This window comes from Clinocottus analis, unplaced genomic scaffold, assembly GCF_023055335.1.
Source record: "Clinocottus analis isolate CAN_PGR_092001 unplaced genomic scaffold, fCliAna1.0.p SCAF_11, whole genome shotgun sequence".
NCBI lineage: Eukaryota > Metazoa > Chordata > Actinopteri > Perciformes > Cottidae > Clinocottus > Clinocottus analis.
Window position 1 is genome coordinate 16,483,513 of NW_027175832.1, and position 140,426 is coordinate 16,623,938.

The 140,426-nt window shown below is 41.5% G+C and overlaps 13 protein-coding genes across 25 annotated transcripts; 9 read left to right on the forward strand and 4 right to left on the reverse strand.

The window, feature by feature from the left end:
- The first annotated feature begins 35,950 nt into the window (after positions 1–35,950).
- On the forward strand, positions 35,951–38,693 carry LOC137782167 (ATP synthase subunit g, mitochondrial-like). Its single transcript, XM_068571312.1, has 3 exons — positions 35,951–36,069; positions 36,986–37,146; positions 38,277–38,693. Exons 1-3 carry the CDS (start codon positions 36,018–36,020, stop codon positions 38,373–38,375), a joined length of 312 nt encoding a protein of 103 aa, XP_068427413.1. The 5' UTR covers positions 35,951–36,017; the 3' UTR covers positions 38,376–38,693.
- A 101-nt stretch (positions 38,694–38,794) lies between these two features.
- Positions 38,795–41,128, reverse strand: ift22 (intraflagellar transport 22 homolog (Chlamydomonas)). 3 transcript variants are annotated; one of them, XM_068571310.1, is made up of 5 exons: positions 40,834–41,128; positions 39,747–39,789; positions 39,513–39,599; positions 39,172–39,374; positions 38,795–39,085 (listed from the first exon to the last, which is right to left on the reverse strand). In XM_068571310.1, the coding sequence occupies exons 4-5, from the start codon at positions 39,350–39,352 to the stop codon at positions 38,937–38,939; spliced, it is 330 nt and encodes a 109-aa protein (XP_068427411.1). In that variant the 5' UTR covers positions 39,353–39,374; positions 39,513–39,599; positions 39,747–39,789; positions 40,834–41,128; the 3' UTR covers positions 38,795–38,936. The 3 variants fall into 3 exon arrangements, with proteins under 3 accessions (XP_068427411.1, XP_068427410.1, XP_068427412.1); XM_068571309.1 differs by having other exon boundaries at positions 39,747–39,829; XM_068571311.1 differs by having other exon boundaries at positions 41,066–41,097.
- A 170-nt stretch (positions 41,129–41,298) lies between these two features.
- Positions 41,299–47,941, forward strand: LOC137801835 (outer dense fiber protein 2-like). Of its 5 annotated transcripts, none has more exons than XM_068599240.1 (17): positions 41,299–41,351; positions 41,701–41,891; positions 41,993–42,116; positions 42,212–42,343; positions 42,521–42,595; positions 42,901–42,972; positions 43,078–43,194; positions 43,285–43,470; positions 43,553–43,662; positions 43,744–43,879; positions 44,125–44,235; positions 44,789–44,893; positions 45,545–45,703; positions 46,078–46,178; positions 46,263–46,425; positions 46,742–46,867; positions 46,980–47,940. In XM_068599240.1, exons 2-17 carry the CDS (start codon positions 41,710–41,712, stop codon positions 47,151–47,153), a joined length of 2,073 nt encoding a protein of 690 aa, XP_068455341.1. In that variant the 5' UTR covers positions 41,299–41,351; positions 41,701–41,709; the 3' UTR covers positions 47,154–47,940. The 5 variants fall into 5 exon arrangements, with proteins under 5 accessions (XP_068455341.1, XP_068455376.1, XP_068455349.1 ...); XM_068599248.1 differs by having other exon boundaries at positions 41,322–41,351; positions 41,698–41,891; XM_068599257.1 differs by lacking the exon at positions 41,299–41,351 and adding an exon at positions 41,387–41,576.
- Positions 47,942–49,769: 1,828 nt separating this feature from the next.
- On the reverse strand, positions 49,770–51,384 carry LOC137802828 (CCN family member 1-like). Its single transcript, XM_068600982.1, has 5 exons — positions 51,343–51,384; positions 50,992–51,205; positions 50,535–50,861; positions 50,209–50,411; positions 49,770–50,072 (listed from the first exon to the last, which is right to left on the reverse strand). The coding sequence occupies exons 1-5, from the start codon at positions 51,382–51,384 to the stop codon at positions 49,770–49,772; spliced, it is 1,089 nt and encodes a 362-aa protein (XP_068457083.1).
- A 5,982-nt stretch (positions 51,385–57,366) lies between these two features.
- On the forward strand, positions 57,367–60,920 carry bcl10 (BCL10 immune signaling adaptor). 3 transcript variants are annotated; one of them, XM_068571445.1, is made up of 3 exons: positions 57,367–57,830; positions 58,622–58,910; positions 59,034–60,920. In XM_068571445.1, the coding sequence occupies exons 1-3, from the start codon at positions 57,780–57,782 to the stop codon at positions 59,420–59,422; spliced, it is 729 nt and encodes a 242-aa protein (XP_068427546.1). In that variant the 5' UTR covers positions 57,367–57,779; the 3' UTR covers positions 59,423–60,920. The 3 variants fall into 3 exon arrangements, with proteins under 3 accessions (XP_068427546.1, XP_068427547.1, XP_068427545.1); XM_068571446.1 differs by having other exon boundaries at positions 59,136–60,919; XM_068571444.1 differs by having other exon boundaries at positions 59,031–60,916.
- On the forward strand, positions 60,697–64,685 carry mcoln3a (mucolipin TRP cation channel 3a). The gene is made up of 12 exons (XM_068571443.1): positions 60,697–61,032; positions 61,153–61,320; positions 61,416–61,569; positions 61,855–61,936; positions 62,048–62,144; positions 62,247–62,346; positions 62,833–62,945; positions 63,410–63,559; positions 63,681–63,782; positions 63,890–64,012; positions 64,114–64,320; positions 64,461–64,685. The coding sequence occupies exons 1-12, from the start codon at positions 60,697–60,699 to the stop codon at positions 64,599–64,601; spliced, it is 1,773 nt and encodes a 590-aa protein (XP_068427544.1). The 3' UTR covers positions 64,602–64,685.
- A 1,144-nt stretch (positions 64,686–65,829) lies between these two features.
- Positions 65,830–70,957, forward strand: ssx2ipa (synovial sarcoma, X breakpoint 2 interacting protein a). Of its 2 annotated transcripts, none has more exons than XM_068570984.1 (14): positions 65,830–66,045; positions 66,826–66,973; positions 67,199–67,365; positions 67,451–67,660; positions 68,246–68,356; positions 68,474–68,609; positions 68,697–68,772; positions 68,864–69,044; positions 69,163–69,310; positions 69,483–69,619; positions 69,839–70,012; positions 70,113–70,230; positions 70,507–70,660; positions 70,797–70,957. In XM_068570984.1, the coding sequence occupies exons 2-14, from the start codon at positions 66,931–66,933 to the stop codon at positions 70,939–70,941; spliced, it is 1,800 nt and encodes a 599-aa protein (XP_068427085.1). In that variant the 5' UTR covers positions 65,830–66,045; positions 66,826–66,930; the 3' UTR covers positions 70,942–70,957. The 2 variants fall into 2 exon arrangements, with proteins under 2 accessions (XP_068427085.1, XP_068427084.1); XM_068570983.1 differs by having other exon boundaries at positions 65,830–66,041.
- A 516-nt stretch (positions 70,958–71,473) lies between these two features.
- On the forward strand, positions 71,474–73,640 carry LOC137781953 (guanine nucleotide-binding protein G(I)/G(S)/G(O) subunit gamma-5-like). The gene is made up of 3 exons (XM_068570985.1): positions 71,474–71,656; positions 72,537–72,679; positions 73,357–73,640. The coding sequence occupies exons 1-2, from the start codon at positions 71,576–71,578 to the stop codon at positions 72,660–72,662; spliced, it is 207 nt and encodes a 68-aa protein (XP_068427086.1). The 5' UTR covers positions 71,474–71,575; the 3' UTR covers positions 72,663–72,679; positions 73,357–73,640.
- A 1,024-nt stretch (positions 73,641–74,664) lies between these two features.
- fuz (fuzzy planar cell polarity protein) lies at positions 74,665–76,774 on the forward strand. The gene has a single exon (XM_068568544.1). It carries the CDS (start codon positions 74,982–74,984, stop codon positions 76,293–76,295), a length of 1,314 nt encoding a protein of 437 aa, XP_068424645.1. The 5' UTR covers positions 74,665–74,981; the 3' UTR covers positions 76,296–76,774.
- A 940-nt stretch (positions 76,775–77,714) lies between these two features.
- gpt (glutamic--pyruvic transaminase) lies at positions 77,715–88,068 on the forward strand. Its single transcript, XM_068568532.1, has 11 exons — positions 77,715–78,368; positions 81,652–81,741; positions 81,928–82,036; positions 82,199–82,332; positions 82,949–83,192; positions 83,851–83,930; positions 84,020–84,156; positions 84,315–84,489; positions 85,126–85,281; positions 86,147–86,259; positions 86,961–88,068. The coding sequence occupies exons 1-11, from the start codon at positions 78,045–78,047 to the stop codon at positions 87,049–87,051; spliced, it is 1,653 nt and encodes a 550-aa protein (XP_068424633.1). The 5' UTR covers positions 77,715–78,044; the 3' UTR covers positions 87,052–88,068.
- An 8,229-nt stretch (positions 88,069–96,297) lies between these two features.
- On the forward strand, positions 96,298–99,289 carry c1ql3b (complement component 1, q subcomponent-like 3b). Its single transcript, XM_068571183.1, has 2 exons — positions 96,298–97,056; positions 97,350–99,289. Exons 1-2 carry the CDS (start codon positions 96,445–96,447, stop codon positions 97,527–97,529), a joined length of 792 nt encoding a protein of 263 aa, XP_068427284.1. The 5' UTR covers positions 96,298–96,444; the 3' UTR covers positions 97,530–99,289.
- pter (phosphotriesterase related) lies at positions 97,118–103,237 on the reverse strand. The gene is made up of 5 exons (XM_068571182.1): positions 103,175–103,237; positions 102,391–102,824; positions 101,769–102,034; positions 100,249–100,389; positions 97,118–99,395 (listed from the first exon to the last, which is right to left on the reverse strand). The coding sequence occupies exons 2-5, from the start codon at positions 102,820–102,822 to the stop codon at positions 99,185–99,187; spliced, it is 1,050 nt and encodes a 349-aa protein (XP_068427283.1). The 5' UTR covers positions 102,823–102,824; positions 103,175–103,237; the 3' UTR covers positions 97,118–99,184.
- An 18,377-nt stretch (positions 103,238–121,614) lies between these two features.
- mmp16b (matrix metallopeptidase 16b (membrane-inserted)) lies at positions 121,615–139,940 on the reverse strand. Of its 4 annotated transcripts, none has more exons than XM_068568471.1 (11): positions 139,483–139,940; positions 137,422–137,570; positions 137,137–137,151; positions 136,240–136,356; positions 134,819–135,123; positions 130,709–130,870; positions 130,079–130,296; positions 129,818–129,956; positions 128,516–128,666; positions 126,766–126,881; positions 121,615–125,513 (listed from the first exon to the last, which is right to left on the reverse strand). In XM_068568471.1, the coding sequence occupies exons 1-11, from the start codon at positions 139,609–139,611 to the stop codon at positions 125,152–125,154; spliced, it is 1,863 nt and encodes a 620-aa protein (XP_068424572.1). In that variant the 5' UTR covers positions 139,612–139,940; the 3' UTR covers positions 121,615–125,151. The 4 variants fall into 4 exon arrangements, with proteins under 4 accessions (XP_068424572.1, XP_068424554.1, XP_068424580.1 ...); XM_068568453.1 differs by having other exon boundaries at positions 130,079–130,317; XM_068568479.1 differs by lacking the exon at positions 137,137–137,151.
- Between the last annotated feature and the right edge of the window lie 486 nt (positions 139,941–140,426).

Genomic DNA, 140,426 nt, shown 5'->3' on the forward strand with positions numbered 1-140,426 from the left:
GCTCTAATGTTAAACGTGATTGTTAATTCCTGACTGACTGCGTGTGTTACTGCTTATTTTTCTTGCTGCATGCAAAGGTGCTGATTGTCGTTGGATATTAACATAGCATTGCTTGTACGTTGTACATAATTATACTCACATCATGTATGAACTCGCAGGTAGATGTTTATGTAGCACTTTCGAGTTCCAAAATAACAAGTAGATACAAAGGACATTTGAAAAGACCATAATTACAACAACAGCGTTTAACCTATCAATACGCAACAGCATTCACGAGGTATGTATTTGTGCTGAGAGTAATTGCTGAGATCTGGAAACGTATTAACGTCACTGCACGAGCAGCGCGAGCGCTCAGAGGCGTTTGGAGGCAAGCCAACAGTTTATACATTTCATTGGTGTTTAAAAAACGAATCTGAATGCATTCAACAAGTCCGGAATCATTGCGAGAGAAACATGCACACAACTGCAGGTACGTCAGTTTAAAGTTGAACCTGGAGGTCAGGAGGCCTTTGCTTTTTCTTTCTCTGATCCGGCTGTATGCTTAAAACACATCGTCCGGCTGCATGCGTTCCCGAGCCTTATTTTCACAGCGCTCACATATCCTCGTAATTAACTTTTTAACTTACTGACGCCGCCGTGTAGTTAAATATTACCAACACGCATGATGGCCAAAAGCACAAAAAGAGCCGACGTCGTTCCAAACCGGAGTTATTCTTTAGTGTAATCCATCAATTAAGGTGTGTGAGCTTTTCCCCACCTCTGTGGTCAGCCTTGACATCTTCTTTGAAAAGAAACTCTTCGCTGAGCTGAACTGCAATATAAAATGTGCCTTTTTGGATGCTGAGCCCCACATTGTAACCGCTACTTTGAGAGTGGATGCACATGGCTGATGGATTTAGCCCCACATGATCCGTCCCTCTCACATTAAAATAAATTGTGCATCCTGGGTTTTCACTTTCTCCCTTACTACCAACTCAAATAATGGCTGAACGGCGACTTCGACACATAATTAAGTCAAGAAACTCTGTCTCCAGGCTTCCCTTAACCCTCGGGTTTAACTCCATTCCTGTTTCGAGACGTATTCATCCATCCGCACCCTCTTGATCCGAAGTCCAAACCACAGCGATGACTCACGGGTAAATGAGCCGAAAGAGGAGGAGGAAAAGGGGGGGGGGGGGGACAGAAAGAGGGCAGATTAAGTCTCAGGGAAAAGTCTGTGGCGGGTAATCAGAGCGACGTAGTTTGAATGAGACTGCTGGCGGGCGCTGGAAGTCTATCGGGCGGTGCAGTTGCCTTGAATAACAAACAGAGACTGTCAGTACATGACGAGCATTGGATGGTCGTCCCTACTGTAAAGCCTTTTATAGTCGATCCTTCTCCAAAGAAAAAGGAGAAAAACTACATTTTGTTTTCATTCTGGAAGGGGCTTGGGTGCGCCGAGGATAGTAACACTGTTGGACGAACGCTTGAGAACAATATGAAATATTCATTCACATTTATCAAAGGGACAGTTCTGTTTGTTTATTGCCCTGCTTCTCTACAATATTGAGCTGAATACAAAACACTATGATATTGGGAAACCATAAGTAATCCATCCATCATGTCACAAACTATTTTCTTCTCACTTATTGTCAACAAATCCTCGAACTGGCGCTTAAAAGTTATGTCTGTGAAGCCAAAGCCTGATATAACTTAGTCTTCTCTATGTAGAGCTCCAAAAACTATTAAAAACACATCAGTGACTCACGCTGTTGCACTGTATGACATCTTTCTGCATTATGATGAACATGGGAACTGAAGTTTATTTTGACACCACATACACTTCCCTGCTGACGTAAGTAATCACCACAAGTGTATTAATCACACAAATGCACTATTAACTCCTGTTTGAGCAGCTTTTGCTAAATACTACAGAGCCCAGCTGTTCCAGGAAATGACTGAGACTTTGTTTTTAATATGAGATGTCATATTCATCACTGATTTTCAAAGATTTACATTTTAGGTTGAGTGCTCAGTGCCACAGATCCCATTGTTGTTGTTGTTTTTTTTTCATGTGATTTGTTGGCCAAAAGTTTTCACCACTGAATGTTTATTTTTCCCCCGCTAAAAATAATCCTCCGCAAATGCGTATTTACCCTTGTTTGAGTGGCATTTGGTTAAATATTCTTTATTTTCTTATTCTTTCATGAAACTTGAAATAAACAAGTAATTGAAGTGCCGAAGAGAATCCAACAAGTGTGAGGAGACGACGACAGCACTGCAGGTTTGGGTATTTATATTTATTCTATTTATTTGTTGACAAAATAATGTGAATACAGTCCTATCTGTTCATTAAAAAGATAAAAGAACATGTTGAAAAATGATCCTAACTTCAGTTTATGATTTTAAATCAACATACTGAACCCAGTGTTGTCATTCCTTTAATTTTAAAAGTGTTTTGAAAGATAAATATGAGAACAAAACATGACTACGAACAACAATCCCCTCAAAAAAGAAGAGTCTGTGAGTATTTGTACGCTTTCATTCTTTTTTTTCTTTCTTATTTCGAGGAAAACCAGTTAACAAGTTAAGAGAGACATTTTACAACTATTACAAATCACTTAAAGGGAATAAGAAGCACACAACAGTTGAGATGTTTTTTGACGACTGATGTTCAAGCATCCCCAGATGGTTGGAGATGAATACCCGGCTGCCTGCCAGTCCACTTCACCAGAAGCACCGCCGTCCACAGCAGAATGCATGCTGGGAGTCCAAGTGCAGAAAAGAAAAAGAGAAGAAAAACACTTCTGTTCAAACACCAGTTGAACATGAGGGGGGGGGGAAACAAAGGCAAGATGACTTAAACTAAAGCAGAGAAAAGTGTTATTTTTTTTTCTTTTTTATTGCGTTCACTTTTTTTGAGCAATCTATTCCCCCTTCAGGATTCATGGCTGCGTGTGGCTTGCGTGCGCACAGCGGGGCGGACCTGTCGGCTGTTCAGTTCAGGTGGTCAAACACGGCGTTGAGAAGGGCCAAACCAATCCGTCATTAATGTGAGGACAGTGGCAGGTGATACGAGGTGAGCAGAGTGTAGACAAACACAACACACGGGTTACAGATGGAGCAACAAGGCAGATGCTCCTCGCTCTGTTCTGTGATTGTGGTGGTGCTGATTGACTACTGATTCAAACATTTGGAGAATTATCATTTTGATTTGAAACATCTGGAAAAAGAGAAGTATCCAGGCAGAAACAGCTCACTGAAATTACAAAAAAAAGTTGTATCGGCAGCTGTAAAAATTGATAATGCATACATACTTTAAATGGATACAAAGAAATCATTAATTAATTCAGAAAAATCTGAAACAATAGTCTCTCTCTCTCTCTCTCTCTCTCTCTCTCTCTCTCTCTCTCTCTCTCTCTCTCTCTCTCTCTCTCTCTCTATATATATATATATATATATATATATATATATATATATATATATATATATATATATACACAAATTAAATGGAAGAACATCTTTAAAAGTTTGGCCGAGTAAAAAAAAAACATTATGTTTTTCTGACATGTTGTGTTATTGTTACAATAACGGCAAGTATAACGACACAATGAATCATGAGTTCATAAACATATTGCCGTTGTTATGACTTGTCTCTAATCTGTAACGATGTTCAACTGATGTTACACATTTCGGTGACCTCACTCCTGAGCCTCAGTTCACGTTTCTCCCCTTGAGCTCTTTCTGAAATAAAAGCAGCATGTAGTCGGGTCGTCTGAGGTAGCTACGAGTCCTCCTCTCACCAGCGGGGATGTACTACTCACGCATCTCACTGTGTGTGTGTGTGTGTGTGTGTGTGTGTGTGTGTGTGAGCCTCAACATCTGGCCGCCATCAGCGGCCCGAGCCGAGGCCCCGCTGACAGTCAGGACCAGCTGGCTGACTGGACAACGACACAGTTGTACCGAAGCAGAGCAGCAGCAGACGGAGGCTTCGTAGTCTGACCCTCAGTGTGGGAAAATACTGAGTGTATGATTGTATTGATTGGGAAATAGATTTCAGCATTGTTTCGCATCCATTTGTACAAAGCCTCAATGCTCTTTCTTCCATGAAACCCTTCCTGCCATATTCAGGTAGATATACGAATTCACATGTCTTGAATAACACTTTTATTATTGCGTAAATGTATGTGTGAAGATGGGGATGAAGAGGCTATGATGGTTGTTTTTTTTGTTGTCACAATCATGTGCATACTTTTGTGTGTGAGTGTGTTCATGTTACCGTACATTGACTCATGCTTTCTGTGAGGGTACTGTGCAAGTATTTTGTTTATTCATTACCAGATTATAAGCAAAAGTCAAGGGCACAAGCCATGCCATTTAATTTAGAAAAACATATTCATGTACAAGGTATATTGCCTTATTGATGAGAACAAGTCGAATGGTCTGGAGGGGTTTGGGAAAACTACACGTGCAGTAACGGTGACACAATATCAATACACACAATGCAGTGATTAATGAAAACACAGCAATGTTTCCTTTAGGAGCAGAAAATCACTTCTTTGCTGTTTTGTAGTCATTATGTTGTATATGTTGCTGACAATGTGTTTCTTAATTAACTTACAATTACATGTATCCTTTTTATTCTTCAATATGATCATTAAAATGATTAAATAATACTCAAAAAGGTATTTGCATAATTGAAGAATAAGGTCAGTGTCATTCTACACATTTTCTTTTGTAAAGAAACCCTCAGTGCTTTAGTCTCTCAATACTTTACAACTTCCCGTCTTTACAGCCGCCTGTGGCCCTCTGCCCATTCATAGCTAAACATAGATCTTAAAAAACAGTTCACAAATGTGTTTTGTTTCGTTTTTTTTTCTTTTTTAAACCCTTTCTGCCCATATAAGTAGTTCAACTGTTGCTATCAGGTCTGGAAGCGGAGGGCTACTGTATTTCCTCCATACCCAGGATGAGATAAGAGTCGGGCCCGAACCAGACGCAGCGGCGGTGAAGCGCAGAGCGCTGGAACATCCTGCCTCGGTGATATCTGCCGTGTACTGCCGCTGGCGCAGTGCCTCAGTTGGCTCACTGTGGATTCCACAAGTAACGCAGTGACGCAGATTAGAATGCATTGTGGAAATTGCCAATCTGCCGGTGCAACTTACTGGTGAGTGTTATGGCCAACTTCCTCAAAATGGCCCCTACAGACCATTTGGACCCGACCGCAGCAGAATAAGAACAAAGCAGTGTTGTTCGCACACTTCCACCGCTGATCACGGAGAGTCCATAGCACAGGACAAAACAGGCCGAGCTGTACGCGTTGGCGTTTACACCCGAACAACAATGGTGTCATACTACATTGCAGGATGAGTAGGAACGCGGAGATTATTCTAAATTCGGAGAGGAAATCAAAATGGCATGTTGCTCACATATCATGTGTCCTTCTTAAGTCCGAACAATTCGTGTCTGCTTTCATTCACGGTTTCAGTGGCATTGTGTCAATGATGTTTCTTTTCTTTTGAATACAGATTCAACGTTTGCTTTTCTCCCCATGTGTGCGCCGACAGATTCTGCAATCAGAGCAGACGGTCTGGGATGTGGGGCAGAAATTCAGAGGAACTTGTCACGCGCAAATTTATCTCTTCGTAATCATCCGAAAGTAAAGCTCCGGAACAGAAGCCCACATGACAAGTCAGGATACCAAAAAGTTCACTGCATTACATCCATTTAATTATTAACATCAGGTGTGGGTAAATGGTGTGAAAACCATTACTCTTTTGAAGCCTGTGTGGGACTCAATGTTACTGTAATTCTGCAAAATGGTCGTGACATTTTCAGTGATCATGTATCGTGTCTTTAGAAGCTTGCCGGGATGGCCGGGAGGTCTGAGGGCTGTGACTCATGCTTAAAGCCTTTGTGCCTGTGACATGGAGAGAGGAAATAAGAGCCAGATGCCAACAGATATCCACAAGCACATGGCTAATACAACGAGCCCTGCTCTGTGTGTAATCCCAGCAGTCATACACAAAGGATTCAGACACAACTCCAGGGATTTTCCACTGGCGATTTGGCCGACACAGGTTTATAATTCTCGGAAATTCACCTTTAGAACCAAACACACACACACACACACAGAGAGACACACACATGTACACACACTCAATGCAGCAGTGGTATACAGTAAGATGTATCATGGGTTTAACGTGTTTACTCTACAACCTATAATTTTGTCCGGGTTTGTCATTTCTTTCCAGAGTTTTGGCGGGGATGAAAACGTTTCAGCTAAAGCAGATTTTACCAACCATGTTTTAGATTAGTAGAATTTGAGCTGGCGAAGACGTCGGTTTTCATCAGAAATATATTAATATAGTGTGGTGTGTCGCCAGCAAATCATTTAAAAGCTGAGATCCGCCAAACACTTACCATCTGCTTTTGTAGTTGATTGAAGGAAAGTTTTGTAATGTGAAGCTTTACCCGGGTTTAACACATTTCCCCGATTTTAAATGCAGAAAGTGGAGCGTCATGTGCTTCTTTTCTTTCTTACACTCCTCTGAATTGAAGGTGACTTGAAAATAGTCACTATCGTGTGGAGGAAACGAACAGTATATTGTTACGAAAGTCCTCCATTGTTGTTTAACCCAAAGAACTAACCTGAAACCTTGAGGTGTTTTCACAGGTGCATTCTGGGTTCACGTGATTGATAATTGAGTGTGGTATTTTATGGCAGTGTATATTTCTGACTGATGTAGTTACTTCCAAAAATAAGGTAAAGACAAAAGAAGAACCGTTATGTCTTATCTTCTGTTTTATTTGTACGTTAACACAAAAACAACAACCTACTTTGAGAAACTCATCATAAAGTACAGTTTACTAAGCTAACTCTTCTGTTTTGCCTTACATTCACGTCTTGGCAGTTGTATTACTTGACTATCTGTCCTGATCCAGTATAGTTTGTATATCCAGTTCTTTTCCATGTAAAAAATTGTACCACAGTGTTCTACTTCATTTACATAACTTGAACGAGCCTCATACTTTATTATTCATCCTCAACTCAACTCAAAAAGAGAGTGATGTGTCACAGCATCTTCATTACTGATAACTCAATGCAGGAGCTAAGTTGTCTGAGTGTGACTCAGACAAAATCCTGACATTTTCAAATTAAAAAAAATAAATAAAAAAACGTTCCCCTCGAGGATGGGAGCATTAAGAGAGGTGGAAAACAGAAGAAATCCAGTCTCGACATTGAGTTCTCTCCAGTGAGCACTATGTTACACACACAAAAAAGATCTGGCAGCGCTGTCTCCTCAATGCATTAGCCGTGAATGAAGGTCCAAGTCTCAGCTGGCTGATTAAAAATCAAAGACTATTCTGTACATCTGGAAAACATAGAGTGGGTGGGGGGGGGGGGGGGGTTATCCTAAATATGCATGTGTCTTCAGAGCAATCCATCATTTGTCATCAATCAGAACAGGGAAGTAATCCATCATGGTACTTGAAGAAGCAATTATAAATCCGTCTTTGGATGGCTGACACATATTCAGACTGTTAAATTCGATCCAAGGGTGGTATATTTTGATTTGATGGCTGTATGTTGTGAGGATGAATATAGAAAGCATATCCTCATGAGCGTATGAAGGGCAGTTCTACATGTGCGTGTGCAGACCACACTGCTGTGGCAAATACACAGTGACAAGTGAATTAAAGGGCCATAATTCAGACCTGATGTTCTTTAGTTGGGTTTAACAATTTGTATAAGATAATTAGTCACCTGGGCATCTGTAACCTTAGCAGGAGTTACTATGCGGGTATTATAAACAAAAGTTGTGGGTGAATGGTTCCAATTTGTGAGTCTCTGACCCGTAGTGCTGCTGCTTGTTCATGTAATGCTTTTCAGTTTGACATGACTCATTTCCACCACATTCTTTTTTTTTTACTGAAGACCTCAGTGAAAGGGATCAGGACACTAGAAGTTGGGTGTGACCAAGGTCAATTACAGCAGGTATCTAGCGGAGAGTCATCAGCGTATTGTTTAAACACGTCCGATTGAGTCACTTGGCTTTGTTTTGGATTCCTGTCTCTGTAAAACAACAAAACATTCACGTCAAGCATGAGAACATCTCCAGTTCAACACTTTGAGGCGGATCCTACCTTTCACATCTACACAAACTCTCCTACCATTCACAAAATTTGTACTACTTTTACCTGCAGTTTCTGTCGGATTTTTTAATCGAACATAAAGTAAAACTCACAGACATAAGTGAATTGGCGCATTACGTGGAGGTGGATTGTAATGTGTGAAATTATTTGCCACCTGCACAGAAGCAATTTCACATTTGGTTTACGACACACAACGACTTAGTTTGATTGGGGGGAGAACAAATCATGATTTGGGTTTGAAAAGTTTGAACCAGCGCGGCCAAAGTCAACAAAGGGAGCCACACTATTTCTGTTGAACAGAAGGATTTGTATGTCCACCGAGACCAAAGATCCAATGGCTTTATTTCTGTGGTGCTGACTTAACAAAAAATTTCCGATAGAACAAAAAGGTATTGTATGGATGTTACTTTTCTCTAACAATCCCACAATGCAATATATTACACGTATGTTGCTTACCACTTCATCTGTTAGGAATGACACAAAATGATGATAAAGTTTTTTGTAATTCTATTAAGCAATGATAAAATGTGAATTTGTATATTGTATAGATTAACCAGCTGACTTGCGTTTTTGTGTGGTCAGTTCATCTTTTTACATTCAAAGGTAAGTAATTTACTGAAGAAACACCCACGGCCTCATTTGTAAACCACTAACTCGAGTTGCTTATCTGATAACCAGCTATGCTAAACCATGAAGCACATTTTCTGCTTTACACAAAATGTTAAAAGACACTTTGTTTGCATTATTTGCTAAACACAGCCAGTGAAATATCACGCTCAATTATCAATCTCCTGCACCCAGAATGGACATGTAAAAAAAAATAATCAGAGCTTGAACACTATAAATAGGAATTGGGGTTTTGTGTGAGAAACAATGGAGGCCAATTTTGGAGAGAGAGTGAAAGGATTGTAAATGCAATATATTACATGTTGTTTACAATACAATACAGTTACTTTGGTAATTGTGTCTGATACGGTTGTGAGAATATGCGTATTGAGAATATACAATTATTTATCTTTCCCCATAGCAGTTGTGTTCAAAATGTACAAAATACACATAATAGTGTTTCAGACTTAGCTTGTCAGTGGCAGTTGGCATAAGGAGAACGCTATTATGATGTCTGTGTGTATTAATGTGATGCAAAAGAGTTGGTTTTAACAAAGAGGTGCCCAGTTTCTGATATTGTCTTTTAATAATCGCAAGAAAAAACTGCTGTGTTTTTTACTTGAGATGGAAAAAAACCGCCTACTTTGTGGCCTTTCCCAAAGCTTAACCACATCTTTCTGTCACACCTTGGCTGCCTCTTCCTCCCCTCCTTCATCTCTGCCAGGTCTTTTTTTCCAACCCAGCTCTGACCCTCTCCCCCTGGCTCACACCATTACCACCACACAGCACACAGCAGGTCTACTGTACACTCAAGAAACAAATGACTAGAGAGGCGACAGGAGCCAAATGAATTTCACCAGCTACACCTCGCCGGATAGCTCTCACCTGTCTTGACAGATCTCTACAGTCCGTTCTTGCATCAGTGCATCATTGTACCAGGCTGCTTTAAAAACATCTGTCATCAGACAGTAGATTTCAAGCCTGAATGACTTCGGTGCCATAAAGTGCTTTGAGCGACTCATCTCGCATCATCTCAAAACCATTACTCTGATATTATCTGCCGTTTGCGTACAGGGCACATAAATCTACGGATGATGCCAGAAACCTGCAACATTCTTACAGCAGCCCAACAACACACACACACACACACACACACACACACACACGCACACACACACACACAGACACATGTGCCAGCATACTGTTTGTAGACTTTAGCTATGCTACCCGACCTACTGATTTAATGAAAATGTTTAAAAAAAACTCCTTGATGACGCCAGTCCTGAGTCCAGTGGATTCATAACTTCCTTTCCAACAGGAAATGGTTATTCAAAGTCGGTGACCACATCCTACTTGTAGAATCACCATAACCCAGCACTGGTAACCTGCAGGGCTGTGTTCTCTCTCCTCTCTGCTCAGTACATTTGTTCTACAATGATAAGTCTTTGACAACATGTCCAAATGTTCAGAGTGTTTACAGCTCCTAAAAACAGTTGTCTAGTCAATTACGCATGGAGAAAAATACATGAAACTGAACCCTTGTTTCTGGTCTCTTGGTCAACATCAATGGTTTTCTCCAGACTGTTTACCTTCATTCACTTCATTGCAGTGATGGTGAATATTTTGACATGTTATATGCCTTTTTCTTGTTTTCTTTTATGTAATCCAATTCAGTTGACAAAGATAATTTGCCTCCTAAAGGAACTAGTCAGTGGGACGTTGCTCCACTCAGGGGAGGTGCAGCAGTGGAGGACTAATGGAGCACACCCGCCTCTGTTTAAGTGTTTCCATATTGTCAGATTGCCTTTCAGTCATACATTTTACATTTGACCTTTCTGCTTTGCCAATTCACGTACCATTAAATACTGGGACAGCTTAATGTTCCCTGGCACTAGAACACATATCAAATAAAATGGCTCCATTCTTTTTGAGTGCCAGAATCTCTGTGTGCTTATGAATTTCAATGTGCAGGCCTGATCAAGATGATTTATAGACTTTTCTATGCTTCCAGCGGAGTTGTTTATGAAGTCCTTTGAGGATTTATCATACACAGTTCATATTGTTTTGGTGTAACGGGTGTGGAGGTATCGACATAATGTTGGGCTGTGGAACAAGACAAAAAAGTTTTCCGATTATCCAGAGTAACGCACAGATGGACATATAGGACGGACAATTTTTTTACTTTGAGAGCTGGTAGCTGCGAGAGTAAACATTTCTTTTAAATGATGTTTGCCGCAGGATAGCGGCTGGCGGGCCACTCGGGATTAAATCCTAATGGGAGGCATTAAAGGGAAATTAAGGGGCCCTCATGGCCGCACACTCACTTGATCTCCCTGCTAGCCAGCGACTTTGGTCTTTGCCCTCTTTGCTGAGAAGAAACTTCAAAGGAGAGGACCTCAGAGCATGAGCAGCACAGATTCATAACTGGGAACAGAATTAACTGCAGCCACACTGCTTCCAGAGCAGCTTGTTGTTTTTCTCTTCATGTTTTTTTACTGCTCTGGAGTTTATTTGATGAATTGACACATTGAAAAAAAACGTTTCGTTGCCAGAAGCAGATGGTGTGACGACTTCAACACACCAGGCCCGTACATAGCATATATACTGTAAGTGCAGCTGCTACGGTAGCTAAATGGAGCAAAAAGAAGCCCGAAAATGTGATCTGTAATACATTTATACTGCAAACCATATGCAGAGTGGGAACTGGGGCTCAGAAATATTGTGATGGAAATAACAAGGCTAAACACATTAAGTTCTCATCCAGTTCCAGCTCATACGTGGACCTTTTTGTACTCACACTGCCAGATAATCTGCTATGAAGTCAAGGTTTTTCGTAGGATGAAGGGTTAACACCTGCTTGGTTCACTCGTCAGTGTAACAGTACACCGGTTTATGACCTGCTGTTGACATGCTTTGCTGTATTTACTGTTAAATCTTAATTAAAAGGCATGATGTGACATGAGCACTTGGGCATTTGGGACACATACAATATGTAACTGAATCCATCCAAAAAAAATACAAAATACAAAAGAAATTGCATTGTTTCCTCGGGTTACTTTAGTTTCTTTGAAAAACTAAAGATGAACAGATGCAGTATTTCGTCACGTGACGAAATACTGCAATATAATTCTTGGCCCCTGCTTTGAAATGAAGATTCAGTTTTATGTTTCACAAAATGAAATACAGCATGATGACGAGGCTACCTCATCTTACTCGTTCACTTTTATTGAATGTTTGCAGTCAACTGCTTCTCTCGGTTTCTTGTGTATCATTAGTTTGCCGGTTTAATTATAATAATCTTTAGAGCACTTTGTGCTTAATCCTTACAATTATTTAATCAATCCTTGTTCATGAAATCATTGTTCGAGCAATGTTAACCAAACCTGTTCTGCTGCCTCTTTAAATCCTTTTGTGTTTCATGAACGTCTGTGGGGCAACTCCTTGGTTGACTGTTACAAAAATGTATTCAGCACAAGCAGCCCCATCTCGAAATACAAGAGTATTAAACACAAAACACAATAATTATCTTCCAACTCCAAATCGCGTATGAATAAAAACACTCTCTCGCTTTTTACATGTTATTTATGCACCATGTAGTCTGTGCTGACTGAAATGTAAATGCATCTGCATAACTATGGCTGATCCAGATTATGTTGGGCGGATGGGTCACAAACACAGAACTTGCACTTATTGTACTTTCGTTATGTTACGTTGTTTATGTACGTATGATCTTTTTCCTAAACCAAGCTAAGTGGTTTTGTTGCATGAATCTAACTGCAACTGTTAAGTGGTAACAACGTGGCGTTAAGTGACACGCAAAAACACATTTGGAAAACTTAACAGCAATGTCTTTTTTAAGAAATCATGACGCGGTTACTTCAAGATAATCCCCATACCCTTTGTGAAAAGTTTCATGTTTTCAAACCATCATATAGACCCATTATAGTAGAGAGACAGAACACAGACTGATGTCTCCATTAGCAAGAATCTCACACTGAAACCATCTCAATTCAAAAATGTGTTCATCAATTTATTCCTCTTTATTTTTCTATTCTTTCGTAGATGTATACTTCTAGATGTCACTCTTTTGACTCGATACACACTCAACTATAACTCAAAACCTACGTCATGGGTATCTATGGCAGGATCCCTGTGAACTTCTGCCAAGAGAAATAAATTCAGCTCCAGGATGTCAAACTGAATCAGCAGCTAAAACACGTTAAAAGGATAAAGAAGCTAAAGCTACAGACCGCGGAGTAAAAGTGAACCACAACGTTAGCTGGCGATCGAGACAGAAGATTAAATTGTAAAGCCGGGTCGGTCTTTATTTACTCTTAAACGTAACAGAGTGCTAATGAGGAGCGAATGTACCTCCGCTAATGTTAGCGCAACAGGTTTTTGACATAGAAACACATTATGTTTTAGAAACTTACATCTCCTTCCGACCCTCCCGGTAAGGAGTATAACTATTACACAACGTTTGACCATGACTAGCTCTAAGTCCACAAAACCAGACTGGAAATGAAGAAAATGTGAATCACATGAGAGACTATGGAAGCGAAAGGTCAATTAGCTAGCTTACATGACTAAAAACACATAAAGAGGTCAGGAAGTAGGAGAAATGGAAGTTGTAAACATTCAAACTTTTGACCTACTAGATCCTTTATTTCAGTAATGTAAACACATTACATTTCATTTAGCCGACGCTTTTATCCAAAGCAACTTACAATAAGTGCAGTAACACCCCCTTAACCCGCTCCCACCACCCAGTCGGCCAGAACATTGTCCAAATATAAATGGACAGGTTTCATGAAAGGTCCCGGTTTTAAATGACCAATACAGCACTGGTGTAACTTTGTAGTAACGTTGGTTATGACATCCTATAATTTAGAATAAAACAACATGTGGTTTTAAACCAATACATATTCCAGTAAACAATCATCTCAACTGGACGATGACACTTTGTTTTGGCATTTCTGTAACAGGCCAGAAATAGTTGCAAAACAACTTCAAACGCTTCCACACAAAAGCACATCTTCAGTTGGTAATGTGCACCAGGAAGTAATGCAGAAAAGGAAACGAGAAGGATGTTTTTACAGAAAGAAACGTCCACGAGATGAAGACGCTTTACCACAGACACAGATGAGGCATTTACCGTCAAAATTTGTATTTTTGTGAAGACTAATAACCTCCCAAGACAAGTCCTCCGGCTGCTTTATTTAAATGAAACAGAAAACAATGACACTATTACAATTTGTGTATTACCCCTCCAGTGACAGACGGCCATATGTAGTATTTTGTGGGTTCGGCCAGACACAGAGCGATAGAGAAAGACAGAAGGAAAGAGGCGGCGATTGGGATCCCTTTGCTTCCTTTCAGAGGAGTGACATTTGGAACAAAGAGGCCAGTTATGTGAGCAGTCCTGACTGGGACCGGCAGACTTACAGAGGCCAAATACTCCCGGCCCGCCAAATCAACCGCCCACGTAGGGTGGGGTCACTCCAGGATGACTCATTCATACATACACACACACACACACACATTGGGAAACAGGAGCACACGCACAACTTTTATTCTGTTCATACCCAAAACTTCCTTCGAAAACATCAGTTCTGCGTGGCAAAAATGTGCAAGTCTGCAAGGAATCGTTTAATGGAAAACGTCAAAGGAAATAAATGTCTTCCTCTTCCACGTCCACGTTTCTTCCAGCGCTTTTTGTCTGCGGCACAGGTGAAAGTGCTCCTGCTGGGATTGCCCGTCTGGCTGTCTTGCTCTTGTCAATGATAGTGTGTGCGTAGGCAGCCTTTGTTTCCACTTGCCATGTGGGCAGCCTGCCAGGCCAAATAATACGTTTTTATGCTTTGTTTCTCGAGCCCTCCTTTGTGAGATAGCACTTAATATGGTTCCTTGGAAGGGCTTTGTCAATATTTCAGTGCCCATTTAGTCACAGTAAATTAAGCCAGCCACACAAATAAACACCATTTACTGGAGTTTGTGTGGCTTTGGTATCAATGAAGTCAGCTTGAGTACCAGCGGCGGCTTTTGCATCTTTTCCCTGGAATATTTCTTTGTGTTTCTGTTGTGCCACCGGCTCCTTAAAAGGTGAAATTCTGACATTTGGCATATATGTCGCTGCCGCTCACTGAGCTGTTAATGTTCATTTAATAAGTTCGATAGATCTCGCTGTTCCCTAGCAACATAATATTTGTCCATAAATAGAAACGAATGAACAAAAATCGCCCGTCACGGTGACCTTCCCAACACAACTTCTGGTTTTGAAGACCATTTTTATGAATGATTCCTCCTCGAATGCTGCATGTATGGACTTTGCAATAATTGTGCTGTCAACATAAGCCAGATGAACTTTCTGGAAAGGAAATATGAAACAGTTGATGAGAGGAGTTGTTTGTTTACACACCTTGGATACAAAGTCGTCAATGTTGAGTCTTTCTCGTTTGGTCTGAAATGTAATGTAAAGTTTTATGGGATATTTCATTTGATCATAGAGTCCAGGAGGTTACTGGGCGACATGCTTATACCAAACCAGCACAATTCAGACAAAGATCAACAAAAACTATAAAAACATAAATGAGCAATGGGTCACATGTTCCTTCATTCATCCCACAAACACCGTGCTGCTGCTGTAAGTTAACAAGAGCAAAATGTGTATTTATCCGCTGAAAATAGTCCCCAGCAAATATATGGGAAATTAAGTAAACAGGAAGTTGAAGTGAAATCACATATTAAAGACCCATTTTTAGGAAGAACTATCGTGACTGAGAGTCACGGACAGAGAAGGGAAATTGGAAAGTTTCGAGAGATTGACTAGCACACTGCTGGTTTTGGTGTTTTCATTGGATTCGATAACGACAGCAAAAAGTTAGAACATTGTCCACTTCATCCTTCACGGCCAGTTCTTTTAGACAAAGAACAAACACACGGACTAGTTTCCCACATATCGTATTGTTCCATGCAAAGTTTTGAGGACTTAAATCCAAAGCCATGTGAAACTAAAATCTCATGTAAAGATGGAACGTGGCACTAACTCCGCCACAAAGGATTAATTCCCGCCACGCTGTACTTCACCAAAAAGGCTCGCGTGTTGTAATAAAGTGAGATCAAATAAACGGCAGTTGCAGAAGAATTGCTCTGGGATCGCACGTGTTTGGTTAACGCCAAACAGATGTCTTCATACTGTGTGATTACTGCATTATAGCATAGATTGTATACCCACTCAGACAGGAAAGAGATGGCAGCTGTTAGCCATCAGCGCGGAGGCGCAGGCAGCCCCAAACTATAGGCCGCGGCCGTGCCTACTCAAACACTCATGAACGTATGCACATGTTCGCAAATGTACACGGCGTGCAGACGGATGTGCAGACACAGCGGAGCGTGTGGAGGCACGCAACACACACAATCTAATCCCTTTTATCTCGGTAATCCGATGTTTAACGTCGTTGCCCACCGTACGCCTACCGCCATCTTAAAAAAGTACAGAGAAATAGCATAAACATCGGGGGGAAATGACCGCTGCTCTGTGTCACTATGTTATTTTCACAACAGAGCCAAGCCGGCCAGGTTATTTCAAGGCTCTGGGTGACCCCGAAACCAGAAGTCTCGTCACTCCTCCCTCTCTTGTTATTTAAGGAAAACTTCAGTGTTCCCTTTTCTGCTCTGTCTCTCTCTTTCTCTCTCGCTCTCTCTCTCTCTCTCTCTCTCCCACTGGGTGTGGTTTTCAAGAGGCAAACTTGTGTGAATGATGTGTACTCTCGATAGTCCTAGCTTTGCCTCAGTCCACACCCTTCGACTTAAAGAGGAGTTTGAAGGAGGTGGAGCAAAAGCCGGGAGCACAGTTTGAGCTTGGACTTGAGCTCGGAGGCTTTTTGCAGGCGGCGCAGCCTTTGTACCCTGTGACCTGTGCTGTCTCCGTGCTGCACTCTGTGACTCTTGGATCTCGTCAGTGTCAGCGTGTGTAGAGGCGACAGGTTTTTCTTCTTTTTTTTTAAATTATTTTTTTCTCTCTCAAACTATCCCTACTCAAAGGCGTGCGTGAGTTTGAGAGACTATTCTGCTGCAGTGCAGTTTCAGAGGTGAGTGAAGTCTGCATGTGGCGGCTGTTGTGAAGGTGAGAATGAAAGAGTGGATTCATGATGTGTTTTGGAGAGTTGTGCTGCTTCAAAACTCTGTTTGTACTTGTCATTTCTTTTACACGGAGTGATTGCAGCACTGCAATACTGTCCATTCCTATTTTTCTTGTGAATTTCAAGACACAATTATGAATATTTGATCTCTACACTTGTCAAAATGAATTCGTTCAGAGGTGATTTACTGTTTGTTTTATGTAAGGAAACATGTGCCGGTGGCAATCAGGGCTTGATTCCCACAACGACTATAAATGTAAGCTTTGGCAAACAAAGCAACCTTTTATGGAAAATTGTAAATATGATTGTGTTTCCCGCTTCAGACTGCTTGGCTATTGTACTATAGTTTTTGTGATAACATGAACCAGCGCTAAATGCAAGAAAGCGCATAAGAAAAGTTCCATTTTGATGTTGTTAGTGACAGCTGAGTAAATATTAATCCGCTCCATAGTCTACGTGGCGGGCTTTTGGATTGTTTCCCCTTCGCTTTAAGGCTACTAAACATCTTTTGGTCAAACAGCTCTTGCAATCAAAACACTTTGTGCCCAGTTACTGTCCTCTTTTCACTAAAACTTGAAAGAGTTTGAATTGACTCATTGGAATATAACTCACTCTTCCATTTCTCGTTTCTTTGGTCACCTTCAGTTTTCCTCATCAATAAACAACTGTTTTCATACAAATCTGCTGCGTTTCATGTCCGTTCAGGTTCATTGTGTTTAACTGTAACTTTAACTGGAGCAGGATCTCTTTTTTTAAGGTGATTTGGTTACTGACACACAGAGAAAGGAAACCCAGCGCATGTGGCTTCTCCTCTCTAACTTTCTCTCTTATTCTTTCTCATTGTCTTCCTTCCTTTCTCCATACGTTAGAAAATTGGCACAGACGGAGGAAGTAGGCAGTTTTTTTCCACTTGACATCACTTAGCCATTACACACATGTATATACACACACACACATACACTCACACACAATGGACTCCCCCAATTCACTGCTGCCCACTTGGATTTATTAGCTGGATCTCTTCAGCAGTATCAAACTGATTCTGTCCAGCAGTCCAAGGCCAAACGAGTCAAACTCTGAGTGAAAAAACCCAGCTTGAGTCTGTGTGTCACAGGGCGAGTTGAGACGATCAACAGTTGGTTTAACTTCTCTAACATGAAGCACTGAGCAGAGGAGCGGAAGCATGCCACCGTGACAAATTACTGCTGACAGGAAAATACGCTGTAACACAAAGCCTGCACGTGTGTCATATTTCACACAAGTATGGATTTTTAAAAGCGCAAAATACATTTTTACATTTCCATGCAGTGGGAGAGTTCTGCTCCTCCGTGTCGCGGACTAAGTGAATCCCAATTGAATGCTGGGTACATTTTTAAATCATCTTCACTGCTGTTTTGTCATGATTATTATTTATGGTTGAAGTGGCATTTTTATCAATGACAAATGGGGGGAAAAAAAACTGGCAAAACAGCAGGAAAAAATACCTTTCATGCAATTTGGCAGCAGCATGCGGTTTTGTACGACTGCTTTACATCAGCGTTGAATCTAATAAAATCCGACACATCAGTGGAGGTGTACTGAGACAGTGTCCAGGCCCTGCTGATTGAATTTTATTGAGGCTGATATGTTGTGCAGAGTGGAAACCGGGAAACACACTCGCAAATTAAATATATTAAGAGGCTGTTTTACGGATTATGACTGCTTATAAACACGAAACATTTTGGAAATAGTTGTTTCGGAAAAGAAAAAATTAAAATTTAGTATTGAAATAAATGTCACTCACTTTCTTACACATTGCAAAATTTAATCAGGCAAATCCTGTTGAATAAATAGAATAAAAGCTGTTAAAAAAAATGTAATTTCTAATTAATTACCACAAAAACTATGAATAATAGTTTGTTTTTTTTTACATGTTATTTAAAATGATAAAAATGGATTCAAGAAAAATAGAAGTGCATCTTTGTCCGCGAGGTGCTCTTTGGACAAGTCAGAGAAGAAATGGAGAGTGAGGAAATAGACAGAGGGACACCGAGAAGAGACAAAGGGGCGAACTGAGAGAAAGAAAGCTGAAGGTCAGAGATCCAAAGCTGAAAGTGAAGCGAGGTATAGGAAGAAGTGCAGGCAAACATGGAGGAAAGTCCAATTCTCGGCAGCGGTGGAGTGTTGGTCGAGTGCGAGAGGATTTGTTTTCCTCGGTCTTGTTTACAGGAAGTTCTTTTAAAGTTCCACAGATGGCTGCATTCACAGAAAGGTCTTTTATTGCATTTTTCCCGAGCCCCATAAACTCCCTATACCTTCATTTATGTGTGGGAAAGTATGATTGCTGCTGCCGCTTGGCTCTCGTTTGGTCTTGAGGTTTTGTCGAAGTTGATTGCACGCTTGCTGCACGTTGAATGCAGAGTGTCATCATCACCTTCTGAATTCTTGATTTTCTACGGCAGTGTGTGTGTGTGTGTGTGCGCACACGTGTGTGTGTGCAAAAAAAGCACAACATAATTGTCATCTTCTGATCGACTAACACCTTGTAACTTTTTACACCAAAATACTATACTAACAAGACGATGGTTAAGCTTTATGAAAATAATTCTGCATACATTCTGGATGATGTAATTATATTTAACATTACATTTCAAGTACACTTAATCAAGCATGTAATGTTCCTTCTTAAAATATTCAACTAAAGTAAACTAAAATTGAGAAGAAAAAAAAAAGTGTCACTTTGCTATTAAAAGGAATTAATCGTCAAGAATGTTTGAAATGGTTTCAGCCCTTCATTGAGGAAACTTAAAAGACCAAATATAAAGATTTGCTTCTCTTCTTACCTTTATATCACTTGAAATAAATAATTTAGCTTTTGTGCATTTTTGATTTTTATTCACAATTGTTAGCATTACTTGTGGAATACATGATTATGAATTGATAATAAAAAACAGTTGTTAGTTGGACCCCCTGACTAGCGTGTTGTAGTTTTTACTCCATAGTACATAAAACCAGCCTTGGTGCTTAGTATTTTTGGACGCCCTCTTCTGCTGATGTATTTGTCTTCATAGTTAAAAGCTTTGCTTGCCAGACTTTCAGTCCACTGAGGGCGTTTTAGAAAGCTGCAAAGGCTTCGTTCCCCCGGTACCATGTTGAGAGGTAAATACAGTTAAGGGCTCCTGTCGGCCTCCTCGGCGGTCTGCAAGAGATTTAGTGAACCAGGAGTTTCTGCAGAAGTGATTTGGCTCCAAATGGCCAAACCGCAACCAAATTTTAGTTGATTTATTTCACAGGCAAATGTTAATCACCTTATGGTTTGTAATTAGGCTTATATTTTAAGCTTTTTCGCATACTTTTACACATATGTTGACAATTGAGGCTTAATCTTTAAATTATTTTGGACGTTTCGTACCGGAAAATCTTCAAAGAAGTGCCGGCAGAGAATGTGTGTTTAATTATGAAATCATTCTGTCCAAACATCAGGAAATACAAGTCTTTCAACTTTTAAAATAACGAATAATCAGCACAGCAGGAAAGATCAAAGTTTTTTTTTATTATTATAAAATACTCAGTAAACTGCACAAAGTTATTGTTTGGTCAAGGTCTGTTTTATAGTTAGTATACAAGTACTACTGTGAAATGGCATTATAAAACTCCACATTTCAAACTGGAGGAAGAAAGAGGACATCCAGTGTTATTCACGGTCTTCATTATAATCACTAAAAACCAACTATTGGCTGTCTGATGTTTTGAACTAAGTCTTGAACCAAAAGTCCAGATTGTAATTAAAAATAAAAGTATACTTGAAAAGTATTTTTTTCAAACACATATTGAGTCATCTATAACCTTTGATCACCATGGGTTGCAATTAAGAATGCATTGGAACTCGTTAGCTGGCGAGCAGGTAAGTTGAAAAGTAATTTATGAATAGATGAATGAATGAAGACCCTGTTTAAAATGTGAATGGATAAATGATAGAAACCTAGCAGCTAAATTATTATTTTTTTTAAACCGCTGAAACAGCTTAAAACAATGGATAAACAGTTCAAAATGAGAACAAAAGTGTGAAATGACAGTTGGAAGCGTGAGCTAAAAGTAATACTTATTAAAATAGCTGTAATGATTGGAAGCTAATGGGTGGGGTCAGGGAAAGGGTGCTTGAGATTTGCGGGTGCATGACGCAACTGCCGGCCCGTTGAAGTCAAGGTTGGTGTCTTTAGCCGATATGTACGGATTGACACATGTTCCTTATTGCTTCAAAAACGACAACGACAACAAAAAAGTCCGTCAGAGCAATGCATTCTGACTTAACACTGTTTTTTAGAAATCCGCTCTGGAGAAGCAACAGGCCATCTGACGTTAAATCTCTCTGAGGCTTCTCTGTCTGCTCCCACGTCATGCCTTTTGACTTCCCTCTTTTCTCTCTTCCTGTGTCTGCCTCACCCCCCACCCTCTTTCCCCTCCCGTTCCCCTTTTCCTGCTTATCAGTCTGTCCTCTCATCACACATCGGGCACAAGGCCAACTCGGGAAGCCCTCCCTAATGTCCAGGAAAACGTTGTGCTTTGTCCACGATGACGTGGACACTATGGGTGCCACCACTTGAGCCACGCGCTCTAAAAACCTCCCAGAGTCCTGATCCAAACCTCTGAACATTATGAGCAAACCTGATCCGAGCATTTTTTTTTTTTTTTTAGTGCAGGTTAAACTCGGATAAACTAAACATGAGAAAGCTCCAGACAGACTCTGACCAATCATGTGCGCCCTTGGCCCAGTCCCAAAAAACAGAAGCGTCTAGCCAAAATACAGCACAGCTTAGGCTGTTAAAAATAAAAAAAAATCACGGGGTGATCACAAGAGAAGAGCCCTCTCCGGAAAAGGGGAAAAGGTACACTGAGGGAGAGGAAGATTGTTTGGGCTCCCACACATGAGGCCAAACTATGCGTTGAGTGTCGGGTTTATGCATTTCCAGATTAAAGCACAGAAACTCAAACTTTGTTTAGCTGATGAAAGGCTGTAAAGGGAAAAGGTATTCATTTAAATTAAACTTTATAACCGTCCTTCTAAAGAACATGCAAACACTTGCTGATATAAGGATTCAGTTATGAGCTTCAAGCGCTGTTGCAGTTAGTCTGCAGTGGCCGCTGTGGATTTCCAAAGCTTGACTCAGAAGAATGCTTCTAGTTGTTGTGAGATGCCTCCCTTCCAGCTCTGAAGGCTGATGGCCGATGAGCGGTTTTCTCTCTTCAGGGTCGCTGATTACAATTCCCTCAAATCTGTCATGAGGTGAAGGTTGATTTCGTCTCTTTGGTCATCTCCTCTCTTGTCATGTATCGGGATGGACAGCATTGGCCTTTCAGTTTTGGTTTTTTTTCGCGTGAAGAATGACGGCCGATATAAGAGAAAAGAGAAAAGTGAGTGGAGGGTATTAGTCATGTACGAACTTCCTGCTGTTATTGAGTAGCCCGGGCGGTCTGGAGCGAGGCCAAGGCAATTGTTGCTCATTTAGCTGTCAAACAGCCACAGCCCAGAGGCAGACACAGGCGAGCTTTATGCTTTCTAGTGGTTGAAATATAAGACTTTATTTTAATCGTGTCATGTGAGTGTTTTTCTGGAGACATGTGATCAGCCCTTTGAGGTTAAAATAAGGGGTCATTTGTTCTAGCTTTAAATTGTCTCACTTTGGGAGCTTCTGTTTTCATTTTGTTGGTGTTGCAGATGGAAGTGCTCACCTAGTCCCAGTGAGCAGCTTTGTCACACTTGCCAGCACTAATGCAGTATGGTGGTAATGCATTAGTGCACATCACTATTTAAAAGTACTGCTCTGGGATGTCATTAATCAATTGGAGAGAATGCGAGGGAGATGGAAACCCAGACGCAGACAGGCAGACAGCTCTGAGCTATTGAATTACCGTGACTGGCTGTCAAAGTCGAGCACTGCAACAGACTGGCTTCGGGCTATCGATGTCAGCACGCTGGGAATCCAGATAAATGTGACAGAGGACAAGAAAGTTTGAGCTAGTGTTGAAAACTACCGCAGCCCCGAAACCAAAAGAGACAGATATCCATAACGAAACGGTTATCTCTTGTTTGCACCAAAGTAAATTATAATAAAACAAGTTGTAAACTAAATGTTGAGAAAGTATCCCCATGGGATTTGGTGAACAATTTTATTATATTTAGAGTCGTGTTTCTGGTCAACTGACTAAGTCAGGTCCAATAGTCACTCTTTTAGCTCTATTTTGGTCTCCACCATCTCTTGAGGTCTCTTTAGCTGCTAAATGCTCCACTATGTGGCTGTTAAGATGTTTTTTTTTTACTGAGAAACAGCTGCCTGTTGTGTCTTGAAACAACACAATGAGAGCCGTGAGAGAGAACCAAAACAACAAAGTTGTGGGCCTTAAAAACCAAAACAATCAACTTAAAGATGTTAAAATCCTATGTGAAATTGTGGGGAACTGCAGCATTGGGTGAAAATGAGTGAAGGACGTCATTTGATTCCTTGTTAATATATAAATTGATCGTATTAGCTTCACAGCTGGGCAGATGTAGTTTCTGCGATTCAGTTTCCTTTAAGAAATCACTAGTTTGCAGAAATAAAGTTTTTTTTTATTTTATTTTTTTACATATTTACACTTCAAGAGAAATATTGGAAGAGAAAAAGAAAGAGGGGACTAACATGTGATTGGGTCCCCAGCTGGATGAACCCAGATGCATTGTGGATACATGGAGTATAAATAATGATGGCTTGGAACTTTCCAGAGCATCATCTATAGCCAATATTTACCTGTATAGCTTACACATGAAATAGGTTTAATTTGATTCACTCCAAAGGTTGTTTCAAGATGATGAATGTGTATGTAAGCCGAGATCTAAGCTAAGAATCTAAGATCTAAGAATGTTAAGACCAAGAGCAGCAGAAATATGTATCTGAGAATATCAGCGTAAGAGGGAGAGAAAGGCTGCTTATGATGGGTTGGTTATGATTATCATTATTTTATGTTCTAACAAATACTCTTTTGAGAAAAATATTAGCAAAAAGTCCCAGTATTCAAATCATATTTGCTCCGCTTTGCTGAGTCCTCTCATACATACAAAAGGAGGCTGTGGTTTTCGATTTACTTTTCAAAAAAAAGTATAATGAAGCAATGACGACAGTCTGTTTTCAAACCTGTATCAAAGGACAGATAACTGCTTTTTAATCCTGTGAATGGCACACTAGATAATGGATGCCTTTTGTTCTATGTGATGTCACTGCTGCATAACTGCATAAGCTCCTCTCTGGCACTTCCCTGTTTTTGTATTTTCCTCCCCGTCTTCACCAGCACACTCACCACACATGGCTTTAGCTGCACTGTGAGAAAAAAAAGATGGAAAATCTCTACTTTCAAACGTAGCTACAGGCGGCAAATAAAGCCTTTAAAGCATCTCAGATACATCAAGCCATAAAGGATGTGAATATATAGAAAAACGGCTTAACTAAGAGGTGAGGCAATTCTGAGAAGAAGGAAAAAATATAATAATGTATTCAGCTATTCATTTATTTTTGTCTGTAACAATACATATCGTCCAAAAAGAAAAATCCAAATAAAACAAGGAAAAAGTATCCCTCTTTGTTTGAGACAATGCTTTGTTGAAAAGGGATCACAAGCCAAAACATGCTGGTGAACTTTGAAATGGTTCATCACAGAGAGTTGGCAATTATCTGCATTCAAGTTGGAAACAAAAATTGCAATTTGTGGTGAAGAATTACCCCAAAACTTGTGTTATTTAAAAAAGTTTTGCATCCACTGGACACCAGATGAATACTACATCCATGTTGCTGCTTCACTTTTGAGTTTACATGGTTTCAAAACTAAATAAATGTATGGGGGTAACACCCTGTCTTCAAAAACACACACACACACACACACACTTAAATGTTAACACGTGCACACCTACACACCACTCATGCTTGTTGGCAGAGTCGGTCATGTTTTCTGTCATTAACACACCTGGACAAACAGTATTTTAAATCTATGAGCTGTCATTGATTGTGGGTACGTCGGCTGGTGTGTTTGTGGGACTGTGTGTGTCTGTGTGTGTGTTTGTGAGTATTTCCCACAATTACATAGTGATGAAGGAGTAAATGTGCTTTGCAATGCTGATGTGTGCTCCGGTAGACACCTGCAGAGTGCAGTCTTTCGCTCTCTGTCCTCACCTGCAACCTTCTTTCACCACAACATGCATCTGTTTTCTTGTCATTATGTGGATGTCGACTTGTCATTCGCTCCTCAAACCCCACCACCTCCTCCTCGTCTCCGTCTTCCCAGACATATAGGCTACTGAACGGTTGGTTTAGCTGGAAGGATTCCTGGCAGAGTGATTTTGTTGTGATGTAATGTAAATCACATTGCCAGGGATTTCCAACCAGCTACAGCTGAGACCTACACCTGATGGCAACACCGTCGTTTGCAGAAGTCTTTTTTATATGCATTCTGGCCGAGCGTTAGATGGGAAGATTGATCACTCTACATGAAATATAGCTAATGCAAGCAGCTTAACTTAGCATAAAGACTGGAAATACAAGAAAACAGCTCTTTTAAATATTGCACATTTATGACTTGTTTATTAAATCATAACTAATAAAGAAACATAAAAAAAAACATGTTTCCATTTTAACAGGGTTTATACGCTATGCTTTTAATCTCACTTTTTGAATACATTGAAAAAAACTAGATCTTGAGACGTACTGGTCGGGGGACTTTGTTACCTTTGGACAGACACAGGCTAGCTGTTTTCCCTTTTCCTGTCTTGCTAAGCTAAGGCTAAGCTAACTGCTCACATTAGTTGATATGCATACAATCGAGGTATCTTTTCATTTGAGTCTCGGCGAAAAAAGTGAATGTGTCCAGAGTTTGATGGAGGGGCAGGACTTAGCTCGCTCCGTGAACAGTTCAGTTAAAACCTGTGTTCACAGTGGCTAAGTTCCGCTCCCCACAAGCCTTTGCAACGTTTAGCTCCCACCGCTACAACAGCTGTAAGAAGTCAACATGGAAGCAAAGCTTTTTATGTGCTGCTACAATGGTAAATTGTATAAATGGACTTACTAGCACCTAAATGGCACTTACTCATAGCACTTTGTAGTTTAACTTTGTTGAAGAAATTGTACTTTCTTGATTCTTGTTGTTCCGAATTCGTACTCATGGTTGAATGCACTTATTGTAAGTCGCTTTGGATAAAAGCGTCAGCTGAATGAAATGTAATATAATGTCATATGGTTCAATATTCTCAGTATTTAATCTTTTGCTATCCAATCTCTTTCTGAGCCACAGACGTCCCACCCCAATAAACACAATTGTAAGACGCTTAATTTGAGAAACGAGGAGACAAACATATATAAATATAATCGACATATTTGTTGTGACACTGCATTCATTCATGTATTTATATCATGAAAACACTATCTGCTATACACAGGAGCCTATATATCTTATATTGTATAGCACAATAAAGGCTCAAGGAATGTACTTTCTTTCTTCTGTGACCATCCATTTTGTATTTTCTTGACAGCAGACCGAGGAAAAACAGCATAATGCACTTTGAGGGAGGAAGAAGAAGACGAGGATCCTGAGAAAGAGAGATGGGTAAGAGAAGAAGGCAGGAGGCAGGGAGGGGGTGAGGGGGTGACGGGGTGAGGGGGCTTACTCCTACAGGAAGGAAGTACAGGAAATGTCCCATCAGGAAAACAAGTAGCAATGTAATTGTGATTTGCTGTCTGGGTGGTCGTGAATGAAAAGCACTGATTGTGTGTGTATCCATGTGTGTATATGTGTGTGCATGTATGGTATGTAGGGGAAACAGTGAAAGAGACTTTCGTAAATGGTGCTTCACCATACAATGCCGCTAACTGTGTTCAATAAAGACTCTCAAAAAGTACATGTTTAGTTTGATTTCAATTATATATATATATATATATATATATATATATATATATATATATATATATATATATATATATATATATATAGAGAGAGAGAGAGAGAGAGAGAGAGAGAGAGAGAGAGAGAGAGAGAGAAACAATATGTCAAATGTGAACATTGTCGCATAAAATGAGTCAAATTACCAAGTTTAAAACCAATGGCAAAAATAAAGTAAAAAAATTAAATGCAGTTCACCTAAAGTACTATAACATATAGGGGGCTACAGTAGCTGTAGAGACTATAGCTTTGCATATATTTAGACAGTTTTGCAAGTATTAAGACAGCGTTGCTTGTATTGAGACAGCCTCCACCCCCAGTATAATGTAAATGAGTTAAATAACGCATGTGGTGCTCACAATGGTTGTGTTAAGTGGATTAGTTATGGTGTATCTACTGTACTATAAATCTTCATAATGAAAACCAGTGGCATCAATTTTAAAGACTTTTGAAGAGAGATTGTGGATTGTGCATTAGTGGCTTTTTGCATGTTCAGACTTTCTGTGACAGTTCAGCCTCATCTCAGTGCAGGTACCTGGGCTCAACCTCCTGTGCCTACTGAGCTGATAACAGTTTGATGTTAAACAAACACTGGCTCAGTTCAGCAGGAACCGGAGTTAGGCCCTCTAGAAACAGCAACGGAGCCGATCAACAGTCAGGAGGACGGAGGCCGAATGTGTCGACAGCCGCGTTTCCATTCACACATTTAAATGTATGCGTGTTTTGAAATGGCCGTCACATGAGAAAACTGTAATTAAACTTCCTTAATCGTAAAAAAAAAAAACGTTTTTGCACTCACTTGTGGTTGTTTTTCACTTGCGCTAAATGGATTTAATGGTGACGCCTTTGCCGAATAACTTCTGACATCGCGGACATTTAACTCGTATATCTAATAAGCCGTTGCTGCTGTTGACGTCTTCCCCAATATTAACCTGTGGGTACATATAAAACTTGGTCTATCTTAGCTCACACGAAAGACCAATTAAAACTTGCCGAATTTAAAATGAATTCCTGAAGACCTCTCTCCTTTTTTCTCTCAAATCGGCTGTTTACTGGCAGATTACAGCCATACGTAGCCTATATGTCACAAACTACTGATGCTGTGGCCGTGTTTTTGCTTACAATTTGCTTCAGTTCACTTAAGGTTGCTTAAAATTCACTGGAAACATGGCTAGTGTTGCCATAATACCGTAAAATGAACGTTTGTGTCTGTAGCAATATATCTGGCTTTTAAGTGTTTTTTGTTTTTTTATCCCCTCTGAGGATGTCATTATTTCTTTACTGCTTTAAACGGCCTTTGCACTCTTTCCACAAAGCCCCATCAAGGCCATTCTCCAGTACTGAGGAAGCCCAGGACTCACATAAACGTAGCCACACATCCTCTCTAAATGGTAACCTCTCACTGTTAAGCTTGTAATGGAGGAAATCTGCTTCTGTTGGTTTGGTATTACTAAAAGATCACAGGAGCAGAGTTTTTCCAGTTGTACTTTCGACATCGGACTGCACGAAGGTTACAGGAAGACTCCTTTGGGTGTCGTCGAAGTCACGTGTTGCAATTCAGTGTATTTCTGCACTTCTAGCCACATTCGACAAACATCCACTCGATGCGTCTCATACATGAGAACATCAATGGTTAGAAGGGCTCAATACAGAATTCAGAGCAGATCTATTGTCTCAACGCGGCTCTTGTGGAAAAGGTTGAGCTGAAAGCTAGACGCTAACAGCGCTAATAACACAAGCAGTTGTAGTGCTGCCAGAGCTAGCGGTGCTGACCTGGAACTAGAGGCCTGACTTGAGCCAGGACAGTGGGGCAGAACAGAGAGACTCAAAGACGACTTATATATGAATACTTGAATTTAGCAACTTTAATGCTGCTAACATTGTTTAATAAAGAATCTTAAAACATACGCGTTAGGGGTTTTTGTTCTTTCTGTTTTTCTGTTTCAAATAATTTTATTACCTTTCCTTCCTTATTTATTCAATATATATTATTATCATGCAGTGGTTACTTTTCAGGTTAAGATGGGATTCTATATTAAAAGACATTTGCTAATCATATTAAATGCAATACATTGTTAAAGATTTAAGCACTTGAATTTGAAATGTAGCACCGTTCATGTATGTGGGGTACGAGTTCTTCTACTTTTGATACTGTACGTTTGGCTGTCTCTGTACATTTTGTAGGATAGACTTTCAATGGGATTTTTTTTTATACACAATGGGTACTTTTACTGAAGTAAAGGATATGAATATTTATTAATCACTTGATCACGCATTGTGCAGGTGTGATGATGAGAGATTAAAATACATTCCTGATATAATTTAACTGTTTGATTCCTCGTTTCACCTACATTTTTTACTATTTGAACATCATTTAAGATGGTGACAGGAATTACATTTTTTCAGATTCAATTCAGTTTGTTTTTTATAACTCTTTTCCTCTGGGCATGTACAATTACAAGCTGTGAGACATATCTGCTTTAGTCTACATTCATCTTGAAAAAAACTTGTGGACATTCAACGATTGGTGCTATATTTCACTTCATACTACATCGACGATAATCTAGCATGAAAGCTGCTTTTATATTTAATAAATTAGATATGCTAAGATAGACTTGTCTCTGCCATCTTCCCAGCATTTTTTTGTCCGTGGGAAGGATGTGATGATAATTTGCACGTCTAATCAACAAATTAATCACCACATCAGGTTTCTATATTTAAACCCAGGGCATTGTTCCAGCCTGGATTCTATAATTCAGCCCTGTTTATCATTTATAAATTCATATTCATTGTATAAGAACCTCTTTGGACAGCACCTCAGTGCCTGAGAGTTGATTGTGGCTCTGACCAAAATGCCATTTGCTAAATATAAAAAGATTTCGGAAATGCGTATGTGTGGTCAATGTGAATTTTGAAATTTTAAATGTAGAAAAGAAGTTGGAACTGGTGGGAAAACACAATAAATGACAACGTTTTAAAAGCATGTTATTTTGTTGTTGCTATTTTTCTTCTCTGGTTGGATCTCATTGTGCAAATGAAAATGATTTGAGATTTTCAACACTATGTCCTTTGTTTTCTCCGTCGGCAAACTCCACTCTTATAGAACCTTCTTTTTTTTCACAGGTACATATGAACTCAACCTGTAGATTTATACCCGATGCATAGATTTGAACTCTGACCTTGTGAAATCATTAACCCGCCATCAGACGTAGTAGTCTTTCAACTCGGAAAAACACAGATGTCAAGTTAAACTGAAGGAGAAGCCGCTTCGCGTGATAGTAGATCATCTTCGGTATGTGAGAGAAACCACAGCAACAGCTGTGTGGGTCTGTGAACATGTGTGCGTGTTTGTGTGTGTGTGTGTGTGTGTGTGTGTGTGTGTGTGTGTGTGCATGTGTTGACTGCAATCTGTGTGAATACAAAAAATAAATCATTTAAAAGTGGGTGTCAAGCTTTTTTGTGACTCAAAGCCAAACAGTATGAGGTTTCAAATGTCGATAATTAGGCTAGACTTTACACACAAGTCCATGCATGACTGGTTCATTTCAGAAACCATTTATCATATATGATGGGCCAAAGCTGCCTCTATAAAAGGTGCTGTACTGTTTTTAGATGTAACAAAAATGGATTTGGACAAACCTGAACAGACTCGGGCTATTTTTTTTTACCTGCTGAATGTCTAATGAAGCAATCTTGAGAGAAATATACGGGATAAACTAGATACAGTCTGAGGCAGTTTTTGAGGTGCTTTAATTGGTTTCAGAGTACGCTTCACAAAACTCTGAGAAAGCTAATGGCTGTGCTCTCTGACCTGACTGGATCTGTATGCGAGACGCTTTGTCCGCTGGTTTAGTGACCTTCGTGTGTTCTACTGGTTTATTTTACCTTAGAATTAAAGCTCAAATGGATGGCCAACGTCATAGTTCTTAATGAAAAAGAAAAGCATTTTGTGATAACAGAATGTGCACACAATTCCTATAAGCTTTATGCATTCCTAAGAGATATATATATTTATATATATACTTATTACCCCTCAAATTGGCTCAGTTCTTTACACACTACTACAACCATTTAGAGGAAAACGTCCTGTAAAACTACCTCTGGCAGGTCATATTTCACCAGTATTTAAATCATCAGTGTCAAAACATCACACCAAGTCACATAGGCCTACGTTGCTGACAGCAGCTCAAGAGAATAAATCAGCAGGGAGCCAAACTCTCGACATCGCCCAGAACAGCAAATCAGCGGGAGAAACAGAAAACTGAAATAGAAACAGACAGCTTACTGGTTTTACCAAGCGCACAAACACTGAGATATATCCGTTCACAATGTGCACGTGAGCGCAAACAGGAAACACTTCATTTAAAGGTTCACTGTGAAGGAGTTGGCGCCATCTAGCGGTGAGATAGCAGATCGCAACCAACTCGTTTGTACATGTAGAAACATGGAAGACGGCTGTGTGATCAGGGCTGACTCATTGTGCAGATGTTAACGTCTCATTTCTAAAGTAACAAAAACACAACGAGGCAAATTTTCAGCTAATTATCATAGATTGAATATGGATGACATGGATTGACAGCTGGGATCGGCTCCAGCGCATCGCGACCCTAATGAGGATAAGCGGTTTGGATAATGGATGGATGGATAGATGAATATGGATATAGTCTCTGTGACGTCACCGACGGGGTTATGAAGAATCGTTAACAAGTTAAAAGTGGGTGGAGAGCGCAGCGAGCAGACAGCTAGCAGCAGGGCAGACAGCTAGCAGCTGGCGACCTCGTACAGCACCCACCTGTCACTCAAAGAGGCCATTCCTCAAGTATCCCTAACATTTAAGCCTTAATATAATTTAAACAGGTGAGTTATACAAAAATGTATACCGCTGCAGTTTTCATGAACGGACATATAGACACCAAATCCATATTTGGCACCAGGGAGTTATTATTTCTGCTATGAAGTTTAACATTTCACCATGGAGGTCCATGGGAGGTCCACGTTTGTTATTATACACATGCTTTAATGTTGTTCGGCTAGTGCATGTCTTCTACTCCTTTTCTAATGTGTGCTTTTGAATAAGTCGGTCGTAAAAGTGTTGAGTTTAACATACTGGGTTGTGTAGCATGTTTTGCTGTTGCAGAGAGAAGTTTCTCCTCGGCACCTTCAACTGCCAGGTGAAGAATCATCGGTAAAGCAATCAAAAACAAACAGAATAGTTTAATGAGCAGCTTAAAAAGAAATAAAACTGCCAAGTATACCCAACCCCTTTCATGGGCTTAAAAGGAGTGTGGTTGTTTAAACAGAAGGAAGGAGCTGCACTTTAAAACACAGAAGCTACTCAAGTGTGTCGTCTGTAACTTCGAGACATCTATTAATGACGGTATAGGTAGCACAATCTAGCATATGTGCTAAAAAAAAGTGTCACAGACTGACACTCTCATACAGTCCGCTCCACCACAAGCATACATGGCTCTCTCACTATGAAGACCAAATGACTCTAATTGCCTTCTGCACTGCTGAGCTCCTGTGGAGGGACTGCGTTTAGGCCTGTCTAACCTGGAGCCTCTGGCTATAAGTAATATACCAAAGATCAATCCGTGAATCAAGACCTACAGTTATTACCTTATCTCTGGTCTGACATAATGGTCACATTACTCCTTCTAGCACACTCAACCGTCCACAGAGGAGTTCAAATTTCTGACATAATTGGCTCGTGTACGCTGGACTCTAACAAGAATCTGCTCTGTTTCCGGTTCTATTCACTGACGTGTTTCGTTTAGGTTTGAGGAGGGTCTGGCTGACGGTGCAGAGGGTTATCTGCTGTTTGCAGACCGTGCAGTGCATCTGCATCTGCATCGTCACCCGGCGTCAACAATGTGTGCAGAAGCAGTTCGTGTCGCTCGGTGTGAGCCATTCATGATGAAATCAAGATGTCGGATGATGTTCTCTCTCAAAGGGGAACGAGGGAGAGTAGCTGCGTAAAGTGTCTCAGATATATTGATGAGTGACAGTGAGAGGGATCCAACACTATTTTAAAATATGAATACATGAGAAACCAGAGATCAATACTATTGATTTCAGATATTGTCTTTTGATCCTCTAACATAAAACTATTGATTTAAGCAGCTTCGCAGCTTCAGGTGAAATCGAGTCACAGACACAAGGTGTCCCTTGATATAAAAATAAAGGGTGGGTGATGGGATCACAAATGAACAGGCAGGTTGGAATGAGCACCGCCTGTGGTGTTTGGTGCAGTTTGAGTTGGAAGGCTTTATCCAATATTCAAATACAGACAATAATCCTCTTCTCTAGCTGCATGACCACTGATAAAAAGGTGCAAGCGGGGAAGCGAAATCTAATCAGAGCGTGCCCGAGATCAATTTTTATACAAATTTTAAACCGCAGTGTGTTTCTTAATCATCTACAGTTAGGACGTGAGAACACAAGATACTATCTGGACATGTTTCAGATAGAAGACAACGAAAAAAGAAACACTGATCAGGATAAAGATGATAATTATAAAGAAGAAAAGCAATAAATGAATCTGTTTGGTTTTAAATTCAGAAGTATAGATTTATGTGAGATAAAGTAAATGACGTCATCATCTCACTCTTGTCAATAATCTTGACACTTCCCCATTGACCCAAACACAGAAGTGGAGGATATGCTAATCTGTCTTCACACCGCCAGCGGAAGAATAAAGACTGATTTACTTGACTGTACAGCTGCCGTATCACCAAATATATGTTTGTGCTGATTGTCAGGGCTGAGGTGGTGATGTCATTTGTTTGAATTTCATCTGCCTGTACACTGTAGCCTGAACCAGCAGTTTTAGACCATTTAAGGCGATATTTACTGAGTCACTGCAGCCTCCTCTCATGCCTGTTTTTGTCCATCTATGCATATTTCAATTAATCTCCGTCTGTTAAATGACTCACACAGTCCTTCTGTATTCACTGTGTAGAACTAACACATCACTGAGGAACATTGTGCTGTAGAGGTCACATGGATATGTGCAGGGCACAACGACTTTCATGCTCCTTAAATTGGTTTCTTATCTTTTTTCAGTTAATAATTTAAGTTAATTCCGCTAATGCACTAAGTTACTTTGTTTAATTGTGTCAGACATAAGCCAGTGACTATGTAGTTTTTGCAAATTAACGTTTTGTCTTTGAATGTATTCTGCTCTGACCTTCAAGAAATAGTGTGACACTTCGGGGAAAGGAAACTATTTGCTTTTCATGCCCAGACTAATGTAAAGATTAACACACTGTGCGTTCAAGTGCATTAAGTGCGTTCAAATGCATTAAAGCAGCAAAAAAACACTGTGTTTCTCTGTGAGTTCTAATAAACACGTTAAATACATTTTCTTCCACATAAAACATTTGCTGATTTTTTGTTGTTTGCTCTCGAGTTTGCCAGTTTGCAGTCTTCGTCTCTGCTGGCCCGTTGCTACATTTCTGAAACCATTGGCAGTAGAGTGAATGGCATCACCTGCTGTGTGTGCATGTGCATGTCTGTGCTTGTGCGAGTGAATGAGAAAAAAAAGAAAAGATACTCATTCATAAAAAAAAATGCTCCATAGCGCCATAGAGGTCAAAATATTGATTTATACTGCACGCATTCCCCAAAAAAATAATCACCGCTATTCTTTCACTACTTTAATATTTTCAATATATAATGTAGTCACCTTGTGACTTTTCAATAAGCCTCCTCTCAAAGTAAGATCAACACTCCACACTGTGACAATATCACAAAGCTGTTACGGTCATACTGAATGAAATGCAAGATGGCATTTCCATGGCTCAGATGATAAGTCATTGATGCTTTTTTTTTTTCTTTTGATGACATTACCCTGTAATTCAGGCTGACATCTTTGTTTTTTTGTTGCGCTCAGAATAAAGTTCTGTGGGGCTCAAACAGCATTCGTGTGTGCAGTTAGAAATGATGAAACCACCAAACCTCTATGAGGAGATGAAGGACTCCACCATTCTCCTTTTATAAAGCACATTTCATGACAGGCAAACTCAATGGGCTGAACATAAAAGTGAGTAAAGCAACAACAGACATGATAATACGAAATAAAACTCTGGGAATTAACAAGACTATTGCACAACTTAAATATAATCATCAATTGATGCTTTTGCAGAACAAAACGTTGTTCATCATATATTGGAGTTCAAAGCAAAGACAGTTTCCTGTTCATTATCTCTCGCTAACTACTTTTGGTATTGAAACCTATTAGAGAGCACCCTCTAGTGATTAATCCTTTCAAATATGAATCACACTTCATGTCCATTGCAGCAGCCTGTTTCTGTATTGAACTCTGCAAGGATTTAGAAAATGAGGTGGCAACATCTCAACACTCGCAGCTATCTTTTATGTAATTTTTTTGTATATTCTTGTTAGATGAGGAGGCCTTAATTACAGTGTCTTCTCATATCTTGAAGGTAGAGCAAATCAACACTTAAAAATGAAAATTGTGACTCAAACAAAAGGAATCAGTCGTTGGATGTTTGCTGGTCTAACCTGCAAACGTGTTCGGGCATTGTTACAGCACCATTTTGTTTAATGTGGGCTGTGGCTGCGAGCTGAGCCAGAGAGTGAGTAATGAGTTAGTCATCCGTGTTGTACACACAAAGTACACGCTTTGTTTCTGCCGTTCACTCCTTTCTTTCTCTCACTTTGGCATGCCAACAATAACCCATTTTGTGAAGCAATTTCTGGATTTGTATGCATGTCCATCGTCAAGGCAGTCTTGTATTGAAAAATAAACTGCAGTGTGGGTGTGGGGGGGGAGGGGTCTAAATAAATGATTTCTTCTAAAAACCCTTAAATGTTATAATATTATTTTATAAAGTACTTTGAATTGGCGTACTTTGAATTGGCGTACTTTGAATTGGCGTTTAAGGGAGCTAAGGTTGCAGTACTGCATTATGATGTAATGGTCCAGTTTGTTTTTAATCTTCTTAATAGGTAAATTCATAACATTTCCCAAACTGATCAATTGATTGTCTATGTATGAACTATTTAATTTATTCAATGTATGACTTCTTATGTTTTGAAGCGATTTGATTTTGAAAATAAATATATGAATCGCATGTGTCGCTTACCGCCTTTTATTTTGAAATCCACAACCCGGAAACCTCTCTTGACACTTCTACTTCTTCCTTCTTCTGGTTTCCCGCTGACCGCGTCATTATGGCTCAGGCAGTTCAGAAACTCGTTAGAAAAGTACCAACTTTAGTCGGTGGTAAGTTTACTCGTAGTTTATTATTATTGTTGTTTCACCAATTATATGAGAAGCTGTAGTATAAACCGTGTAGCACTCGCTCGTTAGCAGCTGCACAACTCCAGTGTGTGACCTTTAGAACAGCCAGTAATTCAAATCCATGTAACCGCACGGTTACATGGATTCGAATTACTGGCTTAGTCCGACTAAAATCGAATTATCCCATTCATGTAAACACCTTTATTCGAATAACTGCGGTCCGACTACGATCCGATTAACACCCCTGGATAACTCGATAATTCGAATAACGCTGCATGTAAACGGTTAATCGGATCGGAACAGGACAATGCGTTTGTACGCATGCTCAAGATCCCGCCGCTCTCCTCCCTCCCGCCCAAGTCGTGACCCGGAAGTCGAAAGAGACGATAAGTTGTCACGGCCGGCAGAAACAAACAAACGTAAAAGTCGGGTTACGAGCCGATAGTGCATTCGGTGGGTGTCTCTACTAGCTCCCTGATGTAGCCAGCTAGCGCTGCTGCTAGTTCCCCGTTTGCTCTCCGCTAGCTCCCCGACAACCACCGAAGCTAGCGGGGTTCTCTCCATTATGAAGAGTGAAGAGGTCAAGCGGAGATGGCTGTATCACTACTACATGTAATGAAAACAGCGCCACCTATCGTATCGGATATGACATGCATTCGGCCAATGATTCGATTTATTCACTGCCATGTATATTCGGATAACAGCAGTTTCCCCGAAAGAGAGCATAGACCGACTAAAGCAAGATTCGAATTAATACCAGCATGTAAACGCACGACTCAGGAGTCGACACATGAGTCAATCAATGCGGCAGATTTGTTTTTTAGAAGGAAAAGATGAAAGGGCTCCGAGACTTTGCTGCTCGTTAGCCGATGTGGTCTCTCGTTTGAATCCTTTGCAGCCGCTGTCACGTACTCCAAACCCCGGCTAGCCACCTTCTGGCGCTACGCGCGGGTGGAGCTCGTGCCTCCGACCCCCTCTGAGATACCCAAAGCCGTGGAGGCAGCAAAGGGCCTCGTCGAGAGCTTCCAGTCAGGACGCGCAGGACACACGACAGTGAAGGTGAGTCCGTGCAGGTTTGAGAATGATTTTCTTCAGTGTGTGTGTGTGTGTGTGTGTGTGTGTGTGTGTTTGTGTCTGGACCATGAGTGCTCAGCAATATATCTATAAATTATGTTTGTTTTTTTTATTGGGGGGCTTGAATGGCATGAATTGAAAACGGATATAAACTAGATTGTTGTAGAAATACACCCAGCAGTCACGTGGTGTCACCTTCTTGGTCTGTCAGGGAACAGTAAGGCCCAGAACATTTCTGTCTGAAGACATTGAGTACAGAACAATAAGTCGATGAACAGATCAAACAATTTTGAATATGGATAAGATGCCAAATACTTGGTTTGATTAATTTTGCTGTCAGCTTCTTCACTCAGTCAATATTTTGTTTGATATGATGACAAAGGGATGTGATTCACTTTGAACTCTTGGATTGACAATGCAAGCTATTTGAATATGCCAACTCACCATATGAGAAGTGCATTATTGGCTAATAATGCACTTGTTTAGTCACTTAATAAATAATTTCAAAATAATCATAACAGAAGTAACTGTCGTAACAGTAAAAGCCCTGAAGCCATTCCCCCAAAATAACAATGCAAAATTTGCCTGTTTAAATCAGCTGCACACTGTACACAGTAAGAATGTGATTTCACAGAAGTTTGTAAGTCTTTCTGAGATCTGAGGAGGCCAGATGGTTAGCCTTTTGGCAGTCCGTTCCTCTTGCATATAGACACCAGTTATACGGTTGGGTTCACAGACAATACAAATGACTGGGCCTCATGAGTAAACTACCAATGGAGGAAGATTAAATGCTTCGTTAGTTCAGCGGAATATGTGCAAAAAAAACAAGTGATTTGTGCAATGACGTTACACAATGTCAAAAGTTAACAAGCACAAACGTCATATACAAGTGCAATAAGAAATGCATGAAATATGTATGTTGCTATTGTGTGTGTATCTATTGTGTCATCTGTAACTTGTAGTGCGTAATTATGTGCATGGATTGTTTTTCATGTTACAGTGTCAGGCCTCAGTTAAATATAAACTACCACCATTTATTTTCTAATTCTATAGAATGTTGTTAAATCAATTGACTTGAGATAAATTATATACAATTTCTTTGTTTTGGTTCGTAGGATGCCTTAAGGAATGGACTTGTGACCACCGAGGTGCTGATGTGGTTCTACATTGGAGAGTGCATTGGCAAAGGAGGCATTATTGGATACAATGTCTAAATGTCTTAAGGGCCGATCACACAAGACACAACTTTTTAAAGCAAAGCCGCTTAAAAAACGCCTTGACACAAACGCGCTAGTCCTTTTTAAAAGTTGAGAGTATTTCAACTTGTAAACGCGCTGAAAAAACGTGCCGCGTTAAAAAAAGCTTGCATGAAACCGTACCATAGGGAATCAATGGTTCTGCTAGCGACACGTTTTTTAGAGTCGCGTGTGGTGTGATCGGCCCCTTACTGTTCTTTCTCTTTTTGCACTTCTAACTGTCACATTCTCAAGTACCTGCACAAAAAATAAACAAGGCCCATGGTCATAAAAGTATACCTGGTTTTCTCTTGAGTATTCATTCCCAAAGTAAGTGAGTTAGGTTATATTTACTTCACAAATGACGTACAAAATGAGACAAACACAAAAAGAAGGTGGATGTTTCCTGCACAGTTGAAGGACAGTAAATATGTATTTTTAAAAAAGAACGGGACGTGCCCATGAATGTGACTTCAGAGAGATTACTGACGCCAACAAAAATATATCCTTTTTATGCTGCATATTTTACAGATTTTGCTGCTATGTAATGATTGACATCTCCTCTCGCTCTCGACTTTCCGACATTGTATTTACAACGTTTCCCAAGTATCTGCAGAAAGCTTGCCTCACGTCCTCTGGTTCCTCCTCCAGGTTGGAGTGAATAAGCGCCAGCCGGCCCAAATGTGAGGCTGCATTTAAAAGAATGAACAAGTTAGCCCAGAAAAAGTAATACTGACTCAAAACAACAGCTTTGGGAGGCCTGGAGTGACAGTACCTAAAGGCAGCCGTTTATCTTCCACAACGCTGCCGGGCTTGTGATGAGCCATGAGTAAACACTGTTTGTCCTGCAAACCTTGAGAGGAGATGAACATCGAATACCACGTCTCTATTTCTTTGAGGTGACTTGGAACATCGGGATTGAAAATGATCGCCACACCGCTTGAGTCCTTTATCATTGCAGGCCAGCATGATTCAAATCTGTATGAAGAGAATATATTGTGTATCTACGTTTTGAGTATTATACATTTAAAACAAGGGGACTTTTGAGTATCACAAGATGGAACACAATAGCATACAAGCCTTTCTTTATTGAAACACATTTGATATGTAACTTACTTAAAATCTCCTGAACAGTCCCAAAGTTCAACTTCACACTTTGCATTGTCACCACTGCCTTCAAGTTGTGATTCAAATTCCAGTATCCTTGAAAAAGAAGGACAGTGTTTATTTAGTTTTTGCAACTAACCCCAAATGGCCTGTTGGATCATGTTATGTCCATCTTCTCATAGATTTTATGTGTTTGGCTAAACTGTGTACAATGTAGAACAGTAAAGTAGACAGGGTTTGTACCTCACTCCTCGGGTAGGTCTGTATTCACCTTCCACATTTTCTACTGTGTCGGAGAGAAAGTTAGCAAGAACAGTTTTCCCACTCTGAAAAAAAAACATGATTCAGCTTACATGTAATAATGATATTCATAACTTCACAATTTCCAATATTCAAAGGGCTATGAAAACAGATCCTTAAACCTCTAAAGTAAAATTACAACGCTGTCTTGTTCAGGGGGACCTCTGCTATGCACGTGTACATTCTCTAAAACTGTACAGTAAAATCTCATGTCCATACACATTGACATAGCAGGGGTCAGTCTGAACAAGACTGCGGTGTAATTTCACTTAACACAAGTTTAAGGATCTGTTTGTATATCCCTTTGAATATTGGAAATTGTGAAGTTATATCATTATTACATATAAGCTGACTTTGAAGTCAGCTTACTCCAAAATTGTACAGTAAAATCTAAAGGCCATACACATGTGCATGGCAGAGGTCAGCCTGAACAAGGCTGCATTGTAAGTTTACTTAAATGTAAGGATCTGTTTTTATATCCATTTGAATATTGGAAATTGTGACGATATGAATATCATTGTCATTGAAGCTGACTTTGAAGTCACTTTTCTTCAAAACTGTACAGTAAAATCTCATGGCCATACACATGTGCACATCAGAGGTCCTCCTGAACAAGACTGCGTTGTAATTTTACTTTACAAATGTTTTTATAGCCGCGTGAATATTGAAATATTGGGAATGTTTTTTGTGCTATCTCAGTCACCGTAGACCACGATACCGTAACACCAGGAATAGACAGTCATTTATGTTCATGCGTGCGGCTCACTGGCGGATGAGGGCTCACTTGACCGCAGTAATGTAGCCTATCTGGGACATACTTGAGTTATATAATGTGTTAGAAATTGCCTTAAAATACGATTTATTCCATCACTGTATGATTCCCAGCTAACACACACACATGCACACACTGACATGTAGACCACCACGGAAATATCTAGTTCTCAGCTAACATAAATAAACACAGACACACACACCTGGCAGGAACACAAGGCTAACGTTACGCTCCTATAGAGGAAAGACGTTTACTTACCTCGTTGGGTCCAATAAAGAGTATTTTTGCTTTGAACATTTCCACCCGCCGAGCATTCACGTTAGCTAGCTAGCTGGCGAGCTAACTACGACTGAAGAAACTTTGGCAAAACTACGTCACCAAAACAAATCATAAAAAAGACTCAGTTCTAATCTGAGTATTTATGTAAAGAATGTTATGGTGGGTTTTGATTTTCACGCAACGTTACGCTAATGTACAAAGTGTTAATAACCTCCGTGATTTGATGTTAGCCGGATGTTGTCGTGAGACCTCACGGCAATAAGCTTCCTTTTCGTTTCTATGGTTTCACCGGTTTCTTTTTTTATTGGCTGTTCGCAACTTTAATCAAACTTAGTTCCGCCTACTTTATCCGTGGGGAACAAATCAACAGTGAACAAATACGTTAGCGTCTTTACTATGCGTCAGTGCTAACCAATCGGGTTCGAGCATGTAAGAGACGGGGGGCGGGGCTCTTCAGTTTGGAGTAGCGTAGTTCTCAACGGACACAAGGCGGAAGCGTAAGTAATACCAACAAATTCAGTGTTTTTGTTTTGAAAGGAAATGTCTTATTTTAGTTGTAATAGCATGACGTGTATGCATGCAGACGTCAGGGCATTTGTTTTGCAGAATTCACATAATATTTGCAGTGTTTAACAGGCACTTAACCTGGACTGTCTGTTGCTATGGAGGAGGCTTAGTTGGTTTGCTTGACAACCTAGTCTCTCTGTCCTTCTTAATCATGTGTAAGTTAGACTGTGCAGTTTAGCTACAGCCAAGCTACTTTATAAAGTCACGTTGGTGTGACCTTACGTCCTGCCCTCCTCTGTGTGTCAACATGGACTTCCACTGTGTTTTTTCTGTCAGTAGTGATGTAGTATGTCTCCAGAGGATGAAGTCTACAGTCCCCCCCTTGGCTTCAGCTCCCCCCTTGGCTTCAGCTCCATCGGGGAGGATGTCCCTCTGAGCTGTGGGGATCTAGTTAGCTCTCGTGAGCTGAGGAGAAGGAGCAGAGCATGCAGCAGCCTGCACACAAGAACCCCAGAGACTACCATGAATGGGTGAGGTCCTGTAATGCATTTGAAAACTCACATGTGGGGCCAAACCATCCCATTCACCAGTAGCCACAGCGTAACACATTTTCTTCCTGGTTTTAATTTAGTCATGGAAACTTTCCCGATGGAAAAAGCCCTTTCCTGAAAACACTGATGGATGCAGAGGCAGACGCCAACTCTGCTGCTATACAACTGGTGTCCTTTAAAGACGCCATGGAGGATGAATTTGCTGTATGTTACTGGCAATTTTGTGTACAAGTTCAAGCATGTTGGGTTTCAAGCATGGGCCCTCCATTATGCTCACTTATTTCTGTCTTGCAATTAAGGATTCAAGACGGTGTGTTGTCGATAAGCACAGAATTACAAGGCAAAGAGGACTTTTGCTGGAGAAGTTGGAGGATTTTAGACGAATAAATAAGTCGGTTCGACAGAAACTGAAACAGCTCCAAGATGCAGAGGTTGGTTACGATACTTCCACCTTATTTAATGCTCAGGATTAGTTAGTCATGGGTCTGTAGTATAGTAGTGCTGTAATTACTTACAGTTGATACCAGCACACAGAACACTGACTTAAATGCTTCTTGAAAATGTTTTTGTATATTTTTCCATTTGATAACTCATGTCTTTCCTTTCAGGCTAATCGAATTGAATCCAACCACCAAACAGACATTTTATTGAAGAAGATCTCACAGGCTGAGAGTGAAAATGAGGTGTGTTTCTTTACTTTTATGCAGTGAATCAAGGAAAATAACCTAATTTATGTGTAAGGGATCAAAATGGCTGCTTAACTTGTAGCAACCTGGTTGAATTGGAACAGTTAAAAGCTGGTCAAATTAATGCCAAGGCTGGGTTGTCCAACAACATAGCTCCATTTGGTCTAAGATAAACGTGACAACGGAAAGATATAAATACATATACTGTATGAGAACAGCTACCCTCTTAGAATAAAAGCAATTTTATTACATAAGACCTCTAAAATAATCATGCACTGATTTCTGTACTTTTTCTCTTGAAGCAATTAAAAAGAGACTTGCGCCTGACAGAAAGGAAAGTTGAGGAGCTGATGGATCTGCGGAGAGAAGAGCAGGTAAACACAGCAGGACTTTCCATATAAATGCTTACAACGCAGACTGTAAAGCTGCGAAGGATGCAAAATGCATTTTAAGGAATTTGTCTGTAATGAAATTCATAGGACAACATAAAGAGTGCACTTCACATGACCAAGTCTGTGGAGGCGGCTCGCGCTCACCTGCAGGGTCAGCTGCGCAACAAAGAATCCGAAAACAACCGTCTGACTGTGCAGCTACGGGTACTAACGTTTACTTCTCTCTTGGCAAATTGCTTTAAAGAAAACTGAGCAATATTTTAGCATATCTTATAGTTTTGTCCTCGTCCCCAGTCTGCGGAGAGAACCCTGACCGAGCAGAAGATGGAGATTGATGATCTGAAAGGATCCATTACCTCTTCGACTGAGAAGGCGGCACACGACAAAGAATCTCTTAAAAAAGCCACTCGAGCTCAGAAACAGAGAGCTGAGAGATTTGAAGCCGCTATTGAGAAATGCTACGTGCAATTGAAGGAAAAGGTATTCTAAAAAGGGTTCTTCCGTGTGCACCGTTGCATCTTACAGGATCGTTTTCTGACTTTATTTTCTCCGATGCCATCAGGATGCTCAGCTGGCCAAGGCCCGTTCAGAAAGAGACTCCTGGAGACAAGAGAAAGAGCGGGAGATGGAGGAGAAAGACAAACTGGTCGTTCACATCGATCAGCTGAAAAGGTACGTCACTTTTATATCCGGAATCGGTACACGCATCAACCGATTTTGAACGGGACGTTGAAACGTGTATTTCCAATGAAGTCAAATTGCCGACATGGAGGCGAGGCTGCAGAAGGAGAAGGATGAGCTCACCGCAGTGAACGAAATCGTGATGCAACGCGTTGAAAAACTCGTCGACGAAAAGGGAGAGCTCGACGTCAATAATGCAACGCTCAAGGTACACGTTGACGGACAGCCTGCGCGTGAGAATCCTTTCCGTAAAAGTAAAACACTTCATGCATAGACATGTTGTCCTTAATTGTTCATAGAGCTATTTAGTAACTGACAAGCAGCTGACAGATACACAAATCAATATGTTGCATTTGTCAAGTGTGTCAAATTCCTATGAAAGTTGAAAACATTCTCTCTCTCGGTTTCTTTTTTTCAATTTCTAAGATCATTTTGATGTTCATTTAATTGCAGGCTTCTGTTGCTCAGCTGGAGCAGCAACTGGCTGATTGTGAGTCTGCGCTCACAGAAGTAACGGTTGTGTCTGAGGCGAGGAAACATCAAGTGGATCAGAGCCAGCACCAGGTTGGAATCAGCGTCATTGATTGTAAAGTTTAGCTTTTATAGTTTTAAGAACTTTTGTCTTTGATTTACTTCAAAATTACAACCTGGAAAATCAGCAGAGTTTTGCTCTTGAATAAAGATAATTCACTCTATTGTCAAAGAATACATTTTACACAAATGAACACACACACGCGCGCGCAGACACCAAATATTTCTGAACCATCTGTTCTGCTCAAAAATTCTTTCTAATATGTATATGTTTCTGTTTCATGAATTGATTATAAAAACAGACATTTGGCCCGGAAACACAAAGTGATACCAACAAGTTTTAAGACTATTAAAACATTTCCAGACAACTGTTTGATCTTTTCTTTTCATGACAAAAATTATTCATGCTTTGAACTTTGAAAAATGCATCCCACAAAAGAGGATGATCATACTGATTATATAGAGTAACTGAATGTGGTCTGTTGAAATAGTTGTATGTATGATTCATCAATAATAACAGTTTATCGTTTAGCGCTGGAGGGAAAAACACAGCGGTTGATCTTTTGTGTTCTCTTTTTTCTTCGAGGTGGCAGAGCTTCAAGCTGAGTTCCAGGATTTGAGGATAAAATATGCACATCTCCTAAAAGAGACAGAGAAGACACGAGATGGAAAAGATACAGATGTGGAGAAGGTAACCTCCTTCTCGCCGTGTCCATTTAGTCTTATATTTCATGAAATATGGAAACTCTTAATGTGCGTAACTACTAACAAATATGTATGTTCATTTAACAATATCTGTGAAATTGAAGACGACTCATTTCTTTCTTTCCTTTGTTTATTTCAATAACACATCCTCTCACACTACTGTTGTCCTGGTTCTAGCTTCTTCAGCTCTGCTGCACTGTTAAGATAAGATAATCCTTCATTAGTCCTGCTGTGGGGAAATTGCAGGATTACAGCAGCAAGTTGTATAACTAAACAGTAAAACAGTAACAAAAAGCAGTACAGAAGAATGCAATAGCAATATTAAATATACAGACAAGATAAAAAGTATATAAAAAAGATATTTATATTGCACCAGTTAACGTAATTAAAGTGATTAAAGTGTTAATTTAACTGTTAATGTCTCTTTGCTGAGTAACATTTGTTGCCTCTGGACCTTCTAACTACCAAGCTTCTTGCAGTAATTCTAAGCAGCAAAAACCAACTAGTGAGCTTAGTCTCGAGATGAATTGTGGCACGTTCTGCACACTTAAAGCGCGCACATCTGTGAGCATCTCTTCGGGAGGTGTGCTGACTCTTGGGGCTAATATGTTGTCTGCCCTCCTCTGGAGCCCCCTAGGTGAGGCGGGAGCTGCAGGGCCGCGTGGACGAGCTGAAGCCTTACCCCGAGTTACTGAGTGCGGCTGAGCAGAGTCTCTTCGAGTGCCAGGACAACCTGCGACGCTCGGAGAGGAAGTGCTCAGAACAGTCAGAGTCCGTTAGGCAACTGCAGGTTAAGGTGTGCAACTGTGAGCATGTCGCGGGGTCAGAAATGTAAAACGCTGTCGTTCCCATACATCTGACCACTAGGCGGTAGTGCAACCCTGTGTTTCTGTCGACGCGTCTGGTTTTCTGGTCCTGCTGTGAGTTTGATATTTGTGATTTAAAAATAGAAAACAAAAATCCTCCGATTACAATGCAAACAATCAGGTTGCATCCGTTCCCACGGACCCGTATGTGAGTGTTGTGGTGCTGTGAGAGTCCTTTTAAAACGCCCACATGTTCTATCAGCAATGATGAACTGGTGTCTAGAAAATTGCACAGTGAGTGTTTGCAAGATTGCACTTATTTGATGCCTCTCGGCTCCAGTCACTTTACATTCTGCACATACAGATGGAGAGTCAGGCGAACTTGCTGAGATCGTCTGTGGAGATGCGAGAGTCCATTCGTGACGCCAATTTACAACTCAAAGAGAAAGTGTCCTCTCTCCAAGAGTAAGACATCCTCTCGTGTCTGTTGTTCTCGATGTTAAATGTGTGCGTCTCCTTCGGAATCTGAATGGTTTCACGTGTTTGTAGGAGTATGGACACGCTGCAGCAGGAGAACCTGGAGCTGGTACGGAGGCTGGCGAGTCAGGAGGAAGGTCTGAGCTACAGTAACCGACAGCTGGACCAACGCTCGTCAGAGTGCCAGGCCCTCAGCAGGCAGCTGGAAGCGGCTTTATCAGACGTGAAGCAGCAGGTATACAGCTCCGACCCAGTCTAGTGACACGTGAGGAAAGACAGCAGGAAGGTCAGGAAGAAGCATGACGATGTGTTTTTCCTCTTACACTATCTCTTGTTTTTCTTACATGTGTTTTACCTCATTCTACCTCACACAGTTTTCAACGCTTTAGTGGAATTTTTGAAACGTCTACGTTCAGCCACGGATTGAGACAGTTCCTGAAACGTCTACTTGCGCTGTTATGAACATATATTTGATACTATAGGTGGTTTGCAGATCCACATCTGACACCCAGGAATAGTGCTAACATATTGTATTTTCCTATATGTTCCAGGTCAACAAAGTAAAAGACAAGGCTGCTTCCAGAGACGAGGCCCTTCAGACGAAAATCCTGAAGCTAGAAGCCGAGAAGAGCAGAAGGGATAACGAGCTGCGACTCCTCCACCGGAGCAAGCTGACCGTGAGTACCGCGCTCCGCCCGAGCACACAAAGCCAACGGCTCTCGTGGAGATGGGTGGATGTCCAGCAAAGATCTGGGGGAATTCACTGACCGAGTGTTTCTTCATCTGCAGGGAGAGAAACAGTTTGAGGTGCGTCTGAAGGACCTGCAGCTCAGTCTGGACCAATCAGAGAGCCACAAGCAAAGCATTCAGAACTACGTCGACTTCCTGAAAAACTCCTACAAGACCATGTTTGATGAGGAGCTGCAAACATCCAGTTACGGATCGTCGTATTTTCTCAAATGATCAAGGATTTCATCTGTTTGTATTTTAGCGTTTTTGTATTTATTTATTTTATTTTGTGTGTTTAATATTTATACAGTGTGTTTTTAAAAATGAGAATTGAGGTAAAAGCTGACAATTTGGGACGCTTCCCCCCAGATATCAGTGGAAATCTGCTGGTTTTGTGGGAGGTTTCGATATCTGTTTTTTAGCTCGTGTCCCAAAATACATTTAATGATATTCTCACCTGTGTGCAGTTGTTGTACTGTGAACTCTTGTGTGTGTCTTGGTGTGTGTGTCTCTTGGTGTGTCCTAAGGAGCCGGTTGCATAAATTCAGCTTCCCCCGGCCACACAAATGTTAGGATTTTCTTTCACTACTAAATTGAATACCTTTGTGTTTTGGCTTCTTGGTCGTTTATGTCACTTTGGGTCCTGAGTAACTGTAACAGACATTTCTTCACTTTCTTTTGGATATTTATTGGACTGAAATTATAAAAAAGAAAAGGTGTTTCCAGCTGGAGAAAAATAATGATCCACTAGGTGGAACTGTTTTGTTTTTGTGTATCTATTAAGTGTCTTAATTCCCAATAGGCACAATGCATCAGTCTTACCTTCAATAATGCTGAAAAACGGCTCCTTTCATTACACAAAGTCCAATGTCTATTGCAATTGTAAGCCTGTCTGTCTTTTGGCAACCGTCTCCAGATCAAACTTGTTTTTCACCTCATTATTAAAGCAAGCGCATGAAAAGTTGTAATGTTGTGTGAGTGCATATGTCCCCGCCAAGTTAACCGGCGGGAGAATAAACCACGTTTTCCGACATAAAATATGCTCCGACTTTGCTCCCATTCAAATCCTCATGATTCCTCGACTGTGTTAATGCTCCGATTCTCAGCTGGACTGAGATGAATGATGCAGAATATAATGTGTTAAACTGTCAGTTGTGAAGCTCATGCCTTTAGGGCTGCAGACATAATTACTGAGATACAATGAAACACCCAGACACTTTCCAGACAGACTTTAAACTCTGCTGCTGGTTTGCTTTCATGCATTTGTAATGGCAGTTTTCTTTAATATGACACGTATAAGCATGATTTACCTAAAAACCTAGCTTATGATTGTGTTTTACTGAACCTCATCATCGTGCTGTTCTTCTCTTGTTGCTCGTGGTCTTCTTACTGTATCTATGAACATAAACTCCCAGACTTGTTCTTGCAGTGGTCGTATTCCCCCGAGTAAGCAGTTTTTTCTCTAACGTTCTCGCATACAAAGCTCTATTGTTGTGTTCTCCGTCAGGGGATGGAACTATTTCATGGCTGCATGCGTCAGTACTCCTGTTTTTCCTTCGCTCTTGTTCGCGCCCTCTTGGTCTTGCCCGTTTACGTAATTCTATTGATCACGCTTTGGGAATTTTCTTTTCTATGCCATTTGCTGGGAAATGAGCTGACGTGTGACTTCTGGCAATTTGTTTGGTATCGCAGCTCATGATGGACACACCCTGCGCTCATGTGCTTGTTTGACTCAAAGTAGCTGGATTTGTTGTTTTATTTCAATATATATATATGTTGTTTTTTTTTTTTTTACAAATTCTGGACTGCTGGACCAATGTTTTTTCAACAAACAGATGCTTCATAATGGATGACTTTCTGAAGGTCACATACGGTGGCTTAACTTATGTATGGAGTAAACTGAATATCTGCATTGACACAAAGTCACACTTCAGATTAGATTGAGTAACATAACACTAATGTACAATTCAACACACTTTTGAGAAGAAGAAAAAACAGCAGGGAGAGGCGTGACATTACATATACTCACTGTGTTGCATTCAATATATTAAGAGCAATTAAAAAAAAAGTCAGACTTGTCCTTTGTGCTGCGTGGGACATTTCTCTGTGCAACGTTTAGATTATTCTCTGCGAACCCTTTAACTTTTTCATCAAACCAAATTCTGCAGCTCGTGCTCAGCAGCTGTCCAGCAGCAGGGAAAGCACTCTGAGGTTTACGTTACACTCGTTCCCTCAACTATTCAGTGGCATGGAGGTTGTCTCAGAAGTGGGTCAGCCAGACGCAGTTGAAACAGTGGAGCTCATTTCCTACTGAAAGCTGTTTCGCCAGACCCTCCGAGAGCTTCCTTTTTTTTTTTTGGAAATCATGGTAAGCCCCAGAAGAAGAAGTTATCTGGAAAAAAAAAATTGCACTGTTTTATGTGTTTATTTAGGAAAGATTTCAAATTTGATCCAACATCATTAGACAATATCCCACCATTGGATACAACGATACACTGAGTGAAGTATTAATTCTTCAAAATAAAATGATGGACAGTAAATCAACGGAAATAACGGTGACGGATGTGTGGAAGGATTTAGCAGCTGCCGTAGTTTGTACGTCATTTCCATCTTGGCATGTCTCGTCAAGGGAGGTGAAATGAAATAGACTATATATTTAACTCGAAAAATAAGAATCTTCACGATGTAAAAAAAAAAAAATAGCTTCAAAAAGAAGCAAAACTACAAGGCTCCAATATTATGAAGCAAAAATCCTCAACGATACATTCAAGAAATTCCTCCTGCAGATGTATGCAACCACAAAGTGCATTCTTTTCAAGCCAACACTTAAGAGGTCTTCTGTCCAAAGCTTTAAGTTTTCCGCCTGTGGACGTCATTAGAAAGTCTGTGGCGAGCCGGTGTCTTTTCGTTGCTGCCGGAGCAGTTAAAGTTACATTTGCACGACTGAATCGCCATCACCATCCTTCTGAAGATCTCCCCGTGTTTGCACCGGAAGTGGACCGGTACGGTCTGGGTTCGGTGAGGCCTGCAGCATCGGCCATCTGAGCAGGACCCGCAGTACCTCGGCCGGAACGTTTTCAGGCTACGGCAGCCTGCGTAGGACAGTTTAACCGGACGGCTGGCCTCTTCTATGTGCTTACATTGCTGACCTTTCTGTTGGACGTAAAAAAAAACACCAAACGCATGTCGAAATATGTTTAGGACCGCGCTAAAACCACAGGTTTAGACGCTACAACATGAAATAATCATTCAAAATAGATTTGGGACATCAAATAAATATGGAATATACCTTCAATTTGGTCACGGCCATTTTGCACGGGCGGACCTCGCAGATCCGAGTCTCTTTCACCAGTTTGCACTGGGTGCTGCTGCTGGTCGCCCTGGTGGACACCCCAGTGCCGCAGGATTTGGAGCACGGTGACCAAGCTGTGGTTTGAGACGCACACGTTGCTCCTCTGACCAACACGCGGCCCGTCGGGTGACTCCTGAAAGCTGCGCAACGATTAAAGAGGTAAGAGAAGTGTAATCTCACGTGCGTGTCCGTGTACGTGGGCTCCTTTCTGAGATACATTAGCGATGTTCCCAGAACAATGTTCACTGTACAGAGCTCCTTACCCGGTAAAGACTTTGATTCTCCTCTCCACGCAGGAGCCAACTCATTCCTCTTGGCAAGGTCGTGGCCTTTTCTGTGTTTCTTCCCCGCAGAGCTCTCCATCTTTGCCGCCTCGGGGCAGATGAGTTGTTCGCAGCAGCGTCCTCTCACCTTGACCCGCTCGGGCTCGGCACAGCCCCGTGTGGACAGCGCGAGCTGGCGTGGGCAGAGGGAGACGCAGCCCACGGCGCCGTCCATGCAAGTGCACTGGTGTTTGCAGTTTGGACGGAAGATTTCCCCGTTCTGGTAAATGCTGTTGCTGTACTCGCAGGTCCTTCCATCTGATTTGGCTGTTTTAGAGAAACAGAGAAAGTAGAGGGATTTCAAATGTAGTAAACAGACAAAGTGAGTCAATATATATATATATTTTTTTTTAAAAGTAACAATCAAAAAACAAGAGAAGGGAAGACAACAATTCACCTCGACAGATGCCCTTAGCAGAGCTATAGCCCCCTCCAAAGTTGCACTCCAGTCCCTTCGTGTGATCACATGGCTGTGCCTCGCTGCAGTCGTCAAAGAGCTGCCGTGTGCAAACTTTGCAGCATCCGCAGCCGTCCAGCATGAGACTGACTCCAGCTGCGCACCTCGGGGTGTCAGGGGGACAGCGGCAGTCCTTCGGGCACGAGGCTGACACCTGGGATGAAAACAGATATTTCTCATTGAAACGTTTGCTTCCGGAAGAAGAAGAAGAAGAAGAAGAAGAAAAAAAAATGGTCCTCTTTATAACATCTGGAGAAGCAGCTGATGGATGAACAGTGATCATTCCCTCACCAGCGGAACACAGAGGATCGCAACACAAAAGACTTTCCACATCTTCAGAAGTTGAAGTTATCGTTCCAAAGTAGAAATGGAGGAAAAAATCATCTCTATCATACAGCAGTGAGTTAACTCTGTGCTTGTTCTCCCTCCTTTGGAGTCCCCGTCTCCTTTTATACACTCTGAGACCTGACGTAAGTGCGGGCTAAAGAGGTGTCCTGAAACTATGAGAGGAATGCTTCAACCACGAGTCCTCCCATAAGGAGAACGCCTCCACTCCGCTCCTCACTCACTGAGACAAGAACCACCCAGACGAGCGTCCATTATTGAGGGGTTTCTCTCCGAAGTGACCCTGTAATTATCTCTTTTATATCTGTTCTGTAATCATGAAGTAGCTCTTCTGACATGAAGCTCTTGGAATTGTTATTTATGAGTAATGAAAAGATTTAAAAGACAAGTGGCTTAATGACGTTCTGGACTTGAAACAGGATTGTATTCTATTAAAGCAATGCGGTACAATGTTTGCTGCTAAATGTATGCATACATGTGAATATGGCGCTTACTAAGGGCGTATTACATGTGATCTTGGGGCTTATGAACATTGCCTTATTCTGTTTAATTGGTATCCTTTGTATTTATAGTTGTAACAATGTGTTATGCCGCCTTCTTGATCACATCTCTGGGTTATCTCAATTAAATGGTTGAATACAACATATATAAAAAAATCTGCACTTATGTGATATAGCTTGTAAAGAACCCCCTCCGCCCCCCCGCCTCCCTCCCCAAAAAAAGGATGGTAGCTGAAATATCCACCTATTGCTCGTGGGAGCAGTCCAACCGGGATTAAACATCGTGGCACCACAAGTTCTGACATAAATATTGAAGAAAAGCTACATATTTCTATGAGCAACTGAATTTATATTGCGGTCGTAGTGGTGTTTAGACTGCTGCGCCATGTCTGGGAGCGGCCTTTGTATTCAGTCCTATAGCAGCGCTGTAGTGTCAGTCACCTATGAGGGCGTGGATGGATTAGTGTTCATTCGGCTTGAATGTTTTTAAAAAGACAAGAGCCTCGTGGAACGTTTGAACTGCGGGACTCCTTTGTTTCGTCCCTGAATGAGAAACACACCGAAAGAAAGAAGAAAGGAAGAAGACAACTTAAGAAATGCCCCGAAGCAACATTCCACTCAGGATGAACATTGAAGGTTTCTTTGAAATAGCTGCCAGAATAAAAAAAAACATCCTCTGCGATACACATCAAAGAACAATAAGAGTTATCAGGGGAAAATGCCCTTCCTTTCATTATAACCTGTGAGAACGAGAGGCGGACTGGCACTGCCTCCCCTCTTATCTAACCGAGGTTACAAGGGACAGTTTGAATTAGCGCCAGTTCAGGCAGATGAAGAGCGGACAAGCGTGAGCTCCATGCCTCCACAGATGTCTGGATATCGCTGACTGGACTGGAAACTTTTCCCTCCAAAGCTGCAATAAAATATAGAATTTGCAGAACCATGTTAGGTAAGAGAGGACATTGGACGTATGTAAAACATAAAAGGCAGCTGGGGAAGTTTGAAAGGATTACAGTTGCGTGTTAAACTGCCATTTTGGATAAAGTTAATGTCAATCTGTAACACATTCAGGTTGAAATCAAAAATGGGTATTGAATTGTATAAAGCATTGTATTTAAGGGCCAATGTGTTGCATTTCAGGGGATCTAAATGATGTATTTAATATATTTTCATTAGTGTTTAGTCACCTGAAACTAAAACTCATGTTTATGTTAGATTAGAATGAGCTCACAGAATCCAATAAATGACCTTTTAATTGTATTATATTGAACAACATGCTAAATAGCTAGCTTACTTATTCCACATGCTTTAATGCTACACTAATTACAGAAAATGAGCAGAACAAAAGTTGTTACAGGGAACTCATCAGGCCATAGCAAAGGGCACAAGAGATGAGTCTTGAGGCCAGAGTGATGGATTTGCAGCACAGGAGGTCTGGATACTGAAAACAACTATACTCTTTTGTATTTACTATAAATATTCCTTCAAAAATACATAAAATGTCTTAATTTAGTGCTACATGGATAAAGTTAAAGATTGTATTTTTAAAAATGCTCTAAGTTGATTTAGTGGCATCAATAACCTTTACCTCTGAAAAGTCCAACAACAGTAACTTATTTGAAAAGGGATAAACACCCAATACATCCTGCAGCCTCACAGAAAGCTAACTCTCCTGCTACAGACCAGTCAACCTTCTTTTTAAGACAAAAAGCACTGAGATGAAGTGCATATTTTATTCAAATGTGGCGATGTATGAGCATACTCGAAAGTTCAGAGGCAACAAACACTACTTTACAAAATAAAAAATAACCTTAGCTTCACATATATATATATATATATATATATATATATATATATATATATATATATATATATATATATATATATATATATATATATATATATATATATATATATATATATCACTGATGGGTGTTTTGACATGTCAGAGTAATCTAATGTCTCAGCTTACAGGGGACGCAGAACAGAACCATCATTCATGTTATACATCATGTTCCCAACAACTATGAAGCAGTTGTCTACAACACTATGAATGGTCAACCATCAACTAAACGTCAACCCTCAGTGTACTTACAAAGTACATACAATCACAGTAATATGTCTTCTGCATGTAAACTGATGTCAAAATATGTCACCAATGGGATTATGTGGCTGGTTACATTAAACAATATCTGACAGTTATTTTTCTCTGCCCCAAAAAATGTGGAGTCCACACTGGCGGGAGTTCAGTTGTGTGTTTCCAAAAAGGCATCAGATTGTCACGGTCAGTTACGTTTTTTTGATTTATGTTTGGCGTTGTGTGTCTGGAATGCTTGGGGGTCGGAAGTTAGAAATGGTCAGCTGGGAAAAAGTCAATAACAAGCTGCCGCATGGAGGAAGCTAGCCGGTTAGCTGTGTCGCACCTGAACGTCATTCAAATGCATTGTGTCTGCTACAGCAACATATATACTTTGTACTACTTTCAGACAACATTTTAAATTACTAATACTATTACTATTACTATTACTACTACTTAAATGGGCACCTTATTCTAATATGAGTCCTGCTGCCGGTTAAATCAAGCAACTTCTTTTTAAACCTGTATTGTTATTCATTCGACTGAAACAAAACCGAAGTCCCTGTTTCCCCGCCTCCAGTTTTTACAAATGCTGCCGGCTAATCACTCTCATCTAACCTTTTGACATGAAGCGGAATATTTCCCAAAATCTCAAAACTGTTCCTCTGTCACTCTTGAGATTTTCACCTTTTACGGTATGAAGTATTAAATCCATAATTGGAGAGTTTTCTTTGATCTTGCTGCCAAGCTCATGTGGTCATCAATAGCAACTGTAAAATTGTTCGGCAACCCTAATCCTGGATACTTTGATACTCGATACCACGCAGCAGCTCAATGAAACGCAATCACTCCATAGTTTTACGTCCATGAAGATGACATTTGGGAAAAGGTGAGTGGGCAGATATTTCATGAAAGGGTAAACTAAAGAAGAAGAGTGTAAAAAAAAAAGTGATTTGCAAGAAAAAGGAAAAAAAAGACAAGATATGGGAGGAGAACTACCTTCTCATATCTACTCGTTGTGTGAAACCATAATGGTGAGACAAACTTACTTTAGCTATTGTGCAACGGGTCGCACTCTGTACAATAGACTGGAATGTCTGCAAGGGTTGTGATGATATCAACTCGAGTTCAATACATCCTTTTCCTCAATGGCTGCCCCTTTTCTCTGTGTCTCTTTGTGTCTCATCTGAGCCTGAATCTTTCACAGATGACACAACATCATTTCCAGCCTACTGCTCTCTGCAGTGTAACAGGAACGATGTGACTCACCATGGAACGTATGTTCTGTTAGTTTCTATGGATGCTTTGTCACCATTTAACAAACACTGTTTTGACCTTTTAACACCTGACCTTTAAAGGGCATCTGTCTGCTCCTCCAGAAATTGCTGGGATGCAACAGCAGCCACGTCGTTATCGGAGCGTGTATTTTCCTCTCAATTTCAAATCATTATCATTACACAGAAAAAAAACCTTTGAGTAAGCAACAGAAGGTCGTGGTCTGATTCACAGTTCTCATTGCTTGGTGTTTTCCAGTTACACAGTACGTGTTTTCATTGCAGGACATGACAAAACAAGCCTGACAACAATGTCCTCGGGGAGCACCCGTCCTCAAACGGTTTGTGGCACATCATGATTACAGGGAAGTCAAAATCTTGTTTTGCCATTTTCGCAATTTATTTCATGTTTACTGGGTTGTTATTTTGGTTATTCTCATGCTCAGCAGTTCACTGTGCCACTCTGAGGACACTTTGTTCTCTGTGCTGTGATTCACACTTTCACTGCCGAGCCCCTTTTTTTTTACACTTCCGACAATATGGATAACAATATTCTTTGAATATTTAATGCCATCTTATGCCTCGAGCTTTCAACTGTACTTGTAGACGAGCAATAGTTTACAAGACAAATTGATGATGTGCGATTTCTGAGTGGACTTTAAAATCACATTCAAATATGCAGAACTGTAATAAAGGTGACAATAAGAATATGGTGAAAAGTAATAAGTACACAATCAAGGTATCTGTCGTTAGTTATGTGTTATGCGTTAGATGCAGTGTTCTTGAACAATTAACCCAAATAAAGTATAGCAGCAATTTAAAAATGCTTTCCATTTGCATCAGTAATTATAATTAAATATTTACACCGTATATAATAGTAGAACATGCTGAACATATAAGTACTCTCGTTTAGGTAAGATTTTAAATGGCAGGACTCGTAGTGTACTGCAGGACTCGGCCTCTGCAGGCTCACACAGGTGTTTTCACTTATTCAGGCTGATTAGACCTCTGCTCAGGTTAAAGGTGGGTGGAACAACTGCATGCTGGGAATTACACAAGGTCACCAACCTGAATGCACAGCACTAACAACAACAACAATGAAAGTGCAAATTGTCCCGCTTTCGATACCGCCCATGCGGTATCGAGTAGAGGTCTAATAAGGCAAAATAAATGAAAACACCCGTGTTGGTGGGCCTGTATGTATGTATGGCCTTCAAGCAAAAGACATGAGTATTTCTGATACCATTTCACCATTACACTCAAATGCCAGCTTATTGGCTACACCTGGCTAAAGGTGAATGCAGTGCAATAAGTCCTACTTTTATGTCGGTCAGTGCACATTTTCAACGGTGATCTCTGTGTTATGAACAACTTGCAAACTATATATTTATCAAATAACACATTTAAAACAAAATACATTGATACATGCAGATGCATGCTTTGGTTTTGAAAGCCATTTCCAGTGTTGGAAGAAGCATTTAGATCCTGTAGACATGCTACTACACAAGCAAAAGTTTGGCATTAAAACAATACTTAAAGAATCAAAAGGTGAAAGTACACAATGAAGAAGAAATCTACTGGGAGCATTACTACTATTTATGCTGATACATACTGTCCTTCATACATACAGTAGCGTTTCGCTGATGTAGAGCTGATTTTAACTAGTTTATACACGGCTTTGTCGTTTATTTCGTCACCTTGTACAGTCCTTTTCACTATTTTTGTTCTGTGGGTTTACCTTGTTCTGTGTCATGATAAATTGTTTTAAAGCATACAGCTCAAACCGTGTGAACAACGAAGCTTTAATTAAATACATATGACAACTATTTCATGTAGGAAACAATGGGGCAGTTTAATCATTTCATTGCATCATATTTTAAATGGATCACAATACCTTATGGTGTGTATTTGTGGACAGTGCAGTGAGTAAAAGTAGCTCAAATTGTACTTCAGTAATGTGTGTGTCTGTGAGAGAGAGAGAGAGAGAGAGAGAGAGAGAGAGAGAGAGAGAGAGAGAGAGAGAGAGAGAGAGAGAGAGAGAGAGAGAGAGAGAGAGGTCCAGCAGCGCCATCTAGTGGACTGAGTCGAAATAGCATCTCACCTGTATCAGAAACATTAAATAGCACTTGAAAACTACTAACGAAGAAAGTTAGACAACTGCAGCTAAGTCTGCTGTTGTAAGATACGTTTTTGTTTTTATTTTAATTTCAGACTATTTAACTGTTTGCTCGCCTCTCGGCGTGAACCCGAGGACTTCGGTGTCTGCGCTTCTCTTCTTCTCGTGTCGACGTAAACCTCGACGAAATCAGGAAGTCCGGGGATTTTTTTTTCTTCTTTTTTTGGAAACAGAAAAGTTGAATGGACCGTGGATACGCCACCTTTGTTTTAACGACACACAATGAAGAGCCACACTTGTTGACGCCGATTAATGTGTCGATGTGGTTAACGCCACTATCACTAACTTATTGACTTATCTCAAGTCGTCATTTGTTACCTCGGCGCGTCTGGATTTTCACTTTCCGAGTGAGAGGGATGGATGTTCCTCAACTCACTGAGGAGGAAATGGCAGAGATTAAGAAAGACGTGAGTACTGTCGTTTCCAAATCTCGCTACCAAATCACTCCCCGAGTCTGATAAGGGAAGATGACCGGATAATAAAGACAGATTTAATGCGTCGTGGACTCTGTATTGCCCTCCCTTGTGTGGCGTTAAAGGCCTGTTAAAAGGAGGAAATACCCCCCACCGCACCTTGTGTGTGTGTGTGTGTGTGTGTGTGTGTGTGTGTGCCCGCATCAACACACAACCCTTTGTAGGGTTTGACCCAAAGAAAAGAAACAATGTTCAACTCGCAGCATGGGGATTGAGTGCACTTATTTTGTAGATACAGTCGGGGTTTGCTCGGTGTGCCTGATCAGAAAGCATTACCCGGAAGCGTAAAAACAAAAAGTACAGATTTTAAACCACCTGACACCGACGCTCATCCTTCAACTTGTGTCCCGTGTCTCTGCGCGTGTCTCTATCTACACGTCTGCTGTCATATTGTGCATTGTCATAGTATGCTTCTGGTGCCCTTTTCTCATATTTTTTTCTATTCTATATTGTTGTTCATAACTTAATACTATTTCCTCTTAATGCACCAAGACACATTCTTTGTGAGTGAAGCACTTTAAAAAAAAAAAAAACTTTATTCAGATTCAGCCGCAGACTTCTGTGAGTATGTCCCACTGTCTTCGTTTGAGTGACAACAACAAAAAAACAGACCCCTCTCGGGAAGAGTTTCCCCTCCTATACACGGGCCCTGACGGCTCACTTTTGTTCCCCTTTCTTTCCTCTCCGACATGGCTGCTGCTGCTGCTGCTGCTGTGTATTTCCAGGTGCTGACCAGAATGCGGCACTACCTCTGCGAGAAGATCCGAGCGGAGCGCCACCTCGACTACCTGCGCTCTCGCAGGATCCTGACCCGGGACGACGCGGAGGAGATCGGCTGCCGGACCACGCAGACCAAGAGGACGGCCATGCTGTTGGACATGCTGGCCGAGAACCCCCGGGGCCTGGACGCCTTGATCGACTCCATCAGGGAGCTGCGCTCGCAAAACTTCATCATCACCAAAATCACAGATGAGGTGCAGAGGGCCAAAAACGAGAAGATGGAGTCTCTCAAAGGTGAACAGGACGAGTTTGCATGGCGACCCGTGTTTCACATCTGCTGTTCTTTGGTGCTTTTATAATTCAACTTTCCACTTTTTTCCCTTCTTCGCCCTTCGCCCCTCCTCCCACACGCAGCAGGGGCTTCCGGGTCCTCGTCCGACAGCAGCGTCAGCTCTCCGATCACTCCCAGCGACATGCCCTCCATGTTCTCCAACCACTCCACCTTGCTCTTCCACCCAGATGGAGAACGGAGCCCCTCCTCTTCGGACGTAGCGGGCTCACTCAACCTGCTGTCGCTACAGAAAGGGGAAGACTTACCGTCCGGCTTCGCCTCCTCCGCGACCTCCTCCATCCTCCCGAGGCCCGGAGACCCCGGGGCTCCCCCGCTGCCGGAGGAGGTAATGGTGGAATCCCCCTCCAACATAGATGCCGGAGCGCCGGGGTGCACCAGCAGCGGGGGGGACCCAAACTTCCAGCCCCTGCGGTCGCGCTCTCTCACTCCGACATCACACAGGAGCATCCTTTAAATTTGTTCACACCTTCGACGAGACACTTTTCATGCGACAAACCAGCAGAATCCTCATCAACTCGACACAAACACTCGCTCTTTCTGGTGTTACCCGTGCCTTTGATTCGGCAGAAACTGTTGCACATGGGACATATTTCTACTAAACCGATCAGCCTTTCATGACAAAGACGGGGATAATTGGTCATTTGGGTTAAAACTTAGTTTTTCAAACTGGTGCCACTTTATTAACTTAGTTTTGATCCAAGTAAGAACATACTTTCAAGAATATACCCGTTTTTCTCCAAAACCTTTTATTTTGATTATACAAAATAGTTTTTTGCAGGTTAACAATAACGTTGCCAAAAATATAATACAGTTTAATTGGGCAAAAATATGATTTAAATCCAAACTATGAATTGGAGCAAGCATTAGATGCCATCTCTCAGTTCCCTACTAGCTTTTTATACTCTTAAATCACAAAACCTGACGAAGTAACAAACCAATGTCCCACTTATCACTTCACTCCCTGGTCATGTACAATCATCAATTACATACTAAAGGTGTTCTGTATGAACTCAACTCGTGTTTCCTCTCTTCCTTGGTGACTGTGTGGTGGTTTTGAAAGGAAACGGTGAAGTTTATTTGCTGATTCAGCCTGTTGGCAATAGCATCTGAGTCTCTTGAAGCCCACAAACAGTTTCTGTGTGCGCAGAGATTCTGTAACTGTTATGGAAAAACTGGAAAAGCTCCACATGACGCAGAGGAGTGACATGACATGTCTTTGTGGCGAAGGCTGGTGTGGTGACGGCACTGTCTGATAGTCTGAAGCCCCGAGTGTCGAAGTAGTCGCTCCGTGGCTCGCTGTTGCACAGGTAATCCATTTATTGTTATTATTTCTATATATCTTGCCTTTTTCTTTAAAGTTTGCTACTTTTATTCACCTATAAATAGAAATCAAAGGGGAAGATTGTTCAAAAAGATTGTCAATTCTGGAATAATATTTATATTGTAACTGGCTTTGACTTTCATTCATTTATGTCTACTGTTTTGTAATTTAATAGTGTGATATGTTTATATTAAGTAATTGAAGTATATGAAGTCTGCATTTACTGTTTGCTACATGTTCGCAGTGCTTTAATACGCAATGGTTGAGCTAAAAGTGGATACATAACCCTGTTTAAAACTGCTTTTTGTGTGTTTTTAAAGCTTAGTGGAAGCTTATTTTAGCACAATTAGTTTTCACTCCATACTAAGATTTGAAAGCAGGTTGGGAGCAGAGGATAGACAGTCAGCATGTGCAGGGGAACCGGTTTGATAGACATCAGAATGACTGGAATGGTCAAAGCCTTATCTTCAAAAACTGAAATATGTGCCAACTTGATGTCAAAACTCGGTCGTAGTCAGTCCTTGAGTGTGATGGAGTCGCTGCTGGCCTCGAGGTCGGAGGTAAGGAGGGTGAACGGACGCTGTGAATGGAGCACTCGCACTCTGGAGTCGAAGGCGGTGGAGGACTTCAGGCGGAGGCTCAAGTACTTCTTCATGAACCCCTGTGAGAAGTACAGAGCCCGCGGCCGCAAACCCTGGAAGCTGATGTTACAAATATTAAAAATTGCAATCATCACAATCCAGGTACGACAAATTATTATGTATTATCATTTTTTTTATTGGGCCTGGATGTGCACAGAGAGCAGACATGTTTCTCAGAATGTATATTGTAGTTTTTTCTTCTGCCCCCGGTCGATGCTTCAGTTGGTCTCTTTCGGCCTGAGCAACGAAATGATGGTCACCTTCAAAGACGGAAACCTGATGACCTTTAGACACCTGTTTCTAAAAGGATACAAGGATCACCAGATGGGAAGCTACGCGCTGTACACGAAAGCAGACGTGTATGATCACATCCACCACATTATCAACAGGGTACCGACCTCTCAGAGTTTACTCCTCACCAGGATTTCATGTAATAAAAACGTGTTTTACTCTTCTTTACCTATTTATTTTTCTGTTTTCTTCAGTACATCAATCTCCCAAACCTTACAGTCGGTAATCTTGCATACGAGAGTGACGACGGCAAGTACGCTCCTCTCTCCATCTGTCGAGAGTTTTACAGAAACGGCAGCATCGACCCTGGAAATGGGACCTTTGACATTGATCCGCATATTGATACAGGTACAATGCAAAAGCACGCACGTGCGCTAATATGAATACATACACAGAGTGGTAGCTGTGTGTTCGTGGCTAATAGTTACCATGAGTTGTGTTCATATCGTTTGATGTATTTATGGGAGCTGATTCATTGCGCGGGTGGAAAATCACCGCAATGCTGATATTCACTTGTGACTCGGTGAAAAGAGGAAGCAGCACATTCAGAGAAATGTAATTCCTCTGTCCGAAGTATCGAATGAAACCTAACCGCCTTTTTTGAATTTATTGCCATGTGTTTCCTCCTCACAGAATGTGTCTCCGTGTATCCCCCGCAGTTGTTGGATGACAGCGGTTTGACCCCACGCGTGAACTTCTCTTTAGATTTCAAAAGGTGACGGCGCTCAAAATGCTGTTTTTTTTAAGCCAGGAGGGTAGGGAGCCACCTGCTAATTATGTATGTATGTATATGTGTGTGTGTGTGTGTGTGTGTGTGTGTGTCCAGGCTGCTATCAGTGAACATCTACCTTACTCTGAAAACAATCAACCTGCAGACTGTGCGACACCACGAGCTCCCGGACTGTTACGACTTCCATATAACGGTCGGTGGCAGCTACGGCGCCTGAACGCACCATCGTCCAAGCTTTTAGTACATTTTACTCCTCAACCTGCCACTCAATCATTACATTTTTGTTTTTATGCAGATCAAGTTTGATAACCGCGCACACAGTGGAAAGATAAAGGTCGATGTTGAGAATGATGTCAGAATTTATGAATGCAGAGACTGGAACGTGGAAGGAGCTCGTAAGTTTGACCCAAAACCTATTTCAACCCAACCATTGATATACATAATGACCCAGTTTATCAAAAATACTCCTGGTTTATTATTTATGGTTATTGCTTCAAAGGCCAGCAGGGGGTGCAGTGATATAACTCTGTAAGCTTTGACACCTGTATGACCCTCAGCAAGATTTCTGACCTATTAAAAGAAAAGAATTACATTACCCACGCTACCATCCTAGTTAGTCTGCGAGAAAAATATTTAGTAGTATTTCAAATGCAGTTTGCCAAAAATACCAAAATGCCCGGTCACAATTTTGGAACGTGCAGTGTTGTGTTGATGTAGTGTGTCACAAATGAATGCATACTGCATTCAAAAGTACACACTTTTGTAAGCCCGGATGCAGAAAAGGTATGCGCTCTGAAACGCAGCTTTTGGGCCTCAGCTATCACTAGTTAGTACTTAGTAGTTAGTTACTGCCACCTGAAATCTGTTGCTCTGGTTTCCAGCTGGTAAGAACGATTACCTCCTCGTGACCTTTGACACTGTGGTCATCCTCGCCTGCTTCATCTCTCTCATCCTCTGCACGCGATCTGTCATCAACGGCGTCCGGCTCCAGTCTGTAAGTTGTGAGGAGCAAGTGAATTATCACCATGACATAGTGCAGAATGTTGGTTCATGTATTAACTCTGAGGCCATGAGGTCATTCATTCAGTGATAAGTAACTCATTGAAGTCAGCACAGCACTGTGTGTGTGTGTGTGTGTGTTGTAAAGTGTAAATAGCAAATAATACATAAATACATGAAATAGAAGTGTATGCAGATGTTTATGTTGAAACATCTCTTTAAATTTTTGAGATGCAAATGTATCTAATAAAATGCTTTTTGAGGGGGTTGCAAGATGGCGTCCATAACCTCAGTATTATTTAGGGCCTCGACCAGTATATAACACTGATTACACTGTATTACAAGTCAGCACCTCCTCATTAAATACAAAGTACAAACCTTTCATTCGCAAAAACGTTTCCAACTTTCATACGTAAGGTATGAATCTGTTTCACAATATCTGAATTTTCTCTCGTGCAGGAGTTCAACATCTTCTTCCACGCATACTCCAATAAAATAGTGTCTTTGTCAGACCGCATGGAGTTCGTGAACGGCTGGTACATCCTCGTCATCGTGAGTGACACTTTGACCATCGCTGGGTCAGCACTCAAAGTTGGAATTCAAACAAAGGTTCGGTTTTCATTGAGCTTTATTTGCTGTATTTTTTTTTAAATGCAATTGATGAATAGTATGGGGGTCCCATCTTGTACTTATTTGATTTGTAGTTTTAATTATTTGTTCCCTCTTGCAGTACCTGACAAATTACGACGTCTGCAGTATCTTGCTGGGAACAGCCACAATGCTGGTCTGGGTCAGCGTGCTTCGTTACCTCGGTTTCTTCAAGAAATACAACGTAAGAACCTTCCACGTTTTAGTTTGAGTTTTTCAGGCATAATACATCAGCCAAAGTAGAAAAGGCAGGCATATCCTGGGGAACTGACAACCTTAAATCCTCTCTAGATATTGATCCTAACGCTCAGGGCGGCGTTCCCAAATGTGATCCGGTTCTGCTGCTGTGCGGCCATGATCTACCTCGGCTACTGTTTCTGTGGCTGGATCGTGCTTGGGCCCTACCATGACAAAGTATGGAAATCATAGTCATGATCAATCGTCATCAGCGTGTCCTCATGAATCCCTGAGCTCTGTCCTGATGAATATAGGCTTCTTCCTCCTTTTTTTTTCAGTTTCGAACGTTCGACAAGGTGACAGAGTGCCTCTTCTCTCTCATCAACGGGGACGACATTTACGGCACCTTCCTGAAGATGAGACACGCAGGCTACATGGTGTGGCTTTTCAGCAGACTCTACCTCTACTCCTTCATATCCCTCTTCATCTACATGGTGCTCAGCCTCTTCATCGCAGTCATAACGGATACCTATGAGACCATCAAGGTCAGTCCGAGTCACCTGGATTCACCGCACTGAGAAAGATTCTGTGGTTTTGTTGTATACAGCTGTTTTTTTAGGTCATAGTTTTTAATTGTTTTATTCTTTGAGTGCCCTGATACTTTACACTGTTTTTTTTTTTCTAGCATCACCAGCAAGACAAGCTGCCGGTGTCCCAGCTTCAGGCCTTCATAGCCGAGTGCAGGGACCAGCCTGAGTCTGGAAGATACCAGACTGGTGAGGAACCAGCTGCCTGCTGCCTCGCTCCGTGCTGCAGCTTTAGATGAAGCGAGAAAACAGTGGCCATTACCTTTGCCAAATGTGGACAAAGAGTTATGTCATAAGAATGAATAACACCCGAAGACACCCGACTGTGGATAATTTGATTATACTGAATCGTGATGAGAATGCCAGAATGTGTTTTTACTCAATTACAATTTCTTTAACTTGTTTTGTCACTTGAATTGTGGAACACTATCGACGTAAAATGACTGTTAGTTTTATGGTCACCACTCACCAGTGCAATAACCTGATGGTAGACATTTCAATATAATAATGCATTTACAACCAATCCCTCCTCAGTTTTGTGTGTTTCACTGTGGTTTTCACCTCATCTTTTATTTTCTCAGAGGACAGCATACATAACTAACGCACGTGAGTCTTTTTTTGCACTTGAACAGACTACTTAATTCGGAAGTAAAAGAAGATAAAGTGATTTTGAAATGAAACTTTCATATACTATACAATAAAACATAACTACTCAATTAAGTCGATTGTGGTTGTTTATCCTCATTAGTAGTATGCATTTTGCTCTGCATATTTTCTGTATGTAACTATATTGCTGTATAAACTGCTGACATTAATTGTCTCAATGGTTTGTGTTTTTTTTTAATTGCTTCTGCCTTTTTTGCAGCTCAGACCAAATCAATATATTCTTTGACAAATGAATGAATGAATAAAAAGTACTTTATTAATCCCCAAGGAGAATTTTTTTTGCCGTAGTAGCAGCATCCCATACTTACAGACATCAATGAAATAAACTAAACTAAACACACAAAATAAAATAATTAAAAAATAAAATAAATAAGAATAGGGATAGCAGATATATACAAGAATAAAAAATATGTGTGTAACAAAGGAATATATAGACCTATATATATATATATATACATATATACACGTATATACATATATATATATACATATATATATATACACATATATACATATACACACACACATATATATATAGAAACATATACATAACAAATAACTGCAGTGTAAATAAGTTTATTCTTACTCATTACATTATATTATTTTACTTTAATATACTTCACTTGTCTTTGGCTCAACATAATAGTTTTACTAAAAACGCCCCCCCCCCACCCCCCCCTGTCACAGAGGAGCCATCGCGACACCTGACAGCACTTCTCATTTGCATATTAGTCCACTTGCACGTGCTCTATCCAATGCACGAAGCGGATACTGGTTGCTTAACAACGCTGCCTCCAATAACAATGGCGGTTGGTTCGAAGGCAGCTGAGTAATAGACTTAAAAAACAACATCAACACACACACTCACACACACACGCACAACCAGCAGCAGTCCGTCTACCTTAACACAGGTGACATTAGTGCTTCCTTTTCGCTGCCGACAAAGCGACCACTCAACCCGGGCTCGGCAGCTAATGGTGCCGACGAGAGCGAGTTGACCCACTTCACGCCGCGTGAGTATGTGTTCAACTCCGCTTCCATATCCTGCAGGTTAGCAGACAGACACGACAGCGGCTGACGTTGGTAAGATAAATGGGTCTTTGAAACGAATTACGAATTAAGACGTAGTAGGACGTTTGTTCTAAGTTACCTAACCTGTGTTTAACTTTAACCGCTAAAGTTATTTCACCATAACTTTTATAATGATGACATGGCAACGTCAGCGAACCTCGTAAACGTTACCTATTAGTTAAACTGGACGTCATTTTTAATGTATGACGTAATTTTTTTTACTGATCACGGTAAACCAACGAAGCTGAGGCAAAGCTCGCTTGACTTTATCGCGCCATGTTTTCTGGTTTGTTAAGATAACGACATGTGCGAGAGTTTGGACACTTAATGTGAACAACACAACGTGCTCCACACAAGCTGGGACACTTCAGTAACTGCATTGTAAAGTTGTGGGAGTGATATCTGGTTTAGCTTGTTTCACCGAAGCATGTAAAGATCATAATAGAGTCCTGAAGGCACAAAAGTAGAAAACACATACGCATGCCCTCTCGGATTTAGCACGTCTGCAATGGATTCCCTCATTTTGATCTTTGTAAAGCTCTTGGCTTTATGCTGACATAATGTTCACACCCCTGCAATTCAGTTGCCAGTGACCAATAGGAGGAGCCTCTTAGACCCCAATCTAAACTCCACTGCCACACATCAGGACAGTTAATCCTGTGTGGGTGAAGCAGCAACCCAGATTATCTATGGCCGGTCTAACTGATGCTTGATGCTGCTTTGCAGGGCTCTGTTCCAGTGGGAGCCTGCAATCCACCGGCCTGACTGCTAATCCACCTCCCGGTTGGTAACTCATGACCTGGCATCCCCGCGTGCTGATGTGGCGGTGATATGGGCGAGTGGTGGACTACCGTGCCAATAGGGATGTCTCTGGGTATGTCTCTCTGCTACGTCTCTCTGCTACTAGGGATGTATGGATTTGGTACTACATGTCAAGAATAGAAAAGCTCATCAGCGATGCTTTTTTTGGAATCTGCTCGAGGTGACCCATATTTCTGTTCTCATTTTAGAGCAGCAATCTAGTTCAAGCCTCTCGGTATAAGAACATGCAGTCGGTGTAATGTGAGTTGCAGTGATTTTCCCCTGTCTTTGTTTTTAGGAAACGATGAGATCTCCAGCATATCACATGTGACAATGTCCCCCTCGAGACAGAACAACCTTGTGTCAATGTGCTCTTCTGTGCCACTGTCCAAAAGCTCCTACAATGTGATAAGTGCCTTTTGCACAGAGGATAATATTCCTCAGTGCATTTCATACATCAATCAGGTACAGATATAATATGTGTTTTTGTTTTTTATTTCTGTAGAGATCATTCACCACAACGATAACATAATTCTTCTGTCTTTCCCAGGAGCTTGACTCGCTGGGCCTCTCCTCTACATGTATCGAGGCCAGCTCACCGGGGGGAGCCAGCCTGAACACGGCGCCAGCTCTGAATGCCATGTATGAGCTCATGCAGCTTCACCGGCGTGATATGTCTGCTTTAGAGGAGCTTGAAAAGGAACAGCTGAAGAAATGCAGCACCTTGGACTACATACAGATGAACAATTCCAGACTCAAGGCATGTATGACGAGGGGGCGCAGGGCATCTCTCCAGAGTTATGTCTGTCTCAGTCAGGTTCCAGCACAAGACAGGGTTTCTCGTTTTGGTCCTTTTTAGAGCCAACACTGAGGAGCCACAGACTATAATCTGAGTCTGTGCAGTGCAGTAATAGATTATTGACCACTAGAGGTCAGAAACTCCCTCCCTTCCTATTCATCTAAAAATAAATGAATATGACGAATCTGCTACAGAAACTAAACAAGGACAAACATTACAAAGTATTGTGCTCGGACATCTCACTACTTTATCATTTTGAATAATTCAATGATGGCCATGTTCCTGTACCTCAGTTGTCTTTGCTTGCTAGGCTAAGCATACGTCTGCAATCTAAACCCACCAGGGAAGAATTCAAGGTTATTTGTATCACAATAATATGTAGTGAGGCAGGAGTGATGCAGGGGATTTCTGTCTTATTAAATCCTCAGATAAGACATGCTGATGTTTGGGTGGGGGGTTGAGGAATCCACTGTTGTACTTTCAACCCTGAACTAATCTGTTCTTATCATTATGCGTATAATAAAATTCATGTGCATTTCCCTCCAGGATCAGTTGGAGTTGTCCATGAGGGAGAAATCAGGTCTACATGAAACCGAGCGGCAGCTCCAACTCAAAATAAAAACTCTGCAGAGCTGCTTGAAAACCGAAAAGGATGAGGTATAATTTTACTTTGTTTTATAATCAGCAACATGCATGTTTGCAGTTTCCAAAAATGTGAAAGTCCATGTTGCAAGCATGAGCTGATCTGACTTATGGCTCGATCATCCTCCACAGGTTCAGAAGCTGCAGAGCGTCGTCGCCAGCCGAGCAACTCAGTACAGTCATGATGCCAAGAGAAAAGAGAGAGAAGCTGCAAAGCTCAGGGAACGCCTCAGCCAGCTGCTGGTGGACCGAAGGGATAAGAAACTAGGTAAATGTGCTAATCTTCAACAAAATTGTATACTGGCAATGTCGGAACAAGTTAATAAACTGTCAGCTTCCTATTTCTCCCAACTAGCTATTGACGTACTGAATAGTTTGGGACGATCGGACGGGAAACGGAGCCACTGGAAGACTGCAAAAGCGACTGTCGGGTATTATTAAAGCCATCGTGTCACTTATCCATATTTGCAGAATGTGTAGTCATAAATCAGATAAATGCATTTTGTACATTTCTCTCTGCAGCCACGAGGGTGAGATGTACAAATCCTTGCTCAATGACTACGAGGTGAGTCAGCGGTCCCTGATGCTGGAGAACGCTGAGCTCAAGAAAGTTCTTCAACAGATGAAGAAGGAGATGATCTATATTCTGAGTCCACGCCAACCCTCTCCCAGAGGAGCCACTGCTGATGACAGTCAGGATCAGGTATTCTTTTATTTACTTTCTGATTGTACGAATGCCCCCCAAAAATGTACACATTTATTGGAACAGGATGCTCACATGTTGAAAGGTTACCATGTTAATTGTTGCCGTTTTCGCTCAGGTCGATTCGGAAGGGGAGGAGAAGGCAGGTGACTCTAGCAGAGAAACTCTGGACCAATCCTGTGAGCATGCCAAGGAGCAGCTCGCCAACAGCATCCGTCAGCAGTGGAGGAAACTAAGGAACCACATGGAGAAGTTGGACAGCCAAGGTACATGCAGTGCAATGTAATGTTTATCAAAAAGGTTGCTGTAAAAGCATTGATAAGTGGTATTATAGAAAAATGTTGACGTTACTTTACAACACGCACACACGCACGCACACACAGAGTATGCCTTGGAGGACATTAGGATCATCCACCGTTGGTGTATTTGTTTGCTCAGCCTCGCTGGTGCAGAATCAGCTTGACTCCAATCAAGAGGTGATACCAAGGGAGACTCACGAGAACGAGATGGAGAGGATGAGGCGTGAAGTGCAGCAGTGCAAAGAGTTCATCCATGCACAGCAACAGCTCCTCCAGGTCAGTTTCTACTTGTGGATTTAAGCCAAGAGCTAGGAGGATTGTCAAGGATTAACTTTTACTGAGCAAAGTTTTCTACCAGTGTATATGAGGTTTCTCATTAAGCACATTATGGGATGAAACGGCAGATAAATGAGCCTTTGTCCTATTATTATTTTGAAATTCTAAAGAATAATTTGGTTAAAAAATATTTAAAACATTTGTTTTCTGCCTATTCAGCAACAACTCAACACATCATTTGATGATGAGACGGCCGCTCTTCTGAATGACTGCTACACGCTGGAGGAGAAGGAACGTCTCAAGGAGGAATGGAGGCTCTTCGAGGAGCAGAAGAGAAACTTTGAGAGGGAGAGAAAGAACTTCACAGATGCTGCTATTCGCCTGGGTCGAGAGGTACTCAAGTCCTCCGACCACACTATTCTTCAACATATATTGTGAGTGTTTTAATTTTCACGTCATTCCTTTTTTTTCTTTATCTGTTTTTACTCCACAGAAAAAGGCCTTTGAGGATGACCGTGCTTCTTGGCTCAAGAATCAGTTTTTGAACATGACTCCCTTTACAGACCGCAGGAGATGTTCCTCGTCCGATGGTCAAAGTGCCTTATCGATCAGTAAGTCTGTGTAATCACAAAAAAATGAAATAGCTTTTTAATTGAAGGGAAAGCGGCACAAATTATGACAACGTGTTTGAGAGAAAACTACAATGACCGAGCAGCATGATTTGGATGTGACTTATGGTGCTTTTCCTTTTATGATGACAGATGCATTCCATCAATTATTGATGATTAAAAAAATGTTATGATATACAAAAAGTAATGCATGTAAATCCAGTGGCGTCACAAAAAAAGGTTGCCACTGACTTCTTTTATTTATCCACCATATTTCAGGAAGTGAGCCAGAGATGAGGATGTGTTCCACGAAAGCTCAGCTCACCAAATCTTCAACCTACACTCCGTTCTCCACTCCCAAACCTTTACGGAGTGCGACTGTGCCATCCTCTGCTGAACTTTACCGGACACTCCGCCTGATACCAGACAGCAGGTAATATCCGTTTTTTTTAAATTTTACTATTAGCTCTGGTAAGCAAAATGTGTATTGTGCTGCTATTGGATCCTGTTGCTGGGAGTATTTTTGCCATGTCGTTCTTGTTCATCCCTTTTTTTTATTATTATTTCAGTTCCTCAAGACATTCAAATCGAGGATGCTGGCAAGAGTCTTGCAGCATTGAAGATGGAGACACTCGGGTCAAATCCCAAAACAGAGTTCGATCTGGAGACTTGAGTATCTTCTCTTTGGGCGAAGATGAGAACAGCCTCAGTTAAAAAAACTTCCAGTGCCTTTTTTTTGTTTTGTTTTGTTTTGTTTTGTTTGTGACTTCATTTCGCAGTGGATTTTAGGATCAATTCATGGCTGATTTCTGTCACCCCTGATGAACACTCGGATTGCACCATTTTTATTATGTTCCTTTCTCATGAACATACACATTCACCAAAGCTGATCAAACAAGAAAGCACTTTAATGATTTTACAATTGTTCATTTCTTTCCGTTACAAACAAATCGCTGATGATTCGTATTTTTAAGCGAGGATCTACCAACTCCAATATATTGCAGTAAGAAATATCTTTGTACATGTGGATCATTTTCAATGTTTTAGTTTAGAATGAACTTTTAGGTTTACATTATTTTAGATGTATAAATTATGGTTTTAACGGGAGAATGTATTGACATAAGATGTATGAGCATCTGCTTTGCTGGTGTAACGGTACAATAAAGATATGTTTCTTTGCTTTGGCGCCCACTAGCGTATTTAAAGAGTCGTCGTGGTCACAAGTTTCCAACAACCGGAATCCGGAAGTGATCATCTTTGCTTTTGTCTCCGCATCCAGCCCAGAATCCCACCCACCGCCCAGCGTTTATTTTTCACACACAAAAAAAGCCACACACACACACCGAGAATGTCGGGTTCATCTAATCTGGTAGCCATGAGGAAGGTCGTCCAGCAGCTCCGTTTCGAGGCGAGCATAAACAGAGTGAAGGTAATTAACGTGCTTCTTGGTTTTCTGCCAGCTGACGTGAAACTGAGGGGAGAATCCTCGACCGTTACGCCGCTCTGCGCACGACGCTGGCCCGCTAGCTCCCGGTCCAGCGACGTAACGTTAGCTTTAGCAGGGCGTTGCTTCGGCTGAAGGGAAGTGAGTTGAATCCCTTGCAGATCATGTCGAGACCTTTTAGCTTGTGATATTTAGCCTCTGTGTGATCTCTACTCGCGAATTAAACGTGTCGTACAAGTGAAACTACCGCTGAACGGTGTCTACCCGGTGAAGTGGAGCCAGAAGTCGAAGGCCATTTCTCCTCTGTGTCAAAACACCAGCTACAAGGCAAACCAACAAGGAAACTTTAAGAACTCGCTGATTCGATTAAATTATACATTTAGTGTATGTACTCAAGACTATGAATCCAGAGAGTCTTATGGGTTGGTTTTGAAACGTTACTTTTCTGTAATTTGTGAATGACAAATGATATTATTTATATTCTCTTCCCTCATGGTTAAACTTCCTTTGTAAATTAATTAATAGTTTTTTTTTCTGCATTTCTATTATTTTGGGATTATCAAGCAAATAATTAACAAATGCATTTGAAATTGTACCATCGGGAGGCCGAGCTATCCCAACTTTTAATTTACAATTCAAGCTTAAGAAAACAACTGTTTCCATAATGCAGTTCAGTACAGTCTTTCTTGAGAATACTAGATTATTTTTATTTTTTTTAATTTTTAAAAAGCTCCCGACTGAGCCACAGAGGACATTATAAAGCTGGTTTCAGTGACTGAGTCCAGTTGTAAAATCAATTATGTGTCTCTCCCCATAACATAACCCCTTGGTGTGGTTTACATTTGGTTTCCTATTGTGTCACCAGGTCTCCCAGGCGGCTGTAGACCTTCAACGGTTTTGCATGCAGAATGCCATGCAGGACCCTCTGCTTACTGGCGTGTCCTCCAGCACCAACCCTTTCAGGCCACAGAAGGTCTGCTCCTTCTTGTGAAACCACTGCATTCATTGGTAAGTCTGCTGCACAAATGTCACATTCAGGCACGCCCTCATACAGATACTTTACATACAGCACGGGCAGTTGGTGGGATTTCTGAAAAGGCCTGAACTGTTAAGAATGTACTGGTTAAAGTAAAATGTGTTATTGGTGAAAAGAAACCCTTTCACTACAATGATTTTATTTTGATGTTAAATTTAAATGTGAGTGTTAAATGTTGGTGGTCTGCTTGTAAAATGCCAATCTTCTGTTTTCATAGGGGAGAAAACACATCTAAACATGAATAGAAACCTCTCAGCCCTTCAGCATGACTTCTTTGCCATTAATGTGTATGCTCGCTATTAAAAATAATGACACATACTACTACAGTACTTCATAATGTTGCTATTACTTACATTATAAAATATATGCAGGGGAAATACAGATGCAACAGAAAAAAAATATTTAATGCCACTGATAGATTATAAGGATTAAATATATGGATCTACAATAATCAAGCGTGGTGATTAGTAATTAGTAAAATCACAAACTTCTTTATTTGTACAAATATAGTTAATTTGGAGACATTCTATAAAAAAAATTAAAATCTATAATATCGCATAGAATTTCTGTTAAAAAAAAAGCAACCTATTTCAAGTCATTCAAAGACTAATTTACCTTTTTTTGTGTCTTTTTTTTCCTTGTCCTGCAGGCCTTCATTTTGATGCTACAGGGAAAAGTTGACCTCAACACTGCTCCTCATGCCAAGCCATTATACTGCCACGGGATCTCTCGAGTGTAGAACACATTGGAATCATGTCAGGAAGATGACCATCTATTTTCAGCCACAGTAGAAGAAAGGAGACAGTTTTATTTTTCATGGCACAGTGTGATTTTCGAGTAAATAATTGTGCCTTTTCTATTGTTCTATTTTAGTCATCACTGTTCTGGACTTTTTTGTATTTAATGAATAAAAAACATTCTTTACTACTCCAATGTTTTATTGATTGGCAATTTCATTTTTTTCTACTGAGGAAATTATTACTCCACAGCATGCTGGCTCACTGGAATAGCTACTGGGACACTTAATGAGACTGAGCCATCGTTAATGTCATCAGTTTTACCTGTGCTTTTCCTTCTTTGACCAATCAAAATGTCTGCTGTGAAAAAGACCTGTAAGAATCAAGCTTTTAATCCTAAAGTGTACTTTAGAGTCCTACATATTACTATTATCTGCTAAACAAAATTATGTTGGAAGTATAGTATGAGTGATGTATGAGATAAAAAAGTGACATTAAATAAATTGACTACCAAAAGTGTAATTGTAAAATGACATAAATTATTTTTTTTAAGGCATTGAGAAATTTTAGATATGTATTTTAAATATAAAGTGCTAACGGTAAAAAAAAAAAACATTGTGGAAAAGTGTTACATCTAAAAGTGGTATAATAATGTATGTAACTGTGATTAAAGACACCAGAGGCACACAATCATTTACTGATATAAAATATTAATTATTGTTCAACAGCATGGCAGCGTCAACATGGATATATATATATATATATGTATATATATATATATATGTATGTATATATATATATGTATATATATGTATGTATATATATATATGTATGTGTATATATATATATATATATATATATATATATATATATATATATATATATATATATATATATATATATGTGTGTGTGTGTGTATGACACTAATAGTCAGAATATTCAGTGAGGCTATGTGATGACGCTGCCATAATTATGTTGCTCGTGAGCTTCCGAGAGTCAGTTCTGCTCTCGCGAGAAGTGATGTGAACCAACCATGAGACGCTTCCATGCGCATTGGGGACTGAACCCAGGTCAGTCTACTCCTCCCGCTCTTTGGCGTTTACATTTGAGCTCGTAAATCGTAACTGCAGCTCAACCAGCTGAATGACACCGCCTTCGCCAGTGTGAAGAATGAATCATGGGACAGCGTTGCTGTGGAAACGACGGTAACTTATTTTTGTTATATGAAAGCTGCGGTAAGATAAGACAAGTGTAATGTCCTTACATTGTAGATAGCTTAACGTAGCCTTTGTCTTGCCGTTATTTGAACCCGGTTTCTACCAGCTGCTGCATTTGACGTTACGTGGTGCTAACAGTTCAACGCGCTGCTCTTCCTCACTGGTTGGATGATGCAACGTGAGAAACGTGGAGCTAATTGTTTGTTAGCTGGCCACTATTTGCCATTAAACAATCGGAACAATCGAGACCGTTAACTTTCGTTGATTGCCTTTATAATCCGGTACACGACTGCAGTCGCGAAGCTAGTAAAGCTAGTAGCATGATGATGATGCTGCAACAAGGGTCCATACAGCTCATCTGCCTCACAGCCAGCAGTGGAGTTCCTCTTTTCACGAGAGGAGCCTCCAAACAGCTGCCGTTCTCCGTCATCGGCTCCCTGAACGGTGTCCACATGTTCGGGGCCGGCCAGGGAGCAGTGCTGTCCAGCTGCGAGACTGAAGGTGGGGGTAAGGTGGTGTGGCGAGTGTTTCAGGACAGCGTGATGCTCATCGCTGTGAGTGGAGGTGGACAAAGCGGTGCGGACAGCAGCAGCAAAGTGGAGGAGGTCCGTTTGCAGCGCCTCCTGGAGAATGTGTGGAGCTGCATGGTGCTGGTGTTGGGGCAGGATGAGCTGACCGATGTCAGGAATGTTGAGAGGCTGAAGAGGGACTTGAGGTCTTGCTTCACCCTCATTGATCACCTGCTGGAGGAGAGGCAAGAGGGCATCCTGGGTAACCTGACACACTGTGCTGATTCACTGCTGCCTCCAAACCCCACTCTTCTTCAAGTGACCGTGGATGGCTTCGCTCAGGCCGCAGAGAGCGAGTTTGGCTGCCTCATCGTCCATGGGCGGGTGGCTGCAGCAACTGAGAAGTGGTGGCGCCTTGCACCGCAGGAAGTTGTGCTGCTCTCTGTTTTGATGCGGTCCCTCTCAGCCTCGGGCTCAGCCTCTTGCGATTACCCAGTGTTCCTTCCCAAAGGCAGCCCCACCGTGGCCCACCGCCTGCTCCGCTTCCAGTTGCTCCCCGGGGCAGATGTGTGCGTGCTCTGCGGCCCGACCCCATCCCTGCACAGAGCCGAGAGTGGGCTGGTGGGGCGTTTCTGGACACCCTTGGTGGAGACCCTCAGAGAATGCCTGGCTATTGGAGACCGCTGCTTACCAGGCTCTGTATCCCTGCGTCCTGATGTGCTGGCGGTTCTTCTCATTAACCGTGACACACGCCGCTCACTCTCCTTCGTGCGGAGCTGCACTAACCCTCAGCCCAGTGACCCTCCTTTGCCCTCCAAGGCCCGCTGCTGGGAGCTACTAAAGCTCTTCTACATCTTCAGCACGACGCGCTACTTCAAGCAGGAAGAGACTTTGTCTGTCTCCGCAGAGGAGAGGGCTCAGAGAGGCTACAATGAAGACTTTGTCCTTGGATTCCCCCATCAGCCGCTACAGTGCTATCTAGTTACAGAGGAGTGCAAAAGCTTTGGACTGCAGACACCACAGCACCAGCTGTTCCTGCTCATCCCACTGTCAGTGCCCACCTTTGCACTGCGTACATTGGCCACACAGACTCTCTCTGATATAGTAGCAGCCACTAGGTTTTAATTGAACCATTTACTTTGTTACAACATCTTGATTTTCCTAAAACCCATCTTGCCATTTAAATGTGAATTAGCAGCTGCTATTTTGGTTCTTCTCATATCTTTATTGATAACTCCATTCATATACAATTACATTTTTACCAACAATCTAGAGGCCTAAAAATCTGCTTCCATCTGTCCAGCTTTTGTACAGACAATTATTAACAGCCTAGTAAGAGATGCACAAATAGGAAAGGATATCACTGATAATGTTCTCACCCAGGATCTACTAACTAGTGCTCAGGAATGGTGTAAATAATTGAAAATGGCATACCAAAGTGAACTGCGTTGAGCTTTGTTCACCCCTTGTCTAACTCCACTGTCTTCAAGGCTGTTCCTGTCACAGTAAGAGAAGCTAGTTAGACTTAGTGAATACTAACATTATCACTAAAATTGCACTGTATTTCAAAATGTGAAAGAATCATGTGAAAATGTTACACTAAATGAGTGCCTTCTGTTTTTTGTTTAGACTTTTTGAAATATAAAGAAATAATTTATTTGTCTGATCTATTTTGTAATCCTAAATATTGTTGGTTACTTTTAGTGGGTCTTGAGTGATCTATACTCACTTTCCCTTCACTAATGGGATAACAATAACGTTTGCGAAATCAGACAATGGTTTTAAAAAAAAGGCATTTAAACCCCTTGCTAAAGAAGGTAAAAGACAATCGAGCATGCAGTTCATTGCCTCTAATATTAGTAGTTAACTACTTACCAATGACAGTTAATGAAAATACTGGTGTTTTTTTATAAGACACAGACATTATGAAGAATGTTAGTCTATTAAACTGTAAGAACATTATATTAAAACATCTCTCAAGAAGTCTACTCAATAACTCATACTTGCAAATGCAAACACAAATCTTCGCATTCTGTGAGTTAACAAACTATCTCTTTTCCACACCACATTACTATGTAATAGTGGCAGAGACTATTGACAAAACACTCCCACGCCATCTTTGAATGATTACTTCATTACATGATCATTGCAAGCCTTTATTTATTGTATTTATTTTGTCCCAGTGATAATATAATTGTACTTATTACTCTGAATGCAACATTACCGCAGATTTTGTCAGAGATATTTGGATTAAACCAAAAGCATCAGACGGAGGAACGAAGGGGGTTGCTTTCAAAATAGGAGGAGCGTTCATGCTTATTTTGTTCACCAAAGAAACCTCGCAAGTCTCCACCCAAACCGCATGGAGCACCGAGAACAAAGACTGAGGTGCGGTGAGCTCGGGACAAAGTTGGAAGCTGAACCCGGTGATAACACCCCCACCCCGCTTCTGAGCCACGTCTAGACCCAAACTGATTCCGCTCGGTAACCGGAGGACCGACCGTGATTGACAGGTGCGTAAGGGAAACTGAGGAGAGAGGGTGGGATATAACGGTCCACACAAAGGGGGAGGGATACGCTCGCGCTCAGTGGCGGCGTTGCCATGCGTACAGGGAACGTACCCCAATAATTTCAGAGTACAAAAGTAGTCGGTGTATGTGGCTGCTTGCGGGGACTTAAAAGAGAACCCGGCATTTTATTACCTCTCGGAGCCCCAACCAGTACTTTACACTCTGGAGGGTCCAAAGGTCTGAGCGCTTAGTCACATTTTAGAAGCGACACTTTGTTCGACTGCAATTTCACTCCTCGCAAGTGAAGCAGCAGCAGCCGCGGTGCGAGTCGCTGTGACCCAACTTGCCGAGAGAAAGCCGTAACATGTCGGCCACGCGGATGCAGTGGCTGTCAGCCAGAAACCTCAGGCTTTTGAACCCGGGGCGAAACGAATTGCTCCAAGTTGGCTCCGGGGTCCGCGCGCTCACCTCTCCCCCTATGTCGTCCTCCTCTCCCGGCAGAGCACTGTCCAGCCTCAGTGCGACGCGGCGTGGGCTCCCCAAAGAGAAAATGTCCGAGAATGGAGCGTCGCCACGGGCCAAAGTGTTGACCATCGACACCATGAACCCCACCGTGAAGAAGGTGGAGTACGCCGTGCGGGGACCTATCGTGCAGCGGGCCGTGGAGCTGGAGAGGGAGCTCTCTGAGGTTCGTAAAGGCCGTCAGACATCACTGTTCATACCACCTGTATCCTCTTTGTAAACTAAGTGTGCCCACAATATTTCAGCGTCAGCAGAAACTCTGCTCCATCAAATAGTTTGAAAGTCACATTACTGTTCCTGTGTTTGAAGTCTGGAAAATGTGCTGTTCATATCATTAATGATGTTTCCATAATATTGTTCATATTTATTTTAATCTCTTCAAACAGTTAATTGGAGTGACACTAGTTGGTGTCTTTCATAAGGCAGAATTGCATAAGCAACTTTCCATTCCTTGTTATGTTCTCTCACTAATACCATCTAAACATTACCCTAAAAGAAAACTCTTGTGGGTTTATTACATTCTGCGTTGCTTACACTCCCTCTTATCTAAGTCCATCAGTTAGTCAGTAGTTCCGGGGGGGTCTGATCATATAAGAATATTTGGAGACTGTTTTGATAATGTATAAGCTATTTTTTTTAGGCCCTGTCTCTAAACCACAGTAAAATCCTCAGTGAGAGTGTTTTTGGTGCTGTGTAATGTGTCACTGTCTGAGGTACTATAGTGCTGCACAAATCTGTTGCCTCACTTGACGGCCTTCAATGTTCCCAATGTCCAACTTAGCTGATAAGTAATGTAACTTTATTTTAACAGCCAAAAACAAAGCATTGTGTCGACTTGTAGTGAATGGTCGTTTCTGAAGTTTAGAAATCAGTAAGATTATCTGCATCAGGCACAAGAGATTAAAGGTCCTTTCCAGCTTCGTGGCATTATACATATTTGTGCATTTCTCTTTTGTTAGTTTTTTAAGGTATGTGGATCTCTTCCGCTCACACAGTTTATGGTGATGTGGCAACCAGCTGTTAGTTTACCGAGTGCGTTCTGGTGTGAGAACAGTCCTCCCTTGAGTGCGTTGCTCAGGAAGGGCCGAGTATTGCGAGCAGGTTCTAACACAGGTCGATCAGGGGGGACACCGGCACCAAAGAGTTTATGTTCTGTTTGCTTCGTCCAATGTTAACCTGCAGCTGATCCCATTTCTTTATGGGAAAGTCATTTACTTCCCGACTTTACAATTTAGATGTTTAAAATTCAGCTGGTAAAACTAGTTGATATTATACCCCTAACTTTTTATTCAGCACATTTTAATCTAGGAAAGGAGATACATCGATATTTCCTTGCTTGCAGACTACAGTCTTTTTCAAAAGTACAGCCAGAAGGTGAAATGTTTGGATGGTGTTGCATTTCTTTGGGAAATAGGTCACAGTTGTATTCTCGATTTCATCCATGAATGAAATACACCCATGATTAACTGCGGTGAAACCCTACTTCAGTTTCCTACCTACTTTGTTTTTGGGATTTGAGGTCTTTGCTCCTTATTTGTGGTACAAGTGCGGCCTTGTTCTTGTTCTTTTCCCCAAATACTAAAGCATTTGTTAGGGAAAAAGAATATACTGTATCAGATAACAAGTGCACAAATAAAGGCTTCACATGAAGTTATGACATTGTGTTCTTTGTTTGTCATAATGAGCCTCTCGCTGATAGTGAACAGGGACCTTTTGAGGGGGTCACTATGGGGAGAGACCTTCAGCGCACAGTGTAGTGTTTGTCAAATTCTTTCCACATATTTGGTCCGATAGAAAAGCAATATCAAACCTCCGAAATGTTCTTTGTTGTAGAATCCATGTTGCATTACAAATGCACAGCCCTTAACATTAAGTGCATTTGGTTAAAACAAAAAACGTAGAAATGACACGGGCACATTTAGCAAAGTTAATTTTTTTCTACTTTTAGTTCTACTACGATGAACATTTAACAGCTTACATCACAAATGTTTCCCATAGCTTTCCTTATTTTTTTGTCATTGAGGGTGACTTTGTAAAGTCTTGGGAGTTAAAAGAAATACTGCCTTCGTGGCTGTCACAGTTTCACCCTCTGTATTGTTTGCTGGACTGTTTTTTTTATTTTTTATCAGCGATGGAGAACAACAAGCTCTGGCCTTTTCAAGCTGGGTGGTACTTTTGACCTCTCAGTGTTATTCACCTGATGCAATACTATTGGTCCAGCCTGAGAGACGCCTCTAACGTGTGACCAATGAGAGAGTCTGACACTTAAAACTCCTGAAATCTGAACTGGATTGCATTAATAAAGAAAACATGCTGCTTTGATTTCTGAGGGCTGTTAGCGGGAGGTGTCACTTGTGGCTTTTCTGTCGTGTCACGCTGTTTCCAACATCTGGAGTGAACAGCATGTGTGTTCATGTGCTTGTGTTTGTGCATGTGGTGGTCTGCATTTCTGTTTGTCCACTGCAAGCAGTCTCAGCTGCTCAAGAGATTATCTTTCAGTAACGTTATGTTATTGGCCTTGAAGACTGTAAATTGATACCTTTATTTTGGCAATATGTCATCCTAATTGTTTTTGATGTTGTTTACTGCCGTTTCGCTATCCTACACCCTGTTCCAGTCCACACCAATGAGGTTAAACGGAAGAAGGGTTATGGAGTTGGTACGATAAGGTAGTTTGCAAATTCACTTTGTTAGAGGAATCGAAAAAGTTAGTGTGGTGAATGAACGGCTTATAGCAGTAATTATCTTGAGAGTACATTAAAACATTAAACAAACTTACACAATACTTCCACTCACAAAAACACAAAATTTGCACCAAGTTTAACTGAAAAAATATATATTTATTATCTGTGTTAATGTACTTGTCTTTGTCTAATTTGTCACATTTTTGTTCTTTGTCTCATTGCACTAACAAAATGGAAAAATGTTTTTTTAATCGGAAACCTGTTTTTTCTCAATGAACAAAATTGTGTTTACACTCTATTATTCATAAAACACATTTCATGCATCCTATATGCCTGAGAAACTTGTCTAATACATTTTCCGTCTTCATAAAATATTTGCAAAGTAAATAGAAATATTATTTTTTAAATGTGCTGTAATGTCCCTGCACAGTTTCTTTTTGTGTTTTGTCCATGTTGATTTTGTCTCCGCTAATCTAAAGTTCAACCTGCCTGTTTGGAGGCTCAGCAGCTGCTGAGTTCTCAGCCTTTTGTGGCATGAATGTTTATGTATGTATATTTAAGCCTGTGTCTGGGCGCAGTGACAAGGTTGTTTAAGTGCTGTAGGTGCCCTTTCTCCTCAACATATCTAGTCGGGTTTGTTAACGGGCAGTAACTGTACATCTGAGTTTTGTGTACAAATGAGGGGAAAAAAGCTCTCATTGTTCAAAATGTTTTCCAGTCTTCAGATGTATGATCATTTCTGTGTGTTGTGTTCATTCTCTGCAGGGAATAAAGAAGCCTTTTGTGGAGGTCATCAAGGCCAACATTGGCGACGCGCATGCTATGGGCCAGCAGCCAATCACTTTCTTCCGACAGGTCTGCTCCTGATCCCTACTCATAACCTCTAATCTAAATTTAGCACCTACCCTCTGACTTGTCAGTGTCTATGAAATAGATTTCTTCCTACTTGAAGTTGGCGTTAACATTTTTTTCTCCTGTTATGTAGGTTTTACATAATGTCCCCTCCAAACCTTTATGCTTACACCTCCTTTTTGTTTCAAGGTCTTGGCATTGTGCTCCTACCCTGAGCTTCTGAATGACAGCACATTCCCAGAGGATGCTAAAAGTAGAGCGCGCCGCATTCTTCAGTCCTGTGGAGGGAACAGTATGGGTGTGTTGATTTCTGCACTATGAACTTATATGACTTTAGTAGCTTATTATCCCCTTGTCTCTTTACACATGTTTCATTTTGGTTTCTGGTGATTTGACTTTGTTCATGTTAAAGCTTTTAAGTTAAAGCAACCTGTTTGGTCTCCATTTGAATCTCCCGCAGGTTCCTACAGTGCCAGTCAGGGGATAGACGCTGTGCGTCAGGATGTGGCCCTCTACATAGAGCGAAGAGATAGCGGTGTGCCCTCCGACCCGGACAACATTTACCTCACCACAGGGGCCAGCGACGGCATCGTGGTACAAATCACCTCATCTGTTAAACTGACTTTGTGTCTCCATTGTGCTTTTAGTCATGTGCGTTTGTAAGGTTAAGAGTTACCTGATGTCGCCGATCTATCGCAGGGACTCTATTTACAACAGTAAGCAGATGAGTTTTAGATTGAGCCCTTCATGAGCCCGTTCACTCTTTTTAAAGGACACATCCTGGGCGAGTTGCTCCCCGGGCGCATCACTAGACTGCCCACTTCTCCTTAATTAGTAAGGATGGGTTAAAATGCAGAGAATACATTTAAAAAAATTTTTTTCAAAATCACATAAGCTGCAGCTAGCAGGAAATCAAATGCATGTGTGAGCAAAACATTCAAAAAGACCTTAAAAAACTATTGAAATAAAGTCACAAATGGTCAAACATTTTTGGCTTGTGACACTTTTAAAAGCCAAAACATATTCACACCCCCTTTTTCAGTTCTCTATGAAATCTATTTGAGTTTTAGAATGTTTCCTGTTTATACTGTTTATTCCTGTAAAACTGTCTCATGCTGATAAAGCGAACGTGGAGGAGATGTGATTACTTGTATGTAGCGACCACTGTTAGGCTGACACCTTTCTCGACATCCCTATGCTGCACTTTTAGACCATGCTGAAGCTGCTAGTGTGTGGCGAGGGTGCAACTCGTACAGGAGTCATGATCTCCATACCTCAGTATCCCCTCTACTCGGCTGCACTTGCCGAACTGGGCGCCGTGCAGATCAACTATTACCTTAATGAGGAGAAGTGCTGGAGTATGGACATCAGTGAGCTGCAGCGTGCCCTGGATGAGGCCCGGCGCCACTGCAACCCTCGGGCCCTGTGCATCATCAACCCTGGAAACCCCACCGGTAAAGTTTCCTCCATTTCTTTTAGACAAAGGGACGAGATTGTTAGTTGCTGTCGGTATTTTCACACATTGAATCATCGCGTTCAGCACTCCAGATGATCGAATTGCGTCAGTTTTAGAAGATATAACATACAAATCATCATATAACATTTTGACTCTGCAAAGAAAGTGTCAGATTAGGTTTCAGGTCTCCTCACAGTATCTCATGTATTCTTCATTTTCAATGATTCAGTGGTTTAGCCTGACATGGAAATTTTACAATGATAAGAAAACCTTTTTTGTGTGTCAAATAAACAGTTTTAAAGACTTAAATCCTTTAATACATTATTTTGAGGGTATTTTTTAGGTTAGTTTAAAGAGAAAGAGACTGGAATCAAAGTTGGCTGTGAGCAAACTGGAAGCGTCGCAGCTATATAGTACGCAGCTTAAATCACATGCCTGGTGATGAGGATCTGGCATGACTAGTAATGAGGATCTTTATATTTAGATCCTTTCTTCATGAGGAGTAGACATCATCGCGTTTCCTCTCGTCTCTCGACAACCTCACAGTTCTTGCACTACTCCAAGAGGAGCCACTAGATGGCAGCAAATGGACATAACAGCCTGGCTAACCACTACTTCAAGCCTTTCTCCTTAATGAGCCTCCTTCTCATTCACAGGTCAGGTTCAGAGCAGACAGTGCATCGAGGACGTAATCCGATTTGCAGCAAAGGAGCGTCTCTTCCTCATGGCTGATGAGGTACTGTCTCGCTGCATCTCTTTCAACATCTGCTTGCTTTATTGTTTCCTGTGCCCTGTGACATCCGTCATTCTGTCTTCCTCCCCCAGGTGTACCAGGATAATGTGTATGCCGACGGTTGCCAGTTCCACTCTTTTAAAAAGGTTCTGTTTGACATGGGGCCAGAGTACTCAGATACAGTGGAACTGGCATCCTTCCACTCCACCTCCAAATGTTACATGGGAGAGTAAGTCATTTTAATTGCATGCTGGCGATGAATCTGCCAGACCTTGTTAAAATGTTGACAACCATCTCTTTTGTGTTTTCTATAACCTTTTGTCCTCTTTTAGTCTTTTTAGTTTTTCTGTCACGTCCTAATGTTTTTGTTGTTTGTCTCCCTCTCAGGTGTGGCTTCCGTGGAGGCTACATGGAGATCATCAACATGGACGAGGAAGTGAAGGCCCAGCTGATCAAGCTGGTGTCTGTCCGCCTGTGTCCCCCTGTTCCTGGACAGGCTCTCATGGACTTGGTGGTCAACCCCCCGCAGCCCGGGGAACCCTCACACGACAAATTCCTCAAGGTACAGAGCCGACGTCCTACAAGCAGGAAAAAATGAATCAGAACACAAATATATTGCAACGTGCTCTCCTGTATATTACCAATACACGCTGACAGCGGTATCATTATACTGGACGTTCTCTCTGCAACAAGCTATTCGTACAATGATATTATGTGTGGGCTGTTTTGAGTTTTCTCTCGGACTAATTATAGGACAATGGAAACATCCAAACATATCCTTCCTTTTATTCACTCGGACAGGTCATCCTTTTGATGACCTGTACAGGTTGCTGTGTTGTAATGGCCTTGACTTCATGCATGCTTTATTACAGTTTGAACTCAAATCTCTTAAATCAATTTGCAATATGCATTGCAAATGCATTACGGCCTTTATTATGGCCTGAAAATACTTTTTGTTTACCTCTTGGCCTTCATATGATCTCTGTTTATACGCTTGATGTGCAACTTCTGGCATAGCTATTCTTCAGTCTTGTGGCGCTCACAGAAGTCTCAAGAAATTCAAGCGGAAAACTCTGTTAGAAAAGGCCAGAGACACGGTTGGTCATAGTTTCACGTCCAACTAATGCATTTGTGTTTTCTAATTCTAATAACGTCTTTTTGTTGGTTTCTTTTCTGTCCCTTTCTCTGCCTCTTCCAGGAGCGCACAGCCACCTTAAGTGCCTTAGCAGAGAAGGCCAAGCTTACAGAGGAGATTCTCAATACTGTTCCAGGAATCAGCTGCAATCCCGTGCAGGGCGCCATGTACTCCTTCCCTCGCATAACCATCCCTGATAAGGCCGTCAAAGAGGCCACGGTCAGTCCTCACCATACTTTCATAAACATTTTATTGACGCATGTTCGACTGTGTTGTCGCTTATAGGAAATCAAAGAATTTGTTCTCATCATTCTCACTGTTCTACTAATACTTGTGTTCCACTGCTGGCATTAAATACATGTGCAGAAAATATGGGAAACGGTCCATAAGACCAACATCTTGTTCTTCACACTGTGCTTGATTAAGTAACTATTTTCACTCGGTACACTGGGCAGCCACCACCCTGTTTGTTTGATTTCCAATTGTAGTTTCAATTTTGACTCATGGTCCACTGCTCAGTAGGAATTTCAGGGAGGGCTGGTGAGTCGAGCCACCGAGAATGAGATGATCTTATTAGCTTTGCAGAAGAGGAGGTCAGAGTACAGTTGACCTGCTGACCCCTGATCATTTCCTAGTGGATCTGCTCAACACCATGAACACACAGTCGTAGCATTACTTGGTTTTTGGCTTTGCTTTTCTCAAATACAAGGCTTAGGAGAGAGCTTCTTTAGCAGCATTCAATATTGGCAGTTTAAATAGAGCTGCAGATGCGCGGTCCATTGAGCTGGACCTCAATACTCCGCTGCTTGTAAAGGCTGAGAGACTTCAAAAAGGTTTTTCAAATGTGTTTTAGCCAAAGGAAAATTGGACATTATTGTTTTTGAGTTTTCTTTTCAGTTCTTTTGCTGTAGGTCACAGTGTCACATTACAAACAGCTACGGTGCAAAACAGCACTGATACATTTTTTAAATTTTTTTAAATCAGCTAATATTCTTGATCCAGCACTTCCTACTTTACTAGTCCCAAGCCACCAGAATATGAAACATCAAACAACGGGATAATGTTTATTTTTCCTCTCCGTTAGGACAAAGGCCAGCAGCCAGATATGTTTTACTGCATGAAGATGCTGGAGGAGACGGGGATCTGCCTCGTACCTGGAAGTGGCTTTGGTCAGAAGGATGGAACCTACCACTTCAGGTACAGAATACTACACACAATATTTACACAAACATAAATATATGTATATATTTATTATGATTCTTTGAGTCAATGCCTGTCGCAGCTTCCCTGTGCCAAAGTTGATGTCTTCAAATTGCTTTATTTGTCAGACCAACAGTACAAATTCCAATTATTCAGTAATTCTGATTCTTTTTGGCATTTATCTATGTGCTTATTTTTTATTGGAACTAACATGTGAGGTTGACATTAAAGCTCCTGTCGGACATCATCTCTTAATGTTAATTTCACTGCAATTTTTTCCATGTTTGTTTGAGCGCGCGAGTCCCTTTCATGTAAAAGTCACAAGAGCTAAAACAAACAACACTATCTTACATTAAAAATCTGACCAACAGGCTCTCCAAATGCTATTTATTTTCATTCATGTAAATTGTGTGGCCTTTTCCAGAAATCTTCTCTTGTACGGGAATAAAGCCATACAGAACATTTATAGAAAACATTTTAAAAAGACACTGCTTTAACAGATTGATGAAGCAATCAATGAGTCATCTAGTATAAGGAAGAGGAGGATTGCCATTTTGAAACGTACCTATTGCACTCTCTCCAATTATTGAATTGCTTTCCGAGCTGATCCTTCAAACTCTATTGTAGTCTTTACCTCTTGCGTCACTCGGTTACCCAGTGAACATTTGTCTTTCTTTTCTTTCCCTTCTTCCTGCCAGAATGACCATCTTGCCCCCGAAAGACAAGCTGGCGATCCTGCTGAACAAAGTCAAGGAGTTCCACCAGAAATTCATACAGCAGTATTCTTAAATCGACCCATCTGTTCCTCTTATTTATGAAGGGAGGAACCCACCAACTAAAACAAAAAGAACTCAGCCAATCACAATGTATCTGTCACTATTAAGTGCCTTTCCTACCGGCGGCTCTGGTGGTCTCTGTGATGACACACTTTAGCCTTTACACCTATCTCATTTAAATATTCACAGACAGTTTTTAAGACTGTGCTAGAAAACATAACACAACTGGAAATGAAGAAATTAATGAAGAGACCTGTGTAAAGTCCGGTATGAAAATGTTCAACTTTGAAGGCTGCGTATTTGTGAATATGAGAAGTGGATTGTCTTCATGAATACAAAGCTAAAATAAGAAGGTAGAATTGAAGGGAAAGGTGATGCTGCTTAAAACCTTTTAGTACACGTACAACTGGTGAAATTATTACATTCCCGCAGGCAGTACTTGACAGGCAGAATAAGCCGAAATGTCTCCATTTGCATGATGATTCAGAGATGATTTTGTATAATCAAAATAAATGTAACAGTCTAGATTATGTCTCGTTACTTTAGAAAGAGCAGTTGGATGTGGGTAGAGTTATATTATGTTGTCATTTTAACCACATGAAGGAGTAATGCTTATAAATCTTCATACTTTCATCTAGGGACGGATTGGGCATTTCTTTTTCACCTCAGTTTCCCACTCAGTTTTCATTCTCATGTGCCACATAAGTAGAAGGTGATTAGTCATTTTCCATCTCTGTAATTATTAAACTGTCGAAAGCCAAAGGAGAATATTTCACACAAAAACTGTTACTCATTAAAGAAAGCGGTAGGTTTATATTACCGTGAGACTATGTAATGTTTGACAGTCGGAAAGTGAGACATTTTACCTCTTACAAGGTAAAATAATGAGCAACCCTTGCTTCATTCTTGTGATTTTGCTTCTGCTTTTGCCTTACTGGGTCTGGTATGACCCGTGTGCTTTTAGCAAGCTTGTGATTGATATTGCTGTGTGACTTAAGTGTTTTGTTATTAAAAAACGTAAGTCAACTAATGAACGCTCATTTCACTTACTCTCAATAGAGGTCGCCTCATGACAATGGGCTGCGTTACTTGATTTCTCTATTTATTATTTTGGGCCACTTGGGGGAGCAGCCGAACGAGCTGGAAACAAAGCATTGACAAAGCATTGACGTAGCACCTTACAAAGTTGGTGGGTGAACACGTTCTGCAAGTAGTTTTCGTATCCACCCACGAGACACGGAGCAACATCAGCTTTCATTTGGAGGTTTGAATCAGGCCGCCGTGCGAATGCGAGTCAAATATTCACTCCTCATTTAGCTCTGTCATCTCATGGTACTGAGCAGAAGAACTTCAGAGTTCCATTTTAACTCTGAAGTCAAAAAGTTCTCAGTCGAAATGTTTTTAGCTGGAACTTAACCTGATCAAAACGTCGACCCACCTACGATGTGCACACAAAAATACATTTTCCCAAACAGGAAAGGGGTCTAAAAAAAGCCTTTATATTAGTTCAGTTTCAAAACAACTCATGGCAATTAAAGAGAAATTAAAAGTAGTTATCCAGCATACACCTTTTAACTGGTCGTTAAAAGTTAGCACATTGAAGTTAAACCAGTTTACACAAAAATAGATACATGTTAAAAAGCAACCCATTATTGTTTGTACAAGATGGGTTTAACAGTGAACTCCAATGTATGGATTAAGTCTCATTAGCAGAGGCTGAAGTCATAATTAGCCAAGTCGGCCTAATGTAGACTATCTCCACTTTGACAATAAAAGAATGATGTTGCTCCCCAGATGTCACACACTTCTGTGAGATGGGCAACTGTCTGCCGAAACTGTCACCTAGATACAACAGCTGCCTTTATTGTCTCTATTAATCTGTCATCTATTTTATCGCCTGGTATGCAGTTTCCGAGCACGCTGGGGTGATGGATGGTAGCGCAGGTTATGTGTGTGTGTGTGTGTGTGTGTGAGTGTGTGGGGTATAGAGAGTGAAAGACTTTGTAGAAAGTGTGTTAAATTGAAGCATGCAGTTTGAAGATGTTTCTTGCTCTCTTCCTCTCTACTCCACAGTGGCTGTCAGCTTTAATTATCTTTGACAATGGCTCTCCTGAATCCTAATTATAAGGAGCCTTGTCTTTCCTGGAGCTCCTCGCCATTCACTTCAGCAGCATGACGCGTTCATCACACGTTCCAGTCCTCTTCACCCTAAATTAATTGGGTGCATTTGAGTTTTTCCCCCCCTTCCTCTCTCATCTCCTGACATCTTTTGGGAATCAAAGGTCATCATTAGTTCGGGTGAGGATGTAGGGCGACGGAGCGACAGTCATGCATCAGGCGGCAGCGCTGTCATGTGGATGCCTGTGGTCATGAGAATGACCGGTCGTTCGTTATTCACTGTGTCTCTTATGATGAGATTCATATAAATGACCTGAGCAGGTCATGGAGACTCAGTACCGTTTGTGAGTTGACAATTTGATTGTGTTAATTATTCTGTATTTGTGTGCACAGTGATGACCAGAAGAGCCTTTTTAGATGGTTCAAGTCTTGACTTTGGCCGGCATTCAGTGTGGAAATGAAGGGTGATTCTATAGAATGTCACAAAAGGTATTTGATACCTCTTCAATATTTTCAAAAAAAGTGTTATCCCATTTTAACAATCTGGAAATAATCAAATCAACCATGTGGCTACACAGCTAAAACCTCCAATTCCCAGGAAAAAAAATGTTGAATGGTTATTTAATGTAGAAGGTAAATTTGTTCAGCTTATTTCAATTTTTTTTTACCATAAAATACATATCTGGTAAAAACATGGAGGTTTCTTACTCTGATATTGGTTTTGTTTATTTTAAATGTTTTGCGTGATTGGAGCCTTGTTGGGTACGATGTTTCCATGGTTTCAGAAATGTCTTAACATACTCACACTTATTGTTCTGAGGACAACCGAACAAATGTATCTCCAAACGCATATGCAGAAATACTACATAATCCATGTTTGTTCCTATCTTTGTCCTACATGTTATTGTTATGCTGCAAAAACTGGATCTGATGGATTTTGGGACGCGTAAAGGAGTCAGCACCTTCAATCAACAGCTGCATTGTTTTTTGTAAGTTACTAAAGGTTGAGCTCAACGCTGTTGTTGCAATCACTACGGTTTGTAGTTAGTTCCGAGAAAATAACAATATATCTACCTACTTTCATTGATTGGTTGTGGTTGTTTCTGAATGAAAGCCTGATTTTTGTCCATAAAAGATCTTCTACATCTTTCCTCATCACAATGAGGAACTGTATTTTCTATATGTGACACAAACAACAAATTATTGTTAAATTTCTGAAGAGAAACGCCTGCCTTTTGACAGCTTTTGTTAGATGAGAACACTGATAGCAGTCAACATTGTTATGAACAACAATAGAAAATATTTTTAAAAACTTCCACTAAACTTTTTTTTTAAAAGTGCCAAATACAATTTAAATAAAGCAAGATTATGAATTAACCATTTTAGAAATTTGCATGGGTCCAAAATTAACATTTTATTTATCTCTGTGGAAGATATCTGATGGTTGGTTCCCACTTCATACAAGGTTTGTGAGCCAATAGCATAATGTTGATGCTATCTCTGTGTCGCCAGTGATCAAGTCAGTGAGGTAAAAACGGAGCTTCGATCCCAGAGGAGCTACGTTAGCATCAGCGATGGTTGCGCTTAACATAATTGTACCGTCAAGCAATGTAAAAGTGCAATATCTAGTATCAATATCTTCAATAACCTCTTAAAATACAGAGAAGCTAGTTATCACCAGAAGCTAGGTAGCTTAGCTAAGTTTAAAACAAACAAAAGAAACTGGAAACGGGGGAAAAGGTGAACCTCGGGCATGTCATTGTAAAGCCCTCTGAGGCACATTTTTTAATTGTGATTTTGGGCCCTACAAATACATTTAGGTTAACTACGTTTAGGCCTTTAGCAGTTGCCAGGCAACTAGTAAAGATGGTAGAGGAAGTTACTGCTAGTCTGAAAGATAACCAACCTGAAATGGAAAATTTAGCAGACAGATGTGAGAGTGGTGCTAATCTGCTCATCCTAGCTGTTCGCTAAAAAACAAATTAGCATATTTCCCACAATTATTTAAAACAAAACCGCAAACATGTTGCGACCATTATGTAAATATTGCTTTAATGCAATGCATCACAATTGATATTGTCAGCCTTCATCCTTGTAAAATGTAGGTTGAGGTTGCCATTTATATTGTAAAAGTGTTAAATAAAAAATGTGATCGCCTTTTCATTGCAGGGCCGGCGGCACACGGCTAATGGTGCTAACAACATTATCGACGCTAACGGTGCTAACAGCGTTAACCGTACTCGGTGTTAACAGTGCAAACTACGGCTAACAATGCTGCCAGAGTGAACAGAGTTTACTCGAGGGGGAACCGACGCATGGGAGCTACGTGGTCGGCGTTATCAGCTGCAACTGCAGTTACAGTGCTCAGTGGGGCACGCTCACGTGCACTAAAATCCGGCCCGGCTAGCAACACAGCTAAAGGACTTACAACACCCACTAACGGGGAAGAGCGTCTGCCTTCTCTGCTCATGTCAACGTTACTCCATTATATCTTTACATAGTTGTTTGCAGCTACATTAATGATCTCAATGTCCTATGCAGGGCTTTGAAGAAGTCATTCACACTTTCACATAACATGCTGGAGTCAGTCAATGAAGAAGGACAGTTTTAGAAGAAAAAAAAGTAACAAAAGAGAAAACAGTGAGAGGGAGGGAGTGATGATACAGAGATTGGGTTATAAATCTTGTTCTGATCAGGTTTCTCTGGTGCCCTCACACCTCAGTCTCTTTCTTGGGGTAATTAATCAATCCCAGACTGGAGGCATTGATCGGCCTCTTGCGGCCCTCAGTATGTTTACACTCCTCGATTGTATTTGCCACTAAGCCCCTCGCTGCCGCTCAATCTCATCGGCAGAAAATGTGACACTGCGCCTGCTGACGACGTGAGCGAAACGGTGCATCGATTGACATCTCGATGAAAATCAATCTACTTATTTTTTCCGTTGGTTTTGTTATAATCCTTTGTCGTAATCCTGCATTCCAGGTTGCAATACATGAAGTTTTACGAGGAGAGTGTAGGGGTGAGCCACACCCTCAGTGACGGTTACACACACTGTCCGATGTCGACAATATTTTCTTATTTAATTTAGATTTTTTTAAATATATCTTCATTTCTCGGGAAAGCGTTAACAAGAAATGTATTTTAAGACCTTATTCATTGCTTTTTTTATCATTTACAAATCAGAATTATGTAAACTCTTTTAGGAATACACACATAGAACTCAGCATCTCACAACAATGAAAAGACTGAAGAACATGCACAAAGGGAACTCAACCTCAGGCACACTTACCACCATTTTCATCCAGATGTGGCTGTTTTCAAAACGATGGCAGCCTGCTTGTTTGGTGTGCTCATATATATATATATATATATATATATATATATATATATATATATATATATATATATATATATATATATAATCCCATTGATTATGGGAGAATTTCCATTTAATTTTTTTCTGATGTTGCTACGCACGTTTCCTCAATGAAAATTACAGATCCGTTGTAGATTTAAATCATAATGGGATGTCAGAATTGAGCGTAGTGTTCACGTTAACGTTGAAATTGGCTCCCTGATTAACAAGAAAATTAAAAATGGACCCTTCGTGTCGAAAAGGTTGCCCGACTTCAGCTGTTTTAACTGGACGCGAATAACGAAATCAAACCAAACAATCACATTGATTTTCAGTTGAATGAAAAGCGCCGATCTCCATGAAACTTAAGTCCCACCCTGCATGATTGTAATTGCCATCTCCTTCTTAAATACCGCACAGGACCAGCTTTGAGTGGGTGGTGTGGTAATGCATTCTGTTCCCCCCCCTGCTGAGCTGAACTGTTGAGCCCAGCCTATTCACTGGCTTTTCTATGGGAGAAATTCTGAACGAGCAGGAGGTGTGAAAAGTACTAAGGGACATGCATCTTATCGCTGGCCCGGCACACATGCTGTTTTATCAGTTGATAAACACTTGGGTGTCACTGGTCACATAATATTTCGGTTTATATTCTTGGCTGGTAACAAGAGGTCCATTCAGTTTCCCTTCCCATTCACCACATGCATTCTTTGGCAAACCTGTCTCGGCTTTGATTGTCATAAACACAATTGAACCCTGCTTAGCCACGCAGGTCAGGCTACATAAACGCCATACATATTTCATGCCGCATCACGCTTATCTGACAAAAGGATTTCTTTCGTGAATTGAAATCCCGCCTCATATTTCATTAGACACTGAAAGTATTCGGTCTGTGGTCAGATGGGCTGTATGTTTTATTCATGTCCTCTGAACATCTGCTTGTCCGGATGTCAAAAATCATCAGGCTCCCCCAGGACTCCTGCCGGACTGGTTGTAAATGAACTCCAAAGTCGAGACTCAAACCAACCTGTCAGAACTCTCCACCACAGCGAGGAACCCTTCAATCCGGAGAGCCGAGGTGAGATGAGTAACGAAGATTTGAAAAGAGTGATGGAAGTCAACTTTGCGCCCGTTTTTTTTTCTTTCAAAGCAGGAATTCAAAAAGGAGCACGCTGATGAATTTGGTGCGATACTGTGAAAAGCTTTCTGACACAACTTGTGCGTCTTCTTCCCACAGCTTTTGTTGGATTTTTGACACTGCTGTTCACTCTGGCTCCCGGTCGACAAGTCTCCCTGAGTCACTGGAGGCTCGTGCCAACTGGAGGGAAAGAACCTGACCACTAACAAGTGTTCACTGACTCATAGCCGCCACAGTATGTCCCACTGTGTTTGTGTGTGAGTGTGCATTTGTGTCTTTATATACTATTCTATTATACACTATTCTATTTCGCGCTTTGCACCAATCCCACAGAAAATGTGTTGTCTTTTTTAGAGATGATCATATTTTAAACCACACATGCGGTGCCCTCACACACGACATAATAAACGGCAACCGCGTGGCCACGAAGTAATCGAAGTGCTAAAGATGCGATAGCTGGAGGTCTGAGGGCGGCCAACACTCAGCTATGACAAAACATCTATTAATGAAACTAAATGAAACCAGGAAATAGAGAAGAAAGTCAAATATAGCAACACCACCAAGAATAGCAAGTTTTTCTTCTTTGTGGGAAATAGTAAAAGAGATTTTCTCTGCCATGTTCTCTCTCACTTATTAATATCCATCGTTGGAAAACTAGTTAAGAACTTTAATATTTTTTTTCAGCGCGCTAATTAACACTCATGAAGCTAACACGCTCACAATGGCACGCTAACATGCTGCTCTATAGAAGGTACAATGTTTACCATATTCCTGTTTTAATTTAGCACGTCAGCATACTATCTTGTTAGCATTTTGTGAATTAGCATAAACAAATTACAGCTTTACAGTTCAACACAGATGTTATTGGTTATCTGGACAACTTTGACCTTTCATAGTCCACTCGACACCTAAAAATATAAACCTTAAACCTCCATGAACACGTTTTCTGGCCACCAGACACCATTGGAAACCAGCTCGACCTGCAACAGCATTTCCTTCTAAAGTCCACAGGGCAGACAGTCAGCAGACACAGGGAGCATCACCTGCATTCGTTTGTGTTTCTGACCAAATGATGGATATGTGTCCATTATTCACGCAGCTTCCAGCTCTGTTTTATGCTCCTCAGCTGCCAAATGTAGTCACAACACTTTGTCCCTCTGCTGTTTGGTGCTTGGCAGGTAGAGCACAGTGGATTTAAACGATTTTGTTGAAAACAGCTGTCTGCTGTGTCTGGAATCTAAAGTTAAAAGAACAACTGAATTTGCAGGTGGTATTATTTTTTAGTTATTTAGCTTGTATTGGATTTTAAATAATGTTCTTAATGCTCCTTGACATGTATGAAAACAGGCTGTATGCTACACTACAACTTCCTCTCTTTCCCCTGCATGTACATATTGCATTTCAACAATTGCTTCTAATACAACTCACTTTATAATCTACAGCCCCTTTAACTCTTCTTCATCAACGGTGTTGTTTGCCGTGTTTTGGGAGCACGATTCAGTGGTGACTTTCACGGAATCTCATTCGGGCTGCAATCAAAGCCTCGCTCCTCCCAAACAAACAAGGCTATCTGTATTTTTCCTTCCCGTTCATCTATCTCTCCACCTGGCAGCGAGGTGCCATCGACACAGAGTGACAGCCTCTGCATTCATGAGCACATCATCATCTGCCCCCCTCAACTAGAATCAGCCCTTCATCACTCAAACCTCACAAAGGCCACTGTGCTGATGTCTTAATGTGGATGGGACATTTTGTTTTAAATCTTAGAAATCAATGGTCCATTTCAATCACTTTCTAAATAATTGCGCATTCAGTTGGAAATTTGACTAACACAATGACTTATTTAGACTAAAATTGCAATACAACAACTTACTGCTGAATTCCAATTGGTAATTAATTAAGTGATCTCCCCCTGTTTGCCATCTAAGCACGTGAGCATTCAGTCATTTCACCTGTATATTTGTGTGAAGTCATCCTTCACTGCCAGCTTACTCCCTTCTTCCTTCCAATGGCCCTATAGATTTTCTCCAAGTGATAAATTGGACACGGGGAGCCACTGAGCTGTGACCAGGTGCCAACAGAGTATAGCTTTTTTGTCTTTAATGGGCCTAATTATGCTCGAGACCTTTAGAGCTGTGTGGGTTCTAATAACATGTCGTGCGATGTCACGCCACGGGCATCAATATAAAGAAGTAATGCGCTCAAACCGCTGTCGGAAAACATGGAAAGTAGCTCCGTGACTCAACAAACAAACAAACAAACACATCAAATAAACAAAGCAGTCACGTCTCAGAGCTTTGAAGTGGCAACAGGGCTTGAATGTGGTCCCCTATCTCTCCTTGGATTGAAGAAATGGATGGATTCTATCCCATCCATCACCTCCACCCCTCCCCTCACTCTCCAAACACAAGCGGGCAACGGTTCGCCTCGAGCCCATTCTCTCCTGTGACACCGTGGTGGGCAGAAACTTGGGCAGCCGACTTTGTGCTACAAAACCGTTTCACGCAGGTTGTGTATTTTTGGTGTGCTCTCAGAACGTCTTTGGCTGTTGTTTTTGTTGTCGGTGTTATTGGGCTTGTTGTTCTAGCGGTGGCGAAGTGGGGATGAATCAATCGGGCGGATACCGCAGCGCGTGAAAAGTTGTGGATGGTTACTTTTGCGCGTGGACATTCAAAGGACTCCAAAAGTTGCGGTACAAAACAAGAGCAGGCGAAATTCTCCCCTCTGCAAAAATATCGCCCGCAAGCAGGCTGGAAGACCATCCACTCCGGAGATCACAGCGAATCCGCAGAGCGCAGATGATCGCAACTGGTGTTTGTGGTGTCGCGCTGGTGCTGGTGTTGGTGGTCCTGATCCCGGTCGTGGTGAACACCGCCGGGACCCCTGCCCGCTACGAGATGCTCGGGTCCTGTCAAATGGTGTGCGACTCCCACGGGACCGCGGCCACGGCCACGGCCAAGGCGACCAACCCGGTCAAAGACAACCGCTTGGTTCAGTCTCTTCCAACCTTGATCCAGGGTCCTCAGGGAGAGCCGGGACGCGTCGGGAGGATGGGTCAGAGGGGTCCGCTGGGCGAGCCCGGGCCACCTGGACCTGCTGGTCCGCCTGGTGAGAGGGGGGCACCGGGTCCACCCGGAGCCCCCGGAGCCAACGGGCCCAACGGTGCCATCAGCGCGGCCACTTACAACACGATCCCAAAGATTGCGTTTTACGCCGGACTGAAGAAGCAGCACGAGGGATATGAAGTGCTGAAATTCGACGACGTCGTCACGAATCTGGGTAACCACTATGACCCCTCTTCGGGGAAATTCACCTGCTCAATACCGGGGATTTACTTCTTTGTTTACCATGTGCTGATGCGTGGCGGAGATGGAACCAGCATGTGGGCTGACCTCTGCAAGAACAACCAGGTAGGACCCTTCATGCTATCATTATTAAACAATCGTTTGATTTGTTTTCGCTTTACTCTTTAGTCATGTTTTTTTTTTAATGACAAAAAAACAACAACATAATCACAACATTTGATGAACAAATGTGGACTTCTCGCATTTTGCGCACAAGTTTTACGCGCAGTTGTACCTGGAAAGAACAGTAGTTAGTGTTTAGTGAAGCTGTCTGAGGGTTATTCTAGGTCTGATATGAGAGTGTCGCCACTGAAAAAAAGGCACGTTTCACCAGCAGAAATGTCCACTTTGCCTTCCAGGTGAGAGCCAGCGCCATCGCGCAGGACGCCGATCAGAACTACGACTACGCCAGCAACAGCGCCGTCCTGCACCTCGAGCCCGGGGACGAGATCTACATCAAGCTGGACGGCGGAAAGGCGCACGGGGGCAACAACAACAAGTACAGCACCTTCTCCGGCTTCATGCTGTACGCTGATTGAAACGCGGAAGACCCGCTCTGCGCACAGCTCGCCTCACTGCTCATGCTCAATTCACTGTCAGTTGGATTACTGGAGGCAGAGTTCACCATTTCCACATTGCAAAAGAGTCCAGAAAGATGCTAAGGACGTCATGTGGGGGGGGAAAAAACTGTTCCTTTTTTTGTTGTCGTTGCAAAACAGAGGTTACAGTGTATACAACATAATGATAGTATATGTTTAAGTGTGAATTGTATCCTTGTCAGATTGATTAGTGTCGCTATTGCACTCTGAACGAACTGTTTTGCCTTACAAATTAAGTTTGCTGACATGTCAAACATATTCTGCTGTGGTAACATACTGAGTGTAGGCTGAACGTTCAATGTATTGATCTTTAGCACTTCATAGTAGATGCAACAATAATACTCACATAATTCACAGTGTAGTTATTCCACGTGTGCTTCATTTGAAAAAAATACATGTGTTGCCTCTTGAGTGAAAATGTTCAAAGCCGTACTGTGATGCATGATTATACTGAAAGAAATTACATTTCAACTCTGTGCAGCATAAAAAAAAAAGCAGTTCTGTAAAAAGAAACCCCCTCTGATGTTCATGTTGAAGCCACAACACATCATTGTAACTCACTTTACTTGTCTGGATGTGACAGCTGGTCGGGGCCACCGGGTGGTCTGCTGCTTAGTCACCATCACTGAACTGGACGGTCAAACTGACAGAAAATGTTTCCGCGATAAGCGCCTGCTGATTGTGAAGCCCCTCCAGTTAGGACTGTCCGTTTATGTGTAACGTATCACGGGAAAAAAAAAATTAAATTCTTTGGCTCACTTTTCTAATCCTCTCAGGAGATTGATCTAAGTCACATAGTTGTTTTTTTTCACAGTCACTGTGGCGATCATGCCATTGATCATGCGGCGAAGTCCCCCTGTGAGGCCACCTGTTCCCAGATGAGAGGAGAACATGTCCTTCATCCAGTCGGCCTCCCATAGGCGCCCAGACACCCACTGAGGGGCAACAGGACAACTCATCCAACACCGCCGCGTCGTGTCGAGAGCCGAGCGGCATACTGATTACCGACGCGCTCGTTATTTTCATCCCATAAAACTTGTTTGCCGACACCAAACAAAGACACCTACAAGGATCGAGCAACGTCTTTGACATTGAAACAAATAAGCTAATTAACACGGGTATCGTGAGCGCGGCCAGAGAGAAAACTAAATATTTGCTTTGGATTGCATTCGCATTAATGCGGGCAAGAAAAAGCTATTTTTATGTGACGTAAACGGGACCAAAACAAGAATGCTGATGAGAGGCACTGTGATCCTACGAGACTCCTCCATATGGTTATTTCCTGAATATTATATATATAATATTATAAATACGAAATCAAGTTTGAATTAACGGTTGCCCACGTGCAAACTCCTTCAGCTGGATGAAACAGTTATTTTTCATTGGAATAAACAAAGCTAAACATTTTTGATACGCTCAAAAATTGAACAACATTGATATTAACGACAGATTTATGCACAACAACTCATTGGAAATCCTATTTAAAAATGACTTTGGCTGTGATTATTGCAACTATTTTAAAAGCATTCAGTCGTCACCTGCGGATTAAGCATCCGCGACGTCCAAGCGGCTCGCTCGGGTCTCACTTTTCTGCTTTATTTGAAGGTCAGCCAGCGTTTCGGGTTGTCGATGAGGATTTGATCCACCTGCTGCTGCGAGAAGCCCCTCATCAGCATCTTCGGCACGATGTTCTTCAGGATGTGAGAGTAGCCGTGACCGCCGTACTTGGTGAGACGGTTCTTGGTGTGGATGTCGTGGGCGACCACTATCTTGTCGCTGTAGCCCTCCTTTGCGAGGAACGCCAAGCTGCGCATGAAAAAAAAACGAAAAAAAACAGGGGCGATAAACACAACACGGCGGGCAACATACTGTATAAGAGAGAGAACATACTGCCATTGCCAGTCCAGGGTTCATACACATTTTGACGAATAGATTTACTTTTCCGTGACTTTAAACCAAATTTCCATGACCAAAAACATGTTGTGAAATCTCAGTGTACACATGAAAAAGTGATCAAATGTAATATTTAAACCAACAATAAGAACAAATGAATGAGAGACAATAGTTTGATTGAAAGAATACATATTTATAGATGTACTCAGTGTACGCCTGCTTATATTTTGAGCGTCTTTCTTTTAAAAGCATAATCATTATTTCAAACTTAGTGTAAATGAACGACATGAACATATGAATATAACACATTTACGTGACTTTTTAAACTTTTCCTCTTTTTTTTTTTCAAGGACTTTTCATGTGTGGTTGAACCATTTTTTTCTTTCGTATGTGCAGACTAACATGTGTCCGTCATTCATCACTCCTCCCTCCACCGCAGTGGGAGCTGTGTGTCTCAGTTGTTTTTTTTTTGCGAACGCCCCCCCCCCCCCCCCTTCTACTGTAAGACATGTTCTTCTCTCCACGTGGTGTTAAACAGAAAAAAAAACTGCATTTTCCTCTAAATTATCTGCATGTGACGTGGCTCTACGTATAGTAATATGTACATTAAGGGACTCTGTTGAGGAAAAAGTGAAATGGGTTTGATCTAAAAAATAAACGCTGTGGTCAAATTTCATCATGTGCGGACACGTCGACAAGACACCGGATAACTCACAAAAGAGATCGCGCCGCAAAGACCCGTTTCCCCCTGACCAGTGTTACTCACGTCTTCACTCTCTGGCTGTCGCTGGGCATGTCCAGCTCCAGGTTGTACGGGTAGTTCAGCATCTCCGTTCCAAACAGATCGTACTCCAGGTAACTCCCCAGCTTGGCAAACTCGAGCAGTTCACCCTCGTCAAATATGGTCCTGCAGGAGAAGAGTCAAAGGAGGGGGATTTATGTGGCATTTCAAATACGAAATGCACCTAGCAGCTTGGGTTTTATACACAGACACACACGTGTGTATCTATCTATCTATCTATCTATCTATCTATCTATCTATCTATCTATCTATCTATCTATCTATCTATCTATCTATCTATACACACACACATATACATGTACACTCCGTATATTTACAGAGATTATTCAATGCAATTTCTATAACTTTCCAAAAATGGAGAAGACCAGTGATCAACATAAGATTGGCTAGAATAATTTGTTGTAGAAAGCAAAAAAAAAATGATATTGGGATGAAATGTAGATTGATATGCCATCTTATCTAACACCACATTTAGGTAATGCTTCTTTTTTTTCATTAAAAAAAGGTCAAAGATAGCATGTGAATCAACATTTAAAATCAACTAGTTTGTCAGAAAAGAGCTTATTTTAATTTTAAAAATTGAATGTACACCGTAAACATTTGCGGTCGTCCTTAAACATTTGAATCATAACGCGACTCTAAAAATAAGTTATAGTATTTCCACTAAATAAGATGATGTTATTGAAAGAGCACTTCAGTTTAAACTGATCGACAATCAGATTTGACATCCCCATACATTAAAAGGTGATCTTTCTTGCTGCAAGGGGACGCTGATCACCGTCCTTTACAGTAAACATGATTCCCTTGCAACAAGCACAGCTCAGGAAATGACATGAAAGTGCATATCAGGTCATTGTGCAGTGGACTCTTCTTAAAAAAAACCCAACTAAAGTCTGAAAACACACTGATGGATTTCCACGGTTTGGTCCAGAATTTAAAATAACGAACCTCCTGCTTTTGTTCCTTCGTGTCTCTGAAGTTGGGTTGGACATCATCAATGATGAGCTCACTAATGAGTGATATCCCGCTACATGCAGCCTCCTTTCAGCTGTGAGTGGGACCTGCGGCAACTTCTTTCACATGAATACATTTTAACACAACGACTGTGTAACACTGCTGAGTTTTGAGTGAACAAGAACATGACTGCATGAGAAAAAGCCTGCAACTGCCAGAATACAGGGAAAATCTGCCGGATCGTCTCATGACACCTAACAGGAAGAGAGCTGTTGTTTTTCCAGTTCATCCATAGCTACAGAGACTTTCACGTGGGAGACGGTGAAATTAATTGATTATCTTCTTAATTTGTCAAGCATTTCTCTTTTTAGTGAAGGGAAACATAAATGTCAGGGATGGGATGTGAAACAGGAAGTAGTGAGGCTTACGGGAAAGGTCGCCCAAACTGTGATTGTAACTAATCAAAAGTCAACACCTCTGTTAAAAACGACATACTTTCCTGGAATAACTGCTTTTTAGGGACTCCTCACCTGTCCAAGTGTGACATGACAGTTTTGCTGACGTCACCACCGGCCTCCTGGAGAATCCGGACCACCTCGGCTGGAGCTGCGGGATCCCTCCCCGGATGGATGATGACGGGGCAGCCGAGCTGGGCCTGAGCGTGAGCCGTGGCCCTCAGCACCTTGGTCTCACTCTCCGTGATGGGCCAGCCGGTGCCGATCTCCCCGATCACGCCGCAGCGGATGTCGGTGCCGTCGGCGCCGTGGAGCACCTCGCCGACGATGATGTCTGTGAGCTGACGGGAGCGGGGAAACGAGGACTCTTGTCAGGCGCGTTTGCACCCCTTCGACAGGCTCGACGCACGTGAACAACGCACGTCGGGCCCGAGTGATAATATCGAAACATCCATAAAGAGTACGTGCACATTCCCATTGCGTCGTGACGAAAAAAAAGGGCCAGACGCAGAAGCCGGAACACCCGCTGGACTCAAAACAAAACAATCAAAAGAAACGCGGAGGTGGAACGAGAGATGTGTCAAATCGTCAGCACAACCGATTAAAGCAGGACGTTCTTCCTGTCTTATGATTGAGACAATCAGTACCGGTGGCATGCATGCCAGATTGTGAGCCCTACGCTCAGACCGGGGCTCACCTGCTCCACGCTGGCTCTCTTGGTGCCCTCGGTGTGGGTGACGTCCACGTAGTAGCCCGCGCCCGCGACCACGTGGACCCCGGTGTTCTCGGCCAGCCGCTTGAGGGTGGGCAGGTCGCGGTCGATGCCCGCGGTGGTGTTCTCCACCATGGCGCCCCCGCCGGCCTTCCTGTACGCCAGCAGCTCGTCCTGCACGGCGGCCGTCTCCTGCTCCAGCAGCAGGTTCTCGTGGCAGCTGTAAGGGTTCTGCCTCAGCCAGTGCATGTGCCGCATCTGGAACGGGTTCTGCGCGACCGCCTCGTCACCCGGAGGGGGCGGGAAGTAGCAGCAGGCAAAGGTCATGGTCAGGTGCTCGTGGGTCATGGTTCGGCCCAGCTGGTCCGGATCCACCAGGCCCAGGACGGTCTGGACCTTGCCACTTAATGCTGACATGACTGGTGTTCAGGGCGTCCAACAACATGAAAAGACACATATTATTAATGCATTTTTTTTTTAAAAAATATTTATCTTGTTTATACCAATACACACATGGCCAATAAAGCTGATTCTGATTATTAATGTATGTAGAAATGACACACATATCAGATGTTGCAACGGTTTGGCAACATTGTAACACATCGAACAGGATTGTGTAGTTCGAGTTCGAGGCTGTTGACCTGTGGACTGCAAAACGTAAGTGGCTAAAACTGAGGCGCGAATCGGTAAAATCAACCGAAACCTTTGCGCACTAAAATGAACTTTCATCCTGAAATGTCTATAAACGGTTGACAAACAAACCACTGACCTTGTTTTCTGTTTAATGTGCACCGCAAGTCGAGCGCTCTACAACTTTCCCGTTTGCAGCTGACAGGAGCATAAACAGCGCGAGAAGTGGGAAACATCGCGAGAGATCACGGGACCACAGGCGCGTGCAGGAAGTCGACAGGACGTCAGCAGAAGCAGCTCCGTCTCAACGAGCAACGCCAACTACAGCGATGTTTCTTATGGCACATGGAGCGGTTCTTTCAGTCTATTTAGGGATACGTGTGCACATAATATCATATTCAATATTCGTTTTGAAAGACACAATAAAAAAAAGTGTCTGAAGATAACTATATCTGTTGTTCTATGGATTGGAAACTGTAAACCGTTATTCTTTCATTTTAATTTAACATATGACAACAAATATAAACTATAACTTACTAAAAAATATGTTTGTTTTTCACGGAGATCAAATCTACATTTTGGTGACAATTTTGGGAAAAGTCTCACCAAAGTTTCTGACATTTTAATAAGCTAACAGCAACAAGTTAAAATGTCACTATGTCAGCAGTAAAAGGGCTGTTTCAAGAATCCACAAAGGTTGGACTTGTAAATGTTAATAAGTTGCTATAGTTGACGGAGAGATTTGGTCTATGCTGAGGTCAACATTCAAACAATTAATGATTAATGGCTTCTTATTGGTCTATAAAACAATAATATGTGATGCAATTATAATTTATAGCTTCCAACTAATAATGAATTAGACCTGTAAGCACAAATAAAGTCTTAATACACAAACTAAATGTCACTGTCATTTGCTGCCATTAAAAAAAACGTTGACATTATAGATCTGGAGAAGACGGTGACGCATGATTGGAGAGACAGACGGTTCCTCTCTCTGTCGCTCGCTCCTCGCTGAGCAGATGGTGTCCACAGCAGCATGGATCTGACCTGAGAACAGTCATCCAAACGACGCTGTCCACTTGTTGACGAGATGACGACTCAGTACTGTAGAGCAGACCAGCAGCCGTGATGTTCACGATCTGGTTACATCACATTACAGTACATCACAGTACATGTCATTTAGCCGACACTTTCCTCCAAAGCGACTTAGTGCAGTCAACCGTGAGTATGTGGTTATGTTTAATTCTTTTACTTTCTTTTTGGTTGAGAGGTAGTAGACAAGTCAGATATTTTTGTTTGTTTCCTAACTTAAGGCAAATTATTATCGAGAGCCAAATAACCAGCCAGGAGGCTCCTGGGGCCACTCAGGTCTACTTTGTCTCTCGCTTGTGCAGATGAATATTTCTGAGATGAGAAAAAGTTACTCTTCTTTTGACCAGAAGCTCTCAGATGTGTCTGATTTCGATTTCTTTGAACTGGCTCATCGTCAAACTCAAAATAAGATTACTTTTCTAACAAGTGTAGAGCTCTGCATATTGGCTGTTAAAGTTGTGTCTCCTAAACACTGTGAACAGCTTTAGAAGAAAAAGAGCCACTCAAAACATTTCAGTTTGTTTGGTTTCCTATACTTATTATCTATATTTCATTTATAACCATTGTGTTGTGCCTGTACAATGTCTTCCCTCGGTCGCTGAGCCCTTTGTGATGTTTAAGTGCTCTGTACATGAACTCTCTAACTTACATAACGCCCACGTTTACTGTGCTGTCTGTCACTGACACAACTACATTTAATTATGTAAAACTGAAACTTAAAAACAACTCTCCACCAAGCTTGCGGGGTCTCAAAAATTAGTATAAATAACAAACAAAGATCCGGAAGGTTTGTGAAATAAAAGTGACACACTTAAAAAGTAAAGCCCCACTAATGCGTTGAAAACAACGAAGCGACTCTCCTCATAATAAGCTGAAAACCCCAAATCAATGCAGTCAACTCTCCCCCCGCGACTGCAACAAATGGAAGAAAAACAAAGATGCTTCAATAAATTCACCAACTCCAAAACAATCCGGCGTCTTTTATGGTAAACTGTAGTTGTTGTGGCGCCGCTACCCGGAGCGTCGCACTGCCGGGTTCCTCATTAGTGACAGGAGAATATTGTCCCTCCTATTCATCTGCATGGAGGACATGTTTCAGTCGGGCACGGCCACAGGGAGCTTCTCGAGGAGAGGCACGACGTGATCCGGCCTCTCACATGTGGACAGACCTCCTGAGACTCCGCTCGGCCTCTGACGCATCGGTTTGTTTGTTATGAGACCCCGTTTTTAAGAGCCGTCCGATTGTAATTGTAAATTTATTGAAAGCCTCTTTGCTCCCAACTCACCTCTGTCCTTACTTTCAACACCAATTTCTTTGTTTCAGTCTGCATTTCTATAAAGGAACACTTTTGCAATATACATTTTTTTTACATTTTATATACAGACAATGTTTGCAGGAGAAAGAGTTTATCTCTGTGAGGGCCCGAGGCCTGTGAGGATTTCCAGGTTCCACAGAGTGTTGTGATCTGGTGCCCTCTGCAGACAGAGAGGAGGCACATCTTTTGCAGTTTGATGTGGACGTAAAGCATCAGATTATTCAGCTGTTGGAATATTCAGACCGGAATTTAATGTACTAATACACACTGTGAAAAACATTGTATTACAAGTCAAAATCCTGCATTGGGAATGTTACCTCAGCAAGTCTGATCACACAAAAAAGGACTTTAAGCATTAAAAGTAAATGTACTTCATGAAAGTGGCCCTTGTGACTTTTATACATGTTATATAATAACATGCATTAATTTAAAAGCAGGATTTAAGTTGTTGTAATCATGAATTTCTAACCTCACATTAAAATATCTGGAACAACAAAATTATATATATTTTTTTTAAGGATTAGCAAAACATGTCCATGAATCGACTCACCGTTACATCCGTACTTGTACATTGTCTTTCTTTTTTTTTGGAGCAAATTCTTCATTTGTAAAGAAAATAAAGCTTTCAAATGAATGTTCTCTGGAGTCAAACGTTTAAAACGGCCTGTGAAATGTTGTTGAGTCGACATAAAAAGTGTCATGAAAAGAAAATACTTCAGTGAAGTAAAAGTACAGTACTCACGTAAATGTACTTAATTACATTCCTCCACTGCAGTAGCCCACATTGTACATGAGCTGAAACGTGCACATCCTTTCTGCCCGAGGGAACTGCGGCACCATTTAAATTCCCCAATGACAATAACAGACAGCAGTGATCTGTGATGTTCTGCTGGTTTTTCTGGTCTTTTATCCAACGTAAACGCTGGTTTAGGCTGTTTCAAGCCTCAAGCTTTGTGATTCAACAGGCATGTCTGTTTCAAACTGGGTTTGTTTCAGTGATTTAATGAATCGTGGGAACAATGACACCATGAGGAATTGGAACCATCACCATTAATAACTATAGCATCTAAGCAGAGGCACGTGTTTTCTAAGGACAGGAAAATGTGATTAAGTGCGGGAACAAATCAAGTAACTCTACTATGACCATCCCTTTTGTACTGTGCATTAAATATAAAAGAAATTATAAAACACTAGAAATCAGCCCCATGACCGGTTTTGTCATTGTAAAAAGTTTCTTTGGTTTGATGAAACCTTCTCGGTCAAGATGGGTGTCTTTGAGGGCAAGCGTTCATTAGAGTGTCGCACCACCCACATGCAGTTTACCGACCCTCAACCTCACATAAACAATCTCTGCAGGCTGTTTTATGAGTGTGTGTGTGTGTGTGTGTGTGTGTGTGTCTGTGTGGGCTTGGATGGCTTTCTGGCTCCGCAGAAACGGTTTCCACTTTGTCTCGGAAAGTCTTTCCAGACCTTGACAGAGTCTTTAAGCCGGTAGGTTTTGTTGATGACTTCAAAAAAAAAGAAAAGAAAAAAGACCCCGCACTCACAGTTCTGATAACTTTCTCAATTCCGGAGTAGAAGTTTCGGTCTTGAGCACTTAGTTTGGTAAGTGTGGACTCAAGGCCATGAGTTAGACCCGTATGGACCTTCTGGACCACAGCTGATAAGCTCTGCACTATTAGTTATTGAAAGGAAAGGTTTGAGACATTTTTGGAAGACTGCTGCATGTACATTTTGTTGCCTTAGCAAGTACTTTTGTAGCATTTTAGTTTTGTTTCAATTGAAGCCACGATGATTGTTCACTAAACCTAGTTGTGTAGGGTCTTTTGTGTCGCTAACCTTCAAACTGTTTTAAACTTCATTGGTATTCGCGGGGAAAATATGTTCGCGGGGAAAATCCCGTTAACTTTTATGGGAACTTAATTGAATTTTGTAGCCAAAAGCAAAAGTGTTTGGGACATCAATCTTTTGTTACCTGAGCCCTGACCACAGCATTCGAGCACCCTGTGAGGACCAGCTCCAGACGAAGACGTTACACATCAGAAATAGAACGATTTTCTGACCAAATTTGGTGACAATCTCTCAAAATTTGCAGAAGCAATAAAAAAACAGCTTTGGACACAATTTAAAATGGAAAGAAATCGCTACAAACACAAAATACATTTCACTTGAAATAATCTAGTTGTTTGAAATAATAATTAAGTAACTTTGAGTAGGCTAATCAAAAGTACATCTTTAGTAAAGTTGTAAGCCCTCCTGATGATACATGAAATATGCAGTCAATTAATTGATTAGTCAAGAGGAAAATGTTTTATCTGAACCAATTTTGATAATTGGTTGAAGCGAATTAATCAGGTTCAGCATCTCAAATAAAAATAATAACAGGTTTATTGTTCCATGCCAATAAAATGAATATCTAGCTTTTGGATTGCACAGCAATGAACACAGCATCTTGTTCTCTGAAGGGTAAATGTGATGGGCTTTTCTAAATGTGAAAAAAAAAATATATTCTGACATTTTACCGATTCGATAGTTCAACCATGAAAAGTAAAATGCCCTAACATGCCCCGCCTGATTTCAAGCTGTTGAACCCGACCTTGCTCCTGTGACAGATGTCATGCAATCCATGTGAAGTGTCATGCAAATCCCTTTTTCCACGGGTCCACATGACAAGCCAGTGGTCTCCAAGTTGTTCTCTTTCACGCTTCTATAAAAACCCCTTCCTGCAGAAACATCCACACTCTCCTGCGTGAACTCTGGAAGACGAAACAAACAAAATCATGGCCGCGAGGACTTTGGTTGCTGCCTGCGCTCTCATTTTGGGACTGTGCGTCGTCACAAATGGCGTTCCAACTGACACAACACACGCCTTCTGCAAGATTGTCTGGTAAGACTTCCTCTACTTGGGATCGAGCGTGAGTTAGATTGGTTTTCTGATGGTTCATTGCGGTGTGAATGTGTCAAATAAGTATGTATGAATACAAATAACTATTAGAGAGACAGATAGGCATTTGACTCCTTCTGCTCCCAGGTTGTTCGGAGTGCCGTGTGCTCAAGTTAACATGGCCATCGTGACTCAGGTGAAGGCGATGGGCTCATACAAGGTGAGAAACGTGAATATGTATTTAGTTTTGATGGATTGTATTTGCTCATTATGTCTGTAGTTGTTATGGATTTGCAAAATTCCTCTTTTTTTACGTTGTTGTAATCCAGCTCGGCCCAGTGACTGCCGCGCTAATCCAGGCCAACCACACTTCTGCGATCGGCCAGATCGAGAGCGTGAACTTCACCATGATCAACACAGCGATGAGCCTGGGCTGCCATGTAGAGGTGAGACAGATACCGGTGTGTCCAGCGGGCAATTCATACTCAATCTGAATCACCATCAGTCAAAAGGATATTCATTTTAGAAGAAATACAAATAAGTTGTTATTTATAGATGGCTCTTATGTGTAAACTCCATTGGAAATTTGTTACGAACTTTTTTTGTTGGGGTTGCTGTTCAGGGTTCATCCATTTCTGCATTCTGGTTCAGCCTGTTTGACAATGGCACCAACTACTGTAACCTCCACAACGTAATACAAGGTAGGTGCTCATAAGTGAAAAGTGATAATATTGTTGACTATTTTGAAACTCTTAAAAATGTAATTTTAGTCAAAATGTCAGGAATACTTCTAAACTGAAAACCATCTCTGTCTCTAGATTGTTCTCAAGTAGTATTACTTTTCTAAAGTGGTCATCAAAATAACTACTTGAGAGAGAGACAGTAAAAATGTTTTTCGGTAACATTTCAGGTAACAAATGACTTTAGAAATAATCAAAGAAGAAAAGAAACACAGACAGACAATGTGCGTATGACTGGAACCACAGATGATCTTCCTCAAGTGAAGTTGGAGAAGTATCCCTGTATTTATTTGCGATGCATTTTCTTTGATTGTGGAAAAATCTACTCACGGGTAAAAGTATTCTGCATCAAAACTACACTGAAAAGTACAATGTAGGCTACTCCAAAAGGTTATTGAGTCCACGTAACGGAGTAAAATTAACTCGTTATACCCTCTGATGGTCGATCATTGTCTGTTTCCTGGACAGGAAGTGGACTCACCAAAGCTCCGGGCTTCGTGGAGTTCACTAACGAGTGGCTCTGCCTTGGAGTTGGACTCTCTGCCTGCAAATGATTGTGGTAACCCGAATGTGTGTTGGTGCCATTGGTAGAAATGTATTTCCCGCCAATGCAGACAAAGAGCATGGATTTACACAATAAAGGTTACATTTGAGATGGCAAAGATTTTGTGTTTTTTCAATTCCATCATTCTGTTGACCTGTTGAGACCTGATGAGGTGTAACTACAGAACTCGGGAACTAAATTGCAAAATTGGAATGAAATCACAACTCTCCACACAAGGAAATGAATATAATCAATAAAAACATAGAGGTTAGTCATTTAATTTAAAGCATGTTAACCATTTATCTATGCAGACAGGAAACGTTACTGTTTGACTAAATGTTGGACTTTGACCTTCATAACATTCTTGTTGCCAACATTTCTGAGATTTAAGTTCCTGGTGCAAGTGTCATTAACTTTACAGAAAATGGTGTGAGAGACTAAATATTTAATCAAAATGCTAAATGGGCATTGCATTTCCAATGGCTTATCATAAAAAAAAGTTAGAATGAAGTTAAGGTCAACTAACACCGTGGTTAGCCCACACAGGTTAGGGTAAAAATGTAGGTTATTTTAAACAAGTTTATATTTTTTTTCTGGTTTATTTGAAGTAATTTAAAGTGATATTGAGTGTCAGTTGTTATTTTGTCACCATTTTCTTTAGCAACTCTTGCTTTCCTTTACTCTTTGTAAAAGCACACTATGGTTAGACAATAGGGCCTCTTAATGGAGGAATTATACAATGCATGATTACACAGGTGTGTTGTTGTTTTTTCTAAATACTTGAATGCTCTTTTATGTAAATGTTTTAATTATCTTTCCTGTTGGAGTTTAGATAGACAGACCTCATGGTTTCTGGTTGATTTGAGTAAATATATAAACATATTCACGATGTTCCTGTTGCTTATTTCCTCTCTGACTCTGCTGTTTGTGTGTTTTATAAGATAACATTGGTAGCGCTTTCTATACAATTAGTTATACTTTTGTTTGTGGTCTTTTGGACACATGTTTCCAGGTCATAATTTCGACATTGGGTAGGTTTAAAATATCAATACATGGTTTAGCCATTAAAGACTTTGTGCTCGTGATTCAGGGAGAATAAAGAAATCATTGAAAGTTACAAGTCACATGTTTTCTTTTGCTGTGGAGTCATGTAATATATGTAGACATCCGCTGGCATCTTCTCCACACTGTCAAGCCTCCTGATTCTGTGCTGTTCCACTTTGAGTATGTCCAGACAACTTAGAAAAGTCATCTGACTTGTGAATGACCATAATGCAGAATATAGGGATTTCACAGAGTTAAAAAAGGGGGTGGAAACTAGAAGGAAATGTTTTATGTGCATGAAGATGACAATAATGGTGACATATTTGTCTCCAGAGACAACATGAAAAAGAGAACACACCATGAAAGCTTGTACAGTAAATGTCTTACTTCTTGCTAATATATGATCTTTGAAATCATTTTTGAACTGCACATTTAAAACCTAATTGGACGGAAGAATATGTTGCATGAGTTTAATTAAGTTTCATTATGAATTGACTTAAAGGTCAAAGGATACAGGGTGTCACATGTTGTATTGACCAATTTGAGGTACATTTGTCAACTGTAATTTGTGTCTGTATAAGTAAAACTGGCTTTATGTTTTCTGATCGTTAAAGGTTTGTTTCATTTTATGATAATTGCAAATTTGTTTCAATCAATGACAGAACAGAAATAAACAATGTTTCACCATCTTTAAATGTATGAACATGTAAAAGACATGTTGCATTACCCCATGTGTGTTCAGACACAAAGAAACACAATAAACCAACAATATAGTACAACTATAGTGACATTTTTCGCAGCCATTCACCGAACTGAACGCTTGAATCTGTTGCACCGGCTCGGTTGCCGACGTCAGCACAAGGCATCGCAAATAGCCAGCGAGAGCAATTATCACAGTATGGAATGCATTATTCTTGGAATGACAGAAAGCAGCAACAATTTCAGCTGACGTTTTTATGGTGTCTGATGTTTGGCATTGCTAGGTGACAGAATTTATTTCTGGGCTTGAATACAAAGACACAAAGAAACCAGCGATAAACGCAGATTAGTGAGTGTTCTGCAGTAAAGCGTGGCGAGGAACAAACACAGGACTGGCAGCTGGAGAGCGACACAGACAGAGAGGCCAGCAGCACGAGGCCTCGTGGGTTGCAATGAAGCGAGCTTCTCCAACGTGGCGAACGATAGCACGCTGGACGCTAACTCCGCGGAGTGAAGTGTCACTGCTACGCCTCTTGTAGCCCCATCTAAGATAGCAAATATAGCAAAATAATAAGAACCCGCTGCAAAGTACACACAGAGGAAATCACCCGCAATCAGGAATCGAACCCCAGCCCCTTTAACTATGAGGTGACAGTGCTAGCCACTACACAGTAGACTGCTAATAGTATTGACAAAATCCAACTGTTTTTCCTACCAATAATCACTAACACAGACACTACTTAAGACAAGAGAGGGCTAACTACCTCCCTAATTACCCTAATGTGTTTTATTATCATTAGGATTTTACTTATTCATTAACCTTAAGAGGGCCTTGACCTGGACTGACCTGTTCACAACTCAAAGAAGGAGAAAGGATTTCTAGGTCTGTCATCTGACTGCTACATTTCTCTGAATCCAATCTGTTCCAGCGTGTCATCTTGAGTCTGCAGAGAGGGAGGACTTGTCAGAGCCTCATCTGCACTGCCCCACTTTTAACTGGGTTCTATCAAGTCTCCCTTGATGTCACCATCGAGTAAACCCACATCATCGTGTCCGCTTCTTTCCAGCATCAGCGAACGTTTAAACATTGCCAGTCGAAAAAATAATTCATTTATTTGTCACTCGGCCGTATAAAGGGCATGTCATGAAAACCCTGTGCTACTCCCCTGTAAAAGTACACGTCGGGATCAGAAGAGGGTACTAATGCAGGAACAGTCCAAAAGTAATCTGATGCACACATTTTTTGTATTGTATTTATTGTATGTAAATGTGTAAGTACCTTTACTGTTGTGCTTTCCAGTATTATAGTAGTACTGGTCTACTAAATTTATTTAGTAGACCATGAAGTGCAAACTACTATGGTAGTTTTTCACTACCATACTGCCGTATGCAGGCATTTATTCAGTTTATTTTTATTAATTTAGTGTTAGCTTCTGGAATTTGAACCAATGCAGGCTCTGCAGAAAATATTTGTCTTGTGCAGTGCATCCTGGGAGTATTTAGAATAATGCTTTCAATTTTTCACTGAACATTTTAGAATAATACTGCAAAGGACTTGTGAGGCATCTGTTGTACTAATGAAGATATTACAGCTGCAGCAGTCATGCTGACATCGTATTAGTTTAGTTTATTAGTTTATTAACTGCGTCCCAATTAGCTGACGCCTGAGTGGCCGCTAATCCTCCTGGGACATAAGACAAAACATAATACATACAAAACATAATGCAGAGGAAACAGTTGGTACAGTCAAATGCAAAGCACAGTCAGAGACGAGGATGTATGCTATCAGAGCCGACCATTTACCTTTAGCATCCATAACGTCTTCAAAGAAAGACGGGGAGTCTACTGAGGCAAGTTTATCAAATGTTCAGTGGTCTGAGGTGAGTCTTGATAGAACCAACTGCTCTTCATTACATCATTTCGTTATTGTTACGGATTGGCAAAGGCCTCACCACGGCTGCGATTTGCCAAGAAATTGTCAAATTGCAGCCGTGTCAGAGGTTAACAGTTGTAGCCATGTGATAGGTGACGTCATTAGAAGTGTTGAAAGCAGCAGCAGGAAAATGCAGCAGTGTCAATAATAGTGCTAATTATAGCAATAGTGGTCATAGTACATTCAACTACAGTATTACGTAAACACAATTGCAAGTAGTATCAAGATTAGTAGTTTAGGTGGTTGTAGGGTCGCCTATACTAAAAACATAAGCCACGGCTGGTTCCATTTCAGATTTTCTGAGTTTACAGCAAAAGAGGACAGCCACCACTAAATGAAACGTACCTCAGCTGTGAGCCTCAGCACAGAGCGTGAGTACAGAGTACTTTTATATCTCTGACAGACGTTTGGTGAAATGTAAACTCTGATGTGAACTTTGAGTGTAAAACTGTACCCAGCTTAAGTACTTCAGTACAACAAAATGAACTTGAGGTTGTCAAGTTTTAAATCGGCAAAAGTGGAAGCCCGGAGTCTCAACTAACCCAAAAGGCCGTCGGTCCTGGAGAGGAGAGAGGCAGCGCAGCGTGAACGAGTAATGAGAAGACTGACTGAATTGAGTGATTCCCCTGCAAGCCAATTACCAGAAGACAGGCCGGTCACAAGGTCCAGCGAGGACAGAGTAAGACAATGACCACAAGACACACAAGTCGTACCCTTGGCCAAATCGATTTCAAAGATCTTATCTGGGACGCACTACAAGCCTGATATTTTGTATAAATAAAGCCTGCAGCGGAATCAGTCAGCTAACAGCCTTCTCTCACCAACACCACTGCTCCACAGGAAGAAGAAACCTGCTCCATGTCAAGCATGAGGACTCTGCTGCTGGCCTCGGCTGTCTTTGCAGGACTGTTCGGCTCTCTGGCTGCCGTCCCTGTTCCCGATCCGTACCATGCCTTCTGCAAAACAATGTGGTGAGTTACATTGCTCGTTTGTGTCTCTTGTGTATCTCAAATACCAGTTAAGACGAGGAAAGATTGACACATGATTGACTCTGGCGCTCTTCCTTGTACTCAGAATGAATTTGTCCAAACTGTGTCGCGTCTCTTTTTCCAGGCTCTTTGCAGCACCTTGCGCTGAAATCGGCACCACGCTAGCCAAACAGATTCAAGCCTCAAGCCCTGCGTACATGGTGAGAACTCCTCTTCCGCTAGTGCAAATAACAACGGAACATCGACAGAAATCTAATATAACATCATTGTAACATTTGCTGTGAACGATATGATGATGTGTCGCAGCTCGTGTTAGCCACGCCTGACTTCATCAAAGCCAACCACACGTCCCTGGCCAGCCCCGAGGGAGAGTTCATCACCATCTCATTGAGCCCCACCAAATTGACCAACGGCTGCCGTGTGACTGTAAGTATCCGTGGCTTCCATATTCAAAACCGATGCAGCAGCAAGTTGCTTTTGTAAAGTTGTAGTTAAAGCTTCAGAACGAGATGTGATCGGGAATCAGAGATAAAGTGTTCCTTGAGGTCTGTATTCTTGTTCACGTTGCTTTCCTTGTGTTTTGAAGAGGCGGGACACATTATTCTGGCCAATAACCAATGTTACAGAAGTTGCTTCACAGATATTTTTATTTTTATGTTGAATATAGCATGAGAATGGTCTTTGGCTTCTTTTAGAACGTGTGTTTTCACTTTTGTGGGCTGGGCATGAAGCTTAAGCTTATATTTTGTATGTTTTCATGCTTATTTCCTGGTTCTCTCACCAGGCGACGTCCACTTCTCTTGATTTCACCTTTCTTCTTGATGATGGACTCAACTACTGCAACCTCTTCAACCTGCTGTCAGGTGAGTTCTGGATCCCCTCACAACATAAATGGTCTTGCCCAATGCTGCTTTTTCTTCACAACATTAAAGTCAGACATGTTTTTGGATGATCAGTTGTCACGTTATAAATTAGTATGCTGGTAATTTGCTCTAAAATCTAAACATTAAAGACATATTTGTTTTAATAGTGCCAGTTAGAATCAAGCACAAATGCAGAATGATCTCATTTCCATTCATTTGTGTTTTGTGAATGAATGCTTTGATTGTAGGGAGCCACCTCAACTCCTCACCGGGCTTCATGGAGATGACGAATGAGTGGGCTTGCCTGGGCTACGGACTCGCCATCTGTAAAGCCTGACAAGCTTTAATATCTAAATGACGTCCCCAGATCATGTCATGGAAGTTTTTTCCCCAGGTCCAGCTATATCTGACTTGTATATTCTGTATGTACGCTGCCTGTAGAGTGCGAAAAAAAAAATAAACTACACATTTTAAATTTGATTGTGCTCTCTGTGTGTATTTTTCTATCTTGCAACTGGACATGGAGAAGGAGCCATCTATTGACACGACTCTTGTGTCCACATATAGGTCCCTTTTCTGCCACACCATCACTTTCTTCTTTATTTTTCCCAAGCCTCAGGTTTGACTGAATGGACTTTTCAAAATGGCTGATTAAAAATATTGTTGGTGTGGGAAGGAACAATCGGGTTTGGACAGTTGGTGTCACGACCTTCTCTCCCTCTCTACGGTTAAATAGGTTCCTATTGTCTTCCATCAAATGTGTGCAAATCAAGAAAAAAATTTAATCTGCAGTAATAACTTATTGAGGAAAATGTATTTGTACGCCAGACATAAATCCTTAGATTTGCTTGGCTCAAATTGTTAAAAACACACATATATATGTGATAATATAATATAATATATATGTGTCCGTGTGAAATATGTTAGTACAATTAACATATAAACTATTCTGACGTCGATGGTCAAAAGGAGAATAAGAAGTTGTTGTTCAGGGTGTTTAGTGGCATAAACTATAGTTATCCATTGCACTATATCTGCAAGTATCACTCCACCACCTGATGACATATTCCCTTCTCCAAACGAGGGTGCTGTGTCCTTTTTGTGTGTCCACCTTTTGGATCCTTTGAGCACAGCTAACAAAGTTACATTAAAGAATCTTGTGATTTCAGCCACGGTCTCCGAAACAAAACACACACACGGACACAAACACGTAGGAAATCACACACAAAGACATGAAAACAAAGCTTGTCTGTATTCATCGTAGTTGTAGCAATAGTGACGTCAGCGATGCTCAGACACAGTTAAACCATTTAAAAAAAAAATACTTACAAGGACAAAAAGAAAAATGTGCACTCTGTTCTGCATTTTACAGCATTTCCACAGCTGGACATGAGACGGACTCTAATTGTCATATCTTTTTAACCAATGAGAGATCAAGAATAAACCACCGCCTTGTTCGAGTGGTTTTCGTGGGCCTGTGAGCTGTTGTTGTTGGGTCGATAGTTCCTGGCAGGGTCTCCAAGAGCAAATGGTTCCCAGCTGACGGTCCAGGCAAAGAGTGAATTGAGCTCGGTGGGAGTTGAAAGCAGAGGCCTAATGCGCTGATCCCCGGAAACCGTCTGCCTTATCTCTATATTTAATTACTTTTTTAATGTGCTATCAGCTGGTACTGAACAACTCAGTGTGCAGGACTTGTTCCTTATTGTATGAAAGTATGCCAAGGGTGTGTGTATCTGGAGTTTCCTTATTACACATGATGTCAAGTATTAACTTCACGCTTTGTGCTGCTTGATTTGTTTGCCAATGGAAGTTGGTCTTCCTCCATGTATACTCCATTTCCTTTTGTTTTTCATTGCCTTTCCCAGTGCAGTAGATATTTATTGTGCATTCATTATTTCAAGCATCTTGAATGTTTCATCTCCACTGGATTATTGTAGTGCATCTTCAGTTTGTCACTTTTGTTGGCGAGGTGATCAAACTTGTTTCTGTCTGAGCGCACGATACGAGGAGACACTCATTATGCACACAGCAATTAATTTATCCACGGAATGAACAACTTAAAAAAAACAAAATTCTCCCAAGCAGACAATCACTCTGTCTTTATATACGCGCTATGCAATATGTTAACTTCTCATACACTATACCTTGGAGTTTAAACACCTATCTGTGATCTTGATTGCGAAATGTTCCCCCCACCCCTCCCCTTCGGCTCTCTGCTGTATCGACTGCTGTGTAATCGGCCCATCTACATCCTTTAGCGACACTCCAAATTAGCCTTAATGCTTAGCAGTGTGTGTCAAGGCTGACAAAAAAAGCTTTAAAAAGTCTGGAGATAAACGGGGTCAGGTCAGAGCACTAAGACGTCCCGCTTACACGCCGGTGATAAACTAGTGATGTACGTTTTAAAAAAGAGCGTTTTATACACGTCACCTTTTCAAGTCACAGTGTATATAGACAAAACACATATACAATCCCCGGGCAGAGCAATAATGCATAATTTCATCATATAATAAACAGGGCTTTGAGATATAATAAATACAGTACCGACTCGCCTCACTGGCCGCCTCTAATTCAGTCTCGCTGGAGCCATCAGACCCGCATCACAGACACACAAACTGATAAGACATCACACACAACACTGAGCCAAAAGCATTTTTTCTGTAATTTGTTTGTTTAATCTGCAAAAAGCCCTGGCCACTGAAACAAGGCCGCTCTGCCTGTAATAACTAGAGATGCAGTGGTGATTACTTTTTAATGAGAAACAATATATCTCATTTATTTTAATTATTACACAGTTTTGTCTTTTTTTTCCCCCCCTACCTCTTTGATTCATTTTCCTTGTGAAAAAGTATGTAACCTTGTACAAAAGTTGAAGAAGAAAAAGCTGTTTAAAATGCCTGGAGTGATGCTGTTTGGCGTACTAGTGTCTAAACTTGGAAGGTGAAAATGGAAGCAGGATGTCAGCTGTTCATGAACTGGCACTATACAGAATAGCACAGGACCTAAACAGTGTGGGTAAGTACTGGCTCACTCTCCTGCTGACAAATTGATTTGGTCATGCGTTTGACTTGTGTATCTTGTGGTGATGGTCTAACTCAGTGAGATTGTCTCTAACTACTTGATAAAATACTTCTCATTTTAATTGTACAAACACTTCCTCTGATCAGTATGTCAAGGGAGTACAAAACAAACAATGTTAAGAAGTTAGCTTTCTTTCACGATGGGGAACAGTACGTGGTCGCCGGCTCACTATTTTATAAAAACTAATATTTCCTCATCTAGTTCCAAGTATGTGGCCTTGTAAATCATTTTAATTGGTTGTGCAGGGGTTTCGAGATCTGAGATCCTCTCCCAGTTCAATTAATCTGACTGGCATTGTGTGTGTCTCTCGGCTTTGAAAGACTGCTTTTAAAACATTCAAAAGCAACAATTTTTCCTTGATTACAACCAAAAAATTGCAGAAAAACAATAAAATGCATATAGAAACATATATGAGAAGAATAACAACTACGTGTAAAAGAAGTGATACTGACACCAGTGCAAAATATAATATATAAATGCAATAAGAGAAGGTAAATAAAGTCAAAAAAATAGAATGACAACGAAGATTAAATGCAAGAGTAAAAATATAAAGTGTATAAGAAGTCCTATTATCACCAACGTCTAATAGAGACAAAAATAGAAAAGTAATACCGAGCATGATATTGCGCGCAATATTGTCAGTGATATTGAAAAGAAGTAAAAAAGGATATTGCACATAGTATAATAAAAATAATATTGCACAATGAAATTGAAATGTAATATCGCTCGATGAGGTGTCTGATGATGCATCTGTTGTTCCTGCAGAAGGGGGAGGAGTTTAGTGCTGAAGGTGCTCTGAAGAGACTTCAGCGTGGTGGGCAGTGGGTGAGAGTGCGTTGTCCACAACACCCAGTATTTCCCTGAGGATCCCCTTTTTTCGACACCTCCTCCACAGACTCCACAGAGCCGGCTTTCCTGATGAGCTCATTGAGTCCATCGGCATCCTCTGCTCCGACACACTCCGGTGTAGAAGATGCTGCCGGCCCTTACCGAGTGATATGAAATCTGCATCATGTTTCTGCAGACAATATGTTAAGTCTCTCATCTCGGGCAGACACGTCAGATGGTCCTTGCTCTCAATGTCCACCAGTTTCCTTATTATTCTTTTCTTCTTTTTTTTTTTTGTCACATCAACTTTAATATCAAAACCATTTCTTTTTTTTTTTTTTTACCTGAGCCACATTTCTTATCTCAAAGAACACAACATTCACTGCTTCGCAGCCTAAGTCACTTTTTGTTATTTCATTTTTTTATGATCCATTGGTGGAAACACTTTGAAAAGTCTGACTTTTCTGCCTTCCCCCTCGGACTCTATTGTCTCAATTCCTTCAGTCGTTTTTTCTTCTTGTTTTTATTAAGGGGCTATGCTTTTTTCTCTCTTCTTTTTCTCCTTTACAACAACTTCCTTGCTTTCTCCTTTGAAGAGCCTCCGGGCATTCCTTATATAGAGGAATAGCAACTTGGCGGTATGCTAAGTGGGAATAAAAAGCACAATCCTGTCAAGTTAGAATGATACTTAGTCCGAATATGCACGATGGGGAATATGATAATTTTGCACGTGCCTTTATTTTGTGAACAAAGTAAGAACCTTTCTAGGCACATGTTAGTGAGTGAGGCCTTTACTCTCCAGTGGAGTCCTGGAGATGCTGCAGCTTGAGGACTCATCAGTTCTGCTCGCTCGGGGACTTTAAAGAGTTACAGATGGGAGAGAAAGGCTCGTCTGACGCGGATCTGAGGGATGTGCTAGTAACGGACTGACCGGTATCAGGAGACCATGTGTCCTCGTGGCTGTTTAAAATGTGATCGGCTCGACGGGGCTCAACCCGAACATGACTTGTCATCCACACAAATCCAGTCTTTCACAAAAGAGTGCCCTCTAAGTGCCGTTAACCGTGACCTCATTCTTTTAAGGTAACGTTAGTAAGCGGAGGAAATTGCTATGACATGGTCATCACCCCAAGCCCCTTTTGTCCACCGGGGTGGGATCTAATTGTTAGAAGAAAAAAAAAGAAGAGCAGCCCCTTAAAAAGGCTTCACAGCGAGAGCCTGAACAGTCCAGAAGACCTTCAGCAGCAACCACGATGAGCTTCAAAGCTCTCCTCGTTACGTTAGCGTTACAAGCTGCCGCCTCGGCCGTAGACCAGTCGACGTGCAGCGCAATATGGTAAAGTGTTGGAAAGACATATCATGTTGTTGTTTTTGATAAAATAACATTTGCCTCCTTCCTCGCAGGTTCTTTGAGTTGCCGTGCTCTGAACCTGCCGGTGCTCTGGTGAGCCAGCTGAAGGCTCGGAGCACAAAGGAGGATCACGGCAGCCAAGAGAGGTGCACGTACGAGGTAATAAGAACATCTTTTGTCATCATTACTGTCATTAAATGTGGCAAACAACTTCATTTCTAAAGTAAAACACATTAGAAATGCTTATATTTAATGAAATAATTGCGTGATTTCGATTGTATTGTTATGTATTTGTATTTGTTCTCATTTAGCTTAACATGTCTGTGTGTTGCTGTCCGGTAGATAACACAGGAGTCCCTCACAGCTCTTGAAATCAGACGCACATCTCTCAGCGCCCACACAACTACTGAAATGGCCTTTGAGTTCACTCCTCCTTCGGGACACGTCTTCTGCAAAATTAGAGTAAGTTTGCGCCGTCAAAAACCACCAACGTGCGTCTTGCGTTCAGGTGTTCCCTTTAACATCTCTCGACATTTCCGTTGTTTGTTCCTGCGCAGGCCCGTTCCACAACAACGTCCCAGCGTGCCAACAGGCCAAATGACTACTGCCTACTCTACAATTTGATAAATGGTATGAGATGGAGTTTTCTCCACATTCTTATAGCAGTGTTTCAGAGTCAAATCTGCAGTAATATTTTCTGGGTGGCCTAAATGTGTGTTTTGTGCACTTTTCTGTTTGTCTGTTCAAAAACAGGAAGTGGACTGACCCATGCAGGCGGCTACAAAGAAATCTGCAATGAGGCAATGTGTCCCTCAAAGGAGTCAGCAGTATGCAACAATGAAGAATAGCTACGACGTGTTGAGTTCATTATTATTATGATTATTACTGTCAAGGATTTATCTGTAGTCTTCTTTTCACCACATGTCAAGTCTTTCTTCTTTGTGCTGTTGGGTTTGCGTGCCAATGCAAATGTAAATTTGTCTTCCTTCCTGTAAATGTAACTTTCTTTTGTGCTGAACAAAATGATAACTTTACTGTCAGTTGCTTTGTCCAGTGCAAATACAGTTAGAAATAGTTTGTGTAAGTTTCTTTTTACTTATTTGAGGTTGCATCTTGTGGTGCATTTTCAGTCTGTCTCTTTTCTTGGAGCGCATGACCTGATGTGCTAAACCGTGTTTGTGCATGAGAGCAGGATACGAGGAAACACTCATTACACTTGTTTTATTTACAACACATGAATGACTTAAAAACAAAATTCTTCCAAGCAGACAATATACACTCTGTCTTTATGTACACATTATGCGATATGTTAACTTCTCATACACTATGCCTTGGAGTATTTACTGCATGTATCTGTGTATAAGATCTTGACTGCAAATGATTGCAAAATGTCCCCCCCCCCCTCCTCTCCTCCTCCTCGCCTCTCTGCTGTATCGACTGCTGTGTAATCGGCCCATCTACATCCCTTAACGACACTCCAAATTAGCCTTAATGCTTAGCCGCGTGTGTCAAGGCTGACAACAACAAAAAACTCGAAAGAGTCTGGAGATAAACGGGGTCAGGTCAGAGTTCCCGCTTACAGTGATAAACCAGTGATGCAAGTTTTTTTTAAAAAGAGCATTTTATACATGTAACCTTGTCAAGGTTTTGATTTACCTCTTAAAGACGGGAAAGCTTTTCATTCCACATGAATTGTTTGCTGTTGAGGCAGTAACAGAAGGAGGAGGATTACTTAGTAGTGGTATGACTAGAAAAAGAAAGCATTGCATTTAAAACCCACTTTATTGACAGCGTCTTGCCCCCAGTACAATGCAAAGTGAGATTTGAGGTGCTGAGCACAGGAGATTAAATGCGGCAATAAATACAGTACTGACTCGCCTCACTGGCCGCCTTTAATTCACTCTCGCTGGAGCCATCAGACCCGCATCACAGACACACAAACTGATAAGACATCACACACAACACTGAGCCAAAGGTTTTTGCTTCCACCTCACGTTACAGTGGCCGCGGATGGACGGACGTTCCCGCCTTTAAAATGTGACCATTTTTTTCCCCCCTCAATGAACGGGGAGGACGGGCTGGAAGCGAGTTAATTTCACACGGTTCATAAAAGGTGACAGTTTTGGATCTGTCGATGCGTCCAGCAGAAACCTGCAGTGCCGATCACTCAATTCATTTGACCACAATGCAAGAAACTGAATCGCACCAGAGCGTACAAATGAGCCATGAAATAATGACACCTTAGTTTAACAACGGCATGCATTGCCCTTAAAATGGAAGTTTGTATCCCTTATGAATGATGACAAGATGAATACTGCATCTTATCAAGTTTCAACCCATCACTCATGGTCCAAAGCATTGAGCATTTTTCTTTAGATAACTCAAAACGTCATAGACTTTTGATTTAATTCCTTCTGCGATATGGCATAACATGGCATGGCCTCGATATCTTGATATTAATGGAAGATTATGTAGGATTTTCTGTACAGTTGATGTTGATAACCATTTCAAGTTAAAGAATAAGAAAAACAAAGAGCACATGTATACTGTATACATGTGTATGCATATATGTATACATATATATGTAAATCACATCATGAATGCTCACAGACATCCGGCAAACTCTTGAGAAACGCGACACCACACAACCACATTGTTACATGTATGGCAGCAATCGAAGGCATTTGCGAGACAATGTATTTCAATAGGATCCAAGCTGTGTATTATATTCATAATATACAATACACAGGGCCAGAAATCGCTCTATATTAATTTAGCGCCATCTCATGTCAGAGAGTCTGTCTTTAGTTATGCTTTATGTTACTTCATTGTTTCTCACAGCTAATTAAACTCTTTGAAACAAACGATGGTTAGTGTTTAATGTCATATAGGTATGCAACATCAGTTTATTATATATATTTAAAATGTTTGTCATCAGAGTTCGTTTAGCTAGTTTTCTTTTTTTGATATGCCCGTTAATTCCAACGTTAGAGTAGTTTTATAAACATTTATTAGTAATTTGTTAATTTATCATAAGTATAGGTTTTGAATAATGGATAATTACAATTATAGAGCATAAAACCACCTGATTCCATTATTAAACCGGCTTAAATCTTTTTTCTTGATATCCAGAATTCAGACAAGAGTATTATATCTTTATTTCAGCGGATTAGTTCCTGTTATTGTTTAGACGTGTGTTTTCTTCTACACAATCGTTTCACTTTGCATTTTCATCAACAACTATTTGTAATAACTAAGTGAGGAGATGGAGCAATCTGGGCAACCAGCGCTGGCCGCAGGAACAAGGCTGATGTGCCGATGGCAACTAGAGATGCAGTGACGACGAACTTTTCACCAGACGTGACGTGTCTCATTAAAAAAAAGAAAAAAAAGGGGTACATATAGTTTTTCGCCCTTTTTTTACTTTTTCCCCCGCGACCTTCGTGTCCCTTTCCATGTGAAATATCATGTAAACTTACAAACATTGTACAAAAGTTGATTGAAAAATGAAATAAAACAGTTTAAAACGCATGGACTGACAGTGTTTGGAGTATTATTGTCCAAACTTGGCAGGAAAAAAAAGGGAAGCAGGATGTTAGCAGTTCAATAACTGACACTACAGTACAGTACAGTACATATATAGTGTGGGTAATTACTGTCTCTTTCACACACACACACACACACACACACACACACACACACAGCTAACCTTCCCTTTCTCTCTCGTACCCTCCGGTGAGGCAGTAAATGAAAGCTGATAGCCTGCTTACCATTTAGCACTGCTTAGCACATTTTCAAGAGCAATGCACCCATTGTGGATAAAACTGTCCAAGTATTGGTTTTGAAGTTGCATTACGGGCAGTAATGAATGCATTTATACACACTTTGTTTCCCTACTGTGTCACTCAGTATCCAGCTTCCACACCAGAGGAAACAGAGAGAAAGAGAAGAGAGTTTAAGCAATCTGTGATTAAGGCAGTCTCATAAATATTGCAGAGAGGTTTTTGGCCCCCGTTTTGGAGATACACTGCCACAACAGTCTTGAGTTCCTAGCTCTTACTAACGGCTGCTTCCTATTCCCACAGATTATAGAGCAGACGGGCGTATGTGAATACCAATGGCAAAAGGAAAATCTGAGTATGATGCCACAATGTTCGATCCGCGGAGGAAAAAAACATCCCATTAAAAAACAACATCGAGCAGTAATCCTCTTTGGAAGAAAAGGTCATATTTGGTTTGTGTATCAGTCCTCCACACAATGAATAATCTTTTACAGGGACCGCGAATGGAGAAAGAAAACAAAAAAAAAGCACAGCTCAGAGCGATTTAATTAAGAAATGAAAGTAACGTCGAAGCCTATATCTAATTTGTCCACTGAAGTTAGTGCTGGGGGCTTTTTAAGCGGCGTGCAGAGACGAGGATAGACAGAAGTCCCACTTACAGTAGCTTAACTCTGTCTGGTGTAATTGAGTTAATTCCAATGGTACAGAAAAAAAAAGTCAAAGCAGATACATACATATTAGTTGGACACAGAGAGGTGGCTCCCTCACTGTCTTCAGTTGAGTTCTGCGCATCGCTTCGCTTCCTTGCAGCTTGTTAGGAGTTCAAGCTGTTTTAAAATCTGCCAACATGGCAATCCGTATGTACTGTACCCTTTACAGTGCTTCCAATTACTGTACTTAGGGCTTCAAGTAATGACTAGACGTCTGTCAGAGCTTCACACCCCTCTCCATTCAGCGGGATAACTGTCACTCAGACCCACTCCTGCATGGAGCGCTTGCAGTACAGTATGTGGCGCTGTGTGCTCTTCCGCCTGAACTGGAAAACGGTGTAGAGGAGGACCATCATGCACAACGCCAGGACGCAGGGGATAGCGATGGCCACGGCTTTCTCCGTGCCCCCCGTGCTGTCCAATTTGATGACAACGTCCACGTCGCCGTTGTCGTAGTGGCGTTCCTCCACCACCGCCGGGTTCCAGTCCCAGTCGGGATCGGCAGGTAGACCGTCGCAGCCCATGAAGTCCCTCAGGATGGACCTCGGGTAGCTGGGCTCCACGCGAAGCATCTGGTTGTTGAACTTCCAGTACTCCTTTCCCTTGTAAAAGTAGGTGAAGCCTGGAGCGGGGTGGAGAACAAATACACTTATGTACGTTCATTTTGCGAAGAGCAAGTGTTGTGCAGTTGCGTGTAACACGACAGTGCACTAATCTTAAGCAGTAGACCCCTGTCCCACTGTAAAGTTGCCAAATAATATTAAACCCAAAATGAATCAAGAATAGCTCTTCGACCATGAGGCTTGTATGTATCCGGTCTTCTTTGAGAGATCAGAAGCTAAGGAATATTAGGCCGTTGTAAGTAAACTAAATTATATTACAATTTCAAAGTAAATTTACATGCAATAAATGAAAAAAAAAAAGTCTTATCCTCGCCTTGTATAAAATCAAAAAGGTACAAATAAAGATCCCATCGATAATGATGACTGAATGTCTTCTGCTACTCTTAGACTTCAACTATAAATGTTAAGAACATACAGAAAAACACATATCCATATGACTGAAGCGCTCCATGCTCTAGGCGTATGAATGGAGCGAATGTGTCTCAAGTTTTATTGAAAAAATAAATGCCGGATAATTTGTTGCAAGCACAATGCTGAAAATCTTAGACTGGAAAGTTAAATTTGAGAGAAAAATAGGAAGAAGACACAAAATAAAATCTGATTATCCCCTTAAGAAAAAAAACAACTATATTAATATTACAGAAATTGTGTTGTGTTTTCCGGATCTGAACTGCTTGATGTGTCATGTAGGGCTGCAACTAATTATTATTTTCATTCATTCATATTAATCAAGCTATAACACGTCAAAATGCCTTAACTATTATATATATAATACAAACAAGGAGCAAATTATGATCAAATTTCTGACATTTTTGCATGAAAAAGACGACTAATTGATTATCAAACGAGCTGATACATTTTTTTCTCCTGTATAACAACAGCAGGTGACTTCCTTCTTTTAATGTTTAATATGTTTATAAATCTCCTTTTGCATTTACTGTATGTTCATAGATTCTCAGACCTCTCATAAGTGTTTCATAAACAGAGATTTCACACTGGTTTAAATATTGACATGAAAACTCGAAAAATGAAAGCAGAAAACAGACGCTGTTCAGTCAACTTCCTGTTTTCCTGTTGCACAGAGGACTGAAACAATAGCAACACATACCAGACACCGGATTTTAAGGTGTTGCCCTTCATCTTTTCTAAATGTCACCCTGTCGTAAAAACAATGGACGTGCGATGCCAGTGTGTTAAACTCCTTAGCCTCAATCTCAGTGACGAGTTACACGGTTCATAAAGCTGCCGTACCGTTGGCCTTATCCACGAAGGCCCCCTGTGGAGAGTCAGGGATGCCTTTCCAGATGGTGATGGGTTTGGGATAACCTGGATCCATGGTTCTCATGTCCTCATTGTACCTCCAGTACCTACGACAGGACAGACAGAAATGCAGCACACCAACAGTCAGCGACACGTCGCCCTTCCCAGACGCCTGACCCGACAGTAACAGCTGATCTGGGTCAATCTCAAGCAAGAGGGAATGGTGCCGCCATTCTTGTGAGTGTTCACGAACCCACAAACACAAATTAGCACAGCGTGATGAGAGTGAAATCAATCTAACAACCGGACCCACTTACCAAATCCATCAATGCTAAATCACAATGACCTCAAAGGAACGGGCCGACGGACAAAATCAAATACAGTCCAGTCGTAGAAATGAGAAATGGCTCCGCGCTCTTGAATGCAGGCTTTTCAAGAAGCAGGGCCAGGTGTCTCCGTAGCCAAGATAAACAGTCTCATCTCGTGGTAGAAAATGGCCACACACTGACAAAAGAGGCAGATGCTAAAGGAATCCATCACTAACACGTTCAGATGGTGAAACGACAACTTACAGAACAGGTCCTTCTAAAGATTGAAATAGCTGCATTTAAGAAAAAAGAAGAAAAAAAACCTGGCATCATCACTTGTATCATGCACAGCCTTGGATTTAGTGACATACATTAAAAAAAGAAAACCCCCAATGTGACGATTTAAAGACGTGCAACCGACTGGATTCACATGACCAATGAAAGCGGCCAATCAATCATCCGTACTGTGTTTATCTGCCTGGTAAATTAGTCTCAGGGCTTGTTGTGATTAATCTGCTTCTCATGCACCGGCACCCACACACACACACACACACACATACATCTTGCGACATAGTGTCATGTCTTTGAATTAGAAGAAACACCACTCTCTCACGCAGAGAGGGAGCGAGGGAGATGAAGTCGCGCTTAAGACGACGGCCAGAACGTCCTGTTTGTCATGATGTGCAGCAGCAGGTTGAGGGATGACAGTATCATGACAAAGCATTTTGTCAGCTTCCACCACGGGGTCCTCTGACTTCTCGGGATGTGATTTATCTCGACAGCTGAACAAACACGTGAGTCACACCGGCATACTCTCAAAAATGAAAGAAGCTCACAACGGACATAGATAAACAACACATTCTCAGATTTGGTTCATTTGGAAAAAAGATTTGCTTATAACTGCAGGTAACCAACCACAAGCCCAACTAAATCAATTGATGTATGCATGCACACCAAGTAATATCAATATTTTGCAGGAAAAAAAAAACATAAACGCTGACATAACATAAACCCCTTCACAGATGTTGCCCTAATGTTGGGTCATAATGGGTTTAATGTCGATAAGCAGCATTTTTCAGCCGTTAATTAGACAATCCGCAATTACCGTGTGACGGCTTACAGAAATGCCAGCTAATCGATGCTAAAATGGAAGAAATTATTGAATATTTAATGAGACACAGTACCAAAAATCATTATAGTTCCAAACACTGCCTTCATAAAGAAAGAAAGAAGAGAAGGCGCAGACAAATACTTCCCATTTCCTTCTTTTGTCTGTAGGATTCACTCCTCAACGCTCTGTGTTATAGTGATACCATTTGGTAACAGACAAGTTATTATCATACACAAAAGACCGAAGTGAAGATTTAAGCCATCGACGGTCCTCACAGTATTTTCTTTGCTTAACGTCACGGCAGCAATAGTTCAACACAGACCTGTCTCCTTTGAAGAAGTAGGTTTTGGCGACATCCTCCCACCAGACAGCTGTCTCGATGCTCTGAGTGGGCATGCCGCTCCCGAACAGCGAGATGTCCTGAGGGTACGAAGGCTGGAGAGTCGTGTCCTTGAAGACCCAGAAACGGTTTCCTAAAAATAACACACACCAAGTTAGGAGGCTCCGGGACGGAGACATGATCATGAAGATGACCTGATACACGGCTGTAGACCAAACACTGCCGGCTCTCAGCTGATTCAAACCTTTTCTGTATTCTCCTCTGTTCACATGATTTCAAATGTCAGATGCATCACCTCGTTCATAAAAGATCTGCACGGCAGAAAATCCATGCCGTGGAATCTATAATACAATAAAAAGCAAGATGATGCTCTGAAGGCAACTCCGCCGAGACTTGTTGTTTTCAGTTTTATTGAAGCTATTGTTGCATTTAATTCATTTTGATCATAAATGCCTCAGGCAGAGTGCGCCGAGCTGCTGTGGCGGTGTGCTCGCAGTAAGTAGCTAGACATCACATGCACACACATGCAGTTAAGTCCCCTTGAGTGAATAAATAAAGCATGGGGCGCTCTGATCCCACTGGGTGACAGATGTCACCTTAATCTGCCTGATGGACGGATGGCTGTATTGAACCTGCACCCGTTCTGCACCCGTACACAACGCAAAGCAAGCTCAAAGTCACCCGCTCAGCTGCTACGTGTGTGATCAAATACCTCTGTGTGTTTGAAGAGATCACACGCTAACCTTTCCCTACATTTTTTATTCAATTAAATTAAAAGGTGCACTGTGGAAATCTCTTGTAAACAAACATGAGGTTTGTCTACATTCAGGGTTTTCCCCAAAAGGCTTTGTGTGTCTGACAAATGTCCTGCGTGCATTCCTTTCCTCTTGAAATATTTGCAAACCTGTTATAATAAATAAATATACATCTTGTGTGTTAAAATCCGGCGTCCATGTTTGCTAGCAGCAGTCTCCTTCTTTCTCGTTGTTGTTGGTGCATTGCTACATTCCTTGGCACGTTACCAGCAAATGCCATCAGTGAAATAGCACGAAACCGGTGGCAGAAATGTGTATCACGTCGCCGGTGTGTTCTTTTACGTGTGGCTGTGCATCGCAGCGCGTTTGCGGAACATTACCCAGGGTCCCAATCGTAAAAGCATTGCTGGAATATAGCGCTACTGCAGGCCAAAAACTCGACAGTCAATGAATAATGATGAATAAATGAATAACAAGAAAGAAAGAAAAAATCAACATAATCCAAGTATGAAATATTTACTTTTATTACCTTTGAAAAAGACAAATTTCCCTTCGCTGTTTTCATACACGGCATCAATTTTGGGAGGCAAGCCTTTCCAGAAGTAGTTGATCTGCATGGGGTAGCCGGGCACTACAGAGTTGTCCCGTACCCTCCAAAACCATTGGTCCTGTAGAAATGGATGAGGTAGAGTCATCATCATTATCATCGTCATCAGCAGCAGCAGCTGCTCTATCCCAAACAGCTTTAAAACCAGCAGCCGCGTTCACTCGGCGCGATAATCGACTCTACCTTGAAGACGAAAAGCTCCTGTCGGAGGATGGCCAGCGTGTTGAAGCCTCCGTCACAGATGTCGGGTTTGGAGTTGGGGTTGGAGGGCTTGGCCCCCTGCGGAGGCCGATGGGGTCTGGCATGGCGGTCGTGCTTACGGGGGTCTGAGGGAGGGTGGAAGCGAGGAGGCGGGACCGTAGGCGGGGGTCTGGTAGGCTGGGGTGACCTATCTGGTGGACCTAAAGAGACCAAAGGTTTTTCTGGACCGTACCCATTGAGAATTTGAATAACTTTATTGCTTTTGGACCAATGAACCTTTCATTTTTCACAGATGCTTTGATAGTTGAGTCATGTTGCTTCGCTGTTGGCTGTCTTTTTGAACAGCTGACAAATGTTGCCTACTGGCAATCAACCCAATGTGACTGAATGTTGCAGCAGCATGTACTAAGTATTTGCAGGCCTTCAGAGTTAAGAATATGCAGTAAAATGGCCTCAGTAAAAGGTTGGAAGACTATAATGCATTTTATAACATATTATATTCAGATCCTTATTTAACTACATTCTCAAAATGCTAAAATTGACAGAAAAGGAGTTATCTGCTCAACTTCTACATCATAAAGAGAGACATTATTGTATAAAACAGAGGGTTACCATAGATTTTCTGGATGCCCTGCAGGTCATCGTGAGGTAGTTTGAAGTTCTCTGTGTCCATGTACTGGTAGAAAGGAGCCATGATAGCGGTGGGGTCGTTGGAGTGTTCCAGACCGAGGGCGTGGCCCAGCTCGTGCACCGCAACCAAGAACAGGTCGTTACCTAGAGAGAGGAAGAGGAGCGCGTGAATGCGAAACCCCTCCGTCACACATGGCACACAGTGCAGTGTGTGCAGTCCATAACAACAGGTGGAGGGGAATGAATGTGACCGTATGTGTGCCGTGAAAGAAAACATACACAGACACACTCATTCACTCGCAGTATTTGCACGTTTTGATCTGTTTTTATTTATTCTTTTGTGTCTTTACTATGTTGTCAAGCACTTTGAACTACATTATTATTATTTTTATGATACTACTCATTATTACGATTGGGTTTTCTAATCATTATTATTATTATTATTATTAAGACAAAAGGCGGATATAGTGATAGGCACAGAAACACATTGCGAAGAAATAAGGTTATGTTATTTGAAGCTTGTGGCAAAAATGTGGAATAATTCTGTGGGAAGATAAGACATGTTGAGCAAATTTAAGCGCAATGAAATCCAACTTATATCTGGTCTTTTTGTGACTACTTGATTAGTCTGTCATCAGAACAATTTTGATCATCAGGTAACCATTTAAGACATTCATCAGGCAGAAAATTCAAAATATTTACAATCTCTGGTTTACGTCATTGACGTTACTGTTTTATCTTTTTCGACTGTTGGTTGGACAGAACTGAGCATTTATTTGACATTATTTTAATACATTATCGGCAAATAACCGGTTGGTTCATCAACAATGAAAATAATATTTTTCCTTGCTGCTCTCGTAACATTGAGCTAATGTCATGCAATGTAGAGCAAGTAAAGCTTATTGGAGATATACTGAAAGGTCACTTTGCTCTCTGCGGCTCACATGAGGCATATCTTCTCTTGTGAACAGCGAAAAAACAAAGGTTCATGAAAAACACACACATATACATGTCGGCATAGTAAACACCGTGGGTCTGGTTTCGCATCACATTTTAACAGACAAATGCAAAACGAAAAAACGCCACGGTCAGTGTCTGTGGTCAGCACTCAGCTCCTAGTGTCAACTTGATTTAGAAAGGAGTACACCATTTACGTACAGTTTGTGACGGAAACTGTCCCCAGGAGATTGTTGCCCTTTAAAACATGATATCCACTCCTGCCAGCAGCGCTGCGCAGACCGACCGCTGACCCTCCGCCAGCAGCTAAAAGGTTACACCTCCCCTTCCCCCATTTATCTAACACAACCAGCCTCTTCCATAAAACCAAAAAATGTCCCACAAAGCCTCCCAGGAGACCATTAGCGCACATGTCAACATGCAACATTCAACAATTACACCGCTATGAAAGCCCATTAAAGGTTGCACAGCTTCCCAGACACATAAAGCAGAGACGGGAGCTTTTCAGACTCGGCACTCCTCTCGGATAACTATGGGACGCGACGCGAGGACGATCATGAATTTGACTTGGGATTCTGAGACAATTATCATTGGAGTATGAGAACAAAAGAGAGGGAGGCAGGGCAGCTGATGGGCGGCAAATACTTTCCCAGAACAAACACAATGTGAGCTGTTACCCTCCTCCTCCTCCTCCACTAATGGGAGGACAGAATGGAAGCGTATGGCACATGGGTATTAGCGAAGCAGCCTGGCGCCCTGTAGGTAAGGTAATTAAAATGTGTGTGGATGCTCCACTAAGAAAGGCTCTATTATCTTATCTCCCTCGATGGGATGCTGCACCCTGCATCCACAATGGCAGGGGTGCTGCCCACAATATATTTGCCAAAATATTCAATAACAACCCAACCTAGCCTGATCCATCATACCACTATCCACAATAACGCAACAAAGCAAAGCATTATATATAATGACACATCATAAGACGAAGCAACATTGCACGGCCCACTTGCCGTCGCCTCTGTGCTCGCTTGCGAGGGAATGTTGTGTCTCTGTAAATTATGGCCTGCTCTAAAAGTGTCCCCAGCTAACTTTTCTTATGATTGAACACTATGTAAATGAAATGAATGGACATAATATTACGCGACAAACCATAGCATAAACCATACCTAACCCAAATATATACTAATTATATAGCACAACAACCCAGAACAATTTATGGCACGGCATAACACAACATAACATTTTTTCACACAACACAACGTAACATTATATTACATAGCATAACCCATAACAATCTTAATCTAATATACACATTACCACATTACCACATAATATATAATAAGTATATACAACCCATACTAACTAACCTAATATACCCCAGATAATATAACATAACACAACAGAATAGCGTCACGTAACCCACTTGAAATCAAGTGTATTTCCCGTCTTTTCCCAACTACAATAGCTGCTGTAGTCCAGCAGAGGGCAGTGGTGGCGCTGCAGAGAGAAAAACAACAGCCTTTCCCGCTTAAAGGAAAAGTAGAACGGGAAAGTAGAGCGATAGCACGACTAGAACCGAACCAGGTCACATACAAGTTAGTTTTGAAGGTTCTTATGAAGAAGTAACTGCTTTTGTGTTGCAGAGGATTTAATGATTTGTTTATTCCGCGAGCTGGTGAGTGTTTGGTGTATTCACCATTCTGTGCTTGCTAACATGGCTACAAGTGACACGGCATCTTATTCATATTCATCTCATGAAGCGGAGTAAAAAGCAACGGTAGTTGGATTTAGGTTGAATGAACTAAAGTATTATTAGAAGTAAATGAGGGAAATGCGGGTCACGTTGTGCAATGCTAGCATCAGGGTTGTGGGGTAAAGGGGTGTAGCTTATGTATCGTAACACAAATTCATTCATTTGTTTTTTTGGCGTAATGTGGAGTAATAGTTCCAGATCTGGTAATATGTCAATTGAAAGGAGTACAAAGTAATTGTCCCCTGCTTGTGCAGCTTATTTTTGCATTGGGTGATTTGTGAGGGAGAGATGCTGTTTGTTGGGCAAATCGCGGAATGGACAAACAACAAACTAGTAGAAGACGTAAAGAAGAAAAGCACCAGCCAGGAGGACCGATTCACTCCACAAATTACATCACATCGTATAGATAAGCCTTGCAGTTGCACCACACTACACACATACACATATACAAACCATATGTATATATATATATATATATATATATGGGTTGTATTCATGGAGCTCTGAATTGTTGATTTTGTCCATTTTTAAAGGGTTAAAGGGGCAAAGAAAAGATAGTGAGTTTGCCAACCTAAAGGAGAGCATATGACCAGAGAGCTGCTCTACGTTTAATGCGACTGTTAAATAAATGCTGACTATATACTGAATATTTAAATTAGGTATTTCTAGTGTTTTCATTCTCCTCCCTGAAATGAAGCTTGCGCTTACATCACTCCGTAGTGCGCTGAAGAAGTGCTCACGACGATACCAAAACATATCACACATCGCGGTATGGACATAGAGTATATGTGTCACTTTCCCCCGTCTTCTGTCACCTCTCTTGCTGCACACCACCGAGCTAAATTCACTAAAAACAGAATCGCCACAATCATGTGCCAGCAACCACTGTCTTAAAATAGCGAAGCTCTCTATCATCCGAGCAGCTTATTATGCAGAAAAAAAACACACAACATCAAAATCCTGACAGATGGGGTGATGCGTCTTTACAGAGCACAGCCCGATCAGAGACGTCTCTGCATCCTTTGTTCTTGGTTAAGCATCCTTCGTACCCTGCCCCGTGATACCACCTCTGTTACATTGCCCTCCTACTCAGCTATCTGGATTCCCAGCTTTTGCTTTCCATCAGTCCTCATCTGTCTCTTGTGGTGACTGCTCTTTTATTCTCTCCCTCAATGCTTTCCTCTTTCCTTCCACGCCCCTTTGCTTGTTTACTTGCTTGCCAACATTCTCCATTGAACTACCTTTCTTTCTCGACTTTCTTTCCTTTCTTCCCCAACCTTAATCTCCAATATTTTCTTTTCCACTCTTCTTTATTCGCGGCCCTTTGTAGCCCTCTTTTTCTAGATTAAGCTTTTACCGCCTCCTTTTTCTTTTGCACTCACCATCGTGGTTGGGGTTCCCGAGGGTCCAGGGTTCATCCGAGTCAAAGTGTGTGTCGCCTCCGATGCCCGGGCCCGGGAAATAGGCGTGGGCTAGGAATCCCCCCTCCCCGTCGAAGGGTGAGCTGTCACCGTGGAAACCCGAAGCGAAGATGATGGTGATGTCCACGTCACGCCTGCCAGTCTCCAGTAGGCTGTACGGAACGGCCTCAAAGCGGAGGGGAGTCACACCTTGCCAGACGTCAAACGCCCGCCGGATGGCATCGTGAGTCTCGCGGGCGCCCACCTTCGGTGTGACATTTTTTATGCTGTGGGAGGAAAGAAGGCAAACCGATTGAAAAGGCTTTTATCAAGACACAGCGGAGGCCGCGAGGCGGAGAAAATGCTCCGCAGGTTCGTCGTTCGCATACTGAGATCATAGCAGGTGAAAAGTAATTCCCGCATTATTTTTAAACCACGGGGAACAAAACATTCAGCAGAAGGGCAAAGAAAATACACACCGCATCAACCCCCGTGCCTCCTTATCCCATTCATTTTGAGTGAACATTTTTTACTTTTCAAAATGAGAACACACACATACAGACACACACACACACACACACACACAAAAAGTTGCACTTGACATAACTGCTTAAAGCCCGCCAGCTTTTACTGAACTTTTAACACAGCAGTCGTTATCAGTCCCTAGCAGGCAGAGAGGAATGGGAAATCTTCTCCCTCTCTCTCATTCATTTTCATGAATAAAGTGCAGTCAGCAGCAGCACTGGCTCAGCGCTGATTGACATTCCATTAGGAGAGGTGGCTCATCAATTCAAATTCGTGGAGGAAGGGAGGATTTGAATAAATTGGCAGTGTTATCGTCTTTTTCCTCTGTAACCTGTCAATTTGCAGTTGTGCCAGAGACCCATTTATCAGGTCTCCTCAGAGCCTATTAAAAAACCGGAGCTTAATCGGGGCGAGATAAAATGGGGGTTCCAATATTTCGTCGGAGATTACGGACAATTTACACAATTTCATGCGGGGGAGAGAAAAGCGTTCAATCGTCATGTTACTCAGCTAAAATTGTTTGTTTTGTTTAAAAAAAAACAGTAAAATAATGAAGAATACATTTTTTTTTCAAAAACACCCTTTTTTTTAAAAATCTTGCCAGCAAGCTATATATAATCTGGAAAGTAAACATACTCACAGTACACATGGACCCATTTATGTGTGAATCTGAATCTGTGGTGTGTGTGTGTGTGTGTGTGTGTGTGTGACGTATATGAGCGGTCTCTATGACAACACGGAACATGTGATCCCAGGTGGTTAAAGAGGAGGAGATGAAAGACAGAGGAGAGCTGAGAGAAATGAACACATCTGAAACCTACAATGAGCGCCTGCAACGCTCAATGGTCACTATGACAACTGCCTCCACTATATCTCACCTGTAGGTGATGTGCGTACGCTGCCACTTCTGTCCTGTCAGCGCATATCTCCGCTTGCGTGACCTCGCGGCACTTTTAAATTTGTCCGGGACGCCACAGCGAGGCTTTTGCATCCAACTGAAATGGAGAGAAGAGAGGAGGAGGTGACTCGATAAAAGTTGTGAGTCAAACGCCGTCAAAAGGCCACATACATACACACATACACACATACATACATACACAGATACATACATACATACACATACACATACACATACAGATACATACATACATACACATACATACATACACACACATGTACATACATAAATACATACACACACATACATACATACATACATACATACATACATACATACATACACACACATGTACATACATAAATACATACACACACACACACACACACACACACACATACATACATACATACATACATACATACATACATACATACATACATACACACACACACACACACACACATACATACATACACACACACACACACATATACATACATACACACACATACATACATACATACATACATACACACACACACACACACACACACACACACACACACATACATACATACATACATACATACACACACACTCACACACATATACATACATACATAAATACTCAGCAGTTCTCTTCCTGATGTAAACACGGCAGCAAAATGAGGAAGTGTTGTGCAATACACCACTGAAACTACTCCAAACTACAGTCAGTGATTCAAGTGTAGGATTAAATTCTCAATGAGGGCTGAGAGGAAGTTTCATGTTTTTCAATTATCACAAGTACAGAACACACACACACACACACACACACACACACACACACACACACACACACACTGAAATACATAGGCGAAACATTAATCCTCACCTCAGCGTGATATCACTGCATCATCATGCAAAATGAGAAGAAGGAAAAGTGTTAAAACCTTCACCTGAGGTTGCTTCAGACGGGGTGATGAGGGGTGAAATGAAAATGTCTATTTCTGTCCCTCCACGAGTTCATTGAAATATTGATAGCCATTCCTTCTGCATTTTTAAATGAATGAAGGGGAGCATTTGCATTAATGTGACATCTATGGCCTGGTGAAAGCACACATTAGCATGCATATGTGTCTGTGTGTGTCTGTGTGTGTGTGTGTGTGTGTGTACTCACTCCTTGGTTCTCTCATCCAGTGTCCCTGTGACATTGAGACCATAGACGCGCTGCATGGCGGCGATGGCTGAGTGCATGGTGTGGGCCGAGCGCAGGACAGACATGCCCGGTTCTGTGCGGGGAAGGTAGCCATACCTCTGTAGCCATCCCTGCGAGGAGGGAGGAAGGGAGACAGATTTGGCTGTTCAGTTGGGGGCTATTTTAAGACTTTCCTCAGCCTCTAGAAGAGAAGTCAGAGTCGATGGGAAAGCGAGAGATGGAGCAGGAGAGGACGCGCAAAAAAAGATGCACAGGGAGAAAAAAAAAGTGGCACTTTTTGTGCGGATAATTGATGAGTTAATCATCTACTAATGTACATGCATCAACCCGAGCTGTAAAATGTGAATGGCCATAAAACAAAGAGTCGTCCCATTCGCTGCAGCGTTCAACTCGAATCACCTTCATTTTGTGTTTGATTGGATTTTTTATTCCACATATAACTGTTTTAATATATTCTTCTTCTTTTTTTGTGTGTATATTTCCCTAAAGGGAGACTGACGAACAAACACAGACCACAGACGTTCCCCCATCGCAGTGGTTGCAGGACTGTGCTCAAAGGCAACAAAACAGTTGCTGTTTAATGAGGGCAAAGTATTTTTTGTTTAGTTAGCCTATAACCATTTTCCCCAGTAAGTAATTCTATAATAAAAATCAACAAGAATATGGCTGCGGGTTGTTCATTCTGTATTTTTAAAAAAAGGCTTTGGGGTGACTTACCATTGCTACAACACACACACACATTTTTATATATATATATATATAGTATTATTGGAAGAGAACATGGTTACTTCTATAACTAACGTCACAGATTAATGAAAACCTTCATCGGATTAACATGTAAACAGTCTTTTGTCTATCCAGCAGTGGTTCCGGTGTCTCTGTGTATCTTTGCTCAGAGGCTCCTTGCACATCGGTGCAACTGTTTGCATTTAAATCCCTTCTCGTGACCTTAGTCAGTGTTTGTGTCTTGCGGCTGCCGGGCGACGTACATGTGCAAGGACTGTGGCCCTGCCTCCTCTTGCCCTACAAAGGCGAGAGTGCGGCTTGAAACAGAGGAGGGATGCGAGGCCGTGCATCATCCGTAAGAGGGGTTGGGGGGGGGGTCACTGCCAGACTCAATCTGAGAGGTCGCGAGATGCCCACGCTATATCCACCACAGCTGTCCACGCGCCAACCAGCTGCCTCCCCATCGCCACGCAGCCTATGAGATATGTTCCAGCAGCTAATCTGACTAGCTGTCCTTGTCCATCCCTCCCCCTTCTGCCTCTATCCTTCTTTCTGCTGAGCTAAACGCCTTGTTTATCCTTTTTTTCTCTCTCTCTCACTCTCTCTCTCTCTTTCTCTTTCCTCCCCTCTCTCCTGTGGGCGTGTTTCCTGTGTGTGTTGTGTTTGTTAAAAGGCACAGATCTCAGAGAGATAACAGGCAGATTTCAGTGAGCCATAACATTGAATAATTATGTGTTTGTGGCAGTCTCAGCATTTAGTTTCTTCGGGGAGCCTGAGGATGAAAATGACATCAATTAATAAGGTACAAAAAGCAAATCCTACTATGCAGCTTGTCTCTGTAAATATTTAATCTCCTCCAACACTGTGATGGTGCCAAGGCATGTCTGACTTTATGTTGGCCTGCCACAGAAGTATATCAACCAAAGCATCGCGCTGCACAGCTCTGTTAAAATGGACCACTCTCTATGTGGGTTGCACATTTGGCAGCAGTGCATGAGGCTGGATGAGACTCCGCTCGTGGACCGCAGAGTAATGCAAAATGAGCATCCTTCTGTTTCATGGCACTCTACAAATGAGGAATGCGAGATATTTTCCCCGTTGAGTGCGTGAGCCGTGCTGACAGGTTTCCAACGTGCCCCATGTTATACGTTATGGTAATTGTGCCCGCGGATAGCGCGGGGAGTCGGCACATAAAACGCATCCTATATGTCGGGTTTTCACGCCGAGGCGGAGGATGAGGAGGAGAGAGCCCGGTCATCTATGATAACCGGGGTGGAGGAAGGCCGTCTCTCTTACCTCAACGCTGAAGTGATGATCCTCCTCTCCGGACACCGCACACGAAATCCAAAGCAACAAATGCACGCAGAATGCTGCCGCGTAAAAGCAATCCGATGGTTTTCTTGTACGGGAGGATACTAAGGTCATAATGACCTGTTTTTCCCGAGTGTTTATTAGAAGAAGCCGCCCGTCTGCTGTGGCTCTTGTGTCAAATGAAAATCATCAGGCGAGCTGTTTCAAGGCAGATTCGGATGAAAACGAGGGAGGAAAAAAAAAAGGCCCCCGTGTGTGTTTTTTTTTTTTTTTTTACAAAATCCCGATGGTGGCATAAAAACGTTCCGATGTCAAGCAGAGATAACGCGGCACGTCAGACCCGCTGCCCTCGCCATTCTTATTTACATCAGGGACTACATCTATCCAGCAGCATCAATGGCCATGTACAGTACCCAGTCTGCGCAAGATAGGCTCCCTCCCGACTCGACGCCTGCGCTTTGATTTCTCACACAGCGCAGCGCTGCTTGGCAGCATCATGAGAGCAGCCCCTACACAGCGCACGAGAGATGAAATGCCATTCCTCAGAACTGCCCGAACCATTTACTTTTACATGCATCTCCATGCAATTTGGAGCACACGCGCAGGCAGACGCCGGGATGGTAAATTCCTGATATTAAACAAAGGTTTAGACAGATTAGAGACTGATGGACATTCCTCTGCTGATGCCTTCATAAACCATGACGCCAAATTATATATATATATATATTCTATACTGACATAACTGTGTGATACTCCTATACTAAAGCAAACAAAGCATGCACCTTGCCAATAATTGACAAACGAATCATCTTATTAAAGTCATTGTTAGCTTTAGTATAAGACATGAAGACAAAAGATGACTCTTATTGTAATCCCGCTCTCTTTTATCTTAAAATATCTGCCCCACAGTTGAGCCCTGTAATGGTCTC

Bases quoted from the DNA above. Each gene is read 5' to 3' on its own strand.
- LOC137781953 (XM_068570985.1), top strand. From the start codon at position 71,576: ATGTCGGGTTCATCTAATCTGGTAGCCATGAGGAAGGTCGTCCAGCAG. The intron at 71,657-72,536 runs GTAATTAACGTG...TTGTGTCACCAG, and splicing joins CGAGCATAAACAGAGTGAAG to GTCTCCCAGGCGGCTGTAGA.
- ssx2ipa (XM_068570984.1), top strand. From the start codon at position 66,931: ATGGGCGAGTGGTGGACTACCGTGCCAATAGGGATGTCTCTGG. The intron at 67,366-67,450 runs GTACAGATATAA...TGTCTTTCCCAG, and splicing joins GCATTTCATACATCAATCAG to GAGCTTGACTCGCTGGGCCT. The intron at 70,661-70,796 runs GTAATATCCGTT...TTATTATTTCAG, and splicing joins CGCCTGATACCAGACAGCAG to TTCCTCAAGACATTCAAATC.
- LOC137782167 (XM_068571312.1), top strand. From the start codon at position 36,018: ATGGCTCAGGCAGTTCAGAAACTCGTTAGAAAAGTACCAACTTTAGTC. The intron at 36,070-36,985 runs GTAAGTTTACTC...AATCCTTTGCAG, and splicing joins AGTACCAACTTTAGTCGGTG to CCGCTGTCACGTACTCCAAA. The intron at 37,147-38,276 runs GTGAGTCCGTGC...TTTGGTTCGTAG, and splicing joins CAGGACACACGACAGTGAAG to GATGCCTTAAGGAATGGACT.
- gpt (XM_068568532.1), top strand. From the start codon at position 78,045: ATGTCGGCCACGCGGATGCAGTGGCTGTCAGCCAGAAACCTCAGGCTT. The intron at 81,742-81,927 runs GTCTGCTCCTGA...TTTTGTTTCAAG, and splicing joins CAATCACTTTCTTCCGACAG to GTCTTGGCATTGTGCTCCTA. The intron at 84,490-85,125 runs GTACAGAGCCGA...TGCCTCTTCCAG, and splicing joins CACACGACAAATTCCTCAAG to GAGCGCACAGCCACCTTAAG.
- LOC137802828 (XM_068600982.1), bottom strand. From the start codon at position 51,384: ATGTGGAAAGTCTTTTGTGTTGCGATCCTCTGTGTTCCGCTG. The intron at 51,206-51,342 runs GTGAGGGAATGA...TTTTCATCCCAG, and splicing joins CGATCCTCTGTGTTCCGCTG to GTGTCAGCCTCGTGCCCGAA. The intron at 50,412-50,534 runs GTAAGGAGCTCT...ATCGTTGCGCAG, and splicing joins AGAATCAAAGTCTTTACCGG to CTTTCAGGAGTCACCCGACG.
- pter (XM_068571182.1), bottom strand. From the start codon at position 102,822: ATGTCAGCATTAAGTGGCAAGGTCCAGACCGTCCTGGGCCTGGTGGAT. The intron at 102,035-102,390 runs GTGAGCCCCGGT...CGCTCCCGTCAG, and splicing joins AGAGAGCCAGCGTGGAGCAG to CTCACAGACATCATCGTCGG. The intron at 100,390-101,768 runs GTGAGGAGTCCC...CTTCTCCTGCAG, and splicing joins GTCATGTCACACTTGGACAG to GACCATATTTGACGAGGGTG.
- c1ql3b (XM_068571183.1), top strand. From the start codon at position 96,445: ATGATCGCAACTGGTGTTTGTGGTGTCGCGCTGGTGCTGGTGTTGGTG. The intron at 97,057-97,349 runs GTAGGACCCTTC...TTTGCCTTCCAG, and splicing joins ACCTCTGCAAGAACAACCAG to GTGAGAGCCAGCGCCATCGC.
- fuz (XM_068568544.1), top strand. From the start codon at position 74,982: ATGATGATGATGCTGCAACAAGGGTCCATACAGCTCATCTGCCTCACA.
- bcl10 (XM_068571444.1), top strand. From the start codon at position 57,780: ATGGATGTTCCTCAACTCACTGAGGAGGAAATGGCAGAGATTAAGAAA. The intron at 57,831-58,621 runs GTGAGTACTGTC...GTGTATTTCCAG, and splicing joins TGGCAGAGATTAAGAAAGAC to GTGCTGACCAGAATGCGGCA. The intron at 58,911-59,030 runs GTGAACAGGACG...TCCCACACGCAG, and splicing joins GAAGATGGAGTCTCTCAAAG to CAGGGGCTTCCGGGTCCTCG.
- mmp16b (XM_068568453.1), bottom strand. From the start codon at position 139,611: ATGACCTTAGTATCCTCCCGTACAAGAAAACCATCGGATTGCTTTTAC. The intron at 135,124-136,239 runs GTGAGATATAGT...TTCCTCCCACAG, and splicing joins CGTACGCACATCACCTACAG to CATAAAAAATGTCACACCGA. The intron at 128,667-129,817 runs GTAATAAAAGTA...TGTTATTTTTAG, and splicing joins GAAATTTGTCTTTTTCAAAG to GAAACCGTTTCTGGGTCTTC.
- LOC137801835 (XM_068599240.1), top strand. From the start codon at position 41,710: ATGTCTCCAGAGGATGAAGTCTACAGTCCCCCCCTTGGCTTCAGCTCC. The intron at 41,892-41,992 runs GTGAGGTCCTGT...GTTTTAATTTAG, and splicing joins CCAGAGACTACCATGAATGG to TCATGGAAACTTTCCCGATG. The intron at 43,663-43,743 runs GTACGTCACTTT...TTTCCAATGAAG, and splicing joins CACATCGATCAGCTGAAAAG to TCAAATTGCCGACATGGAGG.
- mcoln3a (XM_068571443.1), top strand. From the start codon at position 60,697: ATGTGCAGGGGAACCGGTTTGATAGACATCAGAATGACTGGAATGGTC. The intron at 61,321-61,415 runs GTACCGACCTCT...TGTTTTCTTCAG, and splicing joins TCCACCACATTATCAACAGG to TACATCAATCTCCCAAACCT. The intron at 64,321-64,460 runs GTCAGTCCGAGT...TTTTTTTTCTAG, and splicing joins ATACCTATGAGACCATCAAG to CATCACCAGCAAGACAAGCT.
- ift22 (XM_068571309.1), bottom strand. From the start codon at position 40,872: ATGTTCAAAGCAAAAATACTCTTTATTGGACCCAACGAG. The intron at 39,375-39,512 runs GTAAGTTACATA...CTCTTCATACAG, and splicing joins GACTGTTCAGGAGATTTTAA to ATTTGAATCATGCTGGCCTG. The intron at 39,086-39,171 runs GTACTGTCACTC...TTTTAAATGCAG, and splicing joins AGATAAACGGCTGCCTTTAG to CCTCACATTTGGGCCGGCTG.